Here is a 123,506-nt window from a genome sequence, read left to right on the forward strand (position 1 = left end):
TCAGTAATTTGTAATTTGTTTATATACAATTTTTTTTTTGTGCAATTTTTTGTTCCTATTTACGTGAAACAGTAAGTATAATTTAAATTTTAGCAACAATTTTATAAAAAATAGGACTCTTTTGAAGAAAATGGGACGAAATCATCATTGTACCGAAGATGAGAAAAAAATTGTTCAAACGATGAGAAATCAAGGAAAATCATTACGGGAAATAGCAAAGAGCATAGGAAGATCTTTACATTTTGTCCAAAATGCTTTATCTAAAAAACAAAAAAGAGAAACTCGCGGTAGACCAAAGAAAACCAGTCCAGAAACAGATAGGCGGATCGTCCTTATGGTTAAAAAAGACCCTTTCATATCATCGAAAGCTATTTCTGCGGAGCTATGTAACGAAATCAGTCCACAAACAGTCCGTCGTCGTCTTTTACAAGCTAAATTGCCGGGAAGAATTGCCAGAAAAGTGCCACTAATGCGCCAAAAAAATATCAAGACAAGATTAGAATTTGCTAAAGAGCACTTACAATGGTCCGGGTGTGAAGGCGAAAAAAAATGGAGAAATATTTTATGGAGCGACGAAACAAAAATAAATTTGTTTGGAAACGACTGCCAAAGAAATGTACGCCGACCAAAAGGAAAAGAATTCCACGTTAAATTTACAAAAAAGACGGTAAAACATGGCGGGGGAAACATAATGGTTTGGGGTTGCTTTTCATGGAATGGTGTTGGTCCGATATTCCGAATAGAAGATACCATGAATGCTAGTGGGTATAGAGACATATTGGAAAACGTAATGCTTCCATATGCATCGGAAAATATGCCATTAATATGGACATTCCAGCAGGACAACGACCCAAAACATAGTTCAAGATTAGTTAAAAACTGGTTCTTGGAGAATAACGTACCTGTTTTAAGCTGGCCCAGCCAATCCCCTGATTTAAACCCAATAGAAAACTTGTGGAGTGAATTAAAGATAAGGCTTTCGAAGGAAGTTTTCAAAAATAAAGACGATTTATGGGAGAAAACGCAAAAAATATGGTACGAGATTCCATTGGAGAAGTGTCAGAACTTGATATCCAGTATGCCCAGAAGAGTGGAGAAAGTTTTACAAAACAAAGGTGGATATACTAGATACTAGCTTTACTTTAATAATAAACTAATTTTTTTAAGATAAAATTTATTAGCTTTTGTTTAATAAGAATTTTTAAAAATGTATCTATTATTATGAGCACCAAATTTTTCGAAATTTAAGAAATTTAATTTACTTTATAATATTTATTATTAATTATGAAATATTTTGTTTTTGTTTTTTACTCTCCTTTTAACTATAAATAAAAATCGACTGAATTTTTTTTATAATTTTACAATATACCATTATTTTTTTTCGTTTTTAAAAAATAAATTTTGGTGTATCTATTATTTTGAGCAGATGTGTATATAGAAATATGCGAAAATATTCGAATCGTGGGAGGCGTTATGTTTTCTGTTTATTTCTTACACTAAACGAAATATTTTTCCTTTACAATCCGTCATATTTAAATAAAAACAATCTTTGGATGATTTTATAATAAATAAAATTTAATATCGTACGTGACATAACGTATGTGACAGATTTTTCTCTTATAGTAAAACAGTATATGGTCCCCTCAATAAAACAATATGTAGTGTATAAGGGCACTGCTACACGTTCAATATATATTGTGATATTTGGATCGCGATTCATTGTAATGGATCACGCAAAATTAGGTTATTCTGCGATTTGGATCGCGATCCATCAATACTGCATGCTACACGTTCAATAAATATCGCGATACTGGATCGCGGTCAATATATATTGATCGCGATCCAAATATCACAATATATATTGAACGTGTAGCAGTGCCCTAAGAATCTGCATAACTGATCTATATGTGGTCAAAATTTGGTGAAATTCTACTTCCACAAAGTGGGTCAAAAGATCAATTATTATTTTCTTCTTTTAAAATCATCTTGAAAAAAGTTTCAAGGTTTTTTGTTTTATCAGTCGTGGTAGCAATTCTCGTGGAATTGCCCATATGATAAAAAAAACTGAATTGGTTGAAATCTGACAAATATTTACAAAAATATTGCCGAATATTTGTTTGAGTCAATTTATATTGTTTAGATAAAATGTTCATTATATGAGATAATGATTGTTATATATGAGGACTTAAAAGTTTTATAAAGATACAACAGTCAAAAATTATTACGTTTCTATTATGGTTGTAATTAAGCAATTATTAAAATACAAGCTGTTTCAATGATCTTGATTTATACCGAAATAAATAAAAAAGAAAATATATGTATACTAACCTTACATTTGTTTAAACCAACAGCGCCTGTTCTGCTTAGAAAAAGTGGACCACTGGTCACATTATATCACAAGCATAATACCGACAGGCTGTTCTCAGCCCCGGAATGACCCGAGGGCTGTCAACTCAGCAACCACTGCTGCTACCACAACAACCATCATACCAAGAAAGGTGAGGCTGCTACCCACTTAAAGTTTGAGATTCTTTTAAACAAAATAGTTACTATTTTATAAAAACATGTACACCAATATTTTAAATCCTCCACAATAACTCCCGCCTAAACGTGTAATAATGAAACTTTATTTTTATCAATATTTTAATTTATTTCATGATATTTCTGCATAATTTATCTTTTTTAACTTTATTTCATTTGTTTTGTTTTGATTTTGCACATTAAAAACACTATTTTAAAACAATTAAAGCAAATTGAAAGTTTATGTTGAAAATTACTTCTTCAAAAAAAGTTTGAACAATTACTTTGCAACAATTAGCATGTGATGTTGGCAATAGAATTTGTTAATTGTGTACATAATTATTTTCAAATTTATTGCTCGTATAGACACCATGATAGTTTGGAAAATGTTATGTTTGCAATTGTTTATTTGAAAGATTTTACAACTCAGAAATTGAAAGGCAGACAGATGAAGTTTTAAGAGGTAGAATGTGTAGTACACAGTTATAAAGAATTATAAAAATGTCTGCCTTACAAATTCTGCACAGTAAATAGGGATTTTAACATAAGCTGTCAAATCGAATTATTTTTTAATTGTATTTTTTCTTTGCAAAAACAGAACAAAAGTAGTTATGTTAAAAATTATAAAAATTTTTTTAAAAACAAAATTATAAAAATAAGAGATTTCAAAAAATAAATATCAGTTATGCATGACTGTGGGTTAAGATTTGTACAAAAGTTATCTACCGTTAAATTAATTTCCCCCTTAAATACTAAAAAATACAACTCTAAAAATATTCTTATTGAATACCCGAAAAAAATAGACGACTACTGATTACCCAACTCTAATGTTTACTTTCTTCGCGCTAAAACTAGTCTGACATTCGATTGACCACAAGAAAATACATCCGCGCTTTGTTACAAAGGAATGTGAAAGAATCTATTGGCTACATATTCATGCAACATTAGAAAACCAATATAAAAAGTTGCCACGTTCAAGAACAAGAGACATTTTCATAAATTTATGTTGGTTTTAATTCATGTTATCAAGTGAAAAATATGTCAATTATGGAGACACCTAAAAGTGCTCGTCAACAAATACGCACAATGCGTAATCACACTCCCAGATTGTCGGAAAGAAAAAAGAAACTCTTCGGTACAGTCAAAGATAATGAAGGGGGTGATGAGGAGGAGGAGGAAATGCTCAAGGGTATAGAACCTTTGATAAGAAGTAAGTCGCGAAATGGTAGTAAAACACCAAAAAGTACAAAAGTCATGGAAACATTAATGGGTTCGTGTAAGAAATCGCCACGCGTAATAAGTTTCTTTGAAACCGAGTCGGATGAGGGTGATACTGGGGAGGAACAGAAACCTTCACCTTCGCGACGTAGTGTAAGATTAAGTTTGAAGAAATCACCAAATTCGAGCAAATCAGAAATGGAATTTTCCACTTCACCGCACAAAGAAAATATACCCATAAAAACGCCCACACGCAAAGACGCACAAGAGGACAATAAATTACAGAAAATGTTTAGTAATTCTATGCAAATTACACCACGCGACAAGACGTCCATGGTAATTGAAGAAACATCCAGTGAAGATGAGGAATTCAAGGATAGCAGAAAGTCAGCTTCGAAGAAATTTATAAACAAAAGACATTGTGAAATCGCTGGTTCAACTGGATTGAGTCCCATGCGTAAAAAAGGTAAAACCTCTACATCTCCCATAGATGGTGGTTCGATTTCAACAAAATCTTTTTATTCGGGTAAAAGCAAATCATCGCCTACAAATGGTCGAGCCAGTTGTAGGAATTTATTTGGTCAAACGCACAGAGGAGCTAACACATCTCAAACTAAATCCCGACAATCGAATAGACGTAGCTTAGGCTCCCAGGCTACATCCATTAATCGTGGTGTCCATCACAAAATTCGCAAACGACCACATTCTATAGGGTTGGCTTCCAAACACTATGCTCCTGTAGATCTTGATCATATCCTAAATAATGTACGCAATGAAAAGCTACGCAAATTGATTACGGACAAGCGCGAAGAGAAGCAACAAATTGAAAAGATACACAACATTTTCCGCAAAGCTTCCAATCCGATTGCAATGGCCCGTCCCCTGAGTTCGATATCCAATCAGGATGATTCAAATAACAATAATTTAACAGAAGATCATCTTAAGCAGCAGAAACCCTACGAATCGTCTCAATCCACTTACCAAGGCGATACAGATTTTTCGGATATTGAATGTGATGCCGAGGAATTTGTGGAGGACGATGATACTTGTGGACAGGGCAATTTAGAGGATGCTCTTATGGCCATGAATGAAGAAGTTATACCGCTGATAACTCATCAAGCTGATGATGCCTTATCCGTTAAGTCGGAAGATAGTACGGCACCGGTTAAGAGGAAATTTTTCAAATCGGGCCGTAACACCACAACACGCAAAGAAGTTCACATAACGGATAATATCAGGGCAATGGTGACGGCCAATGGTAAATTGTCCATTGTGCCGGAAAAGAAGAAAATCAAGAGACGCATCAAGATACGTAATTCAGGTGAGTGAAAATTAAATGTTCTATAACCAGACTGGGCCGCTACCAGTTAAATTGTGTAACTTTTGTGTAATTGGTGACTGCCAATTACATGTAATTTTTATTTAATTGATCTCAATTCAGTGTAATTGGTATTTGGTTATTCCCAATTACAAATTACATGTAATGGGTCAAATGTAATTGAAAGTAATTAATGAAAATTATGTAATTAAGTAACTTATTTCAGTAACAAATAATTTATATTTACCATTACTGTAATTGGTAATTGGATTTTTAATTGGCAAAATTCAATTACAATTATGTATGTACTAATAATTGGTATTTTTCAATTACCCATTACATGTAATGGAATTGGTAATTGAAAAGTAATTGGCAACGCCCAACTCTGTTTATAATATAATGAACAAGGTGTATTAATACGCCTTCTTAAAGAAGTTTTGTTTGCTTAAAGATTATTTTTACTTTTTATTTGATTCTTAAAGTTGCCAATGAATTCTCCGATGAACAAGCTACCGTTGATGCCATATTGCGTAATTTGGATGACACTGCCTTTGGTGACATTATTGTGCCCAAAGATGAGGATGACAATACAAACCTAAATACCAATGATAACAATGCCTTCTTAGATGAAATCGATCAACAATTGGCCTTAATGAATGACGAAGACTCGTCTAACCTGATCGATGACATTGTTCTGCAGGACAATCAAGATTTCAACGAATTTCGTAAACGACTGCCTTACAATACCAGCGATCCGGAAATTATCGAACGCCAACATTTATTACTGGACTTTCTGATCACAAATAACATATGCACCGAAGAAAATTTCAATATCTTCATAGCCGATCCCGATAATCATAAAGCTGAAGCCGAACGTATTATCGATGAGTTGGTGATAATTGTAACCGAACATCAGAATACAGATTTTCGCCAAAGAATACCCTACAATACCACAGATCCAGAGATTATAGAACAACAGCATAGTTATCTAGATTTTCTATTGGAAAATAATATTTGCACCGAAGATAATTTCGATATATTTATAGCCAATTATGCTCAAAGGAAATCAGAAGCCGATGCCATATTGTCGCAATATATATCGGCTGTTAATGGGCAATTTAATGAAAATCTAAACGAACAGCTAGCTGCTAATAATTTATTGGATCAAAATAAAATAAATTTGAATTTAAGTACAAATAGTTATAAAACAAATAATAGTAATTCATATGAAAACACAACTGCTATTACAACTAATAATAATATTGCAACATTACCTGAAGAAATTTTACAAACTCCCACAAATGTGCCTTTCAACAATAGTGGTGCCTCTAGCAGTGCTGCCGCCCTAGAAACACAACAACAAACCGAACAGCAACAGAAATTGTTTCCCGTTTTCTATCCGGGCGGTTGTCAACCCCTCAACCAGCCTTTCACGAGACGCAAACAGCAACAGCGTCTTTGGAATGCTGGCTATGGCCCGAATCAATATCAAATTGATGCCGGCCAGAAGGCGTTCGGTGCCCATCAGTGCAAACAATGCGGTCTGGTCTATACCATGCACGAACCGGAAGAGGAAAAATTGCACAGAGATTTTCATGCCTCATTGCATATCTTACGATTCAAGGGTTGGATTGATGAGGATATTGTGGCCATCTATCCGGAATGGGGACCCGATGGTCGAATTTTACGTTTGACCGAAACTTCGCCACCCAAACGTCGCGAACGTCTGATGGATATTTTGAAAATTGTCGACAAAGAATTGGGTTTCGCGTCGTACATTGTGCCAAAAACATTTGTTGCCTATTTTGCCGTGCGAAAGATGCAAATTGTGGGTTTATGTCTGGTACAGCCACTGGATAAGGCGAATAAATATTTGTGTGTGAATGGTGTCGATTGCTGTACGGAGGAACAATTTGAGGCTAAGTATGTTGTTTGTTTTTTTAATCAATTTCCGAGGTTTATATAAAAGAAGATTTTTGTGTGAATCAAGTTTAGCTGCAAGTATTGCTTCATACGTAGATCTTTATATAAAAGAGGTTTACTTTAATTGTAGATCTTTTTATTAACCGAGTTAAGTTTCAATCGTAGATCTTTATATTAACTGAGTTTATCTGTAATCCTAGATCTTTATATTAACTGAGTTTAGCTTTAATCATACATTTTTATATTGAGTTTAGCTTTAATCGTAGATCTTTGTATTAACTGAGTTCGCCTTTAATCATCGATCTTTATATTGAGTTTATTTATAATCCTAGATGTTTATATTAACTGAGTTTAGCTTTAATCGTAGATCTTCTATATTATATATAACTGAGTTTATCTTTAATCATTTATATTGAGTTTATCTATAATGGTAGATATTTATATTAACTGAGTTTATCTTTAATCGTAGATCTTTATATTAACTGAGTTTAGCTTTAATGGTAGATCTTTATATTGAGTTTATCTATAATGGTAGTTATTTATATTAACTGAGTTTAGCTTTAATCGTAGATATTTATATTGACTGAGTTTAACTTTAATCGTAGATATTTATATTAACTGAGTTTATCTTTAATCGTAGCTCTTTATATTAACTGAGTTTAACTTTAATCGTAGATATTTATATTAACTGAGTTTAGCTTTAATCGTAGATATTTATATTAACTGAGTTTAACTTTAATCGTTGATCTTTATATTAACTGAGTTTATCTTTAATCGTAGATTTTTATATTGAGTTTATCTATAATGGTAGTTATTTATATTAACTGAGTTTAGCTTTAACCGTAGATCTTCTATATTATATATAACTGAGTTTAGCTTTAACCGTAGATCTTCTATATTATATATAACTGAGTTTAGCTTTAACCGTAGATCTTCTATATTATATATAACTGAGTTTATCTTTAATCATATTTCTTTATATTGAGTTTATCTATAATGGTAGATATTTATATTAACTTTAATCGTAGATCTTTATATTAAACATTTTTATCTTTAAGCGTAGATTTGTTGATCATAATATAAACTATGATTAGCACTAGCTTCTGTATTAATCATGGATATTTATATTAATTAAGTTTAGCTTTAAAGTTTAAACGTATAACTTTATATCAAGGTTAGCGCTAATCGATTTTTATATAACCCAAGATTAGCTTTAATCGTAAATTTTTATATAACCCAAGGTAAAGTTTTTTATAGATATTTATATAAACCATGTTTAGCTTTAATCGTAGTTTTGTTGATCTTAATATTAACAAAGATTATCACCAAGTTTTGCTTTAATTATAGATCTTTATTTAAACTTAGTTTATCATTAATCGTCGATCTTTTAAATCCAGTTTAGATTTGTTGATCTTAATATTAACAAAGATTAGCACCAAGTTTTGTTTTATATAAACCCAATTTAGCTTCAATTGTAGATTTTTTATACCCTTCACCTTCCTGAAAAGGGTATATATAAGTTTGTCATTCCGTTTGTAATTTCCACAATATAATTTTCCGACCAATTATGAATAAAAATTCCCCGGGCGTTTTTTTCCCTTTTCCAATTTTTCTTATACAAATTCAATGGGAAAAAACTCCATGGGAACAAACTCCCGGGTAATTTATTATTCATAATTGCGCTGTATATATTCTGGATCCTTATAGATAGCGGAGACGATTAAGCCATGTCCGTCAGTCTGTCCGCCTGTCTGTCTGTTGAAATCAACTTTCCGAAACCCCCAAATAACTTACATACACGATTCATACATCAATATCTCCGGAATTCTTCCGGCTCGGTTGCTATTTAAAATCGAGAAAACCGGTCCACAAATGGCTGAGATAAGGAAAGAACCAAGACAACCTCGATTTTTGACCTATATCTGGATTACTAAGTCATTAATATAGAAAATATCGATATCTAATTATAGATATTTCAAAGACCTTTGCAACGACGTATATAAGACCATAGTAAGTTGGACCTACAATGGGTTAAAATCGGAAAAAAATATTTTTTAACCCGAATTGTTTTTTTTCACCAAAAGTTTTTTTTTCGCTAAACATAAAAAATTTAAAAAAACAATTCGAAAATTTTTTTTCCAAAAAATTAAAAAAATAAATTTTTTTACCTAAAAATATTTAAAATTTTTATTTTGAAGTATGATTTGGTGAAGGTCATAGGGTAACATAGAGACGAGACATAATTGTCAAAAACCTAAGTCTGTTATCAAAAACCTATATCTTGCAACAACAAAATACATGTAACTCAATGTATTTTGTTGTTGTATCAGACATATGATTTGTTGTATTTTTGTTTGACAAATCGGAGTGTCTCGTCTCTATGGTGAAGGGGTATATAAGATTCGGAACAGCCGAATATAGCTTTCTTACTTGTTTTTATCTTAATATAAATTAAGTTAAGCTCCAAGTTTTACTTTAATGATAGATCTCTATATAAGCTAATATGGTAATTAACATTAACGCAACTGATATTCGGTTGCCATCCATAATCGACCTAAAAAACCAAGTTTAACTTCAATCGTAGATCAAGTAAACCATGTTTTGCATCAATAGATGGTAGTTTGATTTATCAAATATGTATTATATCTTCATTTAAACCAGGCTTTACTTTAATCGTAGGCTTATATAAACAAAATTAATCTTGAATTGTGAATCTTCATATACAGGCCTGTCACAGAATTCCATTCTGATCGAAAGTGGAATTAATTCTGTATTTTACTTCTTCAGAAAAAGTAAAACGCAAATTTCTTTCGGAATGAAACCACATTCCATTTTCAAAGTGAAATTGATTGATATTTCTTTGTAATTATTGGTTTTTCTAAAATTTTTAATGAGTTTCGGTAGCAAAAACTTCACTTTTGCTTTAATACAAAAAACGCTGTCAAATTAAAATCAGAAAATAGAATTATTAAATATTTTTGGAATAATTAAATTACACGGAATCTGAAGAACCTAAAACGAAAGTTTTATTTAAATCGTAGGTTTAAATAAAGTTTAGCTTCAATTGTAGGTCTTCATATAAACCAAGTTTAACAAATCGTACTTATTTAAACCAAATTTATAGCAAAAAGTTTTGCTATATAAACAGCCCAATTATGAATAAAAATTCCCCAGTAGTTTTTTACCTTTTCTCATTTTTCCTATTCAAATTCAATGGGAAAAAACTCCCGCGAAATTTTTATTCATAATTGGGCTGAAAGTGTTTCAAATCGTACACATATTTCTAAACCAATTTTATGTACAAGTTTTGTTTTATTTATAGGTCTGTATATAAAACAAGATTAGCGGATCGTACATGTTTTTATTAACTAGGTTTATATAAACAAAGTTAAGCTTCAGTTGTAGATTTTTATATAAACCAGGATTTACTATAATCCTTGGTTTATATAAATTTGATAATATATGTATCTTCCACTATAAATCCTTTTCACCTTAATTTTCTTTCAGATGCGGCATCTCTAGAATCTGGGTGTCTCCGCTGCATCGCCGTTTCCATATTGGTGCCAAACTAATACAAGCCGTGCAATTGAATACAATATTTGGCGAAGAAGTGTCATTGGATAAAATTGCCTTTAGTGCACCCACAGAATTGGGCAAAGTATTTGCGCAGAAAATTACCAAAAACGAAAATTTTCTGGTATATCAATAGAGAATGAAATCGCAAGGGGGGGAATAGATTTATGTTATTTTAAATGACATTTATACTTTTAGCTTAGAATTATTTTCTCTCAATGAATTCTTAATTTTATATTCATTGCTGGCTTTTATTCGATTTCTGTATGTATATTGTCGCTTGCATTTTATTATATTTTTTTTTCTGTTATATACAAAATGTTTAAATTTTTTTTTTATTTTCTTATAGAAATTTCGTTTTTTTTTATATACATATATTTTACGTTATTTTTTATTAATTATTTCGTTAATATTTTAAGGTCTCATCATTGGCAAAATAATACAAACAAAAAAACATTAAAACCACAACTTTAATAAACATTTTGCGACTTTATTTTTTTCTAACAAAAATAGAAGTTTAGTGTTTTATTTTTGAGGCTCAGTGATTGTGAGGAACTTTTTAAATTTATGTTTTCTTAGTGTCGGATTTATTTCGAATACTCGGCAATGATTCGTTGTCATATAACGACTGGACATTACTGTATGTCTACGAAACTGTTGTAAATCGCAATACAACAGTACGTAGTGCTGAGTATTGAACTTAGTTTTGCCAAATCGCAGGCGACTTATAACAATGCATCCGCTCCTTGTCCTTCACATGGGAAATTTTTTCACGTGAACAAAGTGCATCAACAAAAAAGGGAACATATTTCATGTGAAATATAGACTCGAGATAGTTGTGATTATATTTGGGTGTAGGAATAAAAGCGCAGACGCCACAGCTAAAAATGCATACAGTTTGCATATGAAATAAATGGCTGCCAGTTCAGTCGAAAAGATTCTTACATCATCAGGTAAACGAGCTTCCTTAACAGTAACAAATTCAGGTGGTTAGTAAAGTGACCACTAAACCGCAAAGAGCGTAGAACCAGCGGTCGTGGGAATGCTTCCAATTGTTTGCTTCTTGTTCTTAAATAAAAAAATATGTACGTTTTTTTTTTCTCACAAAAAAATACCTTTGTGTATTATTTATTTTATTTTTTTCTATGTATGTTGGTTGTTTTTTGATGTTGTATATTATTTACATAATGCAAATCCTTAAAATGTATGTATTATAATGTAATTTGAAAACTGTCTTTGAGAAATTTGATCAATGTTTACTCTAATTTATTAAAAAGAGCTCTTCACTAAAACTGCAACACAAACATTATTTGTAATGTTTTTTTTTATGGTGCCTTAAAACCTGTGGGGTTAGTGTTTTTCTTGATTAATATATTTTTAAATTTAGTTTTATTAAACTACAAACTAAAGAAATTGAACAAAAAAAAAAGAAAGAGACAAATCTAAGTGTATGTAAAGGTTTTATACAAAAAACCTTAGGAAAATAATTAAATTTAAAAAAATAGGGTGGAAATTATAAAAAGAAAGTTGTTAACTTAATTTCTTGATCTTGCTAGTATTTTCTATTCCTAATTTTTGTTTTTTTTTTTTGTAATTATAGAATTGTAAACAAAATAAATATTATTCTGCTTTAAATAATAGGATGAAAGCGTGAAAAAAAACCACCTATTTTACATATAATTATTAATTATAATGGTAAAAACACAAGATACTTGTTGTCTCCTTTCTCTATATGATGACCACTTAAAAACAAAAGTCAGTGTCGTGTATTATTATGGGTGTTGGCTTTGAAACCACTATTTATATAATACGAGTACAGTTCATCTCAGTACGGTGCATAACGGCGACCGGGTGGTGAGGGATTACGAAGGTTACGCGACATCATACGATCGTCAAACGAATCACGACTAAAATCTTCATAACTATAATTGGAAAATAGAAAAAAAGGAAATTGTTAATTACAAATAAATGCGCACATAATTAGATGTTTATTAATGTACTAACCCGCCATAACGACCCATGCCATTGCTGCCACGTGAGGGTGGTGGGGACCGTCTACTAAACATGCTATCATAGCCACGTGATAAGCTACCACCTCTCAAGCTGCCACTCAACGGTGGTGGCAAAGGCATTGGATCACGTCTCGATAATGGTGGTGGTGGGAAATCACGCATGCGCGATCCCTGATAACGACGCTCGAATAGATCACGTGTATCTTCGAATCTACGATCATAGTAGTCATAATCCTATAAACAAAGTTTAATCAAACATATTTTTTAGTTTTAAACAAATTTAAATTAAGTTGGATTGAACTAATTATAGAGAATGTGGTCAAATTGTGATGAAAAATTGTTTGGTATAATTTCAAATAGTTGTGACCAACACACAATTCTCTACAGAAAATTATGTTATTATGTTCTGTGTCGAACATACAATTTTATATAGACATTTTTGTGACCATTATTTATTAATAAAAGCTTCCTAATTTTGCCAAAATTTAATCATTTATAACAACCAAAAAGTTTTCATCACAATTTCATATACAGAAAATTGTTTTTTAATGTCAGCAAATAAAAAAAGTTATTATTACCCTAAAGCCATCCATAATCCGGTCGCGCAAGAATGGTGGTGGTGGTGGCGGTGGTGGATAGGGATCACGTCCGTACATACGATCTCTGTAGCCGCCCGGGCCCATGTCACGACCACCACCGCTGCCGCCATATAAGCGCGGACATTCTTTTGACCAATGACCCGAACGGCCGCAACGATAGCACTGCTCTGGATCACCCATGCCGGGTTTCGGTCGCACGCGACTGGTGGAGACCTGAACCTTCAGGGGCTGACCGTCGACAACACGACCATTCAAATCCTTGATACAATCTTGGACATCACCGATGCAGTCGAGATGAACAAAACCATAGTTACGTACGATATCACATTCAACCACGGTGCCGTATTTTTGGAACAATTCACGTACCTCGGGCGCACGAGTTTTATCGGTTAGATTGCCCACAAAGATTTTCGTGGTTGGTGTATTGGGGGCACGGCGACTCTTGGCCGCTTCTACTTTAATGCCATAGCCGTTTAGCATAAAACCGTTAAGATTCTCAATAGCTTTGCGGCCTTGTTCTTCGGTTTCCATGTGAACGAAGCCATAGTTCTTCACTACATCACATTCGACTACGGTACCGTATTTTTCAAATAGAGGCCTTAGCTCGGATGCTTGAGTTTTCTCATCGAGATTACCGATGAACAGCTTAAATGTGCCTGCTCCAGGCATTTTGAGCGCGTGTAGATTTTTATCTTTTCTATAAAATAACGGCTAACGATCACGTTTGTGGGAGGAGGCGAGTGTGCGGGCGTACGTACGGAGGCTGCGACGTCGCGTTTTGTAACAAAAGAAACCGCTAACGTACGTTGTAACGATTTTCCAAACCGAAACGTTTTAACCACGGATATTCTAAATTAAAACAAATCATTTGATACTTTTTCAGAGCAAAAACCAAAACCATTTTTTGATGTTTATCAATGTATGTATAATATATAGAATATAAACGAACACCAAGAAAATTTATAGAAATTTATAATACAGAAAATAAAGACACCGCATACATCATTACTGTCGGCCATTTTTGCGTTCGATGCATGAACGACCATCATAATTTTTTTTTTTATTTCAATAAGACGGCTTATTGCTTTAGATTTTAAATTATTTTTATAACGAATATTCAAATTGGTTTTCAATAAATTTCTTTTATATTATTCTCATTGTTAGTTAATTTATGCGGATTTTTTAAATGAAACGTTTCACTTTATGAACAAATTTTCACCGGCTGTTTAGACTAGATATTCATTCTTTGTCGTGTTTCTTAAAGATGGCGTCATTAAGAAAAAAATTTGTTTTCAAATGATTAATTTGCTTAACTATTTCTTTATAACTATCGTTTAGCTTACCCGTTCGTAAAAAGTTATTTTATTTTCTTATTATTTTAAGTACAATTTAAATATTTTCCCAAGAAAAATTAATTTTTCGGGACACACGTCTGCTTGTCAGCTTAATTTTTTCAATAGATACCGAAAAGATGGTGGCTTGTACCAGTGTTGGTAAACGGTTTTTTGCCGTAAGCATTGCCAGCACAAAATTTCATGAGAACATCATTATTTACAGGTGCGTTGCCAATTGCAGGGTTTCCAAATTTGTTTTTTATCAATCGGTTATTTTTTCATGCTGTTAAAAACCTAGAAATCATATTAAACTTTAAAATATTGAGTCAAACCTTTTTATTATTTTGTCACTATACATTTTCAATAAATATAAAATATACATTTTTAGCACCTATACTAAAGCATATCGAAGGACTATATTCAAACTCCCCTATTAAGGCCATTACTATATTCAACATATCATTTATAAACTCAGTTTTTTCTACAAAATTATTCATTTTGTATAAATAAAACTTTGAGAGAAATATTGATATTGCTTGATATTACGAAATAAATAAAAATAAATATATTTTTGGGTTCTTTAAGGTAGAGGAATAAGTTTTTTTATTTGATATTTTGCCATCAACAACTCATTTTCATGGCAATCTAAGATAGAGGATTTTGAATATAGTACCAAATGCATTTCATATCTAAATTGATTCGACCTAAAGTAGCAGGATTTAAAAATATTACTGCAACATTTTTTAATTTAGCAGTTTCAATTGCAATCAAAAATATAATTAGTTTTCGACTTTACACTTTTGTTCCAAAGATATTTTTCTTTTATAATTAGTTTATTGAACCTAAATTTTATACAATTAAAATTACTCATCGGTTAAATCTATCATTGATGTACTTTTAGGTGTGTCCTCATTTGCATTCGTATTTACAACATCTTTTGATTCTTCGCTTTCCCCAACATCTTTTGATTCTTCATTAGTTTCATCAGTTTCTCTACTTTTATTTTCTATAACACAAATATTTTCGTCATTTTCTGTAACTATGACTTCATTTACTTCTTTTATATCTTGATTTTCAGTTATTTGCTCATTTATATTTGATTCATTATCCACTGTATTACTTTTATCTTCAGCTATTACTTCTACTATTTCCAAATCATCAGAATCCGAACCTGAACTGCTTAATAAATATATTTCGTTGCATACCTTCAAAACAACATTTTGAGAAGTTTCTGATTCTAGAGATATGTGTGATTGTACGCTATCTTTATCACTATCAACACTATCAATATGGGGATCATTGTTTTTATTAATTTCCTGGGTTTTTTTAGTTGCTTTCTTGTTACCTTTGGCTTCTTCGTCAGATGACAATTTAAATGTTAGTATACCATTTTCATCTTCTTCGGCTGATGATGTATTTAGGCTGATATTCAAACTTGACTCTGAGTGGTAGGATATACTTAGATCACTTGGAATTTCTACACTTTCTTCCAGCTCTTCCTTTACCATTTGCTGCTGGACTACTTGCTGTTGTTGTAACATATGATTCATTTGACTATAAGCCATAGCGGCATAGGCCACATTTGGATCTACATAATAGCCCATACCGGTCTCATTACCGTAACCATTATAGTAATCTTGTTCACATTCTGCACCTTCATTGGTATTTTTATGTCTTTTCTTTTTACGATTTTTATCTTTACTTTCTACAGATGTATTTGAACTACTACTAGAATCCGTGTCGCTACTGCTGCTTGTCGAGGAAGATGATGATGATGACTTTTGCTTTCTCTTTCGCCTTTTCTTTTTTCTTTTCTTAAGATGTTTGCTTTTTTTGTGCGTATGGCCTTTATCTTCACTAGCACTACTAATTTCATGTGCACTCTCCGATTTACTATGCCTTCTTGTATCTCTTCGATTCCTAAAATCACGCCTCCTTTGTTTTTCGTCCAGTTCCTTTAGTTTACGTTGACATCTTTGTTGATTACGATCACTATTTCGTTTATTATGTGTCATTATGGAATTGATTGTACGGCCTAAAAAACGTTTATTTGGTCTGCCCAAAGGATTCTTTTTTCTTTCAGTCGGCAGGCTTTCTTTTTCCTTGTACTCACCCATCTCCCTCATTAGCTCTTCAATAGCTTTTCTACAATTTGAATTGGACTTTAGTAACCAAAAATATAGATGTTTTAATCATTATTACCTTGTTAAATCTGTATCTTCCATTATTTTTTAATTATTTGTTATTTTTAAGGAATTATTATAAAATGAGTGGAAAAAATAATAGGCAGACCAAAAAGAAATTGTTTATATCAGCTGTTTTTAGGTTGGCAAGTCGATTTAGGGATGCCAAGAAGCATTTTGTTAGAAGTAATACTGTAGTGTTTTTATTAGGGTGGGTTCTATAGTTGAAACAAAGGGTCGACATTTTTTGATTAAAGTCACTTTTGACTTTTTCATTTAATTCTACTATTTGACTTTTTGCAACTTTTTACCATATTGATGCGCCTTTTGTAAGCATTGAATAATATTATCACTTTTGTTTATAATAGTTAGATTTGAATTTATAAAATAGTAAACTCATTTCGCATGTTTATATCAAACACTTTTCTAAAATTTTCTGCAATTCGAGTATACATATACGATATGTCTAAAAATTTTTAATTTTATAGACAATTTTTTGAAGAATTTTGTGTAGAAGAAGCATTATTTTATAAAAATGTTTTTTTATTTATTTTTGCATACACTAGAAAAAATGAAAGTATACTAAATTGCAGGCTATTATTTAATTTCTGTTATTGTGTGGATATTTAGTTTTAGTATACAATTATTATTTTTTTAACAATCAAAAAAGTTGACTTTTATCGACTATTCGGCTTTTGAGAGAACTTAATCGATTGTTCGACCAAAAAGTCGACTTGTAGAACCCTACATTGTTGTTGGCAACATATTCATTTCATTTAATATGGCAACTGTTAATTTTGTATATCAATTTTTGGGAATTGTAAAATTTAAATTGATTAACTGTAATATTGTTAAATTCCTGATCACAGATATTTGCTTTCTAGTAACACGAAATTATTTTAAAACTGATTTGCTTAAAAAATCATTGGATTCAATTATCAGATCTTCATACAATACCCCTAAACCTTTGCGGGATTTCTTGAAGGTAAAGTTTAATATTAAATATGTATTTATTATGATCATTTTTAAATCCTGAGGAATGGATAGGTGCTTCGTAACCATTGAGTTTTTTTACTGGGACATGTGATATTCATTAATAAAACTATGAAGAATTGTTTTTTTTCTGGACTCATTCCAGTTAAAAGGATTTAAAAAACTTTATTATAAAATTCAATACTTTTTTTTTGTTTAAATTGTATATTGCACTACTAAATAGTTTTGTATATAATATAATATGTATTATGTATATTGATAGGCACTTTATGATCATTACTTAAATTAAATTACACTTGAAATACTGGTTTTTAACCTTCTAAGAATTCTTCCAAAGCGTCCTTAGTTTCAGTATCATCTAAAATCACCTCTTCTAAAGAAACCTCTTGATTTAAATTTGTGTGGATTTCTTGAAAAAAAATCAAAAATCGTATATATAGTATAGTGCCTACAAGTTACAAACAAAAAATACAACATTAAACTTACTCGGTATATGACCCTTTTGTTTAAATTCTTCTAAATCATGGCGGAAAGCATCATCAAATACAGCTTGACGCTCTTTTTGGATTTTTCTTAAATTTCCCTCATGGTCTTTAATGCGCTGTTGGTGTTCAGCAGCGATTTTTTGTCTATACAATTCCAGGTCCTCTAAAGAAATGCAACAATACATAGATACATTAGAAATCAGTTTTTAACATAATTTCATATTTTAAATTTACCCATTTTCTTTTGTTTATATTTCGAAATTTCACATTGTTTTTCCAATATGTATTCTTGCAGTTCGCATTCCTCACATAAATCCTCCAGCTTTTCCAACTCCTTATCAACTATTTCACTAAGATTATTGACTTCGTTTAAGGTCTCCTGGCAGGTTTTTAATTTTGCCACCAAAGTCGGTATACCCGATAGGCAGTGTATTAGGTCGGTCATTACTACATGATGATTTGTCATACTCTTCTCAATTGTGTGTATTTGTTTAGCAACATCTTGAGCTTTTTTGGCATTTTCCACATTGTTTTGATGTATGATTTTCCAATCATCCTCATATTTGGCCAATAAATTGCAGCCAGCAGCTACATTAACATCAGAGGGCAGACCTAAATCTAAGGTAGAAGTGGCTAATGAACTGCGACTGCTACTCAAGCTCTAAAATGATGCATCTAATTTGTTAGGGAGGAGGAGTATTGTTATAGTTATTAAAATCTTACATCTGGCGTTGTGACACGTTGGCGATATTGTTGCTGCAAATTCTCTGTTATTATGGAGGCTTCTTGTAAAGCATTATTAAATTTTTTTTTTAAACTATTTAACATGGTGTTAAATTTTGTTTATTATTATTTGATTTGCTTAATTATTAATTGTTATTAAATATATTGTTAATTCAAAGCAACTAGTAAAATTAGTAAACACTATCAGCTGTCGTAAAAAAATGTCAACAAGAAAATATTTTGACACTTGCTTTAGAATGTATTTCGTCAAACCAATCATGATTATTCATTTTATTCATGCCTGATAGAATGCGTTATTTCATTCCGTCAAAAAAGCAAGAATGACTTTGGATAATTTTAAATATTTTCCTGATTTCGGAAATGTTTAAATGGAACTATTTAACAACTTCTCATGGTAAAGGTGAAGTCGATTAAATTGGAGCTGTTGTCAAAAAATGAACTTGGGTAATAATCAAAACAAAAATATTTTAAATTATGGATTTTCATTCTTAAACTGCTAACGAACGGGTTGACATAATTGTTCACTTAAAAGGCATTCGAATGTCGCGTTCGGGACCTAGGAAATACCCATATATATTCAGTATCGTTATAGATAGCGGTGTATATAGCTATGTCCTTCTGTCTGTTGTAATCAACTTTCCGAAGTCCTTACAAACATGATTGATACATCAATTTAAAATTGAGAAGATCGGCCCAAAAATGGCCGAAATAGGTAAAAAAAATCATTTTTACTTATTTTTTAATTTTTCACCAAAATTTTTTCACGAACGGAAATACAAATAACGTTATTTTAGCTGTAATGCTGGGTATACACGATACTATTTTTCGTACTAATCGTAGTATGAGTTGAAGTACGATTTTGTGATAGACAAAATCGTACTATTTCCTTTGAAAAAAATGACAAGTAATAAAAATATCACAAAAATCAAACATTTTTGATTTTCATACTTCGTTAGTACGACAACATGATACACGTTACTAATTTCATACTTATACGATTTATCGTACGACTTATCGTAACGTGTATACCTAGCATAAGGGCAATTGTAGTAATTTTCATTAAAAAGTTATTTTATTTATTTATTTAATTATTATTTATTCGGGAATACGAAATTAATATTTTAGTAAGATTTAGTTTTCATATGCTAAATTTCCAATTATATTGATAAATTCACTGAAATTTATTGTTGGGGGATAAGCAAGTTAAACTGAAACGGTATTTTATGTGTATAACGGTAACGGTGCATCTGACATTTGATTTACTTAATTTGTAAAATTACTCATTAAAATTAACATAGGTTGCACCCTGTGGTTTTCTTTAAAACAGCTGTGACTCCAAATCCAAATTTACCAACGTTGTTATATTTTAATATTACATAGTTATTAAATAAGTTATTATTATTAATTAAACTCGAAATATTTGTTAGTTATTATGTTAAATTTGTATAAAAAATGTGCTGGAAAGCCATCAATACGTATAATACAGTGCACAATAAAAAATCTAAGTGATGAAGCGAATGGTCGTGAGTCCACGGTACAAAAGCGCATACGTGAGGAATTGGCTCGAGATAAACTGGCTTTGAAGTGGCGCAAATCGAATGAAGAGGCTGGAGATATTGATACAAAGTTAAAGTACTTTGGAAATCAAGAGCAAACTTCCGATTACATTATAATGATGCAAAAGCCCATCAGTCTTAGTCCCAAAGAGTGGATGGATATGTGGGAGAAGAAGAAGGTAAAGAAAGAACGTCATATGCAGCAGTTTATACCGGAGAGACATCAAATATTGGGATCCGATTTGGCCACAGCTCATTTCATTTTACATCGTGGCGGTGCGGTTAAATTTGTCAATAGCCAAAATTGGATGAGGGCAGATGAAAATGGCGAATTTAATTTACCTAGCACCTATCATGCTCAATTCAAAGTGGAAGCTTTGAAATGTGACAACATGAATTTGTATTACGAGGGCTTGGAAAACATACGTTGGTTGCAAGAACTAAAGTTTCTATCATTTCGTAATATCAAATCCTTCGATGATTGGTGTCTGGACAGAATTTCGGGTTCGCAATGCCATAAATTGGAAATCTTGGATATATCGGGAACTGAGTGCACTGCTCGTGGTTTATCCTGTCTTTATCGCATGAATAACTTAAAGCTGCTGATAGTTGATGATCCCAAACTGTCATTGGAATATGAATTGACTTGTTCAATGTTGGAAGAGGCTTTACCCAATTTAAAAATTGTAAATGTCGGCTCTATACATGAGTAGTATTTCGGCAGCTATTATAATAATGTTTAAGTTTCTGTACAAAAAATATTTATTTACAATAAATCTAAATGAATATCATACATTTTAGGTGTTAATTGTCTTTTGGTTTGGTTTTCATATGTTCCGCTTTAATAGCTTCTCTTTCCTCCACAGGCGGCAAATAGGGAGCAATACCTTTAGCACGTCTATCAGAACGAATTTTGTGCTATAATGAATGCAAGAATTATGTTCAATCACATTTTTAATTTTATTTTTAGCAAATACTTACCCAAAAGTCTTTACAATTTTTATAGTTGGCAAAGTAAACTTCGCAGGCCTCTCTATCATAGTTGCTTTTACTTAAGCACTTGTAGGACAATTCTTGCTCCTAAAGGAATTGTGGAGGATTTGTCAGTTTATATTGACTACATGTCTGTTAGGTACTTACTTTTAGACAAGGATTATCTCTTTCTGCATTTGGATTGCGGGGCATTTCAAACTAGTTATTATATTTGTTTAAAATTTCTTATATAAAATACCAAAATTATTCCAAAAATTTGTTTAGCGTTGTTGTTATTGCTGTAAATAACAACAGCTGAGTATTTTTTTTGTTGAACTTGGCAGCATTTTGAGCAACAGCTGTGTGTGTCCGAATCGCATATGGTGCAAGCGGTTAAAATTGAAACGAAAATAAAAAATGAATAGCTAATCTGAGACCGAATCATCTCAATGCAAATACACAACTTTAAATGTTAATATAGTGAATAATAAGGTTGGCTACCGATTTGATATTTTAGCGGTAACGTTAGTTATGCTTAAAGTAAAACGAGAAATTCATGTCGTTTCGATTTACAGAACACTAAAATATGTGAATTCATTTTTAAAACGAAATTGTTACTCGAATTCGATTTACCGTTCAAACCGTTGCTTTCACATTATTTTATTTTTATACCATTCAGCATGAAGTGGAGGGGTATATAAGTTTGTTATTCCATTTGGAATTTCTACATTTCACGGCTGGCAATAGATTGTAACCTGTCCATAGTTTTTCATTTGATATTTTTTAAATTAAAAAAAATGTTTCTGAAAATTTTACGATTTTGCACCCATGCCGCCTACTAAAATATGAACTGAAACTCAAATTACTTTTTTATTATGAACCCTTGCTACAAGTATATTCAGTATAATTTAGAAATAAGAAGCTAAATTTTAAGTTTTTATCCAAAACTATATATTTATGTATTTTTTTTACATCTTTTCATATTTTGTATTTTTTTTAGAAATAACTTACGATATTGTAAAAATAGTAAAGAATAAACATAACTTAAGGAAAGGAAACAGAAAAAAAATTGTATTAAGAAAATCTTGGAAAAAAAAAGAAATTACACATTTTGATTTAATGAAGTATGTAGCTAGTATGAAGTACTAATATAAAAAATATAAAGATTATATTGTATTGTGTAAATGTTAAACTTAAAAAAAGCTTTCATTATTATCAATGATGTTATAATATAAAATTTATATAATATTGGTTATATCAGTGTTTGCTATTTAAATGTAACACACCCCATAAGGACGACTTAGTAACAACAATAAAAAAAAATTAACAAAAACGATCTGGCAATTAATGAATCGTTAAGATGTTGTTATAGTGGATTAAAAGTCTATTACACGCATATAAATTTTGTAGAAAAGAGAAATAAATTGTTAACAAAAAAAAAAAAAAAAACACAAATTAATTCAGTTTAAAATTTTAAATTAAAACCGGGTCCCATGGCTAATTGCCTTTGATCGATACCGGCATTCAATACGAATCCAGTGTTGGAAGATGTTTTTTTATTACCGGTTATAATACCAGATATGATTTTTCCGCCACTACTGGTACCGGCTATATCGTCTTTACCCAATTGTTTGAATTGGGAACCACCGGATGGTGGTTTTGGCGAGGAGGCCATAGCTTTGCGTGCACCCAATTCACTTTTAGCTGGCCAGGTGGGAAACATGGATGGATCAATGGGTACTGGCAGTTCTTTGAAATATTGATGCTTTAGCGCCGTATCAGCTGATAACCTTTGTTTTGGATCATAGGTCAAAAGGCCCTGCAACAAATCTATACCTGTATCTGAAGTCTTATCGGCAAAATGCTTTCTCAAGCTGGAAACCGGATAATCGGCAAATTGAGAGTTTTGACTAAGCATATTCTTCACGGCTGGCAATTGATTGTAACCTGGCCATATTTTTTCATTTGGAGTGCCTAGTTCCTGTAAAGTTTGGAAAAAATAAGTAATTTTTTTTTTTAATTTTGTCTCATTTTCACGATGTCTGGTTAGTTTTATACCCTTCATTTCCAAATTTTCAACCTGAAGACATACTGTCTGTTAAAATAATATTTGTATGGAAATTGTCAGTATAACTTTAGCTTAAAAATTAACAAGACATTGTAAAAATGGGGGCGACAAATAAATTTATTTACCTTAAATATACGATTCAATTCATCAACTTCGGACTTTCCTGGGAAAATGGGTGCCATTTGTAGGAATTCTGCAAATATACAACCAACAGACCATATATCAATGGGTGTAGAATATTCTGACGAACATAATAGCAGCTCGGGCGCTCTGTACCATAGAGTAACCACCAATGAGGTATATTTCTTTAAGGGAGAACCGTATTCTCGGGCCAAACCAAAATCACCGACTTTTAAAATGCCCTTGTGCGACAGCAGCAGATTAGATGTCTTCAAATCCCGATGCAATATCCAGTTGTCATGTAAATGACCCACAGCTCTAAGTAGCTGTTGCGTTAGACATTTTATTTCGCCTGGGAAAAAGGATTGCTTTTTCGCCTTCATTGTTTCCATTAGCGACTTGAGATCATGTTCTACATAATCCATAACAATGAAAATTTTATCCATATTTGAACCCACCACTATTTCGCGCACCGTCACAATATTGGGATGTTGTCCCTTGAGTAGAGTGTTGATTTCACGCAGTGATGTTATGGGGAAGCCTTCTTTTTCCTTTTCCATTTTGAGACGTTTAAGAGCCACGATTTCATTTGTACGTTTGTCTTTGGCGCGATATACAACACCATAGGTACCCTCTTCTATACGATTTAAGCATTGAAATTCTTCCACGGAACGACAACCTTGTATGCCGGGAAAGTAATTAGGTAGTGGATTACCTTTGTCGTCCGTAACAGGCAAATCTTCGGAATCTTCAAGCTTCCTTTTGTCTACTTCACTTAAGGGCAATTTGTCTTTTGTTTCATTTTCTTCTTTGCGAGAATTCGCCTTCATGTCGCGTTCTTCAGTGCGGGAACGAGAACGGGATCGAGATTTGGATAAACTACGACTGCGGGAGGTGCGCGAATGGGAACGAGATCTAGAACTTGAGTGGGAGTGAGATCTCGATCTACTGCGGCCTGAAGAGCGGGATCTGGAAAAAGATCTGGAACGCGATCTGAAGCTGTTCGATAGTGACGAGTGTAAAGATCTGGATCTAGATCGGGCGGGTGTATGTGAACGTGTTCGTGATCTTGAACGGCTGGGTGACAACGATATCGTACCAGATCTAGATGAACGTTTGTGATGTTTTTCCTCCTCATCCTCGTTGTCTTCGTCATCACTATATTTGGCCTTGTTAGTATGTTTCTTTTTTTTCGCCTTCTTTTTAGATTTTTTGGGAGATTTTGACAATTCTCCTATTGATAAAGGACTTTCAGGTAAAGATACCTCACCATCGCTGTGATTAGCACGCTTCTTCTGTTTCGATTTACTTTTCCTGTAATCACTGTGATCGGTATCGGAACCGGAGTTACTGACACTGTCTTCATCATCATCACGACTATCGTCCGAAAATTCACTATCATCTTCGTCGTCTTCAACATCTTGCTCATCATACTCCTCTTCACTGTCCTTAGATTTTTTAATACGCTTTCTTATTTTGTCTTCTTCGTCGCTCTTTTTACGTTTAATTTGAACATTTAAACCGGCGGTTACACTGGCCGCCACAGCGGTGGGACTTAAAGTGTCCATAGCACGATCTCTTCTTAGTTCTCTGCGTGCCTCTAGTTCCTTGCGGGAAATTTCCTTACGCTTTTCTTTTTCTTGTTCGGCAGCCAATAGCTTTGCTCTGCGCGCTACCAATTCAGGGTTTTCGGGAGAACGACGTTTTTCTGGTGGTGGTGGTGATGTTGCTGCAGCTACAGGTGCATTCTTAGGGGGAATAATATCATCTAAGGCTGTTCTTTTCTCATGCTTTTCTTTATGGCGTTTATGCTTCTTGCGTTGTGAATGGCGTATGTTTCCTTCGGCATCAGGACTATCGACCACTTCAATTATGGACTCCCTTTCCTTTAAACGTCTTGCTTTGTGACGTTCAGTTTTTGAAGGTCTTTCGTGGTCCGGAACCTCATACAAACGTTCATACGAATTACCTCTCGCTACACTAACATCTTCCATACTATCGTCCTTGACATATTTATGACGTTTGCTTAGTAGACGCGAACGTAAGTCCTGTTCCAAACTTTCAGGATCCTTGGATTGATCGTAGGAGGCGTATTTACGTTTTTCCATATCATGATCATGATATTTCTGTCCTCCCCCGCGGGAAGCTTCATAGGGTTGATTGTGCTGCTGCTGGTGATGCCGTTGATTATGATAATCGGTGGGTGGTGGATGATGGTAGTCTTGTTGTCTCCGGTGTTCATAATAATCTTGTCGTTGACGATGTTGAATTTGTATTTGTGCATGGTGATGGTGCTGCTGTTGTTGGTGATGATGATATTGGTGTTCTTGATGACCTTGGTAATTACCACCACCACCGCCATGATGGTAAACATTGCCACTGCCACGAGATCCGGTGGCAGCAGCATCATCACTTAACCGCTCATAATGTTTAGCATGATAACGCTTTTCACTACCAGCCAAATATTCCTCCCTTTCGTAACCACTTTTCTGCACCTGATAGCGGTCATCACCATTTCCACGCCTCATTTCTTTACGCTCGACCTCACCACGACGTTCCACTTGCCTACTATCACGATGATAATCCTTATCTTTTTCACGTCCTGCACTATCTGCATAACGTTCCTTGTGTCTACGTTCTTTGGAATGTTTTTTATCCTTGGATTTTTCCTTGCGTCTTGAACCACTTGAATCCCGGGATACATGAGCTTGTGGTGGTTTTATATCCAACGAATCTGTATCATGTTCATCATCGCCACTATAAAGAAAAATGCAAATATTTTTTGTTTTTTTTTTGGGATACGAATAAAAAAAAAAGAAATACATAATTTTGTAAAGAAAAAATTTAATTAGCATATACAGCAGTAAATACAGCTATGGACATATAAATGGCACATTTTACCAAAAGTTCTTTCTTATGCTACTATATCGTAAATACTATTAACAAACAAAAAATTTTTGGTTTTTTGCAAAGTTTTATTACTTATCTTTAAAATGAATATAAACAAAAATTTAAATTCATTATTTTAAAAAAATTTCTTTATTAAGAAAAAAAACACCACTGAAATCAGCTGGACACATAAATGGCACAATTTTTAAAAAAGAGAAAAAAATCATTTTAATATTTCATTTGTTGGTTTTTTGGTATGTACAAATATTTTACTATTAATATTAGTGATGTAGCCTTTGTTTTTGATAACAGCTTCGCACCTGCGACCCATATTTTCCACTAGTTTTTGGCATTTTGTTTTGGGTATGGCATACGAATCTTTCTGAGCTGCCAACCACAGATCGTCCATATTTTTATAATTTTATTGTTGCTGTATCAACCTTGACTTCGTTCCAAAGGTCCTCTATAGGATTTAAGTCAGGGCACTGGGCTTGCCAATCCAAAACTTCGATCTTCTCTGCACAAAACCACATCTTTTACTACTTTAGACGAGTGTTTGGGGTCAATATCTTGCATTAACTGGCATGGAATCGAAGCCATATGGCTCCATATGGTTTATTATAATATCTAAGTACTGAAACTTATCCATTTTGTCATTGATTTTTATAAGGGGACCTACGCCATGCCAAGAAAATGCACCCTAAACCATAATGCTATCACCACCGCGTTTCTCCATCTTCTGAATGAACCGAGGATTGTACACTTGTCCTTAAGGACGATGAACAAAGGTTCTGCCATCTGTTCCTATCCTATTAATTTTTGTTTCGTCACTCCATAACACGTTTTTCCAAAAAATAATGGGCATTTCTCTATGGGTTCTGGCGAAGACTAATTGTTTTGAAATATTTTTGGTTTGGGGTGTTTTTTTTTTGGCATGGCGTAGGTCCCCTTATAAAAATCAATGGCTAAATGGATAAGTTTCAGTACTTAGATATTATAATAAACCATATGGAGCCATATGCCTTCGATTCCATGCCAGTTAATGCAAGATATTGAACTCAAACACTCGTCTAAAGTAGTAAAAGATGTGGTTTTGTGCAGAGAAGATCGAAGTTTTGGATTGGCAAGCCCAGTGCCCTGACTTAAATCCTATAGAGGACCTTTGGAACGAAGTCAAGGTTGATACAGCAACAATAAAATTATAAAAATATGGACGATCTGTGGTCGGCAGCTCAGAAAGATTCGTAAGCCATACCCAAAACAAAATGCCAAAAACTAGTGGAAAATATGGGTCGCAGGTGCGAAGCTGTTATCAAAAACAAAGGCTACATCACTAATATTAATAGTAAAATATTTGTACATACCAAAAAACCAACAAATGAAATATTAAAATGATTTTTTTCTCTTTTTTAAAAATTGTGCCATTTATGTGTCCAGCTGATTTCAGTGGTGTTTTTTTTCTTAATAAAGAAATTTTTTTAAAATAATGAATTTAAATTTTTGTTTATATTCATTTTAAAGATAAGTAATAAAACTTTGCAAAAAACCAAAAATTTTTTGTTTGTTAATAGTATTTACGATATAGTAGTATAAGAAAGAACTTTTGGTAAAATGTGCCATTTATATGTCCATAGCTGTATGTACATAGAATTATCAAAAACCACACTTTTATCTGTCTCACTCCTTCTCATCTTCCTTTCGTCCCAATGAACGCCATTCTTTTTTTTTTTTGGATTAAACTAGTTACAGCCCTTTGATTTCCTTTTGGAAGTTAATTGTGGTTGTTTTTTTTTATTTTTCAGCCAGTTCAAGTTGGAGTTAAAAAATAAGTGTGTGCTGGGTAAGCGTGTGTGTGTTTACCATTGTCCGTGATCTAGCGTTACAATGGCCAATAGTTTTGATTAAAATGTTAAATTTTCTTGTTATATGAAATAATTTGTTTGTCTTTGTTATTTACCCATGATGCATGCTTGTTTACTTTTTTCAACGAAGAAGTTTGCATTTTCTTTTTGCTTGGAATTGTATTAATCTACATATAAAATAAGAGAGAAAGAACAGGAAAAAAAAACTGCATATTAATATTGTTAAATTGCAATATTATTTGTACTTTTAACAAATAGATTAAAAAGATTCTTTAAATTTTATCTAGTTTTTATAGAGAAATACATATTTCTGTTCTATGTATTTTTAGCTTTCACCATGATTATAATGTTGTATTATACCCTAATTTCAACAAATATTAATTTCCAACTTTATAATTTATATGTTTGGCTACCGTTAGCATTAACAAATCCCGTCAGATTGACTACCGTTTATCAACTGCATTTAGCGTAACGATATAATCGTTAATAAGGGAAATAATTTGTTTTGCAAAAACCGTTATCAAATACTGTTACCGAAATAATTTAAATTAGCGTTTCCGCTACCTTTTAACCGTTTGCATATTACTCTGCATCTCTATAAATAGAATGTAAATTTTCGAATGCCGCAAATAACTTACAGACATACATATGTATATGATTCATCAATATAAAGGGTATGCTTCCGAGAATTTTTGTATTTGCAATCCGCGCTATCACAATGTCAAATTCTGTTAAGTTTTATTTTTGGCCTAATAGGAAACTGAATTTTAGGTGAACTCAAAATAGTTTTTTTAAAAAAATAGATTTTTCCTCATAAAGCGATTTAAACAAAAAATTCATTAACAAATTTTAAGTATAAATTTATAGCCATTTATGGCCATGGACAAACAGGATGAATAACTTAAATCAATGTTTAACATACAAATATCTTTATACTGTGATGTCTTTCTAAATCCACAAAAATTTTATTTTTTCCTTAATAAACTCTAACTGTACGAGTTATTACCCAGCTAGCATTGGCTGTTTTTTAAAAGAATCTTCTGATGATGATCTGACGAGTAACAATAACAAAAACATATATTTTTTTTACATTTTTACAGTTTTTCAGACACGCTCGTCTTTTAATCTTGGAGTGTTTAACATGCTAATCTTGAAATTGTTTTATTAACAAATATGAAATTTACTGTTACTGAGCATTTCACGAGTTGTAAGATAATCCCTACATGAGTCTCATACGATTCTTGGCATGCTTTATTAATCTTTATTTTATTAATTCTTTAGATAATCTTTTATTAATTCTTTAGATAATCTCTACACAAATCTCAAATGATTCTCTCTACGATTAATGTTAGCGTCTTTCGCTGTGTTGTGAAAGAATCTCACAGAAGAATCAGCTGTTGAAAAAGTTACTCCCGTGCAATGATCTTCTGTGATTAAAAAATGCGCTCGTCGACGATCAAAAACGCACTTCATGAGATTCACAGTGGACTCTTCGACGATTGAAAATGCTAGGTATATTCGGTTCAACTGATATTAAATCCATATACATACTGTAAATTAGCTAATTTTGACTTTATTGTTCGAGCATCCAACTGTCTCGCCCAGGCGATGCTTTTCAAGTCTTAAATACCATGCTTTTTTTAAAGTGAAAAAAATATCCCAAAGGTTTTAAATTAAAACAAGTAAGATTGCTACATTCGGTTGTGCCAAATCTTATATACGCTTCGCCAAAGTTGGCTTCGAAATTGATAAAAAATTTGATGGAAAAACAATGGGTAAAAAAATGGATTAAAAAATCAGGATAGCCGCTGTTTTTTTTCCATATCTCAGCCATTTGTGGACCGATTTTCTCGATTTTAAATAACATCCTAAGCGGCACTATAGCGAATATATTTATGTATCAGTCGTGTAAGTGATTTGGGGGCTGATTATGGAGTCGAAAAAGAAAAATTTAGAAATTACAAACGGTATGACAAACTTATATATTCCCTTACCACTCAAGATGTAGGGTATACCAAATTTAAGGTTTTTGGTATTTTTCAAATAGAAGAGAGTTAGTAGATTATTTTAAATTAAAATCAACCATCAAACTAAAAAAAAAGAGCTCAACAAAGTGCGAACATCGGAGCCTTGAATACCATTGAAATTGAGGCGATAAGAGAGGGACTTAGAGTCGAAGAGTTCTTATTAAAAAGGAGTAGCATAAATATTTATCCAGTATTGGAGATATTTATCTAAGGTTAACGTTGTCCTTAGACAAAGTGAGGAACAGGGAAGGAAGATTATTGGATTAACTCTGATAAGACGGAACTAGTACTATTCACCAGAAGCGGAGCGCTTTGCTGTAAATTCATAGAAAAAAATTTGGGGATTACGACCCAACGTACTGAATTGGGTATTACGACTGAATTGGATGAGAACAGATTGTCATAGGAAGAAATTTGTTAAAGTTCAGGCTTCCTGATGAATGTAGTGTATTTCAGACAGAGATACTGACTATTCTGAAAGCCACAGATCTCATTAAGGAGAACGTCACCTAGAGAAACAAGGTGACTTTCTATGTGGATAGTCAGACAGCACATATAGGCTCTAAATGGTAACAGAGTCAAATCCAAGCTAGTATATGACTGTTAAAGACCCTTTGAAAGGCCGATGGATCACTTCAAGGTAAGGCTGTGGTGGGTGCAGGGACATAATATAGAAGGGAATGAAATTGAGGACGAGTTAGCAAGACTTGGCTCGGAAATATCCTTAGAGATGAGGCAGACATCGGTGAAACCACCAATAAGTAGAGTTCGACCAAATATTTAAAAACAATCAGTATTTGATGAGATTCTGCTCGGACTAACCGTCATGGTGAAGTTGAATGGATTGTAGGAACTAAAGGCCTTGTGGTCGAAATTAAATACTTCAGGTATCAGAATATTACTGGAAAAGAACAGTTAGAGTAATCATAGATATGATTATTGGTCACTGTTCAGTTAGATCTACGACGAATAGATGGGACAACGGCACTCAGGATTGCTGTAGTGTGCGGGGACGAGAAGAAATTAGAAACCGTGGAGGATATTATCTGTCATTGTTCGGGACTACAAACCGCCACAGTTAGGTTAGACTAAAGACGGCAGTACTTTTCATTATTTCCATGCGTTCTGTCCTAGGAAATCTCCTGGAATTGTTAGTTCTTTCTTATTTCTTTAGTTCATCTTTCCTATTTCTATCACTATATTTTACTAACTTTACTTATCACTGTCTTGAAGGGAATCACAACGAACGGAAGGAGAGAAAAATGTTAATTCAAAAAAATTAAACAAAATTACTCTTTTCACACATATAAGTTACAATAACAAAATAGACTGTAATATATTCTCCTTAAATAGGTTTTTGACAACAGACTTAAGTTTTTGGCCCTCAATTACATATCTAGTTGTCATCTATGTCCATATGTCTCCGAGTGGAAGTGTACGCTGTACACTACCCTTCTAAAATAAACTAATGTTATTAAATGTGACTTTCGACGATACGATATTACGTTCGACTAGACGAAGAGATAATCAGCCCCGGGAGTTTTTTCCAATTGAATTTAAATAGGAAAAATGGGAAAAGGGAAAAAACTCCCGGGGAATTTTTATTCAAAATTGGGCTGAATATTAATATTTTCTGTGATATACCAAAAATCATTTATTTAATCACCTACAAATTCAGAAAATTCCTGAAAAAAACTGAAATAACATTTAACCCTCGGAGGTATAGGGATTTTTTTTCGCTAAACGGTATAACCTGGTCAGTGCAGACCTATATGGGATTTGTATGTAAATACATAGTCAGGTCTCCTAAAAGTATGTTAAAATTGGATTGTTTGGCATTCAAGGCACGAATACCTGGCATGTGAATGCTGTAAACAAACCGGCTTTTTGCAATACATGCAATAAATCCACAATTATGTTCATGCATTATTAATGTGTTAATCCCCTTACATTAAACATAGAAAAGGACTACCATATGTATAGTTTCCTTTTTTAATTTTTATTAACGTTCAAATAATCCATATGTCCGCACAGACCTTGTTATAACGTTTGAACCAAAATGTTTGAAAATCTGGATTAAGCCGAACCCGGATCCACAATCGGTTTGATGTTGCTCCACGGAAGTCATGAAAGGATTTGTCTCTAACACTAAAAACAATAAAGTTATATACACTTTTATATGTCAAAGGTCTGCACAGACCTGGTTATACCTCCTAGGGTTAAAGACAAATATGTTTAGCTTATAAATGAGATAAACAATATAATTGTATGTTACATAGTTGTAAAGTTATGGCCAATTTTGTAATGTAATGATACTTTAGTAAAATTTTGGAGTTTTTGTACAATTTTTTAATTTGATGATCTACAACAAAAGGCCATTAAAATCAGAAAAATAAAAATGTCTGTGTTTTTACATTAATTATTTCATATTTAAGTTTTTTTTTTACACAAGCTTTTTGTATACATAATTTTTACCTTGATCCACATATCGTTAACAATAGTTGTTTAGTTGGAAATTACCTTTGATTGCAACGCAATAACAATAATGTATCCTTTAAAAAGAAATTAATAGAATACATAATATATATTAAACAAAAGAGGAATTGATATAAGCTATTAAACTCACCTTAGTTAAATATAAAATTATAATGCCCAACTGAAGGTAGTTAGATAAGTAATACAATTCCAAAGCAAAATACTCCACAAACAACTGCTAAATCGAAGAAAGTAAATCAACATCAACATCGTGAGAAAGGATGAAAGGAAATCCATTGCTTTGTTTTATGGGTTAAAAGGAAAATTAAGATTTAAAAATATATAGAATTATATTTTATGAAATGGTACTTGGTGTTTACTAATCCAGATACTTTTTTTTAATATGTTTTATACGTTTTTTTTTTGGTGTGTGTAAAAGAAGAGAGTTGAAAAAATTAGAAAATGTTTTGTTAAAGATTTGTACGGTTTTTGTAAATAGTAAATTACCAACAAACTAAGGAGATTTAAATTGATGAATAGAAGTAGAAAACATAACAATAAATTTTGGTTGGATGATATTGTTATAAGAGTTATTATGTTGTAGGTGTTTGGATTTTAATTAATTGTTGTTTTCTGCAATATTGCTTGCTCCCTTTTAATCGTTATAATAGCGCTCATAAACCTTTTTTTTATATATTTCAGCTCTGACTGACGGCCTTTTTTCAAGCTAGCAAACAAACGGTTTGTCTGTTTTTCCCCTGTCAGCAGTTTAAGGACCTTGCAATTTGCTTTAACAGTTTTGCCTGTATATGTAGAAGACGGAAGGTTGTAGTACGTTTTTTTTTTAAGTTTAACTCATTTGTAGCACACCAACCAAGCTGCTTTGTGCCTTGTTTTATTTGGAGGCAGATAGATGTATTGTTGAGCCATTTTTATGTTTTCTGGCTTTTTTTTCGTTTAGGTTTTATGATTGATTTTCATTATTTTTTGTATTTTTTAAGTTATATAGTTTTTGATTTTTAGGAATTTGTTTTGTTTTAAAAGGTAACGTCGTGGCCATCGCGCGCATCGGTCATTGGACATGTACACACTTTTTGGCCTATTTGCAATGAAAAAATTCAAGTAAATTAAACATGTTCACAGATAAAATATGTATGGTATTTGAAAATTTGTGTTAAATTATAAATAAAAAGAAATATATAGTAAATTAGTATTAATATTATTAATGTTATTCAAAGGAAACTGAAACTGGATAAATTAATAATTAAAAAAAAAAAGATATGTTTGGGGTAAGGATATTTAGGATGCTGTATATTAGTATGATGGGGATGGAATTAGTTTACTAAGGATAATGAGGTAAACTGAGGAGGTTTTTTTGTTTAGATAAATAAATATCTTTTTGGTTTAAAATAACTTTAGTTTATTGCTAAGTTCTAGACTATATACGAATGGCAGTAAATTCAAATAAATAACTATCTCTTCGTTCAAGTTTGATAAATCTTATATATAAACCTTTTAATTGAAGCTATATTTTTGAGCACAAATTTGTTATTATGTCAGTACTTTTTACTGGAAAATGTCGAAATCGACCAATTATTACATTATCCCAAAAAAGTCGACTAAATAAAAAATTCGGATAGACGAAAAATCGTTTATTTTTAATTTTCTCATGAATAAATATAGCATTAAAATAGAATGAAAAGTCGAAAAAAGTTTTCAGTAATAGCAAGAGTAGAAAAGTTAAAAATTTTAACTGCAAAGTTCGACATTTTTCAAATCTAAAAAAGTGAAAGTTCGACTTTTTAAAAATCAAAAGTCGACTTTTTGTTTCAATTATAGGACGCTGTCTGAACATATGTACTTGATACAATTATATATCTTCGTTCAAGTTTGATAAATCGTATACCTTGTTGGATTTGGATTGAAGCTATATTTAAGCACAATTTTGTTATTATGTCAATACTTTTTACTGGAAAATGTCGAAATCGACCAATTTATTACATTATCCCAAAAAAGTCGACTAAATACTCAGGAATTGTTACTTTGTAATATAATTTTAGGCCCTTTAAAGGCTTATATTACATAAATTGTGAATTAAAATAAAAAAATAAATAAAAAATTCGGATAGACGAAAAATCGTTTATTTTTAATTTTCTCATCAATAAATATAGCATTAAAATAGAATGAAAAGTCGAAAAAAGTTTTCAGTAATAATAGCAAGAGTAGAAAAGTTAAAAATTTTAACTAGAAAGTTCGACATTTTTCAAATCTAAAAAAGTCAAAAGTTTGACTTTTTAAAAATCAAAAGTCAATTTTAAGATATTGAGAGGACTAAAATATTGATGATACCGCAATGTTTTGGCTTGAAAAACACGGTTTCCTAATAAAAAATATGAAACTTTTGTTAGAAAAAAATCAAAATTCTCTTACATACATTATTAATACTTTTATAAATTAAAATAACTAATAACCTCCCTTTAGTGCATATTATTATTTGGGAAATTAAAAACAACTTGTAATCCCCTTAAGATATTTCCTTTTACAATCCTCTATGTTTTACAAATCTGTATGTACACCCACAAAAATTTAAAGCCACTTAACAATAAACTTCTTTGAATTGTTTGGAAAAAAATCATTCAAGCAAATGTACATAAATTTTTTTTCTTTTGCAACATTTTTTTTTTTTATTGATATAAAAATAAATTTTCTTTTACATATCTTACGCATTCAAGAAAACATTTTTTCATAAATCATAAAAAAAGAATTATGGAAAATTGTTGCACATTTCCGATTTTGCCAATTAAAATTTTGTATATACTACACACACGCACACAAATCAACACATACAAATAAATAGTAGGTACATATGTAGTAGCAGCACATTATTTGCAATGTGATTTTTTGTTTTGTTTTTTTTGGTAAGGCAACAATCGTCCATAAGTACGAAATGGTTCGAATATACATACCTTAACATAATGTGGTCATCGCCATCTGGACTGCGTAATTGACCATCTTCACTGCCCGACATATCGTCGTTAGGCATATAACAATGTTTTCTGGTTGATAATATCAGCTATCAGGCAAGAGTATCAATCCTTTGACTTGAATTTTCAGCACAGTTTGGCTCAAGGGGTGCTCCGCTAAGCGCCACCCGACCTTCAACAAACAACGAATGATTGAGTGCACACACACACGTCTTTGTCTCGCTGACAAAGGAAAAAATTTTCAAGTTGAGTTTTTTGGCTCAAAAACTATGCATCTCTAATATAATTTAGTATATAACGTAACTTTCAATATTATATTGTATTAATCTTTATAAGTTTTGCAATAAAATTAAGTTTTTTCTCTAGAAAAAATTCACAAAAAATAGAAACTGAGATTTTTCCGTCTGCTCACAATGAAAAGGTTATTTTTTTTTTATCAATAAACGTTTATGTCAAAAGTGTCAATTCAAAGCCCAGTGTTGCATTTGTAAATAATCTAAGAAATTGGCATCCATGTTTTTAGTACATGAGTGGTTTGTGTCTCCACTTAATTGCATATTTTGTTTTCCTCTTTTTTCTAAACAATACACAGAGTTGTATTAAAAAGCAACATATTTATCAATAGAGTTGCCGTTTTATGATTTCATACCAAAGTTTCTAAATAAATTAAATTATAATAAAAAATCTGATCTTCAGAATTGTTCAGAAAATAGTGGCTTAGTTTATAGTTATATCGTTAATGATAGAAATTGTTTTTTTTAGACATTTGGGTCAAATAGTCGATTTCAAACGGATTTTCCTCATTAAATTAGAAAAAACTTTTTACCAAAAATATAAATGTTACATTTTAATCGTTTTATTTTTGTATCAGAAAACAACCGCGGATTTTTTATTCATGATTGGGCTAAATATAAAATTGTACAATTATTTTTTGTTACATAGATAAATTATCATTATTCACCCTTGTCGTGGTTGGCTTAAACGTCTTACGCCTACGACTGTCTCGTACTAGATTAAAGATAAAATGCAAACTGTTTCTTTAATCTAGTACGAAACTGTCGTAGGCGTATGACGTTTACGCCAACCACGATAAGGGTGATTAATTAAATAAATTAAAATATACATTAAATTTAAAAAAAAATATATAAGGTATGCATTTTACCAAAAAAAATAGTTAATTTTTAGAACATAGAAATATCTAAAATCTAAGAAATTTTTTAAATGCTATTTTTTATCTATAAGGATCCAGAATATATATACTTTATAGGGTCGGAAATGAGAAATTACAAAAATATTGACGCACTTATATATGCACATACCAATCATGGTGAAATGTAAAAAAAATAGAAAATAAAAAGAAAAAGATTTTCTTATTTCCTTATAGATGGAAATAAAAATTGTATATCTAGACGGATCTAAAATTAACAGGAATTATGTTATGTGTGGACAGCATCTTATTACCATGCTTCTTCGTCTTGTAAAAAAATATGGCTGACGCTTATAATGCGATATTAAGCAACTCTGCTACTACTCTTTTACTACAACTTTTAGTAGCACAGTTTTTTTGTGTGTGGCGTTCTTTTTCTTTCCACATAATTTAATTTTACTTAAAAATCTATAATTTAATTATGTTAAAATTATAAATTTATAGTTTAATAAATAAAGAAAAGTGCTCGGCATAGATGAATAATAAAATAATAGCATAATATTGCGTGTAAAAGTGTTTATGGCAGTGAAATTAGTTAAGAAAATTTCTGTTCTTTGATTGACTGTCCGGCGGCAGAAGTAGGAAAAAAATACACGCTCAGTGACAACAACAAAGAAAAGCTAAAAATTGTTCATTATTTTTTTTCAACACTTGAATTTCAATAGTCTTAAATGTTCTATAAAACATGGAAAACTTAAAAATAAGTGATAATTTATTTGCAAATATTCGTTATTTTGTTGTGGGCAATTTAGATGAGGAGGTAAGTGTGATGAAAATTTTCCCTGTTTGCGTTGGTAAAATTTCTCCATAAAAAAAAAGAAGAAAATTGGCAAAATTGTAAAGAATAAGAAAAGGCGCTTATTATGACACTAGCTGACAGTTCGTTTTTGTTGTTATAATAGATAACAGGGTGTTTCATAGAAACTATATAAATAAGACGGCAAATTTAAAAAGGTGATATCAATTGTTTAGTCCCTTGATGCAAAATCCAATATATAATAGAAATCTGATGTGAGACTTACTATACCCTGTCAAATTGGCCTTTTATCATAGAAAAATTGTTCGATCCCATGGCTTGATTCAATTGAAACTCTTACTTAATCTTAATGTCAGCCATACATTCCATAAATCCATTCCAAACATCCAATTTTAACTTCATTCAAAAGGGTTTTATTTAAATAAGCATAATTCATTCATTGTTGAATTAATTCATAACATAATTCATTCAACATTTGAATGATTAAATTTTTGTGGAACAAATCAAGATCCCCGTAACAGTTTATATTTTTATAATTGTTTTCTGTTAATATTCACATTTTCTGTATTGCCGGCCTTCGGCCGGGTGAAGGGACTTTTAACTCTGGGGTGTATCGAACACCGGCTTCGCTAAAATCACTTTTTCTGTATATCAAAATTTTCTGAAGTACTGTCATATAAAATCAAAAAGGAATTTTTGGTTCACAATATTAATAAACTGTACCATATTATTTATCATATTAAAGGTATTGTGAAGCACTATTCAATGATGCCCATAACGATCAGTTTGTTTTCCAAATATATGAGAAATTTACTATTATATGTATTGACTTTAAATTCATATAACTCTTAAACTAAGAGAGAGCAGGCAAAAATATTAACGTTTTTGTGCTTCTAATTATGAGAGCTATCAACACCAAAGAAATTATAAAAATGCAAGCTGTTTCGCTGATCTTGATTTATACCGAAGATTTGAATTGAAGACAAATTGAATCATTAAAAAAATTGTTAAAGCTATTTTGTAACGGATTTGAATTAAAGAAAATTTTAATGGTTCAATAAGGAGTCATTTCTGTAAAGAATGAATTCTAAGGAATGAATTAAAGTATAAAGGAAGTATGGCCAACTTATGCGCTCGATTGTAAACTGTGAATTATTATAAATAAAAAAAAATTGAGTCTATGAATCTACTAACGGAATGTTTAAGAGATAAAATTCAATTTGACTTCGAAAATGGAATTAAGAACTAATTTCTTCGAACCTATGCTTGATAACACAAATTGTCTATAAATTATAATTCAGTAGAGTAATTTCAAATAAAGGTTTTCACAAAAAAGACAATTATAATGTTATAATTGTTATTTGTTCATAATCAATATGTTATAATGTTTAATATTCTAATTATTTACAGGTCGAGCAGTTACTCAAAAATGGAGGTGCTCAATCTAAAATATTCCTCTCGGATTTGGTTACCCATCTCATTTGTGCTCCAAATTATACCGAAGAGGAATTGGTTATGAATTTAGATCTTTACAGTGTAATTCCCGTAACCGAACAATGGATAATACATAGTGCCAAACTGGGACGCTTAGCTGCCACCAAAGCATTCGATCCCAGTGAGCCACGTTTTATGAAAAACATATCCGCTGCCATAGTTAATGTAGCACCAAGTGATCGCAAACGTTTATATGCAATGTTGACTTATCATGGTGCCCAAGTAACATCCAATTTTAGTGGTAATAATACTCATTTAGTAGCTGGCATGGCTATGGGGGCGGTATATACGAAAGCAAGTGCTCTACCAAAAGGAAGCATGCATATAGTTACGCCCGATTGGGTAGTAGAATGTCTGAGACAAAAGAAGTTGTTGCCATGTGATATTTATCATCCACGTCTGCTAAAGGTAGTAGAGAGACCAAAATTAACGCTGCCAATTATACCCAGTGCGCCAATAACGTCGGCTATAAATAACCCTTTAAAATCAATCCAACATACACCACCGCCTCCACCACCACCAACATCACAACAACAGCAGCAGCAACTAACGCCTGTTCAGTCACAACCACCACCAACTGTCGAACAGACATTATCCAACATTTTAGGTTTCGATGATGACCCGTTATTGGATAAGGCAACGGAGTCATCACCATCCGTTACATCTCTAGATGCTGCCCAAAGTATAGCTAATATAAAATCACAATTGCAAGCAGCTGCTGTACAAATAACTGCCGCCAAAGATGTTAAGACTGTAACCAGTTCAACCGCAACTACCTCCTCATCTGCATCATCATCCACACACACTACACCCAAAAATGACATACCAGCCACATCAACCACGACTTCACCATTTGCTGGAAATATAACGGCTATGGAATCAACAACAATAACATCTAATTTACAACAATCGCCTTTACAACAACAGCAGCTGCCATTACCACAGCAGCAAACCTTAACACAACAACAGCAAACTTTAACACAACAACAGCAAACATTAACACAACCTCCACAAACTTTACCACAACAGCAAACATTAACTCAACAACAAATGTTACCGCAACAACAACAAAATCTGCCACAACAACAGCAACACCTTATCCAACAGCATCAACAACAGCAATCACAAATTGTTTTTGTTAGACCTAGAAGTTTAAATCAGCAACAGCAGCAGCAGCAGCAACAACAGCAATTATTGTCAGGTGCTGCTACGGCTCAAAGTTTGGGCAATGTTTCTTCGGGACCACCTCAAATTATTTTGCAACAAAAAATCATACCGAATGTGGCCAATTTACAATTACAACAACAGCAGCAGCAGCAACAACAACAAACTCTGTCACAGTTGCAACAGCAGCAGCAAAATATACAATTACAGCAACAATTGATGCAACAACCCAGAACACCACAAACCCCCACCTCCTCCAACACTCCTCTACTGGAATCGCGTACACCCACACCTACAGGCACCCCACAACCGCCAAGAACTCCGCAACCTAACAGTGGCAGACAGACACCCCAAGCCCCGCGAACACCCACCAACACACCACAACCGCAACTGCAACAACAGCTACTAGGACAATCACCACAACATAATTCACAAATACAAATGTCACCATCACATCAAACATCTCACACTCCCCAACCACAGCCCAGTCCACAATCGCAGCAAATTCAACTGGCGTCTCAAGCGCCTCAGCAACAGCAGCCGCAATCACAACAACAACAACCGCAACAACAAACCATAACCATGTCACCACAAATGTTGCATCAGCACATTCTCAGACAGCAGCAAAATTTGCAGCAGCAGCAACAACAATTACAACAACAAATTCAAAACGGCCAGAGTTTATCACCACATCAACAAGCCCTACAGCGACAAATACAACATCAACAACAACAATTGATGCAGCAACAATTACAATTGCAACAGCAACAACAACAATTGCAACAACAGCAGCAGCAACAACAGCAGCAGCAACAACAGCAGCAGCAATTACAAATGCAACAGCAATCACCTCGTATGCAGCAAAATCCATCACCTGCTCCTCAGGCTCCTTCACCCTCCCTGAGTAATACACCTAACAGTGGTAGTGGACATTCACATCCCATGATGCCTCCACAATCACCACGTCAATTACAATCCCCTGCACCACAAATGACACCACCACCGCCTCCTCAATCTCCAGGAGCTGTTGGTATTCAACAACAGAGTACTCTGTTGACTCAGCAACAATTAAGACAACAGCTGCAACAGGTTAGACAGCCGCAACAAAGACAACAACAGGTATGTTTTAAAGAATTTTTTTTTATTATAATCATCATTATCATAATATTAACATAATATTGGCACCGCCAAACTTGACTGTCTTATTTGTGTACTTGGGGTTTAGTTTATTGTTCTTTGGTAGTCTTACAAATGTTCTCCCATCACTCATAATTGTAATTGGATTCACCCGAAGAGAGAACAGTATTCCATTTCGGTCTCGACCAGTTTAAATGTTCTTAGGCAAATTTTATACGAGCAGTACGGCTTTTTCGCTGGGCGATATCAACCAAGACCCACCCAGCCTCATTTGCACTGCGGCTAATAGTTCGACAACGAATATCCATTTTAAGATCATTGATATCCTACATGGAATTTCTTAAAATCTCTTGCTATATATTAAATATAGCTCTTAAAATTTAGTAGACTCTAAAAAAACATGTTTTTCTAAAATTAATATAGAAACAGCATGGCTACTATGTCTGATTTTATTTTCATTCTAATTTAATATTAAAGAAAAGTTTAAAATCACATATGAAATAAATTTAATTAATTTCAGTCACCCCAACACATGTTGTCACCACAACCCTTTCAACAGCCCCAAAGGGTACAATTGCAAATGCAGCAGATGCAACAGCAACAACAGCAGCAACAACAACAATCTCCACAACATCGAGCGTCACCATCGGCACCTCAATCTCCACAACTACACCAACAACAATCTAAATTGATCTCAAATCAAAAACCAATTGATCCGACAGATCCCGTACAGGTGGCACAAATACTAAGTCGTTCTGCTCCAAGTCCCAATCATGAATCGTTAATAATGAGAACACAACAGTTAAAGCAACAGCAATTGCAGCAGCAACAACAGCAGCAGCAACAACAACAGCAGCAACAGCAACAAATGATTACAAGCCCAGTAAGTCAGCAAAGTGTTCAACAACAGGGCAATGCTGCACAGAGGCAAGTGATAAACACTTCAACAGCACAGGGGCAGCAGATTATACAGAGTCATATGATGAATATACATCAACAACAGCAGCAGCAACAACAGCAGAAGCAACAAATGGTACAATTGCAGCAGCAACAACAAATTTTACAGCAAAAACCGGGTTTAATATCGCCACAGCAACAACAATCACCACAAATTCAACAGCAAGTTATAATACCACAACAACAACAACAACAGCAGATGCAACAACAACAACAGTTACAGCAGCAGAATCAGCAACAACAACAGCAGCAACCTTTGCAGCAACCCACACAGCAACAATTACAATTTACCAGCCCCCCTTCCTCAACTCCGCAGCAACAGCAGCAGCCACAACATGCTTCTAACATAACTACGGTTACCGGCCCAGGGGGCGTTAGAATTATACAACAAACTATTCAAGCGCAACCTGGTTTTCCTCCTGTCCAACAGCCACAACAGCAAACACAACAAATTCTGCAACAGCGCCAAACTCAATTGCAGCAGCAACCCCAGATACAACAACAAATCATAACACAACAGCAGCTGCAAAGTCCCCAACAGCAACAACAGCAAACAGGACAATTGCAACAGGTACTTAATTCCAATGTGGGTGTGGCACAAGCCCCTCAAACCCCCAATAAGCCGAAATACATAATTAGTCAGCAGCAATTTAACCAGCTGACACCTCAGCAGCAGCAACAAATTTTACAGCAAAATCAACAAAATCAAAACTTTTTCATTGTCAATCAGACTAATGTAACTCAACAACAGCAGCAACAACAACAACAGCAGCAGCAACAACAGCATCAACAAGTAGGACAACAACAAATCATACAACAAGCGGCACAAAATCCCAATCAACTTATTAAGCAACAACAGCAACCACCTCCATTATATGCCCAAAGGCAACAGCAGCAACCACAAACCCAACAACAATTAGTCGATTTGGAAGGCAATTTACTACAATCTCCTCAGCAGCAGCAGCAACAACAGCAACGAATTTTATTGCAGCAGCAACAGCAAACGCCTAATGTTTCTCCACAACAACAGCAGCAACAACAGCAAATTGTAATTAATCAACAAATTATCAACAATCCTCAGCGTTTGCAATACTTGCAGCAGCAACAACAATTGCAATTTCAACAAAAACAACAAATGCAACAGCAGCAGCAGCAACAACAACAGCAACAACCCAATGCCATTGTTGTGGGTCCTCAGCAACCAGTGCAACAACAAATTGTACAACAGCAGATACTACAACAAAGTCCTCAGCAACAACAAGTAGGGCAACAACAACCACAGCAACAAATAATAATACAACAAACTATACCACAGCAACTTGTGGCGGGACAACAGCAACAATCCTTATTGCAAAGTCCTCAACAACAGCAAATACTAGTTCAACAGCAACAAAAACAATTACAAATGCAACATCAGCTTATAGATAGCCAACAACAGCAACAACAACAACAAATTATTTTACCGCAGCAGCAACAACAGCAACCCTTACAGCAAACAGTTTTAATACAACAACAGCAATTAACACAACAAACCCCTACACCACAATCTCCTCAACAGCAGCAGCAGTTAACACAACAACATCAGCAACAAATTTTAATACAACAAGAATCGCCACAGCAGCAATCACAGCCACAACAAACTCATTGGTCTCCACAAAGTCCCGCACAACAGCAACAACAACAGCAGCAACCGGGAACGCCCGGTTCCATTGCCGGCCTACAATCTCCCCTACAAGGTCAACAACCTCAAATCCAACAAATCATCCCTCAACAACAACCACAGCAGCAGCAGCAGCCACAATTCATACGAACTGTACGCCCTGCAGGACAGTGGCAACAGCAAGGTCTACCTCCCGGCACACCTCAACCGCAACGACAACTCATAACACTAGATGATAAAACTCATGCTCATTTTATGTCATTGGATCCCATTAAAAGAGCTGAATACATTTCAAAATTGCAGCAATCTAAACAGCGGGTCATGGTTAGACAACAACAAGTGGCCTATCAGCCTAGACCTGGAGCTCCTAATGTTGTGGCCAGCGCTCTTGGTACAACACCCCGACCCGCAGGTCCCACAACCCAACACATTATAGTTCAAAGTCAAATGCCGGCTGGTCTTACGCAACAGCAGCAAATGCAATGGTTACAACAACAGCAACGACAAGTTGTGGTCAGGACTGCTGCTAATCGTGCACCTGGTCTTACGCCCATCACTCAACAACAGGTTATTGCTGGTGGTACACCTGTCAGTATAACTCAGCAACAGTTGCAGCAGCAACAACAACAGCACAATGTGCAACAACAAGTTTTTAATCCCAATGATCCAAATCAACAGATGTTGTTACAAAGACAACAACTAAGAGTACAATTGCAGCAGCAGCAGCAGCAACAACAACAGCAGCAACAACAGCAAATGTTGGGTCAGAAGCCTCAACAATCTGTACAGGTTATTACTGGACCCGGCGGTCAAGTTATAGAACAACAAACTATAATACAAACACAACCGGCTGGGGCCCAGCAAATTGGTCAGACCATACAAGGACAACAAGGTAAGAAAGAGTTAATAGGTAAACAAATAAACACTTACCTAAAAACTAGATTCCCCAAAGTTTTACAAAAATTCCTTTTTTAATATTTTCATTATGTCCAATTATTTTTAATACAATGTTATCATATAAGAATAATAAAACAGTATTTAAAGACTTAATAATATTTAAATGAGTTGGTGCGGATCAAATGATGTTTGAACAGCTTAAAGAACAAAAGCACACATCGATGTAGGAAAGAATTTGGTTAAAAATGAATTCTATATTTTAAGCATACCTCACTAAACTTAAACATTGATAGGTTGTTGCGATAATTTGAAGATAGTTTTTAGTCGAAATGTTTAGATTTATGAATCAAAATAAGACTTAATAATGTAAATTTATTAATTTGAACTGTTAAGTATTACTTTTCCTCACAAAATAAGTCAAATCCAATTATTTTCATATTAAATCCTGTTACACCTTTTAACTACCGATAAAAACAAACCATAATCTTTTTTTTTTTTTTTAATAAATTCTCACCCTTAAGGTTCGGGAAATATAATTACAGCATTGGCACCTCAAACTGTCCTCATGCCAAATCAGGCTACCGGCATGGATGGTCAGCAACTTCAGCAACAGCAACAACAGACTGGTAACTTGCAGCAAACTCAACAACAAATGAATTTGAAAACCAAAACTGCTCTCGCCAATATGTTAAGCAATCGTTTGGGCGGTACTGTGGGAGGTAATAATGCCATGCAAATGCAAACACAAATTCCAGGAGTACAGCAGCAGACGTTAGTGCAGCAACAAATACAAATGCAAGATCCTAGTCAGCAACAGCAGCAACAACAAGCTGTGCCGCAGCAACCACAAATAATACAACAAACACAAGTGGTAGTACAAGGACCTCAACAATTGCAGCAGCAACAACAACAGCCGCAACAGCAACTTATAATGGGTCAACAGCAGCAATTAAACCCACAGGGTGTAATGAATACAATGCAAACTCAACAACAGCAGCAACAGGTGGTGGAAGCCAGTGCTGCCGGCACTTTACGTATGATGACTCAACAGCATAATGCCGCCAGTTTACAGCAGCCTACAAATCAAGTTGGTGCTACGACCGCTGGTGCTACTGTTTCTAGTGTTGTGGGAGTTCCCAGAACTCAGCAGGAGCTTTTGCTTCTACAGCAACAACAGCAACAGCAGCAACAACAAATGCGTAGACCCATTTTACAGACCCAGATGTCGGCAACAGGTCCAGTAGCTGTTAACAATATTATTACCGCTGGTGTACCGCCACAACAAGCTGTGCAACAACAGCAACAACAAGTGGTGCAGCAGCAACAACAAGTTGTTCAACAACAATTGGTAGTTGCTGCTGCCACGCCTGGTGGTGGTGGTGGTGCAATTCAGCAGCAAGTGGTAACAGCTCCTGGAACTGCTGTACCCGCTGGCGTTATGACTCCTACCGGCTATATACAACAAGGCAGAGTTACCCAACTGCCCATGCCACCGCGTCCACAATTCTATGGCCATAATCCGAATTTAAAGCTGCCACCCGATCTATTCTTGGTCGGTTGCACTTTCTACATTGTTGAGGAATACGAAGAAACCGATGGCGAAGAATTGCCCATTTGGATGGAAACAATACGGCAATTTGGCGGCGATATCGAAAAGAACTATTGTCCACGCGTCACCCATGTACTGTGTCGCACCCAACGTCACGGTGTCGTTATGCAGGCCCTCAGAGATGCCAAACGTTGCATTACCGCTTACTGGCTAAGTGACATTTGCTTGAAAAAACAATTACTGCCTCCCTGGCAGCCATTGCATCTACCATTCCCCTCACAGTTTGGCTATCAGAAACCGCTGGAACGGCACATCATAGCTGCAAATGGCTACGAGCCCGAAGAGGAACATCGCATTAAACAAATGGTGCAAGAATGTGGCGCCATTTACACATCATATCTATCGAAATTACACACAGTGTTGGTGTGTAAAAAACTGGAGGGTGAAATGTTTAATGCCGCAAAAGACTGGAACATACCCGTTGTGAACTCTTTGTGGCTAAGTGACATAACGATTGGAAATTTAAGTACAATGTCTCAATATGACAATCAAAAGTATCAGCAGTATAGTATAACAGCGCCATTCCGTATTGATTATGGTTTGGTGCCACATTTGATGGGTAAGTAAAGGAAATTTGGATGTGGCCTTAGATAACAAATATATTTCAAACAGACATTCATGATCTAGAATATTTTTATTAAAAATCAACCATATACTACAACAAATTACTTAGTTCTAATGTTTTTATAGACATTTTTATTTAAAATGTTGTCCATTAACGATAACTGTAATTTTATATATAATTTAATATTATTTTCGATAACAGATAAGTTTTTAATGGAAAGAATTCACAAAATGTTGTGATTTCTTTTGTTTCGTTAAAAAGAAATTGGGATTTTTGTTTAATTTATTTATATTTTTATATATTCTATGATTAAGAATTCCCCTAATAAATATTTTTATTGTCTTAACATTCTTTAGCTGCTTGGAAAGCCCCCATCAATCTTACACAAGATGCTCATGAACGCGTTAAGAGATATTTAGCCGATCCCTACTATGAGAAGGCTAAAAGACAAAAGATATCACCCTACCAAGAAGAAATACCCGAAACAATAGTCTGTGTGGAATATCCACAAACAGCTAAACCGCCAAAAGTATTATTTTCACAAGTGGCTGATCCCGAATCACTCAAAAAGGCTGTATTGTAAGTACAACACTCTTAAAACATTCTATGGCGAAACTTATGAAAATTATTCCCTTTTAGATCGCTTGGCGGTATTGTGGTAGACAATCCCGTGGATGCCACCTACTTGGTAATGACTTGTGAAAGTCGTACCTGTAAACTAATACAGGCAGTGTGCCATGTTGATTATGTGCTTAAATCCCAGTGGGTTGCGGAGAGTGCTAAGGCAGGCAAATTCTTACCACCCGAAAACTATAAAATACAATATATACCAGTGGATGAAAATCTTAAATTTCATCTGGATACGGTCTTGCAATCTACCGCTCGTTCCACATTATTTGCCGGACGTTATTTCTATGTTACACCCGATGTTTTTCCGGCACGTTCAGAAGTTGTACGTATGATTGAATCTTCAGGCGGTAAAGTTGAAGAGAAACGACGTTCCTCACAGGCTATAGCGGAAATTCACAATCAATCGCCGGAATCCTATATAATTGTTACATGTCCCAATGACATGCATTTATGTGTGGATCTTACACGTTTTGGCAATCCCAAATGTCCCATAGTGTCTACAGAATTTGTTATGAGTTCTATACTTAAGCAAAGTCTCGAAATAGAACCTCATATTATACCCTATCTATACAATAACAATAATCTTATTTATGGCAGTGGTTCAAATAAGGCATCCTCCAAATAGCCTTTAATTCCACCCATACAACAAGATCCACACGATTTTGAAACCATAACCGAGTTATTTTTGCAAAAATATTTAGATTTGGAACCATTAATGGAGACATTTTATTCATAAAGAATAAAACTCTTTCATTTAATTCTAATAAAATTTAATTTAGTAAAATTTTGAATTCAACAAAGTCTTATTTAAATTGAAACAACCATTTCCTAATTTTAAGTGTCTCATGTATTTTTATGTACAGTTTTCATTCATTCATTTTCGCATATTCATAACCATTTCTAAGTCCTGTACATATATTTAAATTCATAAACAATTTAAATTTAAACAAATGTAAAATAGTTTGTGCATTAACGTAAATAAAATTTCTAAAATTTTATATTCTCTTTTAAACGTGTAAAAAAAAACACTAGAATTATATTTATTTTTAAGATATTGAAAGCCTAGTTTTCATGGAATATACATACATATATAATCACTATATAAAGGCTTATTTATATTTTTGTATACGATTATAGAAATAGTTTTAAACATTTCAAATTAAATTCAAGTTACATATTTAATTTGTAATTGAATTTCTTAAATGTAACTAAAAAAAAACAAAACGTTGAATAACAATGCATTCAAAATAATATATATTTTCATATAAAATAAAAAAATAATGGCGATTTATTTAAAGGTTATAAAAATATTTTCTATAGACAAAAAATACAGTTATCGTTAAACGATAAAAAAATGTTTCCATATAAAACAACAAAGCTAGCTAAAGTATACTTTAAAAAATTGATGGTGAAAAAAAATGTTTGGGTAAAACAGTTTTGGTGAAAAAAATTAGTTTGGTGGAAAACAATTTTTGGTGAAATATCTTTAAATATAAGACGTTTCCATAGAAATCGGGAAAAAATATTTTCACCAACATCTTTTTTTAAGTATACTGTAGTTATCTTATGTAAGTTATTAGGAGGCCTTCGGAAAATTGATTTCAACAGACTGGCGGACATGGCTATAATATATCCGCTATCTATAACGATCCAGAATATAGCAAATGAAAAATGTAGAAACTACAAATGAAATGACAAACTTGTATGAGGCTGTCAGCGCAAAAGTGGTGTAACCCACAATTTTTGTTGGTTGTTGTTCTGGTGTTACATACATTCCTTATAAAAAAAGTGGAGTTAGCCAGCTTTTGGTATTCAAAAGCAGATGGAGCTAAAAAAATCGTTTTGCTCAGAGCATAATATAACGAAGTAATAGAGCAAAAGTGGTGTAAATCCATATTCTATCCTAAGTAAATAATTTGGAGTTACACCACATTTGTACTGATAGCCTCATACATATATACCTAGGGTTCCTAATTTCCCGGACTTTTTTCTTTCCCGGGAGGAAATTAAAAAATCGTTTCATTCCCGGGAATTTTTTAACACTAAATTAAACCAAAAACCGGAAAATTGTTTTCGTATAAATTGACTTATAATTTTACCAGGGTTTTAAAAGAAGTATAAAATAACTATATTTGGTTGTTGGTCCAGCCTTTATAAGGGTTTCTAATTTAATAGTGTTATTTGATCGGTATTGTTACAGTCGTAGTTTTAATCAGTATAAAATCAATAAATTCTTTGTTTAATAAAAAAACCTTAGAATGTTAAATCTATAAAACAAGCGTAGTTAGAGACATTTTTCAAATCTGTATATAAACAAATTTGAACCACTATTATTGTAATTATTTTGTAATGTTAGGCATCTTATCTTAATAATTCGTTTAAGAGCATAAACTTTAAATTTGATTCATTCTTAATAACCAAATTTTTCTGCTGCGGCTTGTGTTGAGTGGAACAAATTCGGTTATTTTAACAGTAATACTTCTTTGCTAACTAGAACCGATATAATAGAATAATTCAATAAGCAACAAATTTGGCCATCGAAAAGTATCTGAATATTGTAACTTTTAGAAGAAAACTTATGAAGAAATTCCCGACAAACATTTCCCGAAAATTAACAAAAAAATATGCCCGGTAAGTTTTTCCCGCGTAGGAACCCTATATATACCCCTACCGCAAATTTTCTAAAGAACAATTCCCGTTAAGCGATAACAAATTTTCTGTAGAAAATTACCGATATCGTTAACGGACAACAAATTTTCTATAGAAAATTACAGTTATTTATATAAAAGTACAGTTATCGTTTAACGACAACAAATTTTATATAGAAAATTACAGTTATCGTTAAGCGATAACAAATTCTGTATAGAAAATTATTAGGAGGCCTTCATACAAGAATCCGCATAGTAAGTAAAATAATTATAAATAATATACCAAGATCATTTTATTTAATTTATGTTTATTTGAAAACCTCTTCAACTTATTTGCTTCATTTTGCAAAAATATTTTTACATCAATAAAAATATCCGAAATTAATTTTGAAAACATAATTTTGTTTTAAAACTTTTTAAACTAAACTCATATTGCAAATACTTTGTTTTAATTATGTCTAATAGTGTATAAAAAAATATTAAATAATTTATTTTAATTTGTTTACTTATAATCTTGAAAAACTTAGTGAAACTAAAAGCATGCCTACAAAAATTCATGGCCAAGAAAATAAAGCCCATTACCAAAAATTGTTTAATAATAAAACAGTTTTCTACTTATTCATAATTAAATACATTTCAATTATGATCAAAAACCTTTTAACTTAATACATACATAGTATTATATACTTATATTGATTAGAAAATTTAGGTAGACCACAAATAGAAGTATGTCGACTGCCAGTGGGGAATGTATTCGCGCAAGGGACCAGCCACCATTTTGGCAATGGGTACGTGATTGGCTATAAAACCCAATATGCGTTCTAGTCGTGACTGAGTGAACTTCTCATAGAAGGGAGTTCTCATTAGGTATAGTAACAGATTAATACAACGATGTGATAAGATAAGCTGTTGTTGCTTAGACATTAGATGGCGATTTCTACGATACATATTAATACTAGAAATATCGACCGCCAATGAAACCACAAACTGTTTCCATGATTTTTCTCCAAACATGCCCATGGAGGCCAAATGTATCAATGGCTTAGCAATGTATAAATATTCAGCCTGCAATAGAATCTTGGGCACTTGAGATTTTTGCATGGTTTCTAGCTCTTCATTAAGTTTGAATGAACGGTAATGTAAGGGTGGTGCTCCTTCCACTTTTCTTACAACACGACCTGACCTTTTCAGTTTAAAAGTAAAATTATGCTCTTCTAATGAGTTTTTATTGTCAGTTTGCTGACAACCACTTCTTAGTCTGCTGTTTTTATTATCATTTTTCAGAGCTCTTCTATTTAGGGCTGGCATAGCAGGTGAAGTGATGATTTGTTCAGTGGAATGTTTCAATATAAAAAATCGCCCAGCTGCTTTGAGAACTTGCAAGCCCGCTATAAACACCCATTTACCCTTGTTGCCGAAAACTCTTTTGGCTGATATTTCTATAAAAACTTCACAGTATTCGAGAGTGGTCAACATGACCTTTAGACGGTAACAAAAACCACTCGCAGCCGGCTCAATTTCACCCGGCACCTTTTCGCCCTTTTCTTTACGGTCTTTGGCTATGATGCGGTCATTATATAAAACCAGTAGGTTCGACAGGGAATATATTAGTTCGGTTACTACGGTTGAATCGGAAATACGTCCTAAAATAAGAGATCTTAGTATTGAAAATTTACTATAGTTTTATTTATTTACCCACCTGCTATAAAATACGACAACCATTTTGCAGTGGTTTCCACATCACACACTGTGTCTGGATTCTTCGCCACCCATATTTCATAGGCCTTTACTATGTGCTTTAGATTATCCATCTTTATTTAAGTTATTCGTTTTCTTTGTAATAATTATCGTAGAATTGTAAAACTAATCTGTAGTTTTTCGTTTTAAGTTGATAAAGAATAATATTAGGAATCAAGAAGCATTCATTAGAAGGTGGAGCGATTCTACAACATTTAGAAAAGACACATTAAATTTGTTTTGGTTGGTTGGAACTGTCAGTCTGCCTGTTGTATTTGTTGCTTTTACGTTAATTGTAGCATTCTCAACAACAAACACTAGTGAATTTGACAGCTCGAGTTTCTACCATAAGCAGCTGTGTTATCGACACCACCTTATATTGAATACGCCTTGATTGGGAATGAACTTATTAGTGTTGTCTGTATTTTTGCAGTTCTCATCCCCAGCTATTGTTTTTGTATCCCCAAAAATCCTCAACATGTTAGTAATGTCCATTGGATCTGAGCAATGATCAATTATGAACCGATACTTATAAAAAAATAGAGACTAAAACAATTAAAATTCACCTAAAATTTGTCGACAAAAAAATACTAAAAGAATCCAAAATTTAAATATGTTCCCAATTTTCAAAAATAATGCAGTATTTGGGGATAAATTTCAGGGGTTGGCAACACTTTAATTAATTAAATACAGCTGGTGAACAGTGTTGTAAAGCGTTTAAATGTATGTGGGGAGAATTAGAAGCAGACATGTAAAAGTTGAAGTGATTTTTTTTTTAAATTGTAGGAAAACTTTTTTATCATATTTATTACACTGAACAATACCTTACTAACTGGCTAAAGAGAACTTTTTCAGGAAAAAAAACGATGCCAAGAAATCCTGTGAACACAGGATAATAATTTTTTCTTTAGCATGAGATATATGACTCTTTTAAAGTGCTGTAAATTGGCAGCACTTCTTATCAAAATACAACTATGTGTTAGAGAAATTTGCACTGCACAGAGATCAATGTCGATCGAGAACGGCTTACCATATATGAACACGGTGTGGCGGCTAAATTCAAAATAATGAAATGTTTGAATACATATGTATGTTGAAAACAAACAAAAAATATACAGAGAACTCTATAATTAAAAAAAGTTTGTTGACTACTTTTATTTCAATTCATTTATTTCTGTAATATTATGCCTAAATGGCGAAAATAACAATTTCATGATCATGATGAAACAACCCAACATTTTATGGGAAGATGTCTCATATCTAACTATATTTGAATGAAGTGTTCTATTAAAATAGCATTAAATGATGCAGAAATTATTCAAATTCTTAAGGGTGGAGATATTTTTTGGACAATCCTTTATAACTATATCAAAAATACTCTAAAATGTAGATCTATCTAATTAAAATAATTGCTAAAATAAAATTGTCGACTAAGGATTCTAGATACTTAAGCTGCGGCTTGTGTTTTTTAAAAAACAGTTGTCGGCGGCTATCAACCGACCCTAAAATGATTGCCTTTGTTCTCTGCCACTGCAATTGGCGGAAAAACAACGAAACAAAATAAGAAAAAGAAAATGAAAACAAAACAATTTTAGGCAGGTGATGAAAGGAAAAACAAGAAAACAAAGCAAAGGAAAATTCCTGCAGGAAAATCAACATTTGTGCAACATACGACACATACAGGACAAAGAAAAACTGTACCAGCTGCTTCTCTCAGCAAGCATATAGATATTAAATTACGCAGTATTAGATAAGAAACACCAAACAAGCTGTAAGGTCCCGCATTAAGACAAAGTAAATAAATAAAAAAGAATATTTTTTTTTTGCAAAAGTGAGGCAAAATAATTTGAAAATAAAATGACTACGCCACAAAATACCAGAATTGCATTAGCTGATCGTTTAGAGGCCTTAAGAGTGGCCACCACACCAACCAATACAAACAGACCAGATGATCCAACGCCAGCATCAATATTTGCTTCCTCCTTAATGGATAATAACACAAATGTAGCCTTGGCACAAGATTTCCAAAACTTGATACCCTCACCGGATGAATTGATAATAAGACAACGCGGACGGCGGCGTCCTTTAATAGACTGGACACCGGAACAGGCCGCTGCCACAACAAATTCTGTTATGAGAAATCCCTTTCAAAGAACACCCACTAAAATGCCGTTAAATACCAATATGATTTTAAGAAGTTCTCCACGAAAACGTTTAACTATGGGCAGTACACCACCAGAACCTGGCATGTGTTTTGGCGGCAACATGAATTCACCAACAAAACTAACCGCCAAACAACAATTGTGGCCAGGAACGCCTTTAGTTAAAAGATCGCGTATGTGTGAAGATGAAAAACCAATAGCCCAGCTAAATGAGGAATTACCTTTGGCCACATTACTACAGGGTCTATCACAGCAACAGTTAATTGAGTTGATAGTGGGTAAATTGGTGGCGGGCGATGCAAAAGCGGAGCAAGAACTTAGAGCTCAATTGCCCACACCAGATATAGAGTAAGTGGGCATTTTTGTTTGTTGGGAACTTTTAAATTAACAATAAATTTATTTTACTTACAGAACTATGGAGCAGGAACTCCTACATGCAAAACGTATGATTTTTAAATCTCTGCCCACCTCACGTCTGTGCAAAAAGACCGATAGTACGGCTTATACAAGGGCTTCACTACATCTCAATGAATTTAAACGTTTGGTTACACATCACACCAAACAATTGCATGATTCGGCTCATTGGGATGCTCTGCTCGATTATGTGTTTATGGCCTGGCCATGTGTAAAAGCAACACCCAATTGGGACAATGCCACACACAATACAATACGACGACAATGCTTTAAATTGCTGACCTGCAGTTGTATGGCTGCTGTAAAATGTGGCGGTACACGATTGGGTTCATCACGTCTGCACACACTAGAGCGCAGTTTACGTGAATGGTCACAAGATTACGAAGATGTTTTATCCTGTATTAATACTCTAAATAAGGCTTTGTCAAAAGGTCGCACAAGTCTTTAATCCTACTTTAATCTTTAATTTAAAATTACATATACACACATTTATTTTTTTACTTTAGAGGACTAACTAAAACTAGATGTTTTATTTAGTATAAGTTATACTCACCATAATTAGTTTGTAAGTTAAAAAGAACACATATTTTTAAAAAAGTAATTTTAGGTTTAAATTTTATAAGTGTGTTCCTTTACCGCTCAGTTTGGCATGTTTAAGACTGATTGAGCAATGGGGCCACATCGTATCACAAATTGTTATTATATTCAAGTTTTACTTTTTACCCGGTATTTGCCATATACATACATACATTAAATTTTCTATAATTTTTAAATTAATTGTATTGAAAACATATAAAATGCAATAATTAAGCAATACGTTTGTGTTAATGTTTTTCTGTTTTCCAATCAATACCAAATTCGTTATTCCAAATTTTCTTATTTTTTATGTTGTTTTTTTTGATACCAAAAGTATTTTTTTTGTTTTATTTTTAATCGAACAAATTTTCAATCTCATCAAAATTTATTTTAATCTTTTTTATACCCTACACCACCATAGTGGAGAGGGTATTATGCGTTTGTGCAGATGTTTGTAACGCCCAAAAATATTAGTCTAACACCCACCTTAAAGTATACCGATCGACTTAGAATCACTTTCTGAGTCGATTAAACGATGTCCGTCCGTCCGTCCGTCCGTCCGTCCGTCTGGTTGGCTGGCTGGCTGGCTGGCTGGCTGGCTGGCTGTCCATGTAAACCTTGTGCGCAGAGTACAGGTCGCAATTTTGAAGATATTTCGATCAAATTTGGTACATATTACTTTTTCGGCCCAAGGACCAAGCCTATTGAAACTGGCTGAAATCGGTCCATTATTTCACCTAGCCCCCATACAAATGTCCCCTCGAAATTGGACTTTGTCGGTCATAAATGTTTAATTTATCTATGTATCTACACAAATTTCGCTCCAAATAAGTTTTAGATATACAAAATTCATGTCACCAAATTTTGTTACGATCGGTCCATAATTAGTCATAGCTCCCATATAGACCCGCTTCCGAAAATCACTTTAACGTGCATAAATCGCTTAAAAATGTTGGTATACTCACAAAATTCAACATAGTTAAATTTAATATAGACATAAATGACACGACCTAATTTCAAGGTAATCGGTCCATAATTGGTCATAGCTCCCATATAAGGCCCACTTCCGAAAATCACTCATGAATATAAATTATTGATATTTTAAAAGAAAAATATTTTTACTCATTTACTTGGTGTAGGGTATTATATGGTCGGGCTTGACCGACCATACTTTCTTACTTGTTTTATTTTGTTTTTTGTTTTTTATACCTATATTATTTTTTTTTTTTAATGTGAAATTAATTTTTGTAATTATATTTTATACACAACACCTACATAATAAATCCACTTGTAAACGAAAATCAAAAAGTTTTATTTAAAAAAGAATTGGGAATAAAATGATCATTGCATCGACTAAAAGTCCTGGTATGCCATTTAAAAGGTGTAATGGGGCATTAGTTTTTAGAGAACGCCGTGGGGAATACGGTTATTATGAATGGTAAACTAGACAGAACCAATATCAACGAATTTTTATTGTCGCAAATGGATGGATTTCGACTGAAGGACATGTGGTTCGCAGAGGATGGTGCAAATGCACACAACTCGCACAAAAGATGGTTTTCCGGGCCGACTAGTGTCTCGTTTTGGCGGTAATATCTCAAAGAAAACATACCTCATACTCGCTAGAACAATTGAAAATGTGGTAAACCAAAGTCATCAACAATGGGGGTGCCCCCATTTAATTCTATATTTTTATTCTAAGTAACAATTAGAATAGGTTATTTCAACAAAGATCATTTCTGAATTTCTATTATATTGGGCTATAACGTGATAATACATCTGAAATTTGGCGGGATTGTATCGCTTTTTAAAAACTGATGCCGCCTAAAATTTCTACCCTGAATAATAAGCAAAAAATCTCGCTTTCAATTTATTAGTTTAAAATCTTTTTCATAAAAGTGAAACTTGTGTTAGCTATTTATCATTCAACCAGGAATAGAATCTCATGTAAAAGTAGAAACGCATCATTAAATTGGGCTATAACTAATTTTATTGGCGGGATTAATACGATTTTTTTATGGCTGATCCCGCCTAAAATTTCTAGAAAGAAATCCCGCTTTTATTGTTGTCAACATGATCAGCAACCATTGCTTTTCTTAAAAGTGATTCTTGTGCAATTGATTTTTAATTTTCGTTGGTAGAGGGTTTGACAAATTTTCAAACAAAATTCCCCAAGAAGTTTATTGTGTGGCATGTCATTTGCAGTTGTGGCAAAAGAAGCCAATCATTTCTGACATCAGGCACGATAAACACAGAAAAATATATTACGGAGTGTCTACAAAAACGGTTTTTATATTTCTTAAAACAGCCTTCATATTTCTGACCCAATTTGGTATCATGCCACTATGGAACAAAGTTTCTTGAGTGTTATTCAAACAATAATGTAAATTTTTGTACCACGGGAGGCAAATCCACACAACTGTCCAGAACTTCGGCCTGTGGCAAGGCATTGGGCTCTTGTAAAGAAAGAATTGAATAACACAGGAAAGGTATCCCAGGACATGTTCGATTTTAAGCGTGATGCCACTATAAAATCTTTAATGGGAGGATTTCCGTAAAAACTGGATAAATTTATAAATAGCGTGTAATATGTTAATATTATCAGCCCAATTATGAATAAAAATTCTCCGGGAGTTTTTTCCCTTTTATTCACCCCTATCGGCAATAACATGTGACATTTTGTTCCCATGAAATATTCATTTCCCTCGAAGGAAAAATTGCTATCGGGAATATCATGATGAACTTTACATTCACAATAGTTGATTTTGTTCGTAACAGCTGTTTATTGTTTACAAAATTCCATCTAAAAATTTCACAACAAGGCGAATTTTTTTCACGTGAACAAAGTTGATGAACGAAGAAAGGAAAAGGGAAAATATTTCATGTGAAATGTTGATTCGCGATAGGGGTGATTATTTTTATTTGCTTCACCATGAGTGGTGAAGCAAAGCTTCACCATAAGTTTCTCATTCAGTTTGAAATTTCTACATTTTTCATTTGCGTCCCCATGTCCGTCTGAAAGTAGAAATTTATAACCGATTATGGCCAATAAGGCTAGGTTGTTCAAAATAAATAAAAAGTCTATCAGCCCAATTATGAATAAAAATTCCGCGTGTGTTTTTTCCCTTTTCTCATTTTTCCTATTCAAATTCAATGCTAAAAAACTCCCGGGGAACAAACTCCCGCGGAATTTTTTATTCATGATTGGGCTGTATATGTTGAAATCAACTTTCCGTAGCCCCCTAATAACTTACAAACATGATTGATACATCAATATATCGAGAATTCTCCCGGCTCGGTTGATATTTAAAATCGAGAAAATGGCTGAGATATAAGAAAAAAAACCGGGATAACCTCGATGTTTGGTCTATTTTGTATCTATATCTGGATTACAAGGCATTACTATAGACAATATTGATATCTAATGAAAGATATTTCAAAGTCCATTGCAACAATAAGACTGGACCTACAATGGGTCAAAATCGGGTAAAATATTTTTTAACCCGAATTTTTTTCCACCAAAAAAATGTTTTTGTCATAAATTTTTTTCCATTAATAAATTTAAAAAAAAAAAATTAAATTGGAAAAAAATTAATTTCAAAATAAAAAATTTTGAAAAAAAATTTTAATTTTGTTTTCATAAAAATATTTAAAATTTGTATGTTAAAGTATAATTTGGTGAAGGGTATATAAGATTCGGTACAGCCGAATATTACTCTCTTACTAGTTAACATTGAATTTGAATAGGAAAAAGGAAAAACCTCCCAGGGAATTTTAATTCATAATTGGGCTGTTAATGAATTTGTACAATATTTTAATACAATTTAAGTATTTTCGAGAATTTTTATATTGAATGGTTTGGTTTAAATTTAATTTAACTTAATACAAGTATAAGTCTGTTGAGACCACGATAGGGCTCAAACGAAAGGAGCTAGCTGGCTGATACAATTTTGCACAAATTAGTTCTAAGTACTACACACTAAGTACACACTCTTACTTGTTGATCTTCTCTATTGGTGCCTTAAGTTTTCATTAAAAATACGTTATGCTATTTATTTAAAACCTAAAGAAAATATAAAAAAATTTGTTAATTTTATTGGAAACCATATTTGGTATATTTTTTTTTATATTTATTTGCTAAATATTCGAGATTTTTCTTTTTTTGTACAATTGTTATTTGTTTCTTAATAGATACAGCATATAATATATATAGTTACATATGACATCAATTAAATTGATAGGTGTATTATAATTAAGTAGTTTTTTTTTAAATAATTCTTTGATTTAAGTAAGTTAGTTGATTTTTAAATAATATTACAATATTAAATTTAATATGGACACAGCTGAGGAATATAAAATTAATACAATTTAATAACTACTTTTTATAGTTTAACATATTTATATGGGCTTTTATAAAATAAAATAAACTAAATACTAATTACTTTTCTATAATATAAGGGCTATTCACAGTTTAAATAAGAAGATTTGTTTGAATATGTTTAAAGAAATGCTTATATTTTAATTGTGTATATAGATTTTAGTGACTTGAGCTACGTATACACGGTTGTCAGAAAAATGTTCAGAAAATGTTTAACACAACCATGTGAACTTATGTTGCAACATATGGTTGTTAACCATTTATTGAACATTTTTCTGACAACATTGTAAGATCTGACAACCTTGTATTATTAGCTTTAGTTAATACAAAACTCTTGTTATATTATTTTTATTTTATTTTAACTGTGATTAGCCCTAACTGAGGTTCATATATCGTACATACATCTAATGCATCTATGACTAAATAACACTCACATATTATTTATGATTATAATTATTAAAACAAACAAACAAAAAAAAAAAAAAACAAGACAACAATAAAAATGATTTCGTTTTATTATTAAAATATGAGATTTGTTTTTAGTTATACGATCGCCTAATTAGCAGATACAGCAAGGAGATAAGGGCCAGCACATAATAGTTGTGAAACAATGTTTTACTGTAGACAGTAGATCCAGCTGATATATGACGCCCTGTAATGAAAATAAAAAATTGTAGTTAATAAAGTGAGATGTAAAAAATTTTATATTTCATAAAGTATTCATATAAACAAATGATCGAAAGAATTAATTTAATTTACTCAAAAAAGAGTAACCAAAAAATTAGTTTGATATTATTTACTTTTATAAGTGTGTTGTAAGATCAAGCACAATCAAATAAAATAAAACTAAATATTTGTTTTAAATTGTCCTAAGTAAAAGAAGTTTTTGAAATATGTATATAAAATAATTGAAATATATTTAATTTTGTGGTTACGTCTTTCACGTCAAATATTTGCCATTTGTGACCCAACCTAGCTTTAGTAAAGAGTGAGCCAGAAAAAACTTGTATTAAGTTAAATAAAACTTAAACCGTTCAATATAAAAATTCTCAAAAATAAGTACAGTGCCGGTCAAAATAATAGCAGAACCTTAAGAAAAATTAACCTTTCAATCAATTATATGGTATTTTTGAAAAATACCCAGATTTTGTGCAGTCAAAATAATAGCACCATCGTAAGAAATTGTCGAAAAAATATAGAATATTTATGTTTTCGATTTAAAAAATCGCCATAATATTGTAATTTGAATTAATTTATATCGAAATGAATAAAATTTAAAACAAATAAAATTAATTTTACTTTTCAAATTTTTGTAGTAACAAAAAAGTGGTGTATGTTAGTTCTAGTTTCAAATATTATGATTTCTGAACATACAATTAGCTTAATTCAGAAAAAAAAACTATTTATAGATATTTAGAAATGGTTTTAAAAAACATTGCGTTGAAATAAAAATATAAATTTCAGGTTGCGAAACCGCTTATCGCTTTTAATCATAACACTCTTGGCCCACCGTTTCGAAAATCAGGCATTTATGTTCTGCACGGTGGTCAAAAGTGGCAACTAGTGTTGCAGTTATTCGCTGACCATTACAAGAACAAAATTTAAATTATTTAAATCCTAGAAAAGTTTTATCAATAACAATATAACATCCTCTATTAAAGGTAAAATTTCCAAAGTCACATTACCATTTTTCAACATTCAAGTACCAAAAAACTACTTGGTCAAATAATTAAACAAATTATATTCACCCCTATCGGCAATAACATGTGAAATTTTGTTCCCATGAAATATTCATTTCCCTCGAAGGGAAAATTGCTATCGGGAATATCACGATGAACTTTACATTCACAATAGTTGATTTTGTTCGTATCAGCTGTTTATTGTTTACAAAATTCCATCTAAAAATTTCACAACAAGGGGAATTTTTCACGTGAACAAAGTTGATGAACGAAAAAAGGAAAAGGGAAAATTTTTCATGTGAAATATTGATAGAATGTCCTCAGAATCCAATTTCAACTAAAATTTAAGATAATATATTCATCTTTTCTTAAAAACTCACAGATTTTAAAATTATAATTTGATCGTGGTTTTTCTATTATAACATTCGAAGAATATATTGAATATGTGGAATAAATAATTCAATATTATATGATCAAATGCTTGATAAAATCATACTCAGATATAAATCAAAGAAATTATGACCCTAGAGGAATGATCTATGGAATGATAAATTGATATAAATTTGGGTTTCAGCTAAAAGGTCAATGTCGTGGCACAGGATGCGATATCCCCAAACATAATTTTATTAAAACTAGATGGCCAAGAGTCACAAAAAGGGTAAAAGGAAACCAAAAATATTTAAGAATTTATTTTGGGGAATGAAAAAATATATTTGGCGTACAAGTTGGATACAAAATTTAAAAAAATTTTAGAATCTTTATGGGTAGGAGGTGGTCGGTCTCTTTTTTGCCAAAAAATACGAAAACAAAAGGCAGCAATGTTTTACTTTTAATAATAACGTGTTAAGAACGTTACAAACCATAATAATTGTTACTAAATTAAATTTTGTCCTGGTTAATTTTTGTTTATTTTAATCGATTTCTATATTGGTGCTATTTTTTTGACTGATGAATTTAGTAGGTAGTTATATATTATGTTGTTTTTCTTTAAAATTTGCTTCTAATTTTCAAAATTATTTTTAATGTTTGAAAGTTTATTGAATTAAGCATAACTTAATACAAAAATTAATTTAACAGTTTTTACCTAATATTTTAATATAACAATATAAATGTCGTGGTGCTATTATTTTGACCGCAGCTGTAAATTTATTAAAATATTCTACAAATTCGTTAAACATTAAAATATTGACATATTACTCGGTATTTATACAGGCCTGTCACAGAATTGCATTCCGATCGAAAGTGGAATTAATTCCGTATTTCGTTTCTTCAGAAAAAGTAAAACGAAAATTTCTATCGAAATGAAACGACTTTCAGTTTTCAAAATTTTAATCAATTTCTGTACCAATAACTTCTGAAGAACCTAAAACGAAATCGAATCGAAATATAATTTACGAAATTGAAACCATTCCGAACAAAATGTGTGACAGGGCTGATAAATTTATCCACTTTTTACGGAAATCCTCCATTTAAAGATTTTATAGTTCCTTCTGTTTTCTTTTTGGACGAGGTGGTCCAATTACGCTTAAAATCGAACATGTTCTGGGATACATTTCATATGTTCTTTAAATATTTTTTTTCAAGAGCCCAATACAGGCCGAAGTTTTGGACAGTTGGGTGGATTTGCCTCCCGTGTTATAAAATTGACATTATTGTTTGAATACCACTCAATGGTCATTTTTTCCATAGTTACATGATACCAAATCAGGCCAGAAATATATAGTTTTTTTTTGTCCGGTATTGTTCTTGAACATTACATCGCCCATCAGCCACATAAGAATCATGGCTCGGAAGTTGTGAAAAGTCTACGTTTCATCATCCATTACAGTTGTATTTTTTATACCCTTCACCTTCGTGAGAAGGGTATATATAAGTTTGTCATTCCGTTTGTAATTTCTACATTTTTCATTTGCGACCCCACAAAGTATACATATATATTCTGGATCGTTTTAGATAGCGAAGTCGATATAGCCATGTCCGTCTGTATGTTGAAATCAACTTTCCGTGGCCCCCAAATAACTTAAATACATGTTTCATACAGCAATATGTTGGATTTCTTCTGGCTCGGTTGATATTTAAAATCGACAAAATCGGCCCATAAATGGCTGAGATATAAGGAAAAAACCAGGACAACCTCGATTTTTGATCTCTATCTGGATTACTAAGTCATTAATAAAGACAATATTGATATCTAATGATTGATATTTCAAAGTCCATTGCAACGATGTTATATAAGGCTTATAGTAAGTTGGACCTACAATGGGTCAAAATCGGAAATTTTTTTTTCATCAAAAATTTTTTTTTTTCATAATTTATTTTTTCAAAAAAATTTTTTTTTTGAAAATTAAAAAAAATTTTAAAAAATTTAAAACAATGAAAACCAAAAAAATTTAAAAACTATTTAAAAAAAATTTTATTTTGTTTAAATAAAAATATTTTTTTTATGTATAATTTGGTGAAGGGTATATACGATTCGGCACAGCCGAATATAGCTCTCTTACTTGTTTTTATTAATTTTAATTGTTATTTATTTTTGTTTTTTAATTATCTGCTCTATTTCATTCCATATTTAAAAGAAAACAATAACAAATCATCGGAAATTAGTTCGAATTTTATTTATTTTCTTATAGTTTTTTTTTTATATAAAATTCTATAAATTTTATTTATTCATTTTAAAAATCGTTAATTGAAGGAAAAGCTCTTTCATCTTGAAAGAAAAAATAATAATAATTTAATGGTGTATATGTACATATTTTAAATAGTTTATTTATTTTTGCTTTTAAATTTATATTATTCTACTTTGAGTACCTACTTTGTTAGCACATGCTTTAAATTAACATAGAGCTAAAATGCTACACGAACTCTTTTAAGATTAGAGTATTTTTCCCCGTCATAAATTCATGTTTATTTAAAAAAAACTAATTAGATATTAAGTGTTAAATGGATCGATTGTGCTGTATATCATAAAGGTATTAAAATATTTTAACGGGAAATTAATAGCAAATAGATTTTGGTTTATTGATTTAATTGTGGCAGATAATGGAAAGAATATTTAAATGTTTGTTACTTTAATTGCAAATTATTATTAATTTCTTCTTCTCCTGCTAAGATTCTTCTCGAATATTATAGTAATTTTAAGATTAGAGTATTTTTCCCCGTCATAAATTCATGTTTATTTAAAAAAAACTAATTAGATATTAAGTGTTAAATGGATCGATTGTGCTGTATATCATAAAGGTATTAAAATATTTTAACGGGAAATTAATAGCAAATAGATTTTGGTTTATTGATTTAATTGTGGCAGATAATGGAAAGAATATTTAAATGTTTGTTACTTTAATTGCAAATTATTATTAATTTCTTCTTCTCCTGCTAAGATTCTTCTCGAATATTATAGTAATTTGTTCAGTACATTTAAACAAAATTAAAGCTTTCACTAATACAAAAGTTATTCAACTCCTAAAATTAATATTTTATTATTCAAATTGTAGAATTAATAGGATGAGCATATTTTTGATTTATTTCGTTATCTATTTTACAAAATCTTGGTATTTAGCAAATTTGGTTTGTATTTGTATAATTTTCAAATTTATTTTATTTTTTAGTTATTTGCCAAACCCCTCTCTTTCGAATTTGAAAACCGAAAATGATATATAAGTCAGATACATAGGTCGTGAAGAAGTAAAAGTAAAGACTGAATCGGAAAAAACTTATACACACTATTCCAGCCAAAACTTATTCTTGGTCCAATAAATTATTATTATACCCTTCACCTTCGTGAGAAGGGTTTGTCATTCCGTTTGTAATTTCCACAATATAATTTTCCGACCCTATAAAGTATATATATTCAGGATCCTTATAGATAGCGGAGTCGATTGAATCAATTTTCTGAAGACCCCAGATATCTTCGGGAACCAAATCTTCAATAATTCTTACAGACATGCTTTCGAGAAGTTTCCTATTTAAAATCAGCAAAATCGGTCCACAAATGGCTAAGATATGAGGAAAAACCAGGACAACCTCGATTTTTTACCTATTTTTGACCTATATCTGGATTACTAAGTCATTGGTATAGACAATATGGATATCTAATGATAGATATTTTAAAGATAGATAATGATAGATATATATTATAAGACCATATTAAGTTGGACCTACAATGGGTCAAAATCGGAAAATAAAATAATTCAAAAAAATAAAAAAAACAACTGGAAAAAATTTTTTTTCACAAAAAAAATTCCAAAAAATTAAAAAAACAACTGGAAAAAATATTTTTTAACACGAAATTTTTGTTCACCAAAAAAAAAATTAAAAATAAAAAAAAAAATTTTAAATAACAATTCGAAAAATTTTTTTTACTTAAAAATATTTAAAATTTGTATATTGAAGTATAATTTGGTGAAGAGTATAACGAATTCGAATATAGCTCTCCTACTTGTTTTTTTAATCAGGTTGTTGGCTTTTAAAAATATGTCAGATATTAAGTGTGTTCGCGTACTTTCCAGTAAAAATTATCCAGTAACATTAATTAGAGCATAAAAATACAATTACTCTCAATCTAAAAAAATATCCAAAAAGTACGCGAACAACAATTTGTAAAAATAAGTTGTATTTTATTATAAATCAATTTAAAACGATTGTTTTGATGGGTCCAAAATGGAATTTGGTACAGGGGCTGGGGTTTATTTGTAGGGTTTTTATCCCGGGAATTCCCGGTACAAATTTCCCGGGAATTTTGCCAATTTTTCACTACCCGATTCCCGGGATTTTTAGTCGGGAATCCCGGGAATTAAAAACTGACGCAAAATACATAGAAAACAAGTTAGAACTCTGTTTTTTTTCAACACAAAACAGTGAAAAGTGTTTTGCTTATATTTTAGCCATTATAGACCGCTTATTATTATTATTTATCTGGGGTTTTTCGTATGAAAATTTAAAAAGAGAATTCATTATTTATAGAATTTATTTCTTATTGAATCATTATAATTTCTTTAAATTTCTTCTTCAAATGAATAACAAAATAGCTTCAAAAATTTATTAAATGATTAAATTTGTCTTCAATTAAAATCTAGTACAAAAAGGTTTAGACAATTTTTTCAATTAATTTTAGAAATGATTTGATTTAACAAAAATTTAATCATTCAAAGTTTGAATAAATTCTGTTATTAATTAACTTTAAAATTAATACAGTTTAAACTAAGGCTTTGGAATGAATCTAAAAAATTAAATATTAGGAAGGGATTTATGGAATGAAAGGCTGACATTTTTTTAATTACGGATTAAGATTTTAGTGTATTAAGCTCAAATTTTATTAATTAATTCGTAGCTCTGATATTTAATTATTATAACACTAAGTTTTTATATGAAATTTGGCTATAATATCCCTAATTTACAGTATCATTATATATTTCGGGAATAGCCGGGTACCCGGGAATGTAGAAAAAAATTTCCCGATTCCCGGGAATCAAAAAAGGTCGGGAAATTAAAAACCCTATTTATATGGTTGACAACAGGCAGAGATCTTCGCAATCTGAAAAGCCACGGAGTAGATAAAAGCACACGTCACAAAGGGATATATAGTGACTACTACTTCATTGTAGTCAATTGTTCACCAAATTATACTTCAAAATAAAAATTTTAATTATTTTTAGGTAAACAAAATTTGTTTTTCTTTTCCAGTTGTTTTTTTATTTTTTTGGAACAAATTTTTTTTCGAAATTTAAATTTTTTTTAAATTTAAAAATTTCGAAATTTAAAATTTTTTTTTTAAATTTAAAAATTTTGTTTTTTCAATTTTTTTTAAAAAAAATTTTGGTGAAAAAAAATCGGGTTAAAAAATATGTTTTCCGATTTTATAGGGTCGGTATAAGATTCGGAACAGCCGAATATAGCTCACTTACTTGTTCTATCTCTAATGAACATTATTAAATCGACTCGGTTAGTGATTCTAAGTCGATTGGGTATTGCGATAATATTTTTAGGTGTTAAAAACGTCAGCTAAAATCTAAGTGTTCTGAAATAAATTCAATATTGTTTAAATGTTTGCAGAATTAGATAATAATGAACAGACCGGCCCAATATCGGATACTCTGTTCCAAAGATAGGGCATTCTGCATCGATCAGACGGGCTACGCACAGAGGGATGGCTTCATAAATTTTTTTGCAAAAATTATAAGGAGTGGTCGTAGAGCACTGAAATTTGGCACCGAGAATTATATGGACCAAACTAAGAAAAAAATTAAATTTTATCAAAATCGACCACGCCCATCTCCCACTGCCCATACAATATTTTTTCACATAAAATTTTTTCTATCCAAGTAAAAGTCTAGAAATTTGGTATATATATTTTCTGAAACAAAAGAAGAACGTATGCTAATGTCATGATGGAATATTACAGTTTCATATCTGACCGCATATTCTGGGCGTTTTTTGATTCGGTGCACAAATGATTTTCTTTTATAGCGTCATTTCAGACATGAAAAATCGTTTTTCAATTGTACCAAATTTCCCTGCTTTTGGATGAATCCTGCTGCGTATTACAGATAAATTATAAGAAAATCATAAAAACAGCTCTTGTATTGTTGAAAATTTCAAACGGATTCAATTCACAATCAAGATATGAATTGTTAATAATAAAAATATCACTTTTTAAATAAAAAAATACATAAATTGCCATTAAATCATCAAATCGAGCATATGATTTGAAATGATGAAAATAAACAAAACTGAATTAGTGATTATTTATTGACTATCCTTAATTTTTAAAATTTGTTTTCAATCGCAAATAAATCGAATATTTCAAAGTTCTATTATAATGTATATTGTACATTATTATACTAGAAAATTTATTAAGTTTTTTAAATTTATGACCTTTTTATAAACATTTCATTAAATTCCTACATAAAATATAATTTTTTTTATGGGATTTTTGTTTTTCCATGAAAAAAGAAAATAAAAAAAGCTCGTATTTTATTAAATAAACTAAATAACTAAACAAAACACTATAATTTACAACAAAACTATATTTTATTATTATTAAATGTGGAGGTGGCAGATATATAAAAGTTTTATTAAAAAAAATATTGTGTTTATTTCATGAATGAAAATAAATGCTTGAGATTTAGCACTTAATGGTGTTGAGGGAAGGTATTTGGAAATTTGATTGATAGTTTGGTGAAATCTGGAGGTCGATAAATTAATTTTTTTTTTAAATATTTCTCAGTTTAAGGTTAATTTTTAAGGCAAAATTGGTTTAATAACTAAATGGCTTTTAAATAAATAATATTATTAACAAATTTATTTCTAATATTTATGTAGGTACTTACACTCTTTAGCTAATATTGAGGAACAGCAGCAGTCCTTGACTTCTTCGTAAAAGAAACAGGAACCCACTGAGGTTTTATAAATCTTTTCGCCCACATAGCATATATGGGGAACAAAAGGTAAGCCCTCTGGAAGAAAAAGAAAATAACATTAAAAGAATTAATAAATTAGTAAATTATATTTTTAAAATCATCAAATGTTTTCAAAAAATTCAAGATTAAAGGCTTAATTATTTATTTTTAGTTTAAAAATATTAATTCCCTCTCAATACTGCATACATTTTTCAAATAAAGTACATTTTTTAATAAAATAATTACATATAAAAATTATCTTAATATTTTTAATTCTTAAGCAGGCAAATTTAATATCTGGCAATCTGTATCATTTCTTTTCACACACATTTATTATTGCAGTAGTTGTTGTTGGTTTTATTGTTGTTTTTATTTACAGTTTCCAGAGTCTATAAATTCTATATTGATGTTTGTTGTTGTGTTTTAGTTTTCATTTTGTTTTGATTACTGCAACAACAACAACATTATAAATATGGTCAATGCAAGTAACGGACTACATACGAGTCAACACATAGAGACACATACACGCCCATGCAAATTGTACATGAAAACATTGGCCAAAAGTAGAAAAAAATCGACAAAAAATATTAAAAATATTTTTATGAAGTCATTTTATGAACCATTATTTTACTTGTTTGTTATATACACAGTATGTACAAAGTGGTTAACAGTGGAGCTGGAAACTGATGAATGCATTATTATATTTCCAGAGGCAAAAATATGCTTCAGTGGTTCACAAATTAAAAAATAAACAAGTGAGAGAAAAAAAAAATTTAAAAAACAAATTGAAAAATGTTTTTCTTCCAAAAAAGATTTCAACAGACAGACGGACATGGCTTAATTGACTCCGCTATCCAGAATATATATACTTTATAGGGTGGGAAAATTATATTGTGGAAATTACAAACGGAATGACAAACTTATATATACCCTTCTCACGAAGTTGAAGGGTATAAAAACACAAATTTAAAAGGTAAAACTTATGACAGAACCTCCTTTTGCTATATACATATATTTGCTAAATCCGAATCTTTTTAAAGTAAAGGGTCTTCTAATAGGCACTTCAGAACTTTGACAGTTGATAGCGGCTATATTGGTGAAGCTGCATCTGTCGAATTGGCTGTCTTTTATTCAGTCTGTTTTGCCAAATCACCATGGACGGATATAGCGATCAACAACACGTGCAAATGATAAAATTGTTTTATCAAAATGGGTGTTTTATTCGGGCAAAGTACCGCGCACTTAGCTCATTTTACGGTGAGGCCCATTTCTGGATGAATGGATAAGTCAACAAATAAAATTATCGGATTTGTAGCGATAACAACTCACATGAAATAGCGTCCAATGCATCCCGGAAAAGTTAATATTTGCTGTGGATATTGGGTCTCTCGTTAGCTCAAGGTTTCCTGTGAAAACAGCCAATCTCTAGCTCAAGGTTTCCTATGGAAACATTCTATTGCTAGCTTAAGGTTTTCTATGGAAACAGCCACTCGCTTTCTCAAGGTTTCTTATGAAAACAGTCAATCCCTAGCACAAGTTCTCCTATGGAACAGTCTCTAGCTAGTTCAATGTTTAGGTATGGAAACAGTCTCTCGCTTGCTCAAGGTTGCCAGTGGAAAAAGCCTCTTGCTAGTACAAGGATTTCTATGGAAACAGTATCTTGCTAGCTCAAGGTTTCTCATGGAGACAGTCGCTAGCTCATCGGTTCATAGTATTTATTTTGAGAACGACGTTGGCTAGACTATCACCGTCAATGGAGAGCGCTATAGGTCGATGATTACTAACATATTTTAGCTTAAATTGGATGATGTGGAAACCGACGACATGTGGTTTCAACATAACGATGCTATGTGCCACACAAGCTCATGCCACATTGGACATTCTGCAAGAGCGATTTGAGGGCAGGAGGAGGAGGTGATGTGAACTGACCATCGAGATCATGCGATTAGACCCTGTTAGACTCTTTCTGGTGGGATTTTCTTAAGTCACACGTCTATGTTAAGCTGCTGAAATCAAGTCAGACCATCACAGGGAACCTGTGCCGAACACAACTGATTCGTTTGAAGCGAGCATTGGCCAAAAAACGTCCAGAATATGCGGCCAGACATGAAACTGTAATATTCCATCATGACACATGTTGCAATGCCTGTTAAAAACAATTTAGAATGAAGTGGTTGGGATGTTTGGCTCGGAATTCATATGTTGCCAGAAAGATGGGAAAAGGTCATAGCTAACAATAGCCAATACTTTGAATAAATTTATATTGTATAAATGTTTCAAAATTGAAGCTAAAAATTGGAAAAAAAATCCGCATTTTTAAGTCTTTATATAAAAATTCTTTATCGTTTTTCTCCCAAAAGTGTTTGAAACAAAGACAGCAATGAACTGACGATATGTACCTATATTTTGCCGATTTATCTGTTTTATCCATCACTGTAATAATTTGTTTGTGCATGCCCACGGTTTATATGAACATATTTTAATATTTATTCCTAAGTTATTAAGACATTGTTTACAAATTTTAATTTTCCCCCAAAATTTCTTTTATGTGGTAGTTTAGGCTAAAAATACAAAAACAAATGAAAAACTAGGCTAAAGTAATAAATTTTGAGTTTTTTTTTCAAAATAAATTAATTATAACAAGAAATATGGATGATCATATAGTTGTATTGCAATATAATGAATGCAGATTGAGATAGCAAAATGGTGAAAAATAAAGGCTAAATTAATTAGGAAATCAAAATAAAAGATTTTCTGGTCCTTCGGTCATTACTGTACAAATTAATTTTGATATTTCGGTTTAATTATTTACTTTTGTCAATATTTTCTAATTTAAAATTACTTTGAACACATCAGTTTTCATTAACAATCATGTTTAAACAAAAATATTAATCAAATTAGAAAACTAATCAAATACTGACATGAATAACATCATAGATAAATACACATAGATCGGAAGCTCTCCTGTCAAAAACCTAAGTGGTTAGAATATATTAGTAACAAAAAACTATGTGAAAACAAAATGTGTGATTTTTTTCTGTAATTTTTTGTTTTGAGTTTTTTCTAGTTTCCGCTCTATGTGCATGTCTCTATGAATAACATGAATTAAACTAATAAATAAAACATAACATTAATGATAAGTGAAATACAATATTTGATTTTTAATTGCAATTCACAGACAACTATATAGATACATACATAAATACATGTGTATAACCTTGTAATTCCTTTAGAATAAAAAAAAATTGAAAACAATTTTTATATCTTATCAATTCAATTCCTTTTATAATTAACAGCTAGCAAACAAATCATTTGTGCATGCACTTGTAAAAATATAATGAGCTCGTTGACTTGTATACTGTCATAACTCAATATTTAGGATTAAAAATAGAAAATAAACACTTTAATTAATATAATAACTTTCAAATAGTGAGTTGAGTATTAGCTGCAAATTATCTGCAACACAAATTACACAGGATTGCAAAACTCCTGTTGGCATCTCTCTTTCTCTTTCAATATGGCGAAATTAGAGAAAGTAAAAAAGAAGAAGAAGAAAATAAACAAAGACGCCTTGAGGGTGTTAGTGGCGAATTCAGCCAAATATGAGCGAATTCATTAAATTTCTATATATGGAGTTTGACATTCGTAACAACCTCTTATTGTTGAGAATAAGAATAAACTCCATATATTAAAAATTAATGAGTTCGCTCGTATTTGCCTGAATTGGCCACTAAAACCAACTGGTATATAAATTCGCCTTGAATGTTGCCATATTTTAGGATCTTTTTGCAATGTGTATTGCGTTGACATCACTCTCTCTCATTCCATATGGCGAAATTAAAATAATACAAAAGTATTGGAACAGAATTTAAGATTTTGACATATTTTAGTAGGTTTTTGCTTTGCAAAATATGTTTTAAGGATTACAAAGGAATATACATGTACACAATCAATGCCAAAATATTGCATTTTTAAACGTTTGCAATCTAAAACGCATGACATGAAAAATGCGTTAAGATGTTTTAAATTAGAATTTACAATATAAAACGCTTCGTATGTCGAGTACCACTAATATTTGATTTTTATTTTTAATTAACAAACAACTATAACCTTGTAATCCCTTTAGAAAAAAAAAACGGCAAATTATTGCAAATAATTTTGAAATCTTATCAATTCAAGTAACAATTTTTTTATTTACTTTTAAAATAAAAATATAATGAGCTCGTTGACGTGAACACTATCATAACTCAAACAAATAAATGCAGTAAAATAAATAAAATTTTGTATTAAATAAAATCAGATCAGAGTTGCTGTGAGATAGAATAAATGTATTTTTTTGTTTGTTTCATGTGAAATATCTGATTTTGACATTGAAAATCATTTGACAACTAACAAATATTGTATCTCCTGATTAATACGCCTTTATTTATTCTACATCTACAACATATTTTTTCATTCATTTTGGTTTAGATTTGAATTGACAAAAATTAAAAAAAAAAAAAAAACAATTAAGAGAGCTATATTCGGCTGTGCCGAATCTTATATACCATTCACCAAATTATATTTCCAAATAAAAATTTTAAATATTTTTAAGAAAACAAAATTTTTTTTTGTTTTCCAAAGTTGTTTTTTAATTTTTTGGAAAAAATTTTTTTTGGAATTGTTGTTTTAAATTTTATTTTTTAAACTTTCTTTTTTTATTTTTTTTTAAATTTAAATTTTTTTTCTTTGGTAAAAAAAAAAATTCGGGTTAAAAAATATTTTTTCCGATTTTGACCCATTGTAGGTCCAACTTATGGTCTTATATACGTCGTTGCAAAGGTCTTTGAAAAATCTATCATTAGATATCCATATTGTCTTAATAATCCAGATATAGGTCAAAAATCGAGGTTGTCCTTTTTTTTTCCTCATATCTCAGCCATTTGTGGACCGAATTATTGAAGATTTGGATCCCGAAGATATCTGAGGTCTTCAGAAAATTGCTGTCAACAAACAGACGGACAGACAGACATACGGTCATGGCTTAATCGACTCCGCTATCTATAAGGATCCAGAATATACTATATACTTTATAGGGTCGGAAAATTATATTGTGGAAATTACAAACGGAATTACAAACTTATATGTACCCTTCTCACGAAGGTGAAGGGTATAAAAACAAATGTTGAATGAATTTTATTATTCATATTAAAATTCATTCAACATTTGGTCATCAATGAATGAATTCCATTCAAATAAATGCCTTGTGAATGAATCTAAAGAATTTCATTTGTGGGGACTGGTTTTTGGCAATAAATTGTTAAATTTTTTTAATTCAGATTTTTGAGATTTAAGCTTTAATTGAATTAATTAATTACAAGCTGTGCTTAAAAGACAATTATTTTTGTTTAAGAGGAAAAAGAGGAATAGATTTTTTCGATATTTAAGACAAATTTTAAAACAATTATATGGAAATCATGCAAAATAGATAAAATACTTATAGTTTTCATTTAAAATTTATAGACGAATGTTTATTTTGTTTTACAAAAACCTGTGTTCAATAATATTTTCCTCTTTACATGATTTATAACAGTCTTCTTGCAAATGGTTAAAAATTTGTTGTTATAAGTTGTATGTTTAGAATGTATATTTTTACATTAAACTTAAGTAAAAGTAGTTTTTTTTTAAATAAATTTATTACATGCATTTGAAATGCAGAAAACTACTTTCAAGTAGAAAGAACTGCAATTTGTATGAAACAACTTGAGGTAAACAAAGAAAACAAACAGTTGGCAACTACAAAACAAAGGCAACAACAACAACAGCATTCTTTGTATACAATATATGACAGGGATGGGAAATTTTGCACTATTGTATTTTTTGACATCAGAAATGGAAAATTCAGCAGTATGTATTTTGCAGAAATGAATATAAGAATCATCACATCGGTTTAAATTAAATTCGTTATGAAATCAAAATTAACTTCGTATGTTAAGGGTCTTTCATTAAATTTAAATAAAACAAAGTGTGTGTGAGATATCATCGACATTTTTTATTTGTATGAAAGACCTATCGATGACATTATTTATGGAATATAACATGGTGCAATTGTAAGCCGCGGCTTCGCTATGTGGCGGTCATCCCAAATGTCCATTTCTGGTGCATAAATCCTAGTGAATTTGAACGATGACATGGGTTATGTTGACTTTAAGGGCCGCTGTGGTTTGTGGCTTATTCGCATAGACCTGCGACTTAAGAAAATCCCACAAGAAGAGGTCAAATGTGGTCTAATCACACGATCTCAGTGGTCAGTTCAGCGTACAATGTGGCATGATAGCGCCGTCCTGTAGAAACCACATAACGTCATAGCGTCAATATCATCCAATTCAAGCAAAAGAAGTTGGTAATTATTGACCTACAGCGTTCGCCTTTGACGGAGATGGTCTGACCAATGTCGTTATCAAAGAAATATGGACCGCAGACGCCCCCACCCCAAAATTCTACAGCTCACATTCACGGCTCACGACGATGTTCCAGTGAGTAAATAGATAAGCACCTTCTTCTTCTCCTGTACGTGGTTGAGTAACTCCAAAATAGACAATCTCCTACAGGCTTGGTCTATTATTGAATGTATATGAATGGAAAATATTGCTGTCATCTGCAAAAGAATAGATAAGGTTGGAAGTTTGACGTAGAAGGTAGTTTAGGAGGATAATAAATAGAGTAGGAGAAATGAACGGTGCCGCTGACTTTATTTTGAACTCATTTGATGGCATTTCATCTACAAAAACTCTTATTGTGTGATCTCTGAGAAAGATCGATATAAATCGAGAGAGAAGCAATAAGTTTTGATAGAAGCTTACCATGCCATAGCATATCGAACGCCTTAGAAATATTTAGAGCCAAAACGGTGAATGGAACGATACCATTTTTCCAATAGGAAGGCTTGAGCAAGTTTCACGAACAGCGCCCTCTACTGTCGGTCGCTGAGTAGCTTGTTAGACTCTAAATATTTAACAAGATGCTTAATTAATACTCTCCTTTACTTTGGAAAGTGCGTTACATTAGCAATCGACCAACATACAGGAAATTTGTCGGCAGGGTATAAAGTTCTGAAAAGGTTAGCTAATGCACGAGCTAGCTTCGAAGAACAATTCTTCAAGACCAGTGCTAGTATACCATCAGTCCCAGGAGATTTTTTTATGTTGAGATCCGCTAAAAACTTTTTAACTGCTCGAGCACGAAATAATATATTCGTCATAACTGCTGCTCTTTTGAGTTCGAGTAGTGGTTGATTGCTTTCCGGTAGGTTAGTATTGTTCAGCAAATAATTCAGACAAAAGGTTAACTTTAACAACCGGGTGTGAATATCCGAATTTGTACTGACAAATACCTCTTTGGTGCCTATTCGACATCCAGATTGGTACATGAATGCCGGGTGTCTCTAAACGATATGGCGAGATATTCTAACCTGGAGTTTGGGTGCCGGGTCACTCTGGTATACTCGATAATACTATCGCGGATGAACTGGCTCTGCTGTTGTAAATCAATCTGCTCAGCTGAGATGGTATAGTTTGACTAATTGCTCGGTATCGAGGCTTACATGGCCCGTTTACGACCATCATAGGTTAATGTCTCTAACGGGGCTATCACGCTACGAATTTGGATAGCCGGGCTTACAGGGAACTGCTTGGTACGCATGCTAGGAGACTGAATACTCCTGATAATGACTTCTGTGGAAGTTTTCATGACGAATACGAGTAGGTAACGGTTGAACATCTCCTCTGTCTTTGCCCTGCTCTATCGGGGACCCGAAATGGGTAGTCCTTTTTTGCACGGCCTACCGGATTTATCGAGAGTGGATGTTAGGAAGGTGGAAGGCAGCGAACCCTTGATCCTTTAGAAAGGCAGCCGGTATTACCAGCTCACTCTTTATAACCTAACCTACCTCAACAAAGTATTTATGTGTTTAGAGTTCTGTAGCATTTCAAAATCTCTGTTTTTCCAGGCCTGATTTATGGCCAATTATAGGGGATTTAAGAAAAAATAATTGCATGTAAAAAATGTTGTTTAACAATAAAATATTAATGAATAGAACGTGTTAAAATGTTACAAACTGTAGTAAAATTGTATCTAACTGGATTTTTTTTAAACAAAGTCCCTATAAACACATAAAAATATTTTTTAAATTTGCAAATCAAACTTGTTTTACGACATTTTATTATATTTATAAAAATTACTTCTTTTTAAAATAAAAAAAAAATAATTATAATTTTGCTTTTATACAAATCCCAGACATGTTCATTCTATAAGTCGCCAAACTAAGTATTAAGTTCATACATTTGGCGACCACTGACTGACTATATTTTTACTTAGACAAATGTCATAGAAATATATGTATGTATATATAATTTGATTTTATAAAAGCCAAAACTATTTAATATGCAAGACACATTGCAGATTTGTTTATTTATTTATTTAGATTTACTTTTATTCAATACAGCCCTAACCAACAAACCAACAAAAAAACTGTTTTATTAATGAATAAATTCAATGAGTAATAATAACATTTAAAAATATTTCTAGCTATACAAACAAAATTCATATAAAAGTATTTTTATTAAACTGCAATTTAACACCTGATAAATTAAGACAAAATAATAAACTTTTATTTTTTGGTTAAAAAACCATTAAAACTATTTAAATTTGCATAATAATTTGTTTAGGAAATGTAGCAGTTCAAACTGTTTGTAATTTAAACACTATTAATATGTTAATAATATTAACTATTTAAAAGAATTTTGTGTTTAAGTTGAGATATAAGGAGCTTCATTAAAGTATTCTTTATGATGTTACTATAACGTCCGGTTATCATGTGTTGTTACAGGTTCAAGTGTACGTGAGCAAACTGTCAAAACATTATTGATGAAAAGGCTTATTGGCATTTGAATAATTTGTGAAAATCTGCTATTTTTACAAAGAAATTCAATTGTTAATCTTGTTGCACAAAAGCTGTTGCTCATTTTATTTCATTGCCTTTATATGCAAATTAGTAATATGCCATTAGTAAATCGGACAATCCAGTTGAAATTTCTAGCAGTGTCAATAAGGTCCAGCACTTTGGTCAAATGTCAGCTGGTTGTCAACAGTGTTCTATAAAACCAAAAGTAATGGTTATCAAAATCGACCACATCGAGTGTGAAACCCTTTTAGAACTGAGAAAAGAACTAGAACAGAACTAGAACAGAACTAGAACTAGAACAGAACTAGAACAGAACTAGAACAGAACTAGAACAGAACTAGAACAGAACTAGAACAGAACTAGAACAGAACTAGAACATAACTAGAACAGAACTAGAACAGAACTAGAACAGAACTAGAACAGAACTAGAACAGAACTAGAACAGAACTAGAACAGAACTAGAACAGAACTAGAACAGAACTAGAACAGAACTAGAACAGAACTAGAACAGAACTAGAACAGAACTAGAACAGAACTAGAACAGAACTAGAATAGAACTAGAACAGAACTAGAACAGAACTAGAACAGAACTAGAACAGAACTAGAACAGAACTAGAACAGAACTAGAACAGAACTAGAACAGAACTAGAACAGAACTAGAACAGAACTAGAACAGAACTAGAACAGAACTAGAACAGAACTAGAACAGAACTAGAACAGAACTAAAACAGAACTAGAACAGAACTAGAACAGAACTAGAACTAGAACAGAACTAGAACAGAACTAGAACAGAACTAGAACAGAACTAGAACAGAACTAGAACAGAACTAGAACAGAACTAGAACAGAACTAGAACAGAACTAGAACAGAACAGAACTAGAACAGAACTAGAACAGAACTAGAACAGAACTAGAACAGAACTAGAACAGAACTAGAACAGAACTAGAACAGAACTAGAACAGAACTAGAACAGAACTAGAACAGAACTAGAACAGAACTAGAACAGAACTAGAACAGAACTAGAACAGAACTAGAACAGAACTAGAACAGAACTAGAACAGAACTAGAACAGAACTAGAACAGAACTAGAACAGAACTAGAACAGAACTAGAACAGAACTAGAACAGAACTAGAACAGAACTAGAACAGAACTAGAACAGAACTAGAACAGAACTAGAACAGAACTAGAACAGAACTAGAACAGAACTAGAACAGAACAAGTAAGAGAGCTATATTCGGCTGTGCCGAATCTTATATATCTTAATCTTATAAATTTCAAATATTTTTAAATAAACAAAATTATTTTTTTTTCCAAAGTTGTTTTTTTAATTTTTTGGAAATTTTTTTTTTTTTTGGAATTGTTATTTTAAATATATTTTTTTAAATTTTAATTTTGTTTTTTTAAATTTAAAATTTTTTTTTTTAGTTATTTCAATTTTTTTTTGGAGAAAAAATCCGGGTTAAAAAATATTTTTTCCGATTTTGACCCATTGTAGGTCCAACTTACTATGGTCTTAGATACGTCGTTGCAAAGGTCTTTGAAATATCCATATTGTCTATATTAATGTCTTAGTAATCCAGATATTTTTTCCTCATATCTCAGTCATTTGTGGACCGATTTTGCTGATTTTAAATAGGAAACTTCTTGAAAGCATGTCTGACTTAATTATTGAAGATTTGGATACCGAAAATATCTGGGGTCTTCAGAAAATTGATTTCAACAGACAGACGGACAGACATGGCTTAATCGACTCCGCTATCTATAAGAATATATATAATTTATAGGGTCAGAAAATTATATTGTGGATATTACAAACGGAATGACAAACTTATATATGCCCTTCTCACGAAGGTGAAGGGTATAACTAGAATAGAACTAGAACAAAACTAGAACAGAACAGAACTAGAGCAGAATTGGAACTGTGGCATTATATGGCTGTAAGTTAGACAAATCAAAAATTAAGTGCAATTTCCAATTGGAAATACTGCATTTATATCTACTCAAATATTAATTTATAAATTTAATAACACTTCTTTAATATTCACCCAAAATTAATTTTAACAATTAAAATTATGCATTTTAATTGCAGCCAGTTTGCATGCAGTACTCCACAAAGTTTAAATAAAATCTATAATAATAATAATAAATTGAATACTTTGCATAAATCTTTAACAAAATAAATTTGGCATAAAAACAAAATTCAAATAAAATGCTAATTCAATATAGAAGAAAAAAAACCGAATATATTGGACGTGTTTTCCTATTAAATTCATTAGCACGCACCCTCTAAAATTTAGGAAACCAAAACATATTATCTTCTTACACATTTCCAAATAAAAAAAAAACTAAAGTGTTTGAAAATTTTACTTTGTTAATAAATTGTGTGTGTGATTTTATTCCAATATATAAATCATTCGTTGGGTGTTTTAAATCGATTTTTATTTGAATTTTTTTTTGGGCTTTATAGGGTGGTCTTGTATTTCAATTTAAAGATTATAAATTTTAGATTGTTTTTTTGGTTTTAAGTAAGAAAAATTTTATAATTTGTGAGGTTTTTTTTTCAGAAAAATAGAAATGTATAAGTTTTGCTTTTTGTTTCTTAATATGTGTCTTTAGAATGAAGAAAAATTCTTAAGAAGTGTGTGATTTATTTACTTAATTTTTGCATTTAACTGAAATCAATTGATATTGAACAGGTGTGAAAATAAATAAATAAATTGTTTATAGTTAAACAATAAAAGAAAGAAAATATTATTAAAATTGAATTACATATGAGTTAAAATCGCAGAAATGCATCATACAAAACTTTTGCTTTAATTTGCAACTGACAGCTAGCTACACAGAGAAAAACCTGACACAAACGGAGCCAGTTTTGGTTGGGACCAAGGCGAATTTATATACCAGGTGGTGTCAATTCTACAACAAGTACAACATTTACAAAAACCACTTGTAATTTGTTTTTGTTTATGTGGTTTAAGCTGTCAAAGTTTACATGTTGTTTTTGTTATTTTTTCGTTTGTTGTAGAATTCGCCAGAACAAACACAAGGCAATTTGACAGCTCAAACAGCTAAACAAGTAAAGTAAACAATAATCAGCTGTGCTATCGACACCAACAAGGTAGAATCAGTGAAACAGCTGATAATTTTTTTTTTCGCTTTTTGGTTCTAACAACTGTCAAAGCTTCTTTTTAAATTTAAATATCTACATATTCTAAGCTTATTAATAAAAATATTTATTGTTTACATAAATAAGTAAAGCCCTCACTATATTAAGTTTTAATACTAATTTGTTTAATTTTTCATTTTGGTTTTTTGACATTTGTTAAGACCAATCGTTGTTTTTGTAGAACTGACACCACCTTGTATATAAATTCTCCTTGGTTGGGACTCTTTTCATGTCAATGCCTGTATTTAACTGCAGCTGTCAGTTGGAATTGAAGCGAAAGTATTTTGATGTTAAATCCTTGCCTCACTTAAATTTGCGTTTAAATTTCGCTATAATTACATTGTATTAAGTTTTCCTCCAAAAATTAGTTTATTACGCCCCTATATTGTTTGTGAATTAATTTAATTTTATGTTTTGCCACATGTGTAATTAAAAATGTTTAAAAATAATGCATGTTAACAGGTAATTAAACGCATGTTACTAGCTCAAGTTCACTTTCTACTATAAAAACAAACAAAAACATATAAATATAAGTAAATATTTGTTTTATCAAAATACATACTACAATATACATATTTATTTTAAAATAGTTTCTGTTGTAATAAAAAGAATAATAAAAAAAATATATTCACTAATTAAAGCAAACAGCTTTAAATTTGAAAACTAATTTTAAAAAATCCAACATTTTCCTAGACAAGTCGACAATATACATCATTGTGGCCTCAGTGACCAAGATCTTGTGAAGCTAGTTCTTGATCAGTTCCAAAATTTATCGGTTTTAAGGAAAAAGAAAACCATATTGCCACCTTACATGAATTCCACAAAATAAACAACACACAGACTAATATTTATATTAAAAATCCTCCATTAAAAATTAAGAAAATTAAATTAATGAAATGATTACAACAGAATTGCACATAAATGGACAATTACAATGTAAACACGCGAAATTTTTAAACATTAAACAGATTGACTGACAAACCAATATTCATATACATACAGGCATATTTTTAATCATAAATTCTAAAACCAAACTAATTTGAAATTAAATAGTTATAATTCAAACAAGTCTCGAACAATAATGCACTGGTTTTTGTAGGTGAATTCTTTGTTTAGAGTCAATTAAATAATCATTAAATGATTATATAGACTAAATACTTGTATAACAACTAGAGCAATTGATATTGAAAAAGGAGGCTGAGAAAAAAAAAGTTAAATCTATAATCAGAATGCATATGGGCAATTCCATATCATCGTACGTGACATTTGTATAGATTTTGCAAAAATAAGAGTATCTGAAAAATAATTTTATCTTTATGTTCCATTCAGAAGGTACGATATTTTAAACTAATAAAAAGTTCTTTCGAAATATTGTTGTCCAAAAAATAGTGAGCGAAATAGGGGTATATCGTACGTGACATAAAACGCAACTCATTTTGAGGTACATGTAGAAATATGCGAAAATATTGGAATCGTGTGCGGCGTTATGTTTTCTTTTAATTCCTTACACTAAACGAAATATTTTTCCTTTACAATCTGTCATTTTTAAATAAAAACAATCTTTGGATGATTTTATAATAAATAAAATTTAATATCGTACATGACATACCGTACGTGACAGATTTTTCTCTTATAATAAAACAATATATATTCTGTAAATATATGTATACAAAAACTAAAAAAGTGAATAGAAAATATACATTGGGTTTCAATAAACAATTTGACAATAGCAAAAAAACAATCAGAGTCAAAATCATTTCATACTACAAACTAATTGGGAGCCTAGTTTTCGCCTAAAACATTAAAAAATTAAATATAATCAGTTTAAGTTATTATTTTTGTCTTTAAAATGTTGTAATATGATCTAAATACTTTCACATAGTAATTTTTTATTATTTTCTTCTATTCAAATCATCTTGAAAAAAGTTTCAAGGGTTTTTGTGTTTTCAGTCGTGGTATCGATTCTCGTGGAATTGCCCATATGTTATTAACAATTTAGCCACCTAATAAATTTTGTTCATGAAAATGTTTAGAACTGTTATACAATTCCAAGGGGTCGATTCCCAGCAGTTAAGCAAATAGTCAATCACCCCTATCGTGAAAAACATGTGAAATTTATGTTCCCATGAAATATCCATTTCCCTCGAAGGGAAAATTGCTATCGTGATATTCCCCTGAACTTTTCATTCACAATAGTTGATTTTGTTCGTAACAGCTGTTTATTGTTTACAAAATTCCATCTAAAAATTTCCCATGTTGGCGATTTTTTTCACGTGAACAAAGTTTATGAACGAAAAATGGGAAAAGGGAACACATTTCATGTGAAATATTGTTGCGCGATAGGGGTGAATGTATCTCTTATAGACAGTAATTGTCACTAATGTCTAAACACTTGGTTCACTCCAATTGATGTATTTTGGGTCATTCGACACGGATGTGAAATGAAATCAAGTGGTTACTTTATACATCCCTTGTAATCTAGCGTGAAGACAATTGTCACTTAAGTGTCTATAAGTAGTCAAGATTGTTGTCACTTTGAGTAACTTAATTCTCATACATTTTACTTTATTTTTGCGTATACGTTTTTTTTTTGTACTGCTCTTTAAAAGTTATTTTACCCACCAGAAGAAAATTATCAGAGGATGGTTTGTCTACAAGAAATCGGTTATTGGACTGTCTTTGAGATGCCTTTTTAACTGACTATTTGATGTCAATTAGCACCCGTATATGTTAAAATAACTAGTTACGATGCTGATCAAGTAACCAGTTAGGTAGCTAGTAAGGTAGCTGTGTCTATGTAACCCGTATGTGAATCCAATGCATTGAATACTTTGGACCTGCTATCAGACAGTCTCATTGTAATCCAGAAGGGTCAATTGACCTTTTGCTTATAACATTTACTTGTTAAAATGACTAGTCACATAGGTAGTTATATAACTAGGTTTCTCCTAAAACTGCTGGGTTCTACAACATTTATAAAAACCACATGCAATTGGTTTTTTTTATACTGGCTCGAGCTTTCAAAGTCTGACAGTTGTTTTTGTTGCTTTTACGTTTGTTGTAGTATTCGCAACAATAATTTAAATTATTTTTACGTAAACAAAATTTAGTTTTTTGTTCCAAAGTTGTTTTTTTAATTTTTTGGAAAAAAAAAATTTCGAATTATTTTTAAAAATTTTTTTGGTGAAAAAAAAAAATTCGTTTTAATCCGATTTTGACCCATTCTATGTCCAACTTACTATGGTCTTATATACGTCGTTGCAAAGGTCTTTGAAATATCTATCATTAGATATCCATATTGTCTATATTAATGTCTTAGTAATCCAGATATAGGTAAAAAATAGGTCAAAATCGAGGTTGTCCTGGTTTTTTCCTCATATCTCAGCCATTTGTGGACCGATTTTGCTGATTTTAAATCGGAAATTTAGTTTTTCAACAATATTTCGCAGATTTTCTAAACTCTAATGGCTTTTGACTTGATTAAGTTAAATCTATGGATGTTATTGTTGGTTAGTCAAATATTTTGTTTTATTTGCTAGTTAAAGCATCTAATATTGGAGGGTTAATCTCTGCAATAAATCCAAAAGTACCAACAGCTGATGAAAAAATTGGATGTATGACTTAAAAACGCGGAATTTCTCCAATTTTTTAGCTTTTATTTTGAAACATTTGTACAATATAAATTTATTCATAGTACTGGCCATTGTTATCTATAACCTTTTGCCATCTTTGTGGCAACATATAGATTCGGAGGCAAAAGAACTGCTCATCTTTTGAAGCCAAGAACGAATCAAGCCAATATCGGATACTATGTTCCAAAGTGAAGCGTATCCCAAAGAGAGCGTTCTGCATCGATCCAAACAAATATTAGTCGGACGGAGCAAGGTCTGGACTATAGGGCAGGTGAAGCAAAAGTTTTCAACCACTTCATTGTAAATAGTTTTTAACAGGTATTGCATAATGTGGCCCAGCGTTGTCATGATGGAGTATTACGGTTACATGTCTGGCCGCATATTCTGGACGTTTTCGGCAAATATAGGACTCTTTTGCTTCCACCAAATACAGAGCATTACCTAAGCTCCATGAATATTTGGCTTTGACGCCGATTCGGCTGGTTGGCCGAGCTTCACACATGATCTCTTAAGTTTTGGGTTATCGTAATGCAGGCGCGGATCCAGAGGGGGTGAAATAGGAAATTTCCCCCACCAAAACCAAAAAGTTTTCATATAAAAAAATGAATAAAAAGAAAAATGTAGAACAAATTTTAATTTCCCCCCAAATGGTAGACCTAGATCCGCGCCTGTCGTAATGGATCCATTTTTCAAAATCGTCTTTCAAGTTCTCTCAACTTCAATTCGTATGGCACCCAACGAATCCTGCTGCTTGCAACATTTTGAAATTGCAAATCCATTGGATTGAGTAACTCCCAATGTTTTTGTAAGCTCCTGTTGAGTTTGATAACAATCTTCATGGAGAAATGCCTCCAATTCTTGGTTTTCAAACTTTTTTGGCTGGTCTGGACGATATTTGTCTTCCGTGTCAAAATCACCACTTCTGAACCAAACAAACCATCTCTCGAACGTTAAAACCGATGGATTACATTCACCATAAGTTTTGGTGAGCAATCGGTGTGCGGCACTTTTTTCCAAATTAAAGAAGTGATATGACGCTTTGTTGGTACAAAATTCGAAATTTTCGAAACAAAAAAAACTTTGTTGTTCCATTTCATAAGACTTCTTAATGTGTCCAATTATTTTTGGCCTGATTTGACATCCTGTCACTATGGTAAGCAAGGTCTTGAGTGGCACATGGACAATAATGTACCAAGAGAGGCAAAGCCTCAAAACTGCCTGGAACTAAGGCCAGTGGATAGATATTGGGCTCTTGTTAAAAGAGAATTGAAGAGCACAAAAAGTGTCCAAAAGTGTGGTAGATTTTAAATGGAGATGGATAACCTGTTCGAACAAAGTGACTGAAAGCTCTATAAAAACCTTCATGGAAGGATTTTCGGAAAAGGTTCATAAATTCATCACTATTGATTAGAACTATAATTTCAATCAAATAAACAAAAAATCAAAACTGTAGGTTTAGTGGTTTATTTTTTATTAACATTTATGTATGTTAAGATTTTTTCAATCTCAGTCCTTAGAACAGTTCCTGCTGGAACAACAACCTATTTGGGACGATACTATAGGAATATAGTGATTGGCTGTGAAAAACTAGTAAAGCATATCGGCCAGTGATGATTCTTCATGACCAAAAGCTGATGTAAATGGAGCGTCACTCTGTGTTGAGTTATTCCAAGCCATTTTTCCGAGATACATTTTTCAGGTCTCTCGTGTCAACACTAAGCAGCAAACCACGTATTTATTTATGTTATGACATGAACAGATGACTAAGTAAAAAAAAGGTTAAAGTTAAACATAAATTATACATTAATTATTCATTAAACACAAAAACCCAACCTTAAAAGTAACAAGAATAAACTGTTAATGGTCTTAAAAGCCGCAATAATTAGCCTGTAATATTTGTAACATAATAAAACTAAGGTATTTAGAAAAAAAAAAAGAAAAAAACTAAAGTATAAATTTGAACTCAACTTCAAGCTTGATTAATCACATATTAAGGAGTGAGATCGAAAAATTCTTAACACACGTTTTTCATTACATTTTTTAACCCAAGTATTATTTGAATTTTTTTTTGATCAAGTTACCTTTGAAAAACATGTCAGTTATTATGTGTAATGTCAATTATATTAATTTTTTTGTTAATCTGATTAAAATGAGTGACCAGAAAAAAGTGCGTACTGAAATTATTAAATATTTTCAACAAAACCCAACTTGGTCTTACAAAAAGTTGGCCAAGCATACAAAGGTCTGCCGTCAAACTGTTTCCAATGTTATTAAACAGTACCGGGAGAACTTGTCAGTTGATAGAAAACCTGGTTCAGGTAGAAGGAATGGTCCACATGATGTTTCTAAAGCCAAAAAAATAGAACGCATTTTCAAAAGAGCTCCCAACACATCCGGTAGGAAAGCAGCCCGGTTAGCTCAGTGCTCGGACTATTTGGTACGAAAAGTTAAAGCTAATGCAGGTTTAAAAACATACAAGGCTCAAAAAGTTCCTGACAGGAACGCTACTAAAAATTTAGAGGCCAAAAACAGAGCACGGAAATTGAAGTCAAGTTTTATAAAAAAATATTCTTGCTGCATAATGGATGACGAAACGTATGTTCTGGCAGATTTTTCGCAACTTCCAGGTCAAAAATTTTATGTTGCTGATGCTCGAGGGAATGTTGAAGAAAAGTTTAGGACCCAAAAGCAGACAAAATTTCCCAGAAAGTTCTTGGTATGGCAAGCAATATGCAGTTGCGGCAAAAGAAGCCACTCATTTGTTACAACGGGCTCTATAAATACCGAAATTTACATCAAGGAATGTTTACAAAAAAGGCTGCTTCCATTCATAAGACTTCATAATGTGTCCACTTATTTTTGGCCTGACTTGGCATCCTGTCACTATGGCAAACAAGCCCTTGAGTGGTACAAGAACAATAATGTGGTATTTGTACCAAGAGAGGCAAATCCTCCAAACTGCCCGGAGCTAAGGCCAGTGGAGAGATATTGGGCTCTTGTTAAAAGAGAATTGAAGAGTACAAAAAAGGTGTCCAAAAGTGTGGTAGATTTTAAACGGAGATGGACTACATGTTCGAGCAAAGTGACAGAAAGCACTATAAAAACGTTAATGGAAGGGTTTCCGAAAAAGGTTCAAAATTTCATCACTAGTGATTAAAACTATAAAAATAATTTTTTTTGTAAATTGTAATAATAATTTCAATCAAATAAAAAAAAATTAAAGCTGTAAGTTTAGTGGTTTCTTTTTTATAAACATATATGTATGTTAAGAATTTTTCGATCTCACTCCTTAAATATAAAGACAACATAACAAAAAAAAAAAAAAAGAAAAACTTAAATAACGATAGATTTATTTTATAGCTAATACAAGTTTTCAGTTACAATTCTGTTTACATCAGCATTATTTATTCTACTAAATGCTAATCTTAAAATGACTTCCTTCTGTAGTACCCGCAGTCATGTAAATACCTAAATATGGTATTATTTCCACTATTACGTGTATTATGATGCACTTATATTTAAGAATGTTTCCAGATGACTGAGCCATCAATATTAAATACAATGTATATAAACGAGTATTGTAAGATAAATTATAAATGAATGCGTAAAATGCAAGGTTATTATGAGTAACGCCAATTCATTGAAGAATGAAAATGTTAAAATAACAGAAAAGAAAAACAAAATTAAGCAACGCCTGTTTAATATCCAACAAATCTCAATTTATTATCTTCAAATACGCACGGTGCTTTTATGGTGTACAAAACTGGATATGACTAACTGGCATTTTTGTCTGAAATAAAAAATCCTTGTCTTGTAGTTTTGGCATGATTCATGGATATAGTTGACATTTAAATGTAATAATTATTTACTAAACAAATTAATCTGTATGCAACTGGTTGCTGCAACAATGATTTTCTGTAAATTTCACTTCAACACGAAAATATGTAGGTACAGTGGTGTTGATACAAAAAGAAATAATAAATGAATTATTGATTCATCTATGGCGTTTCTTATATGTCATTTTGAAGGGTACAGATATGTACCAGGGTACAGATATGTAACCAGTTGCATTTATTCTCACTTAGGCGCAATTTACATTAAGACTTTTCAGACGTCTGATTTTTCGAATTCCCTTTTGAGGATCTTCAAAAAAAATCATTAACATTTACACGGTGATTTTTTACATGAAATTATGTTTGTCTTGTTTTTGACATTTAATTGTTGATTCTCTTTAGTTGTTTATTCGTAATATTTTTTTTTAAACGAAAACATCTTATTTTGATTGTGGAAAATAAATTGGACAATTTTTTAAATTGTTTTTTTTTAAGTAAATTCAAAATGTGTAATGAAATAATTGAAGAAATGTTTGATTTAACTTTAAAAAAAAAATTCTCTTTTAATATAAATGAATTTTTCACTTCAACAAACGAAAAATTATAAAACATAATAAGAAGAATACGAATGAGTGTAAAGAGGAATGTCAAAAAGAAACATGTAAAACCGAAATCATGTTTGTTTTCTTACCCCCCATTCTTCTCTACCCCGCTCACCAACAATCATCGACAAACAGACGTCTGGGCAAAAATGAAAAAAAATCATGGTGTGAATTGCGTGTTAGTTATTGAACATTATAGTGCATATAACAAAGTTTTTGTTGCTTCGGAAATGTAAAATTTTGTACCAATAAAGCGTCATGTGAGGGAAGTTTTGCTTTATTTCTTTAATTTGAAAAAAAGTTCCGCTGAAGCAACAAAGCTTATGGTGAATGTGTTCCATCGGTTTCAATGTGCGAGAGAAGTACTGATTTTGACACGGAAGTCAAAGATAGCCCAGGCCAGTCAAAAAAGTTTAAAGACCAAGAATTGGAGGCATTACTACATGAAGATTGTTGTAAAACTCAACAAGATCTTGCAAAATCATTGGGAGCTACTCAATCAGCAATTTCAAAACGTTTGCGAGCTGCAGCATTCATATAAAAGCAGGGAAATTGGAAACCATACGAATTGAAGCCGATAGACGATTTTGCATGTCCAAAATGTAGCTTGAACGCTATAAAAGGAAATCATATTTGCACCGAATCATTACTTGCGATGAAAAACTGATTCATTACGATAACCCGAAGCTTATATAAGCTAAACAAACATAATAAAATCTGGTTGCAAATTATTTCGATTTAAAAAATAAAGTTTCGTTAAGTTTTTTAAATTCTCCAAAATTAAATATTTTTCTTGATTTTGAAACAAGCTTGTCACAGATAAACGAATATACCAAAATAAACTTTCTAATATTTTTAGTTTAGAAAATAAAGTTTCGTTAAGTTTTTTAAATTTCCAAATATCACCAAAAATACTAATTTTAAACGTACATTTTAAATGCTAATTGAATATGTACAAAATTTCTTTTTAACTATTTTTAGCTTAGAAAATCAAGTTTCGTTAAGTTTTTAAAATTTTCCAAAATTAAATATTTTTATTGATTGATAAATGTATGTTTTGTACGCTAAATTAATATATAAAACTTTGTTCCCAAATGCTTTTAGTTTAGAAAATAAAGTTTCGTTAAGTTTTTTAAATTTTCAAAAATCATAAAAAAATACAGATTTTAAACTTAAATTTTATAGGCTTATTGAATATATAAAAATGTCTTCCTAAATGCTCTTGGTTTAGAAAATAAAGTTTCGTTAAGTTTTTTTAAATTTTCAAAAATCACAAAAAAGTTCTTATTTTAAACGTAAATTTTATATGCTAATTGAATATATGGAAATTTCTTCTTAAATATTTTTAGTTTAGAAAATAAAGTTTCGTTAAGTTTTTTTATATTTCCAAAAATCACAAAAAAATTCTTATTTAAAACGTATATTTTTGATGCTAATTGAATATATGGAAATTTCTTCTTAAATGTTTTTAGTTTAGAAAATAAAGTTTCGTTAAGTTTTTTAAATTGTCTAAAATTCAGAATTGTATTTGATTTCAAAATAGACTTATTTATCATGAGATCGTATTTGATGACCGGCCAACCAGCTGAAAAGACACCAAAGCCAAATATCCATGGCGTTAAGGTAAAGCTCTGTATTTGGTGGGACCAAAAGGGTTCTGTCCATTATAAGTTTCTGAAATCTGGCCAGGGAACCTGTACCGAACGTAACTGATTCGTTTGAAACAAGTATGGACCGAAAAACGCCCAGTCCATCATGACAAGGCTCGGCCACATGTTGCAATACCTTTTAAAAAGTATTTAAAATGAAGTGGTTGGCAAGTTTTGCCTCACCCGCTTTATAGTCCAGATCTTGCCCCTTCCGACTACTATTTGTTTCGATCGATGCAGAATGCTCTCCCTGCGATACGCTTCACTTTGGAAGAGAGTATCCGATATTGGCTTGATTCGTTCTTGGCCTCAAAAGATGAGAAGTTCTATTGGCTCGGAATCCATATGTTGCCAGAAAGATGGGAAAAGGTCATAGCTAACAATAGCCAATAATTTTAATTAATTTATATTGCACAAACTTTTCAAATTAAAAGCAAAAAAATTTATAAAATCTTAGATTTTTAATTTATACAGCCAATAGATTCAATATAAAACTTGTATTTGTATAATTTTAAATTATTTATAGAATATCGGTAACGCTATTTAATTAATACCACGAAAAATATCGTTTTAAATGTTATATTTCGAATTAAAACAATTATTTATTATTGTTTTTTCAATATATCCATAATCTTTTACACCGTTTTTAATATAAATTTAAAAAAATAGAAAAAATATCACTTACCCGTACTGTGGCCCACTTCACACCAACAATGATCATTTATAAATTGAGGACCTAAACAATATTTCATCACTTTTTCGGTACAGCGGACACCATTACACGAACTGTCTGCAGCGGTTCCTGTAACATAAATAATTCAAAATTGTATGATTTATGGTGAAAACGGCAAATAAATAAAATGTAATAATTGAGATACACATTTATATATTTAATTAACTAAGCTAATAAATGTAGAACTACAGGTCGTATAAGTTTTCCCAAATTGTTAACATTCCTAAGTTAATATCTTATTTGAGTACCTTTTGTTATTTTAATATTTAAGAAAGTATGCAGCATTGTGTTGGGACTATAAGGCGGATGTGGCAAAACTTGCCAACCACTTCATTCTAAATACTTTTTAACAGGTATTGCAACATGTGGCCGATCGTTGTCATGCTGGAATATTACAGTTTCATGTCTGGCCACTTATTCTGGGCGTTTTGTCGGCCAATGCTCGCTTCAAACGAATCAGTTGCGTTCGGTACAGGTTCCCTATGATGGTCTGCCCAGATTTCAGAAGCTCATAATAGAGAGGATCCTTTTGGTACTACCAAATACAGAGCATTACCTTAGCGCCATGGATATTTGGCTTTGCTGTCGATTCGGCAGCCGAGCTTCACATACGACCTCTTAAGCTTCAGGCTATCGTAATATACATCACTTACTAGACCCCGCAACAGCTACTCCATTCGCAAGTAATATATGCATAAAATTATATCAAAATCCGGTAAACAACTGGGATAACATCGTTAAAGCTTGTCGCGAGAGCGCAAAAAATATCATTGGACGCTGTAAACACCAAATTATACCACGGATTAGTGACACAACGTAGAGTGTAATTGAGGAGAGGGAAAGATTGAATGCAATATTGCAATAGGCATAAAACACTAGCTATTTAAATGCAGTAATGACAAACTACAAGGTGGCGCAAAAGTAATCCTCCTATTAGAAAATGCTATACATTTTGCGATTGGCCCCTAATGTCAGTTCTGTTTTGACATTTGTGTAGTAAACACATGCGAAATACACGTTAATAAACAATGTTACGCTACACTGCTCCAGAACGCGGAATATTGCTGACTATTTATTTGACCAATAATCGGTCGGTGACTTTGGGCACTGAAAATCCGCGTGTAACCCACGAAGAGCCATTACACCCGCTCAAAGTCACTGTATGGTGTGCTGTTTTCGCTGGAGGAGTCATCGGACCTTTTTTCTTCGAAAACGTCGCGGGCCAAACGGTTACTGTGAATGGTGAGCGCTACAGAGCAATGATCAACGAGTTCTTTTTGCCGCAACTTGATGAATTGGGATTGGAAAACATGTGGTTCCAACAGGACGGTGCAACGGCACACACTGCACGTACCACAACCGATATGCTGAAGGATGCATTTCCCGGGCCTAATCTCCAGTTTTGGCGATTTGCACTGGCCAGCAAGATCGCCTGATTTGACCGCTCCAGACTTCTTTTTGTGGGGCTTTTTGAAGTCGCGGGTTTGTGTCAACAAGCCTCAGACTCTTGCAGCTCTTAAAGACAATATCCGTCAAGAATGTAAGGACCTATCGCCGGAAGTTTTGGCCAAAGTGATGGAAAATGCCATAAAAAGGGCTCAAATGACAATCCACTGTGGCGGCGGCCATTTACATGACTTGATGTAAAAAAAATTAAAAGACCAAATAAAAATAATCCACAAGAAGAATCAAAGTTTTTAATTTTTTTTTTAATTACAGCCAAAAAAACATCGGAAGTTTACATTTGAGCCACCTTGTATAACAATCCAGAAAACATCGTGAAGATACTTGTTCGCAGAGATAAACGTCAGTTCTGCAACAACGCCGCCAGTGAGGCTGAAAATGTCGCGCTACGTGAAATACAAGTGTCGTATACCATGCAAGACTGCTCAGTGGTGAAAAATTACGATCAATTCCTAATATCAAGGACTGCAAGGGAAGAACTCTCACTACAACTGAGGAACAGCTTCAAAGGTGGAAGGAGTTTTTGAAACCCCGGCTGAAACTAACAACAATCTCGTACAAGTGGAACCATTGTTAAGAAGGAATCCAAGGAGAAATAAAGATACAACACCACAAACACCTACTGAGATCAGAAACGCAATTGGAAAACTAAAGAATAGCAAGGCATCCGGCTTAGACAACCTTCCCCATCGATCATGTGTGGATCACATCAACTCAATGAAAATAATAGTAGAACAATCAATAGAATGGAACTCTCCAACACGCCTTCGATGCAATCAATAGAGATGCAATCTGAATACCCGCATAATATAGCAGGTATTCAAGTTAAAATAAACAGTCCAACTAATAGTCTCAATGTTGGTCTTAAAATTAATTTTCGCAAAACAAAAATTATGGGAATATCTACCAGTAATTGCACCACAATTACTGTAAATGGTAACGTCATTGAATATATTACTGAGTTCAGTTACCCGAGTAGCATTATATACAGTATCGGCCATAACTAAAGCACCCTCTCAATGAATTTTTTTCATATTATATTTTCTTTTATAAAAACAAAGTTTTAAATTTCGATTATGTATTATTTTCACTTTTAAAGTTAATCTTTCCATAAGTGGTAACATGAAATCAAAAAATATTTTAAGGCAGAAAATTAAACGGACAAAACTATACTATAATATACTATAACTATGGATATACTATAACACTATTTTTAATTACTGTTTTGTTGCAAATCCTTTGCATTGGATGACACAAGCACATCACTTAGGCATAGAAAATATTAAGTTTTTTTATCTTGTCTTGCAATATTCCTTCCCAGGCTATTTTAAAGGCTTGGAATAAATCGTGAAAATTTCCGATCCTTATTTCGGCAATTTTCACGTTTTATTTTCATATTAACAATATCCCTCAAGATCAATAACTTGAATTTTATTGCTCTGTAGCCAAGTCTTACAAATTTTGGAGGTGTGCTTAGGATCTTTATCTTGTTGGAAGCTCCCTTTAAGTGGCATCTCTTCACTGGCATAAGGCAACATTACATCTTTCATTATATCACGGTACATGAAATGATCCATAATCCCATTAATTTTATGAATTGGCCCAATTCCTTGACCAGAAAAGACACCCCAGACCATTACATTGCCTCCTCCATGTTTAGTTGTACCTTTGCAATACTTAGGATTCAGTCTTTCTCCTTTTGGTCTGCGTACACGCCTTATTCCATCGGAACTTTTTAAGTTGTATTTGGATTAATCAGTGAACAGTACTGTCTTCCATTTTTGGACACTCTAGTCGATGTGCGCTTTGGCAAACTCCAGTCTAGCTTTCTTGTTCTTAGATGATATAATGGGTTTTTTTGCTGGTCGTCAACTGAATAATCCGACTTCTACAGCTCTACAACGAATTGTTCTTTCGCTAACGCATAATCTTAAACTTGTTCATACTTGACTAGATTATGCTATAGGATATTTTTGAATTGCTCTTTTGATCAAGGAATCATAATATCGTGTTTTTTTCGCGGACGTCCTCCAGAATGCACCGTTGATATGCGACCAGTATGCAAAAACTTTGAAATGAGCCTGAAAAAAAACTGATCTGATAATTGAAAATTATTTACTCAATTCATGTCGTGATAAACCCGTCTTCCAGTCTTCAATAACTTTAATTTTAAATTCACTGGAGTACTTTTTCCATGCCATTGTTTTTATTACAATAAACTGTATAAAACTTAAATTATACACACTACGCCTTCCTTTATTTTTATCTTCTGGAATTTTTAAATCCATTCGTTGTCAGTCCCGTCAATTCACAATGCAAATATACAGTAACGTAGTCAAATTTTTAAACATCTTATAAGGGGGTGCTTTTGTTTTGTCCGTTGCGTTTTGTATTTTTATATGATTTATCATATTAAATTAATTGTTCATAAAATTATCTTTTACAAAATGAATGTTATATGAACATTAACAATATAAGTTAATAAAATATATACAAATCAGAATTCAAAAAAGCATTTTTATTAAAAAAAAAATATGTTTTGAAAAAATCTATTGAGGGGGTGCTTTAGTTATGGCCAATACTGTATATGGTTTTGCTGATGCTGATATGAAGAGCAGAATCAATAAAACTCGTCACGCATACACCTCTTTGAAAAGAGTGTGGAAAGTCCTCTCAAATATCCAACAAACATAAAATTGGAATATTTAATACAATTTTAAGTCGGTGCTAATATATGGATGTAAAACTTGGAAGGTAACAAATACAATCTCCTACAAGCTAAAGGCATTCATAAATAAATCCTGAAATCCAGCGAAGAAAGTGGAAATGGATCGACCATACTTTTAGAAATGATAACACTGATATTGCTAAGGTCTGGGGGGTTACTCTCTATTGCGATGCGAAAGCAATTTCGATGCGAAAGGTAAATGCGTTAAGAATACAATTTTGTACTCTGTATCGTCTACGCAAACGCTTTCGCAAAAAGAAGCAATACTGGCACCACAAAATAAACAATAGCGAAGAATGACAAAATTAAATGTCAAAACTTATAAATAAAAACATTTTAAACTAATTTTTTGTGCGACGCGAAAACGCAATAAAGGGTATCAATTGTACCATTTTTCTTTCGCATCGCAATAGAGAGTAACCCCCCTGCTTTCATTGGAATCCTCAGGAATGTAGAAGTAGAGAATTACCTGGCGAAGATCAGAACAAGATAGAGCTTGTTTCAGACGTTTTGTCGATTTGGAATTCAAATAAAAATGTACTTAAATATAAAAAAATGGCTGACTCACCTTCATAAAAACTCTCATTCAATTGCCGCAAGGCATTTATGGCATCTTGTCTGGTTACTTGATGTTCAAATAGAAACTCTTCGTAATTTGTTTGAGGATCTTTGGCTAGTAAATCATTTTTATCACAGAGTATACACGACGATTGTGGAGCAGCCACGGCATAGTGGACTAACAGTAAACATGCCATCAATAACATGGTGACAAACGAGTGGCGGCCATTGTATGAAAGTGAATGTAGAACATGTGATAAAGTACTTGTTGTACTTGCTGCTGTTGTCGTAGGAGTTGTAAAAATTGTATAATTGTTGTTGTTGGTTCTTTGGTTTAGTGTGCTAGTTTTAGTGGTGGCTGTTGCTGCCTGATAACATTGTTTTATGTGATAAAAGTCACCAACGTCTTCATCATCATCGTCATTCTCCTTAACATCTTTATTTATTTTATAGTGAGTGTAATAGCAGTTGTTTTGGTGTAATTGTTGTTGTTGCTGCTGCTGCTTTGTTTGTGCTGTCGTTTGCTTTTGTTTTGATTTATCATTTAGGGTTTTTTGTTGTTGTTGTTGTTCTCGTTTGATTAGTAGCGTTGCCATATTTTGTTTTATGGTTTGTTGAGAGTTGTTGTAACACTTTTGTTTTCTTATCACGGTTTTAGTATTTTGTTTAATATTTTTGGATTTTTATTTATTTGTTAAAAAAATTTTAAAGATACATGTTTGCTCTAGTTGTGTTTTTTGTTAATCTTTTCTTTTTATTTATTTATTTATTTATTTACATGTAATTATTTTGTACAATAATTTATGTTTGGTTTTTTTTATTTGAAATTTGATATGCTGTTAATGTTGTCATTAAACTAGAGACAGGAAAAAAATTTAAATAAATTATTTGTTAGTTAGTATGTATTTTTATACATTTAAATGTATAGTTTGATGTATTTTAATGTTTAATTAATAATGTATTAAGTATTGCAAAAAATTTAATTAAATTCTTATTTACATATCTAATGTAGTTTGTATTTGGTTTTAATTTACACGATTTTGTTATATTTTGTATGACCACAATTTAATTAAGTTTTATAATGTTTCTCTAATTATTTGCAACAAGAAATCAAAAAAAACGAAAAGTTGTTTTAATAACTGGAAAAGGAAGTTAACCAGTATCTAAATGTAATTGTCTCATAGAGGGCTGTTTGCAAAAATAGATTATTGGTTCGATTGCAAATCAATGTATGTATTTAAGAATCTTAGAGGAGGACCTAAGCTTTCAGAAAATTGAATTTTAAATCATACTGTTTGAATACAGGGCGAATTACAGTGTGGCAAATGACGCTGGTCTTGGTTGCTATGGCTCCCAAAATAATATTTTTAAACCCTTTACCATGAGTGGTAAGGGTACATATAATATTTTTCATTCCGTTTATAATTTCTACAATTTTCATTTGCGACCCCACAAAGTATATATATTCTGGATCGTTATAGATAGCGACGTCGATATAGCCATGTCCGTCTGTATGTTGAAATCAACTTTCCGTAACCCCCAACTTAAACTTAAAAACATGATTGTTACATCAATATATCGAGAATTCCTTCGGCTCGCTATTTAAAATCAAGAAAATCGGTATACAAATGGCTGAGATATAAGGAAAAAGCCTTGACAACCTCGATTTTTGGCCTATTTTTGATCTATATCTGGATTACTAAATCATTAATATAGACAATATGGATATCTAATGATAGATCTTTCAAAGTATATAAGGCTATAGTAATATGGACCTACAATGGGTCAAAATCGGTAAAAATATTTTTTAACCCGATTTTTTTTTACCAAAAAAATTTTTTGTCATACAGGTATGTTCTGTAATCCACGTGATTTCAAATCACATACCGTTTTAAAATCACACGTGTGATTTGTGCCTGTTCTGTAAATCACACTGTTATTATATTTTTCGGTGTGATTTTAAATTTTCGAAAGCACAAGAAAACAGCTGATTCGTTTATTTTAAATGTTTTGTTTTGCTAATAATTTTGTAGAAATATTAAAGTGAAAATAAAAAAATGCCTGGAGCTTCTGTTATATCTTTAATGGAATTAAAAAGAATGGAACTACATTTTATAAAAATTTTGCAAAAACTATGGCGCAAGCTCAACCACTATGTCAAAAATAAAACAAAACAGCAAAGCTGCCACAGTACACAATTGCTTTTGGTTACCACTTGCTTCAACTTTGTTGCATTTTTTTTCCAATTAGCGCAAAAAACTTAACGCATATTGATAACTTATAATATAATCTAACAAATATTATAAATTTTATGACGAATTCTATAATTAATTTAAAGATATTGAACATATTTTAGACAAACATTAACAAATTTTAGTCCGGCAAGCTTCCATGTATTTTCGAAAATCATAAACAGCTGACAACTGAAAACAAATCTGAAACCACAAAAGAAATCACAAAAGCAAATAAACTTTTTACAGCAGAAAAGGTGTCTCTAGATTTTTATTAAATTTTAGGTGTTTTTTTTAATAAAACAAGTAATTCTATAAGAAAATTAATAAAGGACATATTGTTTAATTTATTTAAATAATTTATTTTAATATTTTCCATTCAATAGCCTCAGAAATAACCAAGTGATTTGAAAACATTAGTGACTTTGTTGAACATTTTAAAATCACAAAATTATGTGCTCAGAACACCTTTTATGTGATTTCAAACCACTTTTATAAAATGTGATTTGCAGAACATACCTGATAAATAGTTTTTCGCTAATAAATTTTAAAAAATATAAAAAAAACAACATCGAGATAAAAATTTTGGAATTTTTTTTTTTTTTTTTGCTTAAAAATATTTAAAATTTTTGTTTTAAAGTATAATTTTGTGAAGGGTATAAAGATTCGCCACAGCCGATTATAGGTCTCTTACTTGTCATTTCTAAAAAAAGCGCTCGTATAAAATTTGCCAAAAAACATTTAAACTATTGGAATACTGGGACAGGATTATCGCATTCATGATCGAATAATAAAATTACGATCAATTTTACTCGATATCAAATGCTGTAATTCGGATCATGTTCCCGTTTTGGGAGAACAATTGTAAGACGACCGACGGGAAATAGAAATGGACCTCAAGCTCACAAATAAGACAGTCAAGTTTGGTATCTTTTGAACGCGGTTTTTGTTTTTAATGACTTATATGTCATTTTTAAGGGTACATATCTGTCATTTATTCTCACTTAGTTATTGAATATTATAGGGTAAACAACAGAGTTTAATTGATTCGAAAGTTTGACCAAGCTAGCCAAAAAAGTTTGAAGACCAAGAATTGAAGGCATTACACCATGAAGATTGTTGTAAAACTCAACAAGAGCTTGCAAAATCATTGGGAACTACTCAAGCAGCAATTTCAAAACGTTTGCGAGCAGCAGGATTTATCCAAAAGCAGGGAAATTGGTTACCGTACTAATTGAAGCCGAGGGAACTTGAAAGACGATTTTGCATGTCCGAAATGATGCTTGAACGCTATAAAAGAAAATCATTTTTGCACCGAATCATTACTTGTGATGAAAAATTGATCCACTACGACAACTTGAAGCGAAAGATACCGTATGTGAAGCCCGACCAAAGCCAAATATCCATTGCCCTAAGGTAATTATCTGTATTTGGTGGAAGCAAAAGGGTCCTATATATTATGAGCTCTTAAAATCTGACGTTTGAAGCGAGCATTTGCAGAAAAACGCACAGAATATGCGGTCAGACATGAAATCGTAATATTCCATCATGACAACGCTCGGCCACATGTTGCAATACCAGTTAAAAAGTATTTAGAATGAAGTGATTGTGAAGTTTTGCCGCATCCGCTTTATAGTCCAGACCATACCCCGTCCGACTACTATTAATTTCGATCGAAACAGAGAACGCTATCTCTGGGAAACGCTTCACTTTGGAATAGTGTATCCGATATTGGTCTCAAAAGGTGTTCACCTTTCTTTTGGCTCGGAATCCATATGTTGCCAGACAGATTGGAAAAGGTCTTGGTTAACAATGCCCAATACTTGGAATAAATCGTACAAATGTTTCGAAATAATCGTACAAATGTTTCGAAATAAAAGCTAACAATTTGAAAAAATCACGCTTTTTAAAGCCAGACACCCAATAATTTGTTAAAAGTTTGCATACATTATTCAAATACGGTTTTCTTTAAACATTTTCCATATTTTTTTTTTTAATTTTTTGTTGTACAGTGATTCAGAATCCAAATATTTTGGAAATCAAAACAGCCATTTCAAACTGATTGTTCTGATTTCTATGACATTTCACATGGATGTAACGGAGGAGCAATGGAGTTTATGGATCTAAATATCATATCAGATATACAGTGGTTGACAATACAATGGAGACTTTTCCAAATATTCAATTAAGAATACTTTATTTAAATGTTGCTTTTTTAGATTTTTTTTTTTATAGATTTCTTATTTTTCAATAAATTTTATTTATATTTTCTAATATTGTGAAATGAATTCTTAAACAGCTTTTGCCAATATAAAAAACACACACAAAAACTATTAATAAAGGAATTTAAAGTAAATTCGGTTGAAAATTGGGAATATTTAAATGAAATTTAAATTTTTTAACTGAACAAACGTTTTCCAAACACCTGAAAGCAGATTCATTAAAAATACATACAATTTGATGAAACGGACACCATTCTTATATTTTTAGTTACAAAATTTTTAATAATTTATTAAAAGCAGCATACTTTTGAAATTAGTTTTAAAGCTGATTCAGTTTTGCTATTTTTATTAAATAAAACTATAATTATTTATTTTAATATTTTAGTTATGAGATTTTTATTAATTTAATTAATTAATCCGAATACTTTTGAAATGAGTTCTAAAGCTGTTTACAACTATAATTTTTAGCCACTCTTCAAAAGAAAAGATTAATTTTTATAATTTAGTTTTAAGATTTTTCTTAATTTGTTAAAATTTGCATACTTTATTTTAAATGCAATATTTTTTAAACACTTTCAATATTTTTTGGGTTTTTCATTACATTTATTTCTCAATTTTATATTTTTTTTTTTAAAAAAATACACATTTTCGTTTAAATTTCCACAATATTCAAAAACATTTACGTATTCGCCGATTTTTCTAAGATTTTATCGAGATTTTCTAGATTTTTGTTAATAATCCGTTACAATCACGTCTACACGTCCACTTCCGTTCACGAGCTAAAATATTCTGTATTTTGTATTTTATTTTAGTGTAAAAATTTTCTTGCTAAATAAATTCACAATATTTGTGTTTGTTTGTGTGTATGTATGACCGACCCCCTCTTTTATTAACAACAACAAAAACAACATCAGCAAAACAACTACTCAGAATATTTATTTACATGCACTACTCTCTCTCCCCAATTTGTTAAGTGAGTTTGAATAATTGTTGCCATCGTTTTTGGAGCTTAGTACTCGTACTCGTGTAAACAAACAGTAGTCGGTAACGAGTATTTATGAGTGTGTGTGTCAGTCAGTACGTTTGTTTGCAATAATAAGATGGGCCAGCCAACATTTCTTTTTAACTAGATTGTTATTGCTTTTGTTGTTGTCTTTTCTGTGTGTCTTTCATCAAAACAAAATGTTATTAACATTTATGTAGTTTGTTTATGGTAATTATTATATTAAATAAAAAGGAGTACGTACGTACATACATGCATATGCATATTTATACATAATTTGCATTAGTTGTTGTTGTTGTTGCTTTCGATGCTTTTTTTGTAAAGAGAATATACACTGTAATTAAAATCAACTGCATTTTATTAAAGAGAATGTTAATGCATTTTTTAAGCCATTAAAGAGAATGTAAATCTGGGAGAAAAACTACCAATAAGCTGAAAAATTTACCTTTTAAGGGTAAATATAGTAATATTTGGTTTATGTAGGCATATATTTATGGTTTTATTTATAAATATTATTTAAAATTAACTGAATTTCAATAAAAAAGTTTGACAGCTGTTTTTTAACACTAAAAAAATTGGTTAAAAGTACTAAAAACGTACTTTTTTAAGTTTGTATTGCACCAAATATGTAAAAATGTACCATATGTAAAACCTCAATGATGTAAATCCATATTCAACGAGTAGTAAAATAAGAAATTTTAAGTTAAATTTACACTGTTAAACTAAAAATTTGTATAAGCAATATAAATTTGTTATATTTTATTAAAATTATGACAAATATTTTTCGAAAGATTATAAAGATTTTTTATTTTGTTCACCCCCCCCCCCCCAACCATTGCCAAATTATATACGATAATTTTTAATTTTTGGGAACGGAAGTAAATATTGACATTTTATCGTTATAAGAATGTACTTAACAAAAACTGTAGTTGTTTGCCAAATTTAAAATAAAGACAAAAATAAAATGATCCCAAAAAATAAATGTTAGCTTTAAAAAAAATGATAAATATTGTAAATAAAAAGCTTCATAAAATTATTAAGTTTACATGAAACATATTGACAATAAAATAAAACTTTATCTTAATAATAAAATAAGAATAGGTAGGGTACAAGTATTTAAAAATGATAACGAAAAAGTAAAGTTTGGCAGAGTTTTGATTTTTAAAGTTAATCACTTCATTTTGGGGGTACTACATTATAAAAGGGGGTACTATCTTATATACTCTTCACCAAATTATACTTCAAAATAAAATTTTTAAATATTTTTAGGTAAACAAAATTTTTTTTTTCCAAAGTTGTTTTTTTTAAATTTTTTTGTTTTTAAGTTTTAATTTTTTTTTTGTTGAAAAAAAAATTCGGGTTAAAAAATATTTTTTGATCCATTGTAGGTCAAACTTACTATGGTCTTATATACGTCGTTGCAGAGGTGTTTGAAATATCTATCATTAGATATCCATATTGTCTATATTAATGTCTTAGTAATCCAGAAATAGGTCAAAATCGAGGTTGTCCTGGTTTTTTCCTCATATCTCAGCCATTTGTGGATCGATTTTGCTGATTTTAAATAGAAAACTTCTCGAAAGCATGGCTGACAGAATTATTAAAGATTTGGATCCCGAAAATATCTGGGGTTTTCAGAAAATTGATTTCAACAGACAGACGGACATGGCTTAATCGACTCCGCTTTCTATAAGGATCCAGAATATATATAATTTATAGGGTCGGAAAATTATATTGTGGAAATTATAAACGGAATGACAAACTTATATATACCCTTCTCACGAAGGTGAAGGGTATAAAAATCGTAGGACTTTCTAAAGTTCAATTTTTGCTTCAATCGGAGGACTTTCTAAAGCTCAATTTAAGCTCCAATCGTAGGACTTTCTAAAGCTCAATTTTAGCTTCAATCGTAGGAATTTCTAAAGCTCAATTTTAGCTTCAATCATAGGTCTCTCTAAAGTTAAATTTTAGATGCAATCGTAGGTCTTTATGTTGTTCAATTTTAGCTGCAATCGTAAGTCTTTCGAAAGCTAAATTTTAGCTTCAATCGTAGGTCTTTCTAAAGCTCAATTTTAGCTTCAACAGTAGGTCTCTCTCTAAAGTTCAATTTTAGATGCAATCGTAGGTCTTTATGTTGTTCAATTTTAGCTGCAATCGTAGGTCTTTCTAAAGTTCAATTTTATCATCAATCGCAGGTCTTTATGTTGTTAAATTTAAGCTTCAATCATAGGTCATTCTAAAGTTAAATTTTATCTTCAATTGTAGATCTTTCTAAAGCTTAATTTTAGCTTCATTTGTAGGTCTTTCTAAAGCTCAATTTAGGCTTCAATCATACGCCTTTCTAAAGTTAAATTTTTGCTTCAATCGTAGGACTTTCTAAAGCTTAATTTAAGCTTCAATCGTAGGACTTTCTAAAGCTCAATTTTAGCTTCAACTGTAGGTCTCTCTAAAGTTCAATTTTAGATGCAATCGTAGATCTTTATGTTGTTCAATTTTAGCTGCAATCGTAGGTCTTTCTAAAGTTCAATTTTATCATCAATCGCAGGTCGTTATTTAAGCTTCAATCATAGGTCATTCTAAAGTTAAATTTTAGCTTCAATTGTAGGTCTTTCTAAAGCTTAATTTTAGCTTTAATCGCAGGTCTTTCTAAAGCTTAATTTTAGCTTCAATCATAGGTCTTTTTAAAGCTTAATTTTAGCTTCAACTGTAGGTCTCTCTAAAGCTCAATTTTATCTTCAATTATAGGTCTCTCTAAAGCTCAATTTTAGCTTCAATCGTAGGTCTTTCTAAGGTTTCATTTCATTTTGAATGCATCCCAATTCCTTCAAAATGCCACACACTACAATATTTCTATTTTAAAAATAGTTTAAGTACAAGTGAATAATACTCCCTGCTAATTCTAATGGAATAAAAGTTTTCAACAACCTGTACATTTCTTTTATACTATTTTTTTTATAATTTCATTAAATTGTTTACACATAAAATAAAAAAACACTTGCGTTTTACTCTAATTTTAAACTAACAATTTGAAAAACATAACAAAATACACAACAACTAAATTTCGTACATTCACATCGTTTCTCTAACTTAATTTCGAATCGAACAGACGGACTTGCGTTATATTTATGTACATATGTATGTCTGTATTCATGTATCTGGTGTTAGAGAAAATTTATTTTTATCCAGACATTTTGATATGTATTGTAGGGCACTAGGTTCTTTTATGCTTCTATCTCTATGGCAAATTTCTAGCATAAACAAAAAAGGGCGAGCGAAGCGAGGTGTTTAAACAAGAGATAAAAACAGTGGAACCTTAAATATTTCACACACAAAATAAATATACTAATAGGAAAAACCATTTCATCCAATTCGTATGAGTTATAAATAAAAATATATTTTGAAAATAATACAACTTTTTGGATTTTTTTTGTATGTGTCCCTAAAATTCTTAGTTCTACTGTTTACATAAATTTATTATGATTTCTTTGTTTGATGTAAAATCATCATCTGCATATTTTGTATATTTGTAGAATAGAAACAAAAAAAAAAAAACAGTATAAATGAAATTTAAAAGTGTGTCAAAAATGTATTTAAGGTATTTTAAAAATGTTATCTAAACAAATTATTTGATTGCCGTGTACTATGTACATAAACTGAACTCTAGGGAGTTGGAAAACTCATAAATTAATGCCTAGACATTCAAATGATTATTCAATTAGTTGCATATATTTGGATACAAATTTGTTAAATGTTTGTAGCTTGTAATTGCAAAGAAGAGAACAAGTTTAAAGAAAGTAAAATATGTTAATGATTTAAATGAATTAAGATTCATCAGATTTTGAACTAGAACAGAACTAGAAAATAACTAGAACAGAACTAGAACAGAACTAGAACAGAACTAGAACAGAACTAGAACAGAACTAGAACAGAACTAGAACAGAACTAGAACAGAACAGAACTAGAACAGAACTAGAACAGAACTAGAACAGAACTAGAACAGAACTAGAACAGAACTAGAACAGAACTAGAACAGAACTAGAACAGAACTAGAACAGAACTAGAACAGAACTAGAACAGAACTAGAACAGAACTAGAACAGAACTAGAACAGAACTAGAACAGAACTAGAACAGAACTAGAACAGAACTAGAACAGAACTAGAACAGAACTAGAACAGAACTAGAACAGAACTAGAACAGAACTAGAACAGAACTAGAACAGAACTAGAACAGAACTAGAACAGAACTAGAACAGAACTAGAACATAACTAGAACAGAACTAGAACTAGAACAGAACTAGAATAGAACTAGAACAGAACTAGAACAGAACTAGAACAGAACTAGAACAGAACTAGAACAGAACTAGAACTAGAACTAGAACAGAACTAGAACAGAACTAGAATAGAACTAGAACAGAACTAGAACAGAACTAGAACAGAACTAGAACAGAACTAGAACAGAACTAGAACAGAACTAGAACAGAACTAGAACAGAACTAGAACAGAACTAGAACAGAACTAGAACAGAACTAGAACAGAACTAGAACAGAACTAGAACAGAACTAGAACAGAACTAGAACAGAACTAGAACAGAACTAGAACAGAACTAGAACAGAACTAGAACAGAACTAGAACAGAACTAGAACAGAACTAGAACAGAACTAGAACAGAACTAGAACAGAACTAGAACAGAACTAGAACAGAACTAGAACAGAACTAGAACAGAACTAGAACAGAACTAGAACAGAACTAGAACAGAACTAGAACAGAACTAGAACAGAACTAGAACAGAACTAGAACAGAACTAGAACAGAACTAGAACAGAACTAGAACAGAACTAGAACAGAACTAGAACAGAACTAGAACAGAACTAGAACAGAACTAGAACAGAACTAGAACAGAACTAGAACAGAACTAGAACAGAACTAGAACAGAACTAGAACAGAACTAGAACAGAACTAGAACAGAACTAGAACAGAACTAGAACTAGAACTAGAACAGAACTAGAACAGAACTAGAACAGAACTAGAACAGAACTAGAACAGAACTAGAACAGAACTAGAACAGAACTAGAACAGAACTAGAACAGAACTAGAACAGAACTAGAACAGAACTAGAACAGAACTAGAACAGAACTAGAACAGAACTAGAACAGAACTAGAACAGAACTAGAACAGAACTAGAACAGAACTAGAACAGAACTAGAACAGAACTAGAACAGAACTAGAACAGAACTAGAACAGAACTAGAACAGAACTAGAACAGAACTAGAACAGAACTAGAACAGAACTAGAACAGAACTAGAACAGAACTAGAACAGAACTAGAACTAGAACAGAACTAGAACTAGAACAGAACTAGAACAGAACTAGAACAGAACTAGAACAGAACTAGAACAGAACTAGAACCGAACTAGAACAGAACTAGAACAGAACTAGAACAGAACTAGAACAGAACTAGAACAGAACTAGAACAGAACTAGAACAGAACTAGAACAGAACTAGAACAGAACTAGAACAGAACTAGAACAGAACTAGAACAGAACTAGAACAGAACTAGAACAGAACTAGAACTAGAACTAGAACAGAACTAGAACAGAACTAGAACAGAACTAGAACTAGAACTAGAACTAGAACAGAACTAGAACAGAACTAGAACAGAACTAGAACAGAACTAGAACAGAACTAGAACAGAACTAGAACAGAACTAGAACAGAACTAGAACAGAACTAGAACAGAACTAGAACAGAACTAGAACAGAACTAGAACAGAACTAGAACAGAACTAGAACTAGAACTAGAACTAGAACTAGAACTAGAACAGAACTAGAACAGAACTAGAACAGAACTAGAACAGAACTAGAACAGAACTAGAACAGAACTAGAACAGAACTAGAACAGAACTAGAACAGAACTAGAACAGAACTAGAACAGAACTAGAACAGAACTAGAACAGAACTAGAACAGAACTAGAACAGAACTAGAACAGAACTAGAACAGAACTAGAACAGAACTAGAACAGAACTAGAACAGAACTAGAACAGAACTAGAACAGAACTAGAACAGAACTAGAACAGAACTAGAACAGAACTAGAACAGAACTAGAACAGAACTAGAACAGAACTAGAACAGAACTAGAACAGAACTAGAACAGAACTAGAACAGAACTAGAACAGAACTAGAACAGAACTAGAACAGAACTAGAACAGAACTAGAACAGAACTAGAACAGAACTAGAACAGAACTAGAACAGAACTAGAACAGAACTAGAACAGAACTAGAACAGAACTAGAACAGAACTAGAACAGAACTAGAACAGAACTAGAACAGAACTAGAACAGAACTAGAACAGAACTAGAACAGAACTAGAACAGAACTAGAACAGAACTAGAACAGAACTAGAACAGAACTAGAACAGAACTAGAACAGAACTAGAACAGAACTAGAACAGAACTAGAACAGAACTAGAACAGAACTAGAACAGAACTAGAACAGAACTAGAACAGAACTAGAACAGAACTAGAACAGAACTAGAACAGAACTAGAACAGAACTAGAACAGAACTAGAACAGAACTAGAACAGAACTAGAACAGAACTAGAACAGAACTAGAACAGAACTAGAACAGAACTAGAACAGAACTAGAACAGAACTAGAACAGAACTAGAACAGAACTAGAACAGAACTAGAACAGAACTAGAACAGAACTAGAACAGAACTAGAACAGAACTAGAACAGAACTAGAACAGAACTAGAACAGAACTAGAACTAGAACAGAACTAGAACAGAACTAGAACAGAACTAGAACAGAACTAGAACAGAACTAGAACAGAACTAGAACAGAACTAGAACAGAACTAGAACAGAACTAGAACAGAACTAGAACAGAACTAGAACAGAACTAGAACAGAACTAGAACAGAACTAGAACAGAACTAGAACAGAACTAGAACAGAACTAGAACAGAACTAGAACAGAACTAGAACAGAACTAGAACAGAACTAGAACAGAACTAGAACAGAACTAGAACAGAACTAGAACAGAACTAGAACAGAACTAGAACAGAACTAGAACAGAACTAGAACAGAACTAGAACAGAACTAGAACAGAACTAGAACAGAACTAGAACAGAACTAGAACAGAACTAGAACAGAACTAGAACAGAACTAGAACAGAACTAGAACAGAACTAGAACAGAACTAGAACAGAACTAGAACAGAACTAGAACAGAACTAGAACAGAACTAGAACAGAACTAGAACAGAACTAGAACAGAACTAGAACAGAACTAGAACAGAACTAGAACAGAACTAGAACAGAACTAGAACAGAACTAGAACAGAACTAGAACAGAACTAGAACAGAACTAGAACAGAACTAGAACAGAACTAGAACAGAACTAGAACAGAACTAGAACAGAACTAGAACAGAACTAGAACAGAACTAGAACAGAACTAGAACAGAACTAGAACAGAACTAGAACAGAACTAGAACAGAACTAGAACAGAACTAGAACAGAACTAGAACAGAACTAGAACAGAACTAGAACAGAACTAGAACAGAACTAGAACAGAACTAGAACAGAACTAGAACAGAACTAGAACAGAACTAGAACAGAACTAGAACAGAACTAGAACAGAACTAGAACAGAACTAGAACAGAACTAGAACAGAACTAGAACAGAACTAGAACAGAACTAGAACAGAACTAGAACAGAACTAGAACAGAACTAGAACAGAACTAGAACAGAACTAGAACAGAACTAGAACAGAACTAGAACAGAACTAGAACAGAACTAGAACAGAACTAGAACAGAACTAGAACAGAACTAGAACAGAACTAGAACAGAACTAGAACAGAACTAGAACAGAACTAGAACAGAACTAGAACAGAACTAGAACAGAACTAGAACAGAACTAGAACAGAACTAGAACAGAACAGAACTAGAACAGAACTAGAAAAGAACTACACTATTTCCAATTGTATTTCAGAAAATTCCAATTGAATTTCAGAAATTTCCAATTATATTTCAGAATTTTTCATTTATATTTCACAATTTTCCAATTATATTTCAGAAATTTCTGAAATACAAATGGAAAATTCTGAAATACAATTAGAAACTTTTTAAGTATAAATTAAAAATTCTGAAATACAAATGGATATTTCTGAAATACAATTGGAAATTTCTGAAATACAATTAGAAATTTCTGAAATATAAATTGAAAATTCTGAAATATAATTGGAATATTCTGAAATTCAATTAGAAAATTCTAAAATATAATTGGAAATTTCTGAAATATAATTGGAAAATTCTTAAATATAAATGGAAAATTCTGAAATATAATTGGAAATTTCTGAAATTCAATTGGAAATGGTGTAGAACATGACTAGATTTGAACAGGAACTGAACTACTACTGTACTAGTTTTTAAAAAATTAATCCTTCCACGTACTTTTGTTCTGATAATGAGCAGAAGAGGTACATATATTCCTCTTCTTTTATTTCAACCCTGTGGACTTACTAAATATTTGATTTAACAACTTAAAACTGTAAACAGTTGTTACAATTTATTTGGGTCAATTTTGCATTTCCATGAAAGTTTACATTACTCTAATTAAATATTTATTTAATAACTGACACTGCTATCATTATCATTATTATTTATTTATTTTTTATGACAGTCGTTGTGTGACACTTCAAATATTTGAATTACAAGCATTTTGTTCTTTGAGTCTGGACTCTTTAGTATATACTTGTAAAAATGAGCATTTGGGTTGTGGGTAACCAAAAAAAAAAAGAAGTACAATACAAGTAAGTACTTAAACATAACGATAGTTTAACATGAGAACCCTGCTAAGAGCGATGACATCATACTAAACATACGGATGCATGTATGTACTTGTTTCAAACAGTTTAAAGCAGTGGGGTAGTTATGTGAAAACTAAAAAGGGAGCGATAAGTTTTCATGTATTTAACTTCAACTTGAAAAGCCTTTGAATCTGTTTTAATGTCAGAACTACGCTTCTGTCTACTCACAAACAAGTATAACTGAAACTGCCATCATTGTAAACATGAAGCAAAGCAGCGGTACACCAAAGACATCGTTTTAATTTCTTTCTAACCACATCACCACCACCACCATCATCATCTTCATCAAAAGGATAATGACGCATAGCAAGAGGAATTCATAAAAAAATACACAAACACACATTATGAAATCATTGTGTTGAACAATAATAACGAAGAAACGCTTTCAGGATAAACATTTCCCAGAATTAAATGGTTTATTAAGTATTCGTAATACGCAAATTGTTGCGTAAAGATTTAGACAATGGCTATTGATAATTTTTTTGTTTTTTTTTTAGCAAAATACTATGTATGTGACAAAAACAAGAAAAGAATTGAGGTAGGACTTGAAAATATTGAAATCATCAACTGTCTTGTTTTGTGTTTTCATAGGTAAGTTTTGTAAATCTGTTTTGACACTGATGTCATGTTAATATTTTATACAAAGGACACATACTGAGCGCACAAACTTAAGTATTTATATTTTTGAAAATGATTTTGTGTTTAAATATTGATTTTATTATTTATTAAATTCTTAAAGTATTGCATAGTTTTGTACGTTGTATGAAATTAAATTTACTTCTTTTTAGAAATTGACATTCAGTATAAATTGCTTTAGCATTTAGGAAGGTACAGTGGTTTAGAAAGTTTTTGTTTTGAAAATTTCATTAAGATATGTATGTATGTCCAATCGTTCACGAGCAACAAAATTAGTTTCCAAACCTCTGTGGGATGGAAAGATGTTGGCTATTAAAATTATTTTAAAATAAACCTAATGCCATGTTTCCACGGCAGCCTGAATTACTTAATTCGCATTTTGAATTACGATTGCGAATCAACCTGTTTACACGACAACATTCGTAATTCAGTTTGACATTTATTTATTTCTTCTTCTTCTTGTTTTTTTCTTCTGTTTACATGTTTTGTTTATTTTGTTTGTTTGGTGTGAATTTTTAATTTGTAATTTGGCAATGGATAAAAAAGGTAGTAAAAACATAAAATTGTAGCATTATTAATTAAACAAATATAATTTAATTATTATTTTCATTATTAGAAAAAAGAAAAAGTGCAAGCAAGTGGGACCAGGGCAGCGAGCGGGCTTTATTATAGGTGTAGGCTGAAAGAATGGCAGACTACTACTGCTACTTCTACAAATGAATTTAACTTTAATCAGACTTTTTATTTCTTTTAATTTATTTATTTAATACAAAAATCGTTTTCTTTATTTTGTTTTGACATTTTTGTTTGGACAGCTGATTTTGATACATAAATAATCGATAAAAATTAGAGATGATAGTCATTCGTTCGTAATTCATAAGGTAATTCAAACTGAATTACGTACGAACAAGGTAATTCGCACTTGAAATTTTGTATGGCGAATCATGTAATTCAGTTCGTAATTGGGGTTTGAATGACGAATGAGAGCGTGAATGACGAATAATGCCGTCGTGTGAACAAGGTATAAACCATAATGAATCGAAAAAACCTCCCTACCACAAACAACCTATTATCTATCCCAAAGACGCTTTATTTTTATCCAAGCCAGAGCGTTTAAGGCAGATGTTGGTATTTATGACATTGGGAAAACCTAGGGAATAAACCCTAGAAATGAGAAATGGCTATTTAACATGTATGGAGTACTAGTATGGTGTAGGGCCCTCAGTAGATCCACCTATTGCTTGATGATTGAGAGAATCCTGCGAATCTCTGCACTAATAATCACGGGCGCCCAGCGTAGCACTCCATCTCGTGCTTTATTTGTTATGTTACACAGGCTACCGACTGATGACATGGCCAAACAATTGGCCCTAAATTCGGCGGTTATGCTCAGAACCTGGGGAAGCATGGAGGAGGTCTGGCTGTACCGGAAATACGTCTATTCTGGGATGTATATCTAATATACCTGCAAACATTAACTATTGCACTCCCCTAACCTTTATTGACAGAAGCATCTCTGTATCGATTGCGGGCGGGTTACCTTCTTCTAGGGACAACTTTGTCATATATACAGATGACTCCAAGTCTGCGATTGGGGTGGGTGGGGTGTCTTCTTTATTTCCCGTTTTCAGAACGGGGTGTGTTTCAAGCTACTGATCAATGTAGTGCAAACCTTCTATAAAATCCCACTCTGATGTCGAGATGGCGAGACATTCTGGGTGCCAGGTCATGAACTGGCCAAAACAGGCTCAAGTCCGCAAGTCGACGAGATCGATCTTTACCGCTCTCCTGTTGAAAATCACTCATAAAGCGTACTTTTTTGTAGAGTCTGCTCAGCTCAGATGGTCTAGTTTGACAAATTGCTCGGTATCCAGGCTCACATGGCCCGTTTACGAAAGTCATAGGTCAATACCCTTACGGAGCTATCACGGACTTGGCTACGAATTTGGATAGCCATGCTTACAGGTCACTGCTTAAATGGAGCGCATGCTAGGATGCTGAACACTCCATACAATGACTTCTGTAGAAGTTGTCATGATGAAGACGAGGAGGACCTGCTATATCAGGGGACCCACTACGACAATGGGTAGTCCTTTGATGAACAGCCCAGAGGATCTATCGAGAGTGGATGTTAGGAAGGTATTTAGGGTAACACAAAGGAACCAATTCATGGACTCAAGTGAGCTGGTAATACTGGTTTATAACCTAACCTAATACTTGCGTAAAGAGGTGTCTTAAGTGTGAATTTTGGTGCAGTGAAAACCTTCAATACATCCAATACATCCGGAGAGATGTACAGTTTAGTAAGAATTTGGAGTAGTGACATCATTGGACCATTTTTTTTTTTTCGAAAATATTGCAATTTTGTTTAACAAAGTTAGAACTTATTTGAAAATCGTTGTTTTGCAGATAATCCTCAAAATAATTAGAATCTTGAGACATATATCATCCGAGCTATTCGTGAGATAGAACCACAAGGTTATGAAGGCCTATAGTAAACCTTCAGTAGATAACTCTCTACGGAGATGATTTATGTTAAAAATATGAAGTCGTTCCATCACAGCGAATATTTATCGCTTCAATATTAGGTACTTATCACGATTTGCAGCGAGTATTATCAAGGATCTTATTTAAATAGGATTACATAGGATTATTTAATGGGTCTTTCATGTTAAAATGATGAAGCATTGAAGCGAGTGAAATCGTGACACTCATTAGTGCGGACACGGTTTAGGTTTATCAAGTTTATCATTATTCTCAGACATCTCATTACGTTAAAAAGATGGAGCATTGAATAGAGTGCGGACATCATTTAAGTTTAACAATATTGATCGGTTTTTATGTTGATAATATCATCTCATTTCGCATCAAGCGTTCTCATTAAAATAGGATAATCTATGACTATGGTTAACAATTGTTAGAGTTTATTCATTTATATGTCTTATGATAATCCCACATTCTTAAAGAATTTATGTTTTGAAGAGTTCTTTTTGAAAGATTTAGATTTTCTTTATTATTTATAATAATTACAAAAAGATTTTCATCACCATTAATAGAATTCGAAAAAAATTTAGAAATGTTTTAAGTTGAAGGTTAAATTTTGACACAATATGCCTAAAATGTTCACATTTATTTATGTACATATGTAGTCCCATAAATCATCCATCAAAATATAATGAGAAAAATTTGGAAAATTTATTTTTTATTTGCTACAATTATTGTAAAAATTTTATGATTTTTTTTTTTTTAAATTGACTACTTCTAATATAATTGATGATGTATGATTATGTTTTAATATTTAACAAGTTTTTGGCCATAAAATTTTTGAATAATTGAAATAAATTTTAAATGGAAATTTATGATAATTTGTGTAAAAAATATTAAAACTAAATATTTGTAGAATAGAAATTAAAACATCTACATAATTTAGACATTAAGTTTTCTCAAAAAATTAAGTTGTTTTTTTTTTGGTTTTGTTACTTACACAATTTGTTTGTTTATTATCTTTTTATATTTTACACATGTTTACTTTATTTAAACAAATTTATTTTAATTTTCAAAAACACTTTTTTTTTAAAATTCTAAAGATTTTTCTTTTCGATTTATGTGAACACTGTTTACAGCGTTATTTTGCTTGGCAAATGGTTTAAGGGTGACAGTTCAAGGTATTGGAAACATTAACATTTTTCAAAAAACAAAATCTTTTTATGTAAATTTGTTAAGTTTCAACAAAAAATTTAACAAACATCTTAACAAAATTGCTGTTTTTTACAAAACGTGTGTTTTGTTTGTTATTTTTTTACACAAATAAATTCACGTCACTGAACTTTATTGACACTTTTCTGCCAACGACAACAACCAACAACGAATAGAGAGCATTAATCAGTCCGTAGATTTTCCAAACAGATGCGACAAATATTTTATGCGAACTGAAAACCCACAACAAGCGAATCAAACTAAATCCAACAAAAACAAAATATTGTGAGTATTCTTCTTCTTAACATTTTTTTCTTTCAAGTAAATTCATTGTTTATTGTCCTTCGTTGTGCTTCTTCTTCTGCTTCAATTTTTACTCTCAGTCACATTATTATTGTTGTTATTATTATTTTTTGGGGGTTCTTTGTCTTGTTCTTTCTCAACCATAAAGACGTCAACAAAAACTATTTCTTATAAATCCACTTTGTTGTTGTTGTTTTTGCCATTTCAACCCCTAGTATTAAATAAAGTATCAAACATTTATTAAGGGTTGCCTGCAATATTTGCTTTTTGTTTAATATTTAAAAGGTCCAAAGTTGTGTTTGTTTGCTTTAATATTATTCAATGTATTCGAGCTCCAAATGTGAATAAACTTTTATTTATAAAATACACAAAGAGAGATAGAGCGTGAGACAACGAGAGTGAGAGTGTGGTAGCAAAATTCAATTTTCTAATAAGAATTTTTCATAGGGAAAGAGCTAAAGAGAATTTTATGTTAATGTTAATTCACCAGGTGTTACTAACTTAATAAAGCAAGCAGAGTGAGTAAGTAATTAAATGGGTGACCAGATGTTAGGAAAATATTAATAAAGATTTATAAGAAACTTTTTAATTAGAGTGCGTCAATAAATAAGAAAGACTGAAGTAAGTGAGAATTGAAATTAAAATCATTCAGTGTTGGGTTTTTGGAACATACATATTTACTATTATGTATCATATGTGACAATCAAATTTAAACTTTGGTAATGGAGGAGGCCTATAGGAGTGCATCCAGACTACCGGGAATATCCCGTGTAATACCAGGAGATCTGGTTGGGCACATGTGCATTCTAGGCATCTTAGAAAATGATCCTAGTATTGCAATATCGGACTATATGTCACCAACTCTGGTGTTAAATAGGAATTTTAGGGTCCTTATACCTGAAAGGGACGTGTGGTTAAATCAAACATGGTGGCAAAATAATGCCGATCAATTATGGTTTACTGATGGTTCCAAAGAGGCTAATGGTGACACTGGGGCTGGTATCTATGGTCCCAATTTTCAAAGGGGTACATTCCCAACAATATTTCATTATATGCTCCAACGAGTACTTAAGAAGGAGACTAAGGAATAATAGAATATTTGTTATGTCTGATAGTCAGGCTGCTCTTAGAGCCTTATCATCATGTGAAGTGAGGTCTGGTGTTGTTATGGACTGCTGGACATCCTTGAATGAACTCGACGCACACAATGACCATATATTTTGCTGGGTACCTGGCCATGAAGGTCACGCTGGCAATGAACGCGCTGATTGTCTCGCCAACAACGCTCGTTTATAGTTCCTCGACGCTCGTTTATAGGTCCTGAACCGTTCTTTGGCATCCCACGTGGATACACTATGGAACGTATTCGCTCTTGGGTTGAATCGAAATTTGCCCGTTTTTGAGGTAATCTACCAGGACTAAGACAGTCCAAACGATTTATCACCCTATCCAGACGTAGATCCCAATCGTTGCTTTCGCTCGGAAAGGGTGACTTGAGGATAATTACTGGATTATTCACCCGACACTGTGGTTTGAAGTATCACCAATTTATGTTAGGTAACGTTGAGAATAAACAGTGCAGATTTTGTGGACTTCATGCCGAAACCTCTGAACATGTTCTATGTGACTGCCCAATGCTGGCAATTTGCAGAACTAAATGGCTCGGAAGGGTCTTAATGGCCCCGGGGCACGTAATTGATATCTCACCAAATATAATACTTGGCGTTATAGGTAGCCTAAATCTATTATGATGAAAAAATCTAAGGTTGCACAAAAAATACTTTGGGTCGCAGTGCGTAGAGCCTCACTAATAATAATAATTTAAACTTTGTTTGAAAACTATATTCTGATTTAATAGCAACAGAGTTTAAGAAATTCCCAAAAATATCCCAGGAAATTATCAAAAATCTAAAATTGAAAATTGGTTCTAGAACAAATGAGGCGGATCTTATTTTGCCAAAGAACATTTAAACTGATCGAGACAAAAATGGAATACTGTTCTCTTTTCACACGAATCCAAATACAATTTAAGAGGCAGTGATGGAAGAACATTTGTAAGGCGGCCGAAGGGGAATAGACTGGAACCCAAGTACACATAAAATACAGTCAACTTTGGCGGTGGCAATATTATGGTGCGGGGTTGTTTTTCAGAGCAAGGTATTGATCAAATTCATATCATGAAAGATATTATGACTGGAATGGAATAAGACTGCCGAAGGAAAATAGGCTCGAGTCCAAGTGCTCAAGTAAGACAGTCAGCAAGGTGTCTTTATCCATGCTTCCGGTTAGCGCTTTGAGAACATTGTTTATACTTCGCAATATATGCGTGATTGTACAAATTGGCAGTCAAAGATGACCCCTGAAATAATGGTGGTTGGTTCACAGTCAAAATTTGAACAACATGGACTACGAAGTCATGGTGAAGCTTTGCCTCCAGCGTACAGGTGGTGAAGAGTGTTGCAGAAGGCTTAGTTGCAGGTAACGCACAGTGAAAAAGCTGTGTATTTCTTCAAAATAACCATTCACTCGATCGCATAGGTTATAAATGATGTGGCCCGATGCCATAATGCTGTTTAGAGGTGTAGAAGTTAAACATAAGTGGCAACAGGAGCTCACCCTGAGGAATTCTTAGTTTAAGTCTATAATGTAAAGAGCGCTTGTTTTTAAAATCTACGACCGGCTGGCGGCCACTCAGATAGTATACGATTCAACTCTTCATGTTGTTGGTCATAGATGACTGAAGGATGTCCTGGAAGAGGATGGCGTGGCTGCAGGTATCGAATGACTACGACAGATCTAGAGCCACGAGGGTCGTCCTTTCACAAGGACTCTGCTAATTTAAAGCCCGTGAGACCGGCAATAACATGGTAAATTTATGTTTCTATGAAATATCCATATCCCTCGAAGTGAAATTGCTATCGTGATATTCCCATGGCCTTTTCATTCACAATAGTTGATTTTGTTCGTAACAGCTGTTTATTGTTTACAAAATTCCATCCAAAAATTTCACATCATGAACGAGAAATGGGAAAAGGAAACATATTTCATGTGAAATATTGATTCGCGATAGGGGTGAATGTGCATTTTACGGAATCCATAGAGATAACGAGTTAAGTGGCGGGCGACCGCTGGGGGAGGAGAAGAACCTCTAGAATCATTGCGACAGATTATCATCTGTCGACCTGTAATTTTGACCCTTAGTCGCTTCCATCCCATGTTTGGGAAAATAAATGCCTCTACCCTTCTACCAGGCACTGGGTATAAATAGGCTCATCACTGAAAGGTTTAAGACCATTGTCAGGCACTCCTCTTCCCGCTCATCAATGTGTTTCAACATCAGCATAGATATACGGTTGCCTTCGATGGTTTGGCTGCATTGATGGCTTCTGCTACTTCAGTTAGAGTAAAAAGCTGTGGTTTGCCCGAGGCTGGAAGGTTGTGTAGTTTGCGAACAACAATTGATTTCGTATTGTCTCTCTCTGGGTGTTCAATCGGATCGGTCGGATATTTTAAAAACAAATACAAACTGCGAAGCTTTTTGCTTGTCTACAGATACACCCAGAGTCTCTGGCGGGAATCAAACCAGCAGGCCTCAGATTGAAAGTCCAGCAAACTGTCGTCTAGTCTATCGGGCCACTTTGTCGGGTTAGAGAGAGATACCTAACTGTAGATGTCAATAGCTATGATCAATTTGCTTATTATTTACATATCTCGTAGGGATCCTTGTCGATTTGGAAAAAATATGATTCCTCTTTCAAGCCTATTTCGACCTTTTATGAGGAAAATTTATTAGTATCGGCACTCAATCCTCTACATTACAGATATATTTAAATATGTCTCTCAACTTTAAGATGCAAAATACTTTCCAAACTTCTACAATTTAAAAAGCTTTTAAATAAAGCTAAAAATCCTTGCCTCTTCAGAAGATGTGCGATCAATAAAAATGCAATAAAACTTGTCATAATCATCATCAACATAAAATTTATGGAAATATCAATATGTCAACTGGTTCATTAACAAGAAATACCAAAAAACTAAGTAATGTGGCAAATTATTACACAAAATATGACACAAAAATTAAAAACAAAACACAAAATATGTGTTTTTAATTACTTTATAATGATTAAACACACAAATCATAAAATTTACCAAAAAGAAAAACAACATGAACATGACACAATACTGCAATAACCCTTTAAAATACAAATAGGCAATCGCCCACTCCAAGATTTGAAGAAAATTTAAATTGTGACAACTAAATTTAGTTATATTAGACCAGGGATGGAGAATGAAGATTTTTATATAGAAAATTGTGTTATACTGAAGATTTTCCGTAGAAAATACTGTTATACTGAAGATATCTTACAGAAGATACTGTTATACTGAAGATTTTCTACAGAAAATACTGTTATACTGAAGATTTTCTATAGAAAATAATGTTATACTGAAGATATTTTACAGAAAATACAGTTATACTGAAGATATCTTACAGAAGATACTGTTATACTGAAGATTTTCTACAGAAAATACTGTTATACTGAAGATTTTCTATAGAAAATACTGTTATACTGAAGATATATTGGGTGTATGACTTAAAAATTAGGGATTTTTTTTCACATTTTTAGCTTTTATTTTGAAACATTTTTACAATATAAATCAATTCAAAGTATTGGCCATTGATAGCTATTCCTATTTCCAATCTTTCTGGCAACATATTGTTACGAAATTGTACTTGAATTCAAATATAACGATTTTAACGGCTGATTTAAAAGTAGTATAATGCTTTCAAATAGCAGTGCTGTAATAGCAAACTTTAACATACCTGTGGGCATTATTAACATTGAATAAAAGCTTTCAGTTGACCATTGATCGTAAGTATGGCAACGCTGTTTGCTGCGACCGTATATTCGAATTCGAATATTCAGTTAAAGAACATTGTAGAAAGTACACCACAGATGGTGTATGTATTAGAAAGCTCTAGACAGTTAAAGAGCAATCTAGAGTGCAGATGGCAGTGTTATAAATAGTGGCAGAGGTTGCAGTCGTTAGTGAGTTTATCAGAGACGCTTTTAGAATAAACATCAACTGAGTGTGCTGTGTTTTTCAAGTGAATTCTTGTACATTATAAAGTGTGTGTGTCTGTATTTCTGCGAATTTATAAACGTGTATAAAAAAACATTGAGTGACTATTTAATTCTGTTGTTGTACATTTTAAATAAATAAAGAGTTGTTACAATTTTCAAACTACCCTGCAGTTCATCGCACTAGTTCCGCAACGTCGAATTCGTTGGCCACTGAGAACTACTACTAGTGAATTTTCAACCCACTCGCAATGTTATTGACTGGTGAATTTAACACGGGGATGTCATTGCAGGTGGCCGATTGGCACATTCTGCATAACACTTCACTATTAAATTCATTAGTACAAATACTCCAGCATTTGATAAAAAAAAAGAAAAAATAAATGTTTCTGAGAGCGGGGTTGAACACATAACCTCTCGTTTTCTAGTCAAATGCTCTAACCACTAAACCACAGAGCTCTTATTTGTACTGCTCTCTAAAAAGTATCCGGTTTATTTAAAGGAAATAAACCAACGTTTTGAAAAGGTTAAAACGTAACAATATGTATTCCGAGCCAAAAGGAATGTTCATCTTTTGAGGCCAATAACGAATCAAGCCAATTTCGGATATTCTCTTCTGAAGTGAAGTGTGTTACAGAGAGAGCGTTCTGTATCGATCGAAACAAATAGTAGTCAGACGGGCCACGGTCTGGACTATATAGCGGGTGAGGCAAAACTTCCCAACCACTTCATGACCACTTCGTTGTAATGATGGAATATTAAGGCATATTCTGGGCGTTTTTCGGCCAATTCTAGCTTCAAATGAATCAGTTGCGTTCCGTACAGGTTCCCTGTACTTTGGTTCAGAGAATTACCTTAGCACCATGGATATTTGGCTGGTTGGCCGGGCTTCACATGCTTAGGGTTATTGTAATGGATCCATTTTTCATCGCAAGTAATGATTCGGTGCAAAAATGATTTTCTTTTATAGCGTTCAAGCATCATTTCGGACATTCAAAATCGTCTTTCAAGGTTTCTTAGCTTCAATTCGTATGGTACCCAGCTTTTGAATGAATCCTGCTGCTCACAAAAGTTTTGAAATTACTGCTTGAGTAGGTCCCAATGATTTTGCAAGCTCTTGTTGAGTTTTACAACGATCTTGGTCTTCAAAATTTTCTGTGTCAAAATCACTACTTCTGAACCGCATATCTCTTGCACGTTGAAACTGATGAAACACATTCACCATAAGCTTCAGTGGCACTTTTTTTCAAATTAAAGAAGTAAAGCAAAACTTCCCGCATATGAAGCAAAAAAAAAAACTTTGTTGTTTACACAATAATGTTCAATAACTAAGAGAGAATAAATGACATATAAGTTATTAAAAACAAAAAACGAGTTTTAAAAGATACGCCATCTACTGTAAATCCCTCATTTTTAAGTCATACACCCAATACGATAGAAAGTAACGAATTAATCACAGCATTAAATACAATTGTATCAACCTTTCCATCTCTGCATTAGTGTAACTAGGGAGAAGAGAGATTGTAAACAAAAGTGAGTGAGAGGGAGAGATAGAAACCAAAAGTATGCATACAATTGAAAGTGTTATGGAAAGTGCACTTGAAGAAATTTGAGAGCAGAATTTAGAAAACTTTAAAATAAATAGTGGAGGCTTTAAATTCCAGACAAACAAATAAATTAAAGATGAACTTAATCGGAACCTATGATATTACCCTCTAAGAGATTGAAGTACACAAGATTATATTGTAGTAAATATAGACATAACATATTCTCCAGTTATTTGATAAAATTGAACATTTCTACCAGAAATCTTACTTCAAAATGAAAATATTTCCTGAGTGTAATAACTGCGACACCGAAAAGGGAACATCTATAAAATAAAGTATGCCACAGCAGATCATCTTCTAAACAAACATCAAAATTATTGAATTTTCTTCATGTACGTAGATATTTATATTTCGTAGAATTTTTACTGCATTTCAAGAAAATTTTCTTAAGATGAAAGATTAGTAGACGCCATACGTCTTTAGTAGCATTGAATGGATAAATAGATGAACGGTTGGATGGTTTGGAGTGTTTTGTAAAATGAAAGGCAAAGTGGTTGTTGGCTAAAAGCCAATAATGAATGGATGACAAAAAACACCAAAGCAATTGACATATGTATGTGACAAGCTCAATAGAAAGCTAATTGGTAAAGGTATTCATTCATGTTCTCAGATTTTGGAATTTAATTGATGTGTGTAGAGGAAAACTATGAAAATAAATCAATTTGAAAATACAAATTTTCACATTTATTATCAAGTCTTTTAGGCAAGGATGTTTGATTGAGTTGAAAACTATCACATAATTTATATACAATGGGGATTTTAACAGCAGGTGTTATTTAAATCTTAAATAATGCTTTACAAAAACACAGTTAATTTGTCATTGAATTAGGTAAATGTCAAAAAAGACATTTGCTGTCTTATTTAAACAGTTATTTTCGCATTACCCTTTCTAAAGCAAGAGGGAAACCTAAACACACCTTAATCCATTTTTAGCACTTAAAACATTGTTTTTACGTAAATTGTGTTACCACCTTTGCCTGCCAATTGCTGATTTACTCAAAAATATTCAAGTATGATTCATCAGCAAATTTACAAGGAAAGAAAATAGTCGTAAAATGTATAATATTAACAGCAAATATCAAGGTTATAGTCATAAAATTTAAGTCTAAATAAAAGTGTGGCCGTGATGGCAAAAAGATATAAATGAAAAGAATCACTTCATAAGTGTGCCTAAAATGCTCACCAAATCGTATGATGAATGTGTTTCAACGGTTTCAATGTGCAAGAGATGTTCAGAAGTGGTGATTTTGACACGAAAGACAAAGATCGTCCGTCCAAGGTTAGCCCAAAAAGTTTGAAGACCAAGAATTGGAGTCATTACTCCATGAAGATTGCTGTCAAACTCAATAAGAGCTTGCATAATCATTGGAAGCTACTCAATCAACAATTTCAAAATGTTTGCGAGCAGCAGGATTCATCCAAAAGCAGGGAAATTGGGTACCATACGAATTGAAGATGAGAGACTTTGAAAGACGATTTTGCATGTCCGAAATGATGCTTTAAAGCTATAAAAGAAACACATTTTTGCACCGATTCATTACTTGCGATGTAAAATAGATCCATAACGATAACCCAAAGAGTAAGAGGTCGTATGTGAAGCCCGGTCAACCAGCCGAATCGACACCAAAGTCAAATGTCCATGG

At 32.1% G+C, this 123,506-nt stretch overlaps 11 protein-coding genes across 15 annotated transcripts; 4 read left to right on the forward strand and 7 right to left on the reverse strand.

The window, feature by feature from the left end:
• Positions 1–3,356: 3,356 nt before the first annotated feature.
• Positions 3,357–11,067, forward strand: eco (Establishment of cohesion). Its single transcript, XM_065504750.1, has 3 exons — positions 3,357–5,059; positions 5,539–6,979; positions 10,487–11,067. The coding sequence occupies exons 1-3, from the start codon at positions 3,559–3,561 to the stop codon at positions 10,686–10,688; spliced, it is 3,144 nt and encodes a 1,047-aa protein (XP_065360822.1). The 5' UTR covers positions 3,357–3,558; the 3' UTR covers positions 10,689–11,067.
• A 613-nt stretch (positions 11,068–11,680) lies between these two features.
• On the reverse strand, positions 11,681–14,642 carry lark (RNA-binding protein lark). Its single transcript, XM_065503435.1, has 4 exons — positions 14,507–14,642; positions 13,143–14,012; positions 12,557–12,798; positions 11,681–12,474 (listed from the first exon to the last, which is right to left on the reverse strand). The coding sequence occupies exons 2-4, from the start codon at positions 13,830–13,832 to the stop codon at positions 12,378–12,380; spliced, it is 1,029 nt and encodes a 342-aa protein (XP_065359507.1). The 5' UTR covers positions 13,833–14,012; positions 14,507–14,642; the 3' UTR covers positions 11,681–12,377.
• Positions 14,643–15,065: 423 nt separating this feature from the next.
• Positions 15,066–16,805, reverse strand: LOC135955057 (uncharacterized). The gene is made up of 2 exons (XM_065505349.1): positions 16,700–16,805; positions 15,066–16,642 (listed from the first exon to the last, which is right to left on the reverse strand). The coding sequence occupies exons 1-2, from the start codon at positions 16,720–16,722 to the stop codon at positions 15,361–15,363; spliced, it is 1,305 nt and encodes a 434-aa protein (XP_065361421.1). The 5' UTR covers positions 16,723–16,805; the 3' UTR covers positions 15,066–15,360.
• Positions 16,806–17,871: 1,066 nt separating this feature from the next.
• On the reverse strand, positions 17,872–19,099 carry Dysb (Dysbindin). Its single transcript, XM_065503996.1, has 4 exons — positions 18,882–19,099; positions 18,393–18,819; positions 18,160–18,321; positions 17,872–18,082 (listed from the first exon to the last, which is right to left on the reverse strand). Exons 1-4 carry the CDS (start codon positions 18,984–18,986, stop codon positions 17,985–17,987), a joined length of 792 nt encoding a protein of 263 aa, XP_065360068.1. The 5' UTR covers positions 18,987–19,099; the 3' UTR covers positions 17,872–17,984.
• A 1,164-nt stretch (positions 19,100–20,263) lies between these two features.
• Positions 20,264–21,251, forward strand: LOC135953569 (distal membrane-arm assembly complex protein 2). The gene has a single exon (XM_065503516.1). It carries the CDS (start codon positions 20,335–20,337, stop codon positions 21,169–21,171), a length of 837 nt encoding a protein of 278 aa, XP_065359588.1. The 5' UTR covers positions 20,264–20,334; the 3' UTR covers positions 21,172–21,251.
• Positions 21,203–21,751, reverse strand: LOC135953570 (coiled-coil-helix-coiled-coil-helix domain-containing protein 7). The gene is made up of 3 exons (XM_065503517.1): positions 21,599–21,751; positions 21,440–21,538; positions 21,203–21,376 (listed from the first exon to the last, which is right to left on the reverse strand). The coding sequence occupies exons 1-3, from the start codon at positions 21,641–21,643 to the stop codon at positions 21,263–21,265; spliced, it is 258 nt and encodes an 85-aa protein (XP_065359589.1). The 5' UTR covers positions 21,644–21,751; the 3' UTR covers positions 21,203–21,262.
• Positions 21,752–22,357: 606 nt separating this feature from the next.
• Pitslre (pitslre) lies at positions 22,358–36,229 on the reverse strand. Of its 4 annotated transcripts, XM_065503750.1 has the most exons (6): positions 35,838–36,229; positions 33,023–33,970; positions 32,917–32,948; positions 28,152–28,536; positions 23,624–26,375; positions 22,358–23,411 (listed from the first exon to the last, which is right to left on the reverse strand). In XM_065503750.1, the coding sequence occupies exons 4-6, from the start codon at positions 28,196–28,198 to the stop codon at positions 22,896–22,898; spliced, it is 3,315 nt and encodes a 1,104-aa protein (XP_065359822.1). In that variant the 5' UTR covers positions 28,199–28,536; positions 32,917–32,948; positions 33,023–33,970; positions 35,838–36,229; the 3' UTR covers positions 22,358–22,895. The 4 variants fall into 4 exon arrangements, with proteins under 4 accessions (XP_065359822.1, XP_065359823.1, XP_065359821.1 ...); XM_065503751.1 differs by lacking the exons at positions 28,152–28,536; positions 32,917–32,948 and having other exon boundaries at positions 33,379–33,970; XM_065503749.1 differs by lacking the exons at positions 28,152–28,536; positions 32,917–32,948; positions 33,023–33,970.
• A 1,217-nt stretch (positions 36,230–37,446) lies between these two features.
• On the forward strand, positions 37,447–49,213 carry Ptip (PAX transcription activation domain interacting protein). Its single transcript, XM_065506587.1, has 6 exons — positions 37,447–37,822; positions 39,230–41,596; positions 42,135–45,123; positions 45,650–47,296; positions 47,659–47,881; positions 47,942–49,213. The coding sequence occupies exons 1-6, from the start codon at positions 37,748–37,750 to the stop codon at positions 48,555–48,557; spliced, it is 7,917 nt and encodes a 2,638-aa protein (XP_065362659.1). The 5' UTR covers positions 37,447–37,747; the 3' UTR covers positions 48,558–49,213.
• Positions 49,214–50,871: 1,658 nt separating this feature from the next.
• Positions 50,872–52,515, reverse strand: Pex16 (peroxin 16). The gene is made up of 2 exons (XM_065505398.1): positions 52,280–52,515; positions 50,872–52,223 (listed from the first exon to the last, which is right to left on the reverse strand). The coding sequence occupies exons 1-2, from the start codon at positions 52,389–52,391 to the stop codon at positions 51,286–51,288; spliced, it is 1,050 nt and encodes a 349-aa protein (XP_065361470.1). The 5' UTR covers positions 52,392–52,515; the 3' UTR covers positions 50,872–51,285.
• A 1,296-nt stretch (positions 52,516–53,811) lies between these two features.
• On the forward strand, positions 53,812–55,651 carry LOC135954951 (uncharacterized). 2 transcript variants are annotated; one of them, XM_065505206.1, is made up of 3 exons: positions 53,812–54,088; positions 54,150–54,827; positions 54,891–55,651. In XM_065505206.1, the coding sequence occupies exons 2-3, from the start codon at positions 54,175–54,177 to the stop codon at positions 55,339–55,341; spliced, it is 1,104 nt and encodes a 367-aa protein (XP_065361278.1). In that variant the 5' UTR covers positions 53,812–54,088; positions 54,150–54,174; the 3' UTR covers positions 55,342–55,651. The 2 variants fall into 2 exon arrangements, with proteins under 2 accessions (XP_065361278.1, XP_065361277.1); XM_065505205.1 differs by having other exon boundaries at positions 53,812–54,827.
• A 3,970-nt stretch (positions 55,652–59,621) lies between these two features.
• LOC135953977 (uncharacterized) lies at positions 59,622–101,529 on the reverse strand. Its single transcript, XM_065504019.1, has 5 exons — positions 101,282–101,529; positions 96,238–97,083; positions 91,430–91,546; positions 68,852–68,977; positions 59,622–60,499 (listed from the first exon to the last, which is right to left on the reverse strand). The coding sequence occupies exons 2-5, from the start codon at positions 96,821–96,823 to the stop codon at positions 60,387–60,389; spliced, it is 942 nt and encodes a 313-aa protein (XP_065360091.1). The 5' UTR covers positions 96,824–97,083; positions 101,282–101,529; the 3' UTR covers positions 59,622–60,386.
• Between the last annotated feature and the right edge of the window lie 21,977 nt (positions 101,530–123,506).

Source organism: Calliphora vicina, chromosome 3 (genome assembly GCF_958450345.1).
Source record: "Calliphora vicina chromosome 3, idCalVici1.1, whole genome shotgun sequence".
Lineage (NCBI taxonomy): Eukaryota > Metazoa > Arthropoda > Insecta > Diptera > Calliphoridae > Calliphora > Calliphora vicina.

Excerpts from the sequence above, each read along its gene's own strand:
- LOC135955057 (XM_065505349.1), bottom strand. The coding sequence starts at position 16,722 with ATGGAAGATACAGATTTAACAAG. Across the intron at positions 16,643-16,699 it reads GAAGATACAGATTTAACAAG|AAAAGCTATTGAAGAGCTAA; the intron begins GTAATAATGATT and ends TTCAAATTGTAG.
- LOC135953977 (XM_065504019.1), bottom strand. The coding sequence starts at position 96,823 with ATGGCAACGCTACTAATCAAACGAGAACAACAACAACAACAAAAAACC. Across the intron at positions 91,547-96,237 it reads GAATGAGAGTTTTTATGAAG|GAACCGCTGCAGACAGTTCG; the intron begins GTGAGTCAGCCA and ends TTTATGTTACAG. Across the intron at positions 60,500-68,851 it reads CTCAATATTAGCTAAAGAGT|GGCGTCATATATCAGCTGGA; the intron begins GTAAGTACCTAC and ends TTTTCATTACAG.
- LOC135953569 (XM_065503516.1), top strand. The coding sequence starts at position 20,335 with ATGTTAAATTTGTATAAAAAATGTGCTGGAAAGCCATCAATACGTATA.
- LOC135953570 (XM_065503517.1), bottom strand. The coding sequence starts at position 21,643 with ATGCCCCGCAATCCAAATGCAGAAAGAGATAATCCTTGTCTAAAA. Across the intron at positions 21,539-21,598 it reads GAGATAATCCTTGTCTAAAA|GAGCAAGAATTGTCCTACAA; the intron begins GTAAGTACCTAA and ends CAATTCCTTTAG. Across the intron at positions 21,377-21,439 it reads AAAATTGTAAAGACTTTTGG|CACAAAATTCGTTCTGATAG; the intron begins GTAAGTATTTGC and ends CATTCATTATAG.
- Ptip (XM_065506587.1), top strand. The coding sequence starts at position 37,748 with ATGGAAAACTTAAAAATAAGTGATAATTTATTTGCAAATATTCGTTAT. Across the intron at positions 37,823-39,229 it reads TGGGCAATTTAGATGAGGAG|GTCGAGCAGTTACTCAAAAA; the intron begins GTAAGTGTGATG and ends AATTATTTACAG. Across the intron at positions 41,597-42,134 it reads CGCAACAAAGACAACAACAG|TCACCCCAACACATGTTGTC; the intron begins GTATGTTTTAAA and ends AATTAATTTCAG.
- Pex16 (XM_065505398.1), bottom strand. The coding sequence starts at position 52,391 with ATGGATAATCTAAAGCACATAGTAAAGGCCTATGAAATATGGGTGGCG. Across the intron at positions 52,224-52,279 it reads GTTGTCGTATTTTATAGCAG|GACGTATTTCCGATTCAACC; the intron begins GTGGGTAAATAA and ends CTCTTATTTTAG.
- eco (XM_065504750.1), top strand. The coding sequence starts at position 3,559 with ATGTCAATTATGGAGACACCTAAAAGTGCTCGTCAACAAATACGCACA. Across the intron at positions 5,060-5,538 it reads CATCAAGATACGTAATTCAG|TTGCCAATGAATTCTCCGAT; the intron begins GTGAGTGAAAAT and ends TGATTCTTAAAG. Across the intron at positions 6,980-10,486 it reads GAGGAACAATTTGAGGCTAA|ATGCGGCATCTCTAGAATCT; the intron begins GTATGTTGTTTG and ends ATTTTCTTTCAG.
- LOC135954951 (XM_065505205.1), top strand. The coding sequence starts at position 54,175 with ATGACTACGCCACAAAATACCAGAATTGCATTAGCTGATCGTTTAGAG. Across the intron at positions 54,828-54,890 it reads TTGCCCACACCAGATATAGA|AACTATGGAGCAGGAACTCC; the intron begins GTAAGTGGGCAT and ends TTTTACTTACAG.
- lark (XM_065503435.1), bottom strand. The coding sequence starts at position 13,832 with ATGCCTGGAGCAGGCACATTTAAGCTGTTCATCGGTAATCTCGATGAG. Across the intron at positions 12,799-13,142 it reads GGATTATGGATGGCTTTAGG|GATTATGACTACTATGATCG; the intron begins GTAATAATAACT and ends CTTTGTTTATAG. Across the intron at positions 12,475-12,556 it reads GGCATGGGTCGTTATGGCGG|TTATGAAGATTTTAGTCGTG; the intron begins GTTAGTACATTA and ends TTCCAATTATAG.
- Pitslre (XM_065503748.1), bottom strand. The coding sequence starts at position 26,473 with ATGCTAATTAAATTTTTTCTTTACAAAATTATGTATTTCTTTTTTTTT. Across the intron at positions 23,412-23,623 it reads AATTGAATCGTATATTTAAG|GAACTAGGCACTCCAAATGA; the intron begins GTAAATAAATTT and ends CAAACTTTACAG.
- Dysb (XM_065503996.1), bottom strand. The coding sequence starts at position 18,986 with ATGTTAAATAGTTTAAAAAAAAAATTTAATAATGCTTTACAAGAAGCC. Across the intron at positions 18,820-18,881 it reads AACGTGTCACAACGCCAGAT|AGCTTGAGTAGCAGTCGCAG; the intron begins GTAAGATTTTAA and ends GCATCATTTTAG. Across the intron at positions 18,083-18,159 it reads ACAAAAGGGTCATATACCGA|AAATCCACACAAATTTAAAT; the intron begins GTAAGTTTAATG and ends TTTTTTTTCAAG.